The sequence below is a fragment of the Spinacia oleracea genome, chromosome 3 (assembly GCF_020520425.1).
Source record: "Spinacia oleracea cultivar Varoflay chromosome 3, BTI_SOV_V1, whole genome shotgun sequence".
Classification (NCBI taxonomy): Eukaryota; Viridiplantae; Streptophyta; class Magnoliopsida; order Caryophyllales; family Amaranthaceae; genus Spinacia; species Spinacia oleracea.
This window is the reverse complement of record NC_079489.1, coordinates 23,460,957-23,567,796: the sequence shown is the minus strand read 5'-3', so window position 1 is coordinate 23,567,796 and position 106,840 is coordinate 23,460,957. Positions and strand designations below refer to the sequence as shown.

General features: G+C 35.0%; 9 protein-coding genes, 2 long non-coding RNA genes and 1 pseudogene across 15 annotated transcripts; 7 read left to right on the top strand and 5 right to left on the bottom strand.

The window, feature by feature from the left end:
- Positions 1-1,962: 1,962 nt before the first annotated feature.
- Positions 1,963-5,791, top strand: LOC110774910 (uncharacterized). Its single transcript, XR_002529613.2, has 2 exons — positions 1,963-2,684; positions 5,561-5,791. It is a non-coding gene; the product is annotated as an uncharacterized lncRNA (long non-coding RNA).
- A 4,433-nt stretch (positions 5,792-10,224) lies between these two features.
- LOC110774908 (uncharacterized) lies at positions 10,225-15,238 on the bottom strand. 2 transcript variants are annotated; one of them, XR_002529611.2, is made up of 5 exons: positions 14,962-15,238; positions 13,258-13,351; positions 12,981-13,097; positions 12,254-12,399; positions 10,225-10,466 (listed from the first exon to the last, which is right to left on the bottom strand). It is a non-coding gene; the product is annotated as an uncharacterized lncRNA (long non-coding RNA). The 2 variants fall into 2 exon arrangements; XR_008930194.1 differs by lacking the exon at positions 12,981-13,097.
- Positions 15,239-16,933: 1,695 nt separating this feature from the next.
- On the top strand, positions 16,934-22,929 carry LOC110774904 (endo-1,3;1,4-beta-D-glucanase). Its single transcript, XM_021979502.2, has 7 exons — positions 16,934-17,259; positions 17,397-17,418; positions 19,858-19,984; positions 20,553-20,643; positions 20,792-20,884; positions 21,616-21,716; positions 22,608-22,929. Exons 1-7 carry the CDS (start codon positions 17,112-17,114, stop codon positions 22,746-22,748), a joined length of 723 nt encoding a protein of 240 aa, XP_021835194.1. The 5' UTR covers positions 16,934-17,111; the 3' UTR covers positions 22,749-22,929.
- Positions 22,930-23,789: 860 nt separating this feature from the next.
- LOC130469573 (pathogenesis-related protein 1-like) lies at positions 23,790-24,272 on the top strand. The gene has a single exon (XM_056838939.1). It carries the CDS (start codon positions 23,790-23,792, stop codon positions 24,270-24,272), a length of 483 nt encoding a protein of 160 aa, XP_056694917.1.
- Positions 24,273-26,130: 1,858 nt separating this feature from the next.
- On the bottom strand, positions 26,131-28,011 carry LOC110774901 (transcription factor MYC2-like). Its single transcript, XM_056838938.1, has 2 exons — positions 27,331-28,011; positions 26,131-26,238 (listed from the first exon to the last, which is right to left on the bottom strand). Exons 1-2 carry the CDS (start codon positions 28,009-28,011, stop codon positions 26,131-26,133), a joined length of 789 nt encoding a protein of 262 aa, XP_056694916.1.
- Positions 28,012-31,912: 3,901 nt separating this feature from the next.
- On the bottom strand, positions 31,913-36,322 carry LOC130469572 (uncharacterized). Its single transcript, XM_056838937.1, has one exon. It carries the CDS (start codon positions 36,320-36,322, stop codon positions 31,913-31,915), a length of 4,410 nt encoding a protein of 1,469 aa, XP_056694915.1.
- Positions 36,323-48,016: 11,694 nt separating this feature from the next.
- On the top strand, positions 48,017-53,456 carry LOC110793826 (uncharacterized). 2 transcript variants are annotated; one of them, XM_056839940.1, is made up of 9 exons: positions 48,017-48,275; positions 49,886-50,026; positions 50,691-50,712; positions 51,674-51,800; positions 51,903-51,993; positions 52,100-52,192; positions 52,289-52,389; positions 52,535-52,721; positions 53,318-53,456. In XM_056839940.1, exons 1-8 carry the CDS (start codon positions 48,134-48,136, stop codon positions 52,673-52,675), a joined length of 858 nt encoding a protein of 285 aa, XP_056695918.1. In that variant the 5' UTR covers positions 48,017-48,133; the 3' UTR covers positions 52,676-52,721; positions 53,318-53,456. The 2 variants fall into 2 exon arrangements, with proteins under 2 accessions (XP_056695918.1, XP_056695917.1); XM_056839939.1 differs by lacking the exon at positions 53,318-53,456 and having other exon boundaries at positions 52,535-52,781.
- On the top strand, positions 53,006-55,404 carry LOC110793827 (endo-1,3;1,4-beta-D-glucanase). 2 transcript variants are annotated; one of them, XM_056839941.1, is made up of 7 exons: positions 53,006-53,464; positions 53,598-53,619; positions 53,872-53,998; positions 54,363-54,453; positions 54,555-54,578; positions 54,725-54,828; positions 54,987-55,404. In XM_056839941.1, exons 1-7 carry the CDS (start codon positions 53,311-53,313, stop codon positions 55,131-55,133), a joined length of 669 nt encoding a protein of 222 aa, XP_056695919.1. In that variant the 5' UTR covers positions 53,006-53,310; the 3' UTR covers positions 55,134-55,404. The 2 variants fall into 2 exon arrangements, with proteins under 2 accessions (XP_056695919.1, XP_056695920.1); XM_056839942.1 differs by lacking the exon at positions 54,555-54,578.
- A 15,328-nt stretch (positions 55,405-70,732) lies between these two features.
- LOC110793828 (mitogen-activated protein kinase 15) lies at positions 70,733-78,022 on the top strand. The gene is made up of 10 exons (XM_021998756.2): positions 70,733-71,662; positions 72,187-72,595; positions 72,694-72,821; positions 72,968-73,027; positions 75,215-75,364; positions 75,473-75,628; positions 75,738-75,949; positions 76,187-76,288; positions 76,417-76,577; positions 77,112-78,022. The coding sequence occupies exons 1-10, from the start codon at positions 71,639-71,641 to the stop codon at positions 77,405-77,407; spliced, it is 1,698 nt and encodes a 565-aa protein (XP_021854448.1). The 5' UTR covers positions 70,733-71,638; the 3' UTR covers positions 77,408-78,022.
- Positions 78,023-80,935: 2,913 nt separating this feature from the next.
- Positions 80,936-85,343, top strand: LOC110793830 (pentatricopeptide repeat-containing protein At1g01970). Of its 2 annotated transcripts, XR_008930193.1 has the most exons (3): positions 80,936-81,443; positions 83,980-84,893; positions 84,989-85,343. XR_008930193.1 is itself a non-coding variant. In XM_056839938.1 (2 exons), the coding sequence occupies exons 1-2, from the start codon at positions 80,997-80,999 to the stop codon at positions 84,754-84,756; spliced, it is 1,224 nt and encodes a 407-aa protein (XP_056695916.1). In that variant the 5' UTR covers positions 80,936-80,996; the 3' UTR covers positions 84,757-85,343. The 2 variants fall into 2 exon arrangements, 1 of the variants encoding a protein (XP_056695916.1); XM_056839938.1 differs by having other exon boundaries at positions 83,980-85,343.
- A 1,378-nt stretch (positions 85,344-86,721) lies between these two features.
- LOC110793829 (BTB/POZ and MATH domain-containing protein 1) lies at positions 86,722-92,201 on the bottom strand. Its single transcript, XM_021998757.2, has 4 exons — positions 91,540-92,201; positions 89,614-89,962; positions 87,915-88,191; positions 86,722-87,171 (listed from the first exon to the last, which is right to left on the bottom strand). The coding sequence occupies exons 1-4, from the start codon at positions 91,953-91,955 to the stop codon at positions 86,990-86,992; spliced, it is 1,224 nt and encodes a 407-aa protein (XP_021854449.1). The 5' UTR covers positions 91,956-92,201; the 3' UTR covers positions 86,722-86,989.
- A 1,889-nt stretch (positions 92,202-94,090) lies between these two features.
- On the bottom strand, positions 94,091-100,244 carry LOC110793823 (BTB/POZ and MATH domain-containing protein 2-like; annotated as a pseudogene).
- Positions 100,245-106,840: the final 6,596 nt, after the last annotated feature.

Below are 106,840 nucleotides of genomic sequence, written 5' to 3'. Positions count from 1 at the left end.
TTTAATTAAATTTGTCGCTCAACGTAAATTAAAACGATCATTGGGTCAAGGCAAGGAAATGAGCACGAAGCTCATCCCCGCCTAAGCCACATGTGTGCATAAACAGCTACACTGGAGCGCAGCATAGCAACGACGGATCGCACGCTGGCTCGCCCAGCGCTCGCTGGCCCGCGTATCATTGGCCGCACACAACAACGCAGCAAGCAGCAACGAATCATTTCTTACTTGCTCGCTTTCTCGCGCGCTGGTCAGAGGGCTAGGCGCAGCACGCACACGAGCTCCCTTTCTCAGCGTGTCGCTCGCCTATGCCATCCCTTTGCGCGTTGCTTGTCGCCCTTTGCTCCACATGCACAGTCACAGACAGCACACACCGCACGCGCCCATTCCTCTCTCACACCACACAGCTCGGCGCACAGAGCATCCATCGCTCCTACGCTATGCGCCCAAGCCAGCAGCAGCGCCCATCAAGGGTTTGGTACGTTCGTGGCCCTTGCAGCTTTGTTCGTACGTGCAAGATTGTGAACGAGTTATACAGTTACAAATTTTATATTTTCAAAAATTTATGACAAATTAATAAATCATATTAATTTCATAAATATTTAGGCGATAAATTGAAAATTTATTAATTAAAATAATTTTCCGATTACATAAACTTCAGATATTTAAAACATGGTTCATAAAAATTTAAAGATCCAAACATTAACAAATTTTAGGTAGTCTTTTAGTCCTTAGATCCCAATTAAATTATTAATTAATTAGGAAAATCAAAACAAATACCGAATTATTTGAAATTCAAGAAATTAATTATAATTACAAAATATGTAGCATAATTAACGAATTTAAATCTTGAAATTGTTAATCATATGCAGTAGGTCACTTATTAATGCAAGATTATTAAATAAGAGTCGTAAATATTAATTTTTAATATCATTAGAATTATAATTATGCATTCGAAAAACTAAAACCTCCGAAAAGTCATAGTTAGGCTTCGAATTTTGGAATTCTGGGTTCGGCCGAAAATGTTTCATTTTTGTCAAAATATTAAAACGCCGTTTACATGCGAAATTCACTATAAAACATAAGATTCCAATCATTATTGACTCAACTGCCTAAAAATCCTGCGAACATATAATTAAATTATCGCATGAATTTGCAATTAATTACACCAAATTAATTCACCCCTTTAATTCTTTGAAAATTTATAAAATTAATCCATATTAATTTAAATGATTATGCAATTAATTAGAGGCTCGTGATACCACTCTTAGGTTATGAACAATTTAATGTCATGCAGAATAAACCATAAATTCCAGAATCCAAATTAAATGCACATAATTATTTAGCATAATTTAGTGAACACACTTTGTGATGCGTGCCTTCCTTTGCTGCTCCCGAACCGAACAAGACAAGTTAGAACGTCAAACGTCGTCCCTCCGTAGAAAGTCCACAATACGTTCGAATCCGCCTTAGATCATACCAACTAGGATATAAAATAAGGTTTATGATTTCGGGATCTCACTTTTAGGTGATAGACGAAATGTATTGAATTATGTGTTTTAATTCATGTCCATAGGCCATGTATTTATAGGAAATAGGAAAGACCCTAGGAGCCAAAACCCTAGAACGAATTAGGCAGTTTTGGAAAAATTCCCAACACTGCCAATATAATAGCCCAAAATTTTTAAGCAGCTTTTAATTAATTGTTAATTTTGTTTATTAGCTTAATTTATTTATCTTAAAATTGTATTTTTAAATGTTAGAAAAAATTAAGTTTTGAGATAATGATTTCTTAGTAATATTAAAGGTAATTTGGTACATGTATTTACTAAATCTAATTTTTGCTTAAATTACTACTTTACCCTTGGAGATTAGTCAATTTTTTTTGTTTCTCTCTTGCATCCGTGTCAAGTGATGGAGCTTCCATCAAATTGATTGTTGTCAACTTGTCAACCTCTCAAATAATCAACCCCATCTTTGTGATTTTTGTGTCTAATTAGCTAATTCTTATGAATGGATTAAAAGCTATCAAAGGATAATGCCTATGGTATTTTTTTTTTCCTCTTTAGTCTCTATATCAGCACTAGCTTCTATTCGTGATATTTTGAAGACCTTGTGCTCATTTTTCGCTCCTAGTTTCTAAACAAAAGTTGTAGATCTCTTTGATTAGATGAATTTAGGCGCAAAAATCACTCAGTTTGGAGCTGTATCCTAGGAGATACGCCCTTCGCTTGTCGCTGCTGCTGCAGTTGTTTCTTTCAGCACCAGCCTCTATTTCGTACATTTATCTTCATTATAAAGACATTTTTAGCCAATTATGTCTTCAGGAATTTTGTAGCTCTCTTCCAGATATCCAATTTAGGCTCAAGAATCACTCAATTCGGAGTTGTGTGCAAGGAATTAGAACCCTGAGAGTTCCGCGGTACTGCTGCATCGTTGTTGTTGTTGTTGTTGCTGCGTGTTCTTTGTACTGCAGCAGATGAGGTTGTTGTTGTTGGTCTCTATGCCCCTACTGCTAAGTTGCCATTGCTGTTTTTCTTCCTCTGTTTCTTCAATTTACTCTTGTTCCCTTCTTCTCAAATGGAAGTGTGAAGAATGTTGGAGAATCATTTTGGAATTCAAGCATCCGTTATGGAAATCAAGGATTGTGAGTTCTTGGAGTAGTGGTATTAATGGAGTTATTTAAGGTACACATTGTCCATCCACTTTGATGAAAATTTATAGCTTGTGTTATCTTTATTTTAAGAATGTGATTTACGTTTAACAATATGAATTTCGATTTAAGTTTTACTTATAATATTGTGATTTGGAAATCCTATATAAGATGTGAATATGAACATTTATAGAATTTCAATAATTTAATATTTGTGTTTTTAATCTATATATATCTCAATTGGTTTAAACATGAGGATTGTGAAAGCTCAATTTTTGAGACTTGAAATTTTGTTCGTGAGACATTTTGATACATTTGAAAATGAAACTTGTGCCAATTCGATTGTGAGACTTGTGAAGATTTGGTAGCGAGATTTATTAAGGTTTGGTTACATAGTTGGAGGATGTGACCCATGTGAGATTTATAAAGATACATATATTTGTTAAGAATGATATGGGTTGTAATGTAATCGGAATACCATACTCTATGTCGGCTTATGTTAGCTTCATTATATTTAGTGCATTTCGGAAATTACAGTTGAATATCATTATGGGTAATCAAGCTATAGATATGACAAATTATGAAATAAGGTACGGAGTACATGATTAGGGAACTATGAGTGTGACTCATAAATATTAACCTATGTTGGTATTAATAAGGTTTAGCAGGGACTATCGGTTGAATCATAAGCGATAGATATATTCCTCTATATTCTTTTGTTTTTCTTGTACTATTATTTGAGCGATATAATTTTATAATAAGATCTATAAGATAAATATTTTCTTTATGTTATAGTTAACATTGTCACTAAACGGTAGTTTTACTAACATATTAGTTATTGTATAATTCTAACTCGAATATGATGATAAGGATTGGTTACAACGTGGATGGCTTTTTGAAATAAGTTTTAAGAATTGGGTAACCATAAAAATAAACTCATTGATCTTCTATAAAACTCCAGTTTTGTGCTACTCAATATATAATGTATTTTAATTTTCCGAATTATGATTTATGGCCTATATTTACCAAGTTATCCTTTATCGAGTTTTGAAACTCAATGTTTATTAAATTATTTCATTTGAGATCTTTATACGGTTTCTGTAAAGAGTATGTTTGAATTTAAAAGTTTAAGATTATTCTTTGACTAAGATAAAATAATATAAATGATATATATTTTTTGATACGATTAGATTGTGTATTTACACATCATTTTATACTTTATTCTTAATGAGAATTATTTTTAAGATCTAAAATACAGTGTTGGGTATGTAACCACGTACGATCAAGAGAAAATTAAGTTGACTAGTCTTAATTGAGCTATTAAGCTAACTTGGGTATAACCTATATGCAACTGGAGTTAGATAAGGAATATTTTGGGTTATTATACTTGGAGTTATGAATGTTTCATACGTAGTAGTATAATAAGGGTTTGAGTTTATTATACTATTGTGACTAAAGGTTGGAGTAATTTGAAATGATGATCTTTGTGCTACAAACTTAATATTTGCGTTTTGGGACCAAGAATATATGAATATATTAATATTGAGTTTACTACTTTGTATTCGTGAGTATAATTCCTGACAAGCTTAAGGATTTCGGCTATATCTTGGATTTTAACTATATGTGAGTGCTTTCAAGCAAACCGAATAACATATAGGTGCTTAGGTTATCTTGTTTTCAAGATTTATGTATACAGAGTTTGTGAAAATCTTTGGATAAGCTATTATGATCTTTAAGCAAATCTTTTGAATGGATCTGTCAAATAGAATAAGTATCATTGTGACAATATTTTCAATTGTGTTTAATTGTGTTAATTCAGATGTGATTTGGTTTGTGATACAAGCCTTTGAAGAATTATATTTCTTAAATTTGTTAAATGAGTTTTCAAATGTGTTTTAGTGGGGAAGAAGCCGTTAACAACGGCCATGAACAACACTTGTGTATTTGTGTGTGCTCTGTGTAAATGCACATTTGTGCATTTGTGTAAATGTACATATGTACATCTGTGTGGGGACATGTCCTAAAAGTCTTGCAAGCATGTGTGAAAAGGTGGGTGATGACCCCTAAAAGTTTGGAGGCAGTGGTTCTTCAACCCGTCTCTATTCGTGTTCTCTTCCCCTAGTTAGTTTATAAGTTTTAAAGACAAACATGTTTGAATTTGCTGGAATAGGCAAATGTTGTGAAAGAATAAGTATATTTATGTGTTTTGAAATATCAAACATATATTGTTTGCAAAATTCGAAGTGTGATTTTGATACGTTATTTATCATTTGTAAGAAGTATTTTTGGGAAAATTATAGTTTTGGAGTATCAATAACTTATAGTAACTCTTTTGAAAAGTTTATACTAGTCTTATGATACAATTTCAAAAATAAATTATCAAGATCGATACGAATCGAAGTTCCAATGTCTTTGAGAGATTATATATGTGTATTGGTATGAGATATTCAGCATGGAGAATCATTAGTGGCTATTACGTTCGAGATGTGTTTGTACTTAGCTTATGTTCGTCATTAAAATCATGAGAGACGAATTGTGAATCTATGATGGATACTTTTCCAGTATGTGTTAAGGTTTGATTATGTTGAATTGTGGATTTGAAGACTTCTTATACTATGAACATCTTTTGAACACCTAGTTAATGAGTCTGAAGCCTTTGCTTAATTTATTTAATCAATCACGAATACTACAGTTATGATTAAAGATTTTATGTGAAATGATTTAAGTTCTTGCAAATTGTTTACTGAGCTTGATTTGAAATATGATTTTTGATCGTATCAAATCAATTTTACCTTACAAATAAATAAATCACGATATCATGTTTTTAAGCTACCAAAATGAGTTTCAGGTTGGACAGTGTGTACTCAGTTTTCCTGACTTTGTTCTTTGAACCTGTCCTGGTGGGGGCAGTTTCTTATGTAGTGATTTTGCAGGTTTAGTAAATGCCAAAGTTAAACCAAGGATCGTGAGCAGGCCAAGGGAAAGAGGTGTGCTAGCTGGACTGTATGAATTGAATAAGGTTGTAGTAGTTGTATTTGTGAGTATTCTTAGGTTAATTATGAGAATTGTTGATGAGATTGGTTTTGTTCTTGGTGGATTAAGAGTTAAGTTTGATTAATGTTTAATAAGCTATTCTAATTAGCAGCTCATAGAGAGCAGGTTGTTACAACCAAAACCCTAGAGCAGTCTTCCACCTTGGTGCACAAGCAAAGCCTTGAGGCTTGCTTTATGTGTTGGCCCAAATAGCGTTTACCAGCTCCAGGCACGCGCGCGTGCTGGGCGTTGGGCCTGGCGTGTTGCCATGTACGTTGGGCCTTGTGGCTTGGCGTGCACTGCTGTGCGCTGGACCTTGCTGCCTGGCGTGTTGCGATGCATTTGTGGGCTGGCTCGTCGAGCGATGGGTTGGCCTATGCATTAGGCTGTCGCTGTCGAGCTTCCGATTTGTTTTTTCGATTCCGGAATTCATTTCCGATTTGAACAATATTTACGTTGTCCATAATATTTCCGATTTCGACAATATTTCCGATTTCGACAATATTTCCGATTCCGGTAATATTTCCGTTTCCGATAATATTTCTGATAATATTTCCGATATGAACCATATTTCCGTTTTCAGATATATCTTCAACTTCGCTAATATTAGTATTTCCGTTATGAACCATATTTCCGTTTCCGGTAATATCTTCATTTCCGGCAAATATTATTTCTTTGCCTTTTGACAGTTTGTTTAGCTCCAACTGAAACCAACAACCGTGATTTCCGAATATCCATAATTAGAGTATTTACTTAATATAATATTCACCTAAATACTTGATCTTTTCACGTACTATTTGTGTGACCCTACGGTTCAGTCAAGAGTAAGTTGTGATATTAATAACATTAATTCCATTTGAACTGAAGCGGCCTCTAGCTAGGCATTCAGATCACTTGATCTCACTGAATAATTAACTTGCTTAATTAATATTGAACCGCATTTATTAGATTTAGCATTAAATGCAAACTTGGACCAAGGGCATTATTTTCTTCAGTATGGGTGGACACATAACATACACGGGATGTGGTCCATGGGCCATGGGCCTTGGTACTTGGGCTCTTGGGAATGCGGTTCGCGGGCGTGGTGCGGGTTTTGTGGGCCTTACCTATTCTTTTTGGTACTAGGTTGTTTGTTTAAGTCATTGTTACTGGAGTCTGTATTGATTACGTAACCGTTGGATTAATTAACCTTAATGACGTCCGTTACAAGATTAATTATTTTTGTCCGTTTTTTTGCCGTTACAATCTTCATTGTTCCAGCCGTTTATGTTTGTTGCTCTCCTTAATTCTGATTACTTAATCAGAATTTCGGTTCATTTCCAATATACAAAAACTGTTCAAACACTTTCCAGAAAAACGAACACACATTCATTTTCTCTCACACAAATTGCTCTCGGTTTTGGGCATATGTTATGGCTCCATCCAGTTTTGTGAGTGCACATAATGTCGGCGTTGCTCTAATACTGGAGAGCGATCACATTCTTTTCTACTGCACCGGGAGGTAGCGCGGTATCGTCAATTAGGACAGTGGGTGTCCACGACACAACATTGTTCATCAACCATATAAGTTTATTCTAATTTCAGTTTAATCGCAACAGGTGTTGTCCTTCTCAAGAATAGATAAAGTATTAGAAGATTAGCAAAGCATCCGAAAACCCAACAATCCACATATAAATTCATCAAGCGTGGAAAAATAAAAAAGCTACTCCAGTAGAGTAATCCGCTCAAGCCAACGTTAACACCCATCAATAACATACACCGGATGAAGTGGTTTTTACAACATGTAATTCCAAACACTATTAACAAAATTCCAAGGTTTTAAGGACATGTACAACATGACCTATGTGGATGAGAAGTGGTTTTTCATGTCTAAAACAAGTCAAACATTTTACTTAGTATCCAAAGAGACTCACCCTTAGACCACGTGCATCCTTGACCTTCGGTCAAATGAAAAAATATTTCTCTCTCATCCTTCTCCTTCTTCCACCTCATTTTCCACTAACTTGACATACCTTTTACTTAAATATCTTTTTTTCTTCTACAATCTTGACTCAAGGTTACGACTCTCTTTCCCCTACTTTTTACATATACACAATACACCATCTCAAATCCTCTCCTCCTAATTACTACTAATTACAATAAATAAATGAGATTAATTAACAAATTAAATTAGATTAATAAATAAATGAAATAATTTTTTTTAATTTAGTCCATATTATTGCTACTAATTACAATAAACAAATATTACTTTGTATTATTTCTGTACTAAACATAAATAGCGATTAATTAAAAAAAATAAAAGGAAGAATAATAAAAGGTGCAGCTCAAGCTAATCAAAAACATATTTGCATGCTTCCATTTTTGCCTTTCGGGTATTGACAGAAGGGGCACATATGTGACCCTTGTCAAATTTTAGTTGAACTTGCCAGCATGGTAGGTAAACATTGTAAATACTTTGAGATGTAAAATATCACTTGACAACAAACATAAGTCAAGGTTGTACATGCTCTTAGAACAAGTGCAACCTTGACATAATATGTCTGTTAAGTTGCACTTGACATGCTCATTTTCTTTTAATGTTGACTGAGTATGCATGTCAAATGCTAAGCTTTCTTGACTCATGTCATATACGTACTTGACTTGTTGGACAACTAAATATTAGGCTTTATTTTTATTTTTATTAGTTTTCTTTTTAGTTTGCTTTTTTAGAATAATCTTTATTAGTTTGTTTACTTGTTTAATTTTTATTTTGTATGTATGCAAATTATTAACCTTTTTATTATCCATAACTTTTATTAATAATTATTAAATAATGACAATATTTATTTATTCAATTAAATAAAAAAATAATAATATCAAATACGTAATAAATAAATTTTTTTGATTTTATTAATTATAATTTAATTCCAAATTTATTAGTTTGTTAAAATAAGAAATTGTGTTGGAAAGATAATTTGAAACGGAGTATATGTAAAATAGGTAAAATAAATAAGTGACCTTGAGTCAAGATTGCGGAAGAAAAATAAAGGATTTAAGTAAGGGGTATGTCAAGTGAGTGGAAGATGAGGTGGGAGAAAAGAAAAGATGAGAGATAAATTATTTTTCAGTTGACCGGAGGTCAAGGAGATGCACATGGTCTTATAGGCACATAAAATCTAAAATGTTCACATTGAAGGTAATATTTGAAACAACCGTTGCAAGACCTTAACTTTAATGAGGAAGGCACTTTGTGAAGATTGATTTTTCTAAAGGAAGGCACTTGGGAAAATTTTTCTAAAAATGGAGGAAATTGAAATTCATGGGAAGTTTGGGTTCCTATAAAACATGGGAAGTAAATTACCCTAGTCCCCTCGGATTAATCAAAGTTCATAGGAATTTCTAATTCCCAGTTGTCAACCAAACAACTTTAAGAAAGTCTCATGAATTTAACAAGGGAACTAATTTTCCTTGAATTACAACTTCCTATGGGAATTCAATTCCCATATCAACCAAACAAGCCCTAAAAATTGGTTGTGTGAAATTTAAAAGAGATAAAAATTTCGGGCTAATTGTATTTTATGTGAAAGTATAGATGTGATCTCATAAGTTTTTATGATAATGATACAATGACCTAAAACAACTAGGGCTGTCAAATCTCAACCCGAATCGTTGAACCCTTTGGGTTAATCCGAATCGTTAAGAACCCGGACTGTTAATAACCCGTTAGTTGGAACTCGAAAACTAACCGATCTGATAACATTCAACTCGAACCTGAACCGTATCGAAAATATTAAACCGATTAAGACCTGATACCCGATAGCAAACCGCCATGCGTCAACCCGAACCGTTTCTACCCGAATGGACCCAGGAACCGTTAAAGACCCGATTATTTTAACTCGAACCGTTTCAACCTGGGAAAAACCCATTCACAACCCAAACTGTTTCAACACGAACTGTATACAACCCGAATTGTTTCAACCCAGACCGTTTACAACCCGGATCGTTTACAACCCATAACCCGGATAATTATGTGGACTTTTAGTTCAAACTAACTATGATGATCAATTCATCAGTTATTAGCTTATTAGAGTAATAAAATGTAGAATGTTATATTCCTTAATTCTTAACAATGTTATAAAAGTATAAAACTCACGAATTTGTATTATTTTATTAGCCTTGCACTTTTTGATTGACTCGTATTCAACTGACTAATCGTCTAATCACTAGAGGAAAAAACTTGATAAGTTGCTCTTAAAAGTGGCTTATAAGTTGCCCTTCGTAAGTGCCACCAATGGGAGGGTCACTTTTGTAAAATTATCAAAAGTTGCCCTTAAAAAGGGCAACTTATAATCTTATAAGGTGCCCTTGTTGCAAACAAGAGCACCTTATGTGAAACTTATAAGTTGCCCTTGTTGCAAACAAGGGCACCTTATAAGCTGCATATAACTTGCTCTTGTTGCAAACAAGGGCAACTTTAAAGTTTTTTTTTTTAAAAAAAAAAAAAAAAACTGCAATATAATTTCTGATTTTGCAATATAATTTCTGTTTCATCAAACATCAGCTTGACATTCTCAAAAATGATATAAATTTCAAATTTCCAATAATATTACCGAATTTATTCAAATGTAATTAATTAAATCGATAAATAACAAAATAATGTAAGAGTCACGAATAACTACAAGCCTTCTCTATTTATTACACTGAGGGTAGTTCACAATCGTTGAAGTAATTAAGTAACCCACTTGTCTCGAACTTCATCCAACTCCTTTTTGGTAAAGGGCCCCTCCCTTGGAATTTTGAAAACCTTTAAAAGAACACCGTACATGCGAACCAATAAATTAAATTAAGTTTCATATGCGAAAACAAAAATTATATTGGTCGCGAAAACAATTATATTGGCCAAAAATGACATTTTTGAACCCAACTACCAACAAACGAATCTCTTTCCACATTCTAACCCTTTTTCATGATTTATAAGATTAGTCAGATGATTATAAGACTAATTTCAAGTTCTTTATGCACGCTATTGGTCATTTGGATCGATATAGGTCATTTATGGCCAAAAATAGCATTTTCGATCCCAACTACCAACAAACGAACATATATCCACATTCTAAACATTTTTCATGATTTAGATGATTAGTTATATGATTATAAGACTCATTTCAAGTTCGTTATGCACGCCTATGGTTCATTTGGGTCGATATAGGTCATTTATGGCCAAAAATGGCATTTTCGATCCCAACTACCAACAAACGAACCTATTTCCATATTCTATACGTTTTTCATGATTCATATGATTAGTTATATGATTATAAGACTCATTTCAAGTTCGTTATGCACGCCTAAGGGTCATTTGGGTCGATATAGGTAATTTATGGCCAAAAATGGCATTTTCGATCCCAACTACCAACAAACGAACTTATATTCAAATTTTAAACCTTTTTAATGATTAATATGATTAGTTAAATGTTTATGAAACTCATTTCAAGTTCGTTAGGCACGCCTAAGGGTCATTTGGGTCGATATAGGTCATTTATGGCCAAAAATGGCATTTTCGATCCCAACTACCAACAAACGAACCTATTTCCATATTCTAAACGTTTTTCATGATTCATATGATTAGTTATATGATTATAAGACTCATTTCAAGTTCGTTATGCACGCCTATGGTTCATTTGGGTCGATATAGGTCATTTATGGTCAAAAATGGCATTTTCGATCCCAAATATCAACAAATGAACCTAAGGACACTTTCTAAATCTTTTTTATGTTTGATATGATAAGTTAGAGCCTTAAAGGTTACTAAGATTTATTTCAAGTTCTTTATGCACATCTAAGGCTCATTTGGCCCGATATAGGTCATATTTAGCCAAAAATGGCATTTTCGATCCCAAATATCAACAAATGAACCTAAGGACACTTTCTAAACCTTTTTTATGCTTAATATTCTTAGTTAGAGGTTACTAAGATTCATTCCAAGTTATTTATGCACATCTAAAACTCATTTGGCTCGATATAGGTACATATGTCCTATAACGCCCAAAACGAGCCTTGGATGTGCATAAATTGACCAAAGTAGATTAGAATGAGGATTGGCAACCTAATACTAAGTGTATTAAACATGAAAAGGGTTTAGAATTCTTATTTTGGTTCATTAGTTGAGAGTTGGGAGCGAAAACGGCTATTTTAGTCAAAATATGACATATACGATCAAACTAGCCTTAAATGTGAATAAATTGACCAACGTGGATGAGAATAAGGGTTGACAACCTAATACTAAGCGTATTAAACATGGAAAGGGTTTAGAATTCCTATTTTGGTTCATTAGTTGAGAGTAGGGAGCGAAAAAGGCTATTTTAGTCAGAATACTAAGTTTTTACTGGTTTGGGTGAAAATCTATTTCTAATACAGTGAGCTACGAAGTATCATTGTAATAAAATGTATGTCACTTGAGTGAGTAGGGAGCGAAAAAGGCTATTTTAGTCAGAGTTCGTACTTTTTTCTCTTATAAATCACAAGATAATAAAATGTATGTCACTACGAAGTATCATTGAGCTGATAACAAATCTGACATGGGGCATCACTTACCTATTGACAGCCAGGTCTTTTTCCAAGTAGCCTGACAACAGTCCTTTACCATTAGTGTACTTCAACCATTTATAAGATGATCCCCTCTCCCCTTCCTAACCCAAAGGCCGGTTTGACATGACTGTGCAAATAATGTGGTCATCAGGCTACATGGAAAGAAAATATATAAGAAACAGCTCTCAGAAGCATCATAACAAAACTAAAATGAATGTCTAGATCAATACAAAGATGCACAAGAAAGAAAAATTCTCATGCCCTTGCACTCTTAAAATAAAGAGAAACACTGAGAATTGGGAGACTAATAAAAATATCATGCAACTATGAAGGATGAAAGAGATAACCACTTCAGTGCTAAAAGAATAAGATCGAAATCAAGAAACTAGATAAAGAAAGGAGATTAAATAATCCATGTGTATTATGTTGCCCTCAATCGACTAGTAGTCCAACAGGAAAAGAAGAATATTGATGTCAAACAGGCACACATCTTAGTTCTACTTAAACAACATGGAGACTACTACAGAACAAGAAAGCTTCATGACGAACGGGGGGGGGGGGGGGGGGGGGGGGGGAGATGAAGAAGCAGCTTGTGTAGTCTATTCTCATGAGATTTATGAGTATGGGAAAACTGAGGTTACACAGAAATTACAGTATCAAAAGACATATGCGGTGTTATCAGCTCACTACAACTAAACTAGGACACAAATGTCTACACACTCTATACTCATACCTTGAACCATTCAAGTTTCTTTCATAACCATCACCACTAAAAGCTATGTTGGTTTCGTCTGATAGATTGTGTTCCCAGATCTGATGTTGGCCAGCTATTTCTATATAAACCTTTTCTCTGACAGGATCAAAAAAGACATCCCACGGAGAATTGAGGAGCTTAAATCACATCACAACTTGTAAACAACAAGAATCTTAAGAGTGATTTTAGTAGCATAAAGTAAGAGTATATTATCTATTGAGCATAGAGGAAACTATATGTCCTTCTCTAATCATACCTGAGACGTTCCCCTTCTTCCTCCTTTGTAATCAGAGCCCTTTGTACCATTGCCAGCAAGTGTGCCGACCATGTCATTGACAAAATTGATCTCTCTGAAAATTAAATCAACATAAGAGACAAAATCTTGTCTTGAGAATCCACCACTGACTATATTCAAAAGAGAGAATCAACACTCTTCAATTTTTACCATTAAGGTAAAATAATTCCAATAAGATCTGCATATCACTTTCATATATAGACACAAAAGAGGGAAGAAAGGAATAGAAGTGGACAAAGAAACTAAGGATTATGCTAAAATCATTCCAGTATCATGTTAATGCATGTACGGAATATTTTTACCATTAAGGTAAAATAATCATGAATTTCACTTCTAAATGGCATCTGATCTGATGCAATTAAGTTACTAAAAGAACATATTTAACAAATAGTGCATGAACAAGACCACATAATTTATGAAATAAAAAAAAATGACTAAAACAATCTAATAACATGCATCATACAAAATTGTCAAACCAGAGAGAGAAGCAATTTGAATAAAACAATCAAATTACATGCCAGAAGATGTCACTATTACCAAAGCAGAGTAGCAGACAACTGGTAACTTCTGAGTTCTGACTACACTAAAGCCAAATCAATATTGTGACAAAGTGTCTTCCTGGTTATGTTACATTGAAAAGCAAAATTGACATCATCGCGTTGAAATGCTGAAAATCCAACATTTCCAGCATGATTAACTATCCCAAAGAGATTTATGTTGTACTCCAATTGACATAACACAATAAGGTTAGTAGACAAGCAAGTTATTCAGCCTCCGTATCAAAGAAAATAAAACCTACTAACTAACATAAATGACATCATTTATACCAAATTAGGATTGCCAACTATGATGATGAGGAAGGAGGAAAAAGAAGGTTGCAGCAAGAAAAAGTACGGGTATATGATTATGAACGATGTTATAGGATCCAATAACAAACTCTGATGTACACAACTATGGTTCAAAAACAGCAGAAACCTACTAGATAAAAAGTACGTACAATTAGATAGTTGTGCAAATAAAAGTATGCCTGGAGTTTTAAACTGAAAGAATTCACATTAAGGGAGTTTCAGTTAGCTGCCACGACAAAATGCGATCATTCTAAGTCACAACAACCTGAGTAAAGGATAAACCATGAGAGATTCTTCCACTCCAAGTCTACAGATTCTGCCTCCATTCTTATAAAACTAATCAACACAAAAGAAAAACCCATAGTGAAACTTAAAATGTAATTACTTAAAATGTTGTTGGACTACTCTCAAATTTTCATAATTTTTTTTTCTACGGACAGATGATTAAACATATTAATGGTAGAAAAGTTGTGCGTTAATTAGCTAGAAATCAAGGTGTCACAACTAAGCTAACTTTAAAGGTCAATAACAAATACAAACATGAACTCAATTCCAGTTAGCAAATGCTGCAAAGCTCGGATAATCTCAAATAAACCCAAATGAAGCATATAATTGAAAAAAGAGAAACAGCACAAATATGATTACTATTTCAGAAATTCTCCTTGAATCAATACAATCTTGACAAATTAAGCTTTCAAATTATTTTATACAGGACAAAAGATTAAAAAGCTGGAACATAAACCCTAGAGAGAGATAATTGAAACTGAAAGAGGGAAAATAAGAGGAAGAAGAGGAGACAGAGAGAGAGAGTTAGTACCGAGAGCGAGGCGGAGGGAAGGGAGGTCGCCGGACTGAGAGACGGCGGCGAGTTGGCGGAGGTGGGGAGGAGTGTCGTCGAATTGAGCGTCAACGACAAGACCATCTTCAACGTCGGTGACTAGCTTTCTCTTCCTCGAACTCGACTGCTCGGATCGTTGGTGGTTGCGGCCTGCGGTGGATGCGGGGAAGAGAGAGAGGGAACAGGGAGATGGTTTGCAGGGTTAGAGCAGGGAGGAGAGGCAGTGTTGGTTTCTTTTTTTAGTTCCTAAAGGTTAAAGGTTGCCTTTGTTTGGAATTAAAAGTTCAGATTTTTTTTTTTTTTTTTTTTTTTTTTGTTCTTATAAGTTGCCCTGTTTAATAAGGGAGATTTTTAATGAGCAACTTATAAGGATTTTTCCTCTAGTGAATCGATCATTAAGCTAAATTGAATCGAAAAGCTATGTTGTTTTAATTGAATCGACTTAATTCATTAACAATTGAACTTGTTTGTCTCGTTTCATTGTTGAACATGCTAGTCTCGTTGTTGTTTAAACTAATATGAATATATGACAAACTCGTATTTACAAACTTACAAATTCATTACGTATTAATTCATCATTACCGATTATTAGTTACTACATTATTATTTAGTTCATAAATACATGTTTCGTAATACTCTGGCATGGTGACTTGGTGAGGGAGGGCATAAATGATTTTGATTCCATTTGAATAATATGATTGGTAAATATTACAGGACATAATAAAAGACATTGACTGACTTTTCTTAATTAAGTTTATGAAATTAATTTGATAGTGAACATTACTACAATAGTTGTTTGTCAAAAAAGAAAATAACATTAGTTATAAATCACGTAATCAAATTATATGGCCTCTTTTACCTTTCACTTTGCTTTAATAATGTAGATATTATAATAATAAACGTATTGAAAATTGTGATTTTAGTAATAACCCGACATTGTTTGTAATTTGTATCCGAATTGATCTGACTAAACATGAACCCGACGCGATATGAACCCGGCCCGATTACAATCCGGCTAAACCCGCTAACAAACCGAACCGAATTGACCCAACCAGACTACAATCCGAACCGATCTGACCTGGACCGGTGTGAACCCGAACCGATTATAACCCGAACCAATATGAACCCGACTTAAACCGTTTATGACCCGACTAAATATGACCCGACCCGATATGAACCTGAACCCGAATCCACGAACCCGAACCAAAACTGAATCATTGACCCGATTTGACACCCCTAAAATTTAACAACAAATGGACAAACAGAAAGGGGACAAACGGAGGGACTGAGGGAGTCGTACTTAGGGGTGTGCAAAAATTGGTCCGGACCGAAAAAATGGACCGGACCGGACCGACCCAGACCGGACCAGACCGGACCGAAGACAATCGGTCCGGTCATCGGGTCGAGAAATATCAATTTCCGGTCTTCGGTCCGGTCCGGTCTGGTCCGGTCCAAAACCCGATTTTGGACCGGACCGATTTTTCTTAATAAAATATAATATAAAATACTTAAAAAGTTAATTCTCTCCTTTAATATGTTGTAAATATTATTATATTGTGATATGTTTTATTTTAGCTTCCAAAAAAGGCCTTAAAAAATTGATTTTTTTATATATATTTTTTCTTTTTTACCTTAATTTTTAGAAAAATAAAAAATATATAGAAAAAGGTCTACAACCGGTCCAAATCGGTCCGGTCCGGGTTTTAGACCAATTTTATCGGTCCGGTCCGGATTCGGTCCAAGCATAATCGGTCCGGTCTTTGGGTCTCAAATTATCAAATTTCGGTCTTCGGTCCGGTCCGGGTCGATCCGGTCCGGTCCGGGTTTGGACCGATGAACACCCCTAGTCGTCCTACTCAACTACACGTACGTGGAAACTAATTTGAGATGGATAGAATCCCCGTGGGACCATGAGGAAGAAAATATGAGCTAAACTTAATTTGTAGTGATGTCAGTATGTCACTACAAACGCAAACTTGATTTCTCTATCTTTCTTGATTAAGATAAAGAACGCCGATTCGAATTTTATGAGTTAAATACTGTCCATACATTCCCCTGAACTCATAAAAATCCACAAATGTTCTGATTTTCTCTCCAATTTCTGCGTAAAAGAAGAAAATAAATCGAAAATGTCAGGCCCACAATGTTGCGAAAATCCCCCAACTTTGAACCCAGGCAGTGGAGCTGGGCTTGTTGAAGAAATCGGTGGTTCCAAATCATATTTTTCTGGTTCTTCTGATTCAAAACTTGCTGTTCTATTCATCTCTGATGTTTATGGTAATTTTTTAAACAACCCACTTCATTTTTATTAATTTCATCTATTATTATTATTAGTTCATCAAATGGATTTTAATAGTCTGATTAATTGATTTAGTTATCTAATTGTTACTGTCTGTCTCTTTTTGTTTTTGCAGGATATGAAGCTCCAAATTTGAGGTAATTCAAAACCAATTGTTAGTTCGTCCTATGTTGATTGAATGTTCAATGTATTATCTAGAATTTATTTGTTACTAAAAATTTAGGAAGATAGATTTGTGAAGTGATCTTATTCTTTTCTTTAATAGGCATCATTTTGACTTCTTACACTACTTGTTACTACCTTTGCACTAATTCTTAAAAGAATGGGATCCACACTAAATTTATTGTGGAACATTCCTACAAAAAGTCAACGAATTAATTCTAATTTATTTTGACCTTTTATTAAAATTATTATGAAAAACATATCAAATCGGTGTCGTTAGTATTGTTGTGCTTGAATAACGTGATTGTAAGTCACAATTCTCTTTTAAAACTATAGTGTTACTTTGATTCAAAAAATGGTTACTATATCGAAGAAAAATTGGTGTTTAATTTATTATTATCACTATGTGAACTACTGTTTGTCACTGTGTGTGTAAAAGGGGTGTTAGAGTAAATTGTTGGCTTTATTGTGGACCAGGTCTACGCAAGAATAACCCTAACTTTGACCCTGTTTAATTCAGGTAAAATTAAATGTCATTAATTTAATTACTGTTGGATTAATCTCAATATTTTTTCAAAATATAGAAAATTTCATAATTTTTATCAATTGAGATAGAGGAAGTAAAATGTTAATCAGTTGGTGATTTGTTTTTTGGATCTTAGTGAATGATTGATTGGTGCAAAGTCAACATTACCTTTTTGTTTGAGTATGAATTTTCTCTTTCAAGTGTTAGATTGTGGTTCATGGATTATATTGGGAAGTACAATTGGATTTTGACATTTTGTTTTTCTTCTTTTGACAATCATGTTGGATTTTGGATTATTATGTTTGTCGTATTACTTAGTAGATGTTATGATTATCGTCTATTGTCCAAAAAAAATTAGTGTTACTAATGGCCACAAAGTATTTGTTTTTACATTCTTTGTGATTTGGGTGTTGCAAAACTTGTATAAAATGGAAAAATCGTCCCTTCATAATGTCACTCCAAATCACATAAAAGTCATAGTTTTACCTAAGGGTGAGTTTATCCCTAGTCTTGAGGAGGGTGTTGTAGAGATTCTGGACCCAGACTCTTGAGACAATGTGTGAAAGATTACAACAAGTTTGGAAGTGAGTTTGAAAATTCAAGACTCACTTAAAACTCCACTTTTTCTTTAACCAAATTAAATAATGCCACATCATCATACTTTATCCTATTTAAGTATCTTCTTTTTAGGAGTTTAGTTGAGTTTTAGGCGAGTCGGTTGATAATGTATAAAAATATGGAGAGACTTGTGTGAATATAAATTATGAAAACTAGGTAAAAGTTAGTGGAAAGATGATGTAGCAGAGTCTGAAGGTTGGGTTTGAGTCTGAGGGATAAACTCACCCTAAGGTATTCCTACCTACACTAGTCTTATACTCTTATGCAAGACCTCCTGTTGAGTGTTAAGTCACCGCTTTACCTAAAGGTATTCCTACCTACACTTATCTTATACCCTTATGCAAGACTTCTTGTTAAGTGTTAAGTCACCACTTTACCTAAAGGTATTCCTACCTACACTAGTCTTATACTGTTATGCAAGACCTCCTGTTAAGTGTTAAGTCACCGCTTTACCTAAAGGTATTCCTACCTACACTAATCTTATACCCTTATGCAAGACCTCCTGTTAAGTGTTAAGTCACCGCTTTACCTAAAGGTATTCCCACCTACACTAGTCTTATACTCTTATGCAAGACCTCCTGTTAAGCGTTAAGTTGTGGTGATTTATCTCTTGCATATATTTAGTCCCTGAATAGTTGGAGGGTTGTATATTATATGGTGTTGTATCTATTGTCAAAGTTTGTGTTTGTCACACATAGTGTTTAGCTACTTCGGAAATAAAGTAATACCAATCCATTTCTCCAAAACAAGTTCAACTTTATTTTGATGTTTTCATGAATCATGATGCCCTCGACTGTTTCTTTTCTTCTTTATGAAATTAATTTTTTCTCTTCTGATATTTATTTGCACCATGAAGACATTTGTACAAGTTCAACTTGTTCTGATGTTCTGATTAATTTTTAATTTCCTGAAATTAACTTTGTTCTGAAGAAGTGAAAGGTAGTCCTGAACCTCCGATTGTTTCTTTTCTTCTTTCTGAGTTCACATTGTTTTGGAGATTTTGGTTGTGTATATTGTTTTGAAGAGAAGTAATGAGTTGCATAGTTAATATGTAATCAGTCTGAAATTATGTGAGTTTTATGTTAATTTGTGATGGGAAAAAAACATTTTTTTAATCTTGGCTGTGTTCCTTCCTAGAGAAATAGCTCAGTTTCTTTGGGAAAATTTTTGGAGGAAGAGAGAGTGTAGGTGTAACTGATGGTGATTCTTATTTTGTGCTATTTTTCATCAATCATCATTGAACACTAACATAAACAGCATGCACCTACAGGAAGCTCGCAGACAAAGTTGCTGCAGCTGGTTTTTACTCTGTTGTCCCTGATTTTCTTCATGGAGAGCCCTACAATCCTCAGAACACTGAGAGACCAATACAAGCTTGGATAAAGGACCATGGACCTGTAAGTTTGTGTTTAACTATTGCTGGTTAAAGTGAATGACAGTATAGAATAAGAAATGTATTTTCTATGATTTATTGAGCCGATATGTTCATTTGCTATGGATTAGCTAGTTATGATCCTGTAATAAAAAAAATGTAGCCAGTGATCTTTATAGCCAAATTTTCAGATAAAGTTAGCTATTTTATTGATAAACCTGTCTGATCACTTCTTGAATTTGTTGAATTCTTAGTAGCACGTTTATAGAGAAAATCCAATTCAGCCTTCTTTTTACCCTTAGTCTATCAGTAAATAATTGCCACATTGTCCAACCGCTGTAATTAAGGATACGATGTAATTAAATTAGAAATTCCTTTGTAATAGTTAGATCATTTTGACACTCAATATAAGGAGGGGCATTTTAATAAATCCAAACATAAACCATTAATTTTTCCAGGATTAGTGACAAATTTTCCGAACATTTTCAAAATCAGTAAACATGACTATAGTATAGGGTAGAGGGATTACTATATCTATCTAGTGTTTGTGAGTATGTCTTCAACATTCATGCATATCAATTAATTTCTTTAAGGACAAAGGATGTGAAGAGGCTAAGCTGGTAATTGAAACTCTGAAGCAGAAAGGTATATCAAAGATAGGAGCAGTTGGCTTTTGTTGGGGTGGTAAGATTTCGCTCTCTTTGCTTTTGCAAAACCTTTAATGCATAAGTGCCTAGTATTTGTAATTTGACGTGCTTAGTTTTATACATATATTTTTTAATCATTTGTTTTTTCTGTTTCCCATGTGATTTTAATCATTCACTCAATTCAGCCAAAGTGGTTGTGCAACTAGCACAGAGTGATGAGTATATACAGGCAGGAGCGCTCCTACATCCTTCATTTGTTACTGTGGATGATATCAAGGGTAAGTTCAATTGAGCATGCAGTAATAATTATCCTATGAAGCTCTCTCTTCTTTTACGTGCCACCTTTGTTCACATTGTAATTAGTGTGCTATTCTGTTTACGGTCTACCCTTATTGTGAGGATGGGATTAGATGACAGTGTTGTTTACATCATTTGGCATTTCAGATATAGGGGCAATCTTGTACTCTTGAGTATTGGACAATAACTCATTTACTAACTAGATTGTAATTACATTGACGAAAGTATATTACATCGCGTAGTTTTTAATGACGAATAGTTAAATGGCTTGAATCTTTTCTCGAACTTTTTACGACAAGCCCCCTTCTCTATTGTATACAAACACGTACACATGAATGAACTTATACCTGTATGTTTCATGTTTGTTACATTTCTCGTCCAAGTAGAAATTGTGTGGTTGGTTTCGTGACTTTTATTGCATCAACGTTTCTCTTGTGGATTTTATTTCACAATGCAGAAGAATAAAAAGGTGAACACCAAATAGTACCCCACATAGGCCACATTACTATCTATTCCAACCCCTACCCTAGCAACTGCCACTACTTGTATGGTTGGTTTCATGACTTTCATCCCATCAATATTTCTCTTGCGTATTTTTTTGGAATTGGAGCTTTAAGTTTACATATTGATCATGGTTTTTATCCGTACCTAAATCTTTGGACAATTAGATCATGACAATTTACCGTTAACTTATTTGGTCAAATTATTACAGGTGTGAATGTACCTATCGCTGTTCTGGGGGCTGAGATTGATCATTTGTCTCCACCTGAGCTCGTGAAGCAGTTTGAGGAGGCGTTGAATGCCAAGCCGGAGGTATGGAAATTGCCACACTTTATGTTAAACTTGCGCTTTGGCTATTGATTGGTGTGTTTTTGCCATTTTTTGGTGACAAAAATCAGAACAAAATGTTTACGAAGAACGTAGTGCTTGCATTACTATAACCACCATTAACCAGTAACAATTGAGTTTAGTTGAATTTAGTAGAAAAGGTTAGTGGAGAAAGTTTGAAGGTATAATGTCTTATTTGGGATTCATTTTGACTACCCTTCTGTCTAAAGAGTAGTGCCCTATGGAGTACCTCTACTGGAATTGATCATCTTCACATCCCATATGTACATTAGGCAAAGGTACTCTCTTGGGGTTCTGAAGCTGTCAAGTGTCTACTCCCTCCGTCCCGGAATACTCGACCCGGTTTGACCGGCACAGAGTTTAAGGGACTTGAATTGACTTATTTAATTTAATAGGTAGTAGTTGATAGTGGGGTATTATTTTAATGTTGTTAGTGGGAAATGTGTAAAGGGTGGGGTTGGGGAGAGTAGGGGTTGAATTTTTAATTATTTTTTGTATGGAGTAGGGGGTAGATGGGTTAATAGGGGTGGAGTGAGAAATAATATAATATTGTTAGAATATTTCCATTTTTAGAAACAGGTCAAATATTAAGGGACGGCCCGATAAGGAAAACAGGTCAAGTATTCCGGGACGGAGGGAGTATATATCTATGGACGCTAACACTATGTAGTCTACTGGTCTAAGCCACCGGCCCTTCTTTCCATAAAAAAGAGTTCCACTCAGCTGGCTTATGGCACAGTTAAGATAATCTGCGACTTGTTTTATTTTGGAATTTGGAGATAAGAAGATAATGCTTGCTAGAAAGGAAAATATGTTTTGAATAGAAATCTGATGTTACTAGGTTGTTGTATATAGGTGGATGGATTCGTGAAGATATTCCCTGGAGTTTCCCATGGATGGACAGTCAGATACGACCCTGAAGATGCTGCAGCTGTCAAGGCTGCAGAGGAAGCTCACCAGGATATGTTGGGGTGGTTTCAGAAATACATAAACTGAGATCTTAGAGAGTGTTACTTAGCTTTTCTGAGTAGTACGTAAGAAAATTATAGAGCTGTGTGAACTATTATTATAAGCAATAACTTGGGTCATTTGTCAAATACATAAATGCTTATGTAACATTGTAGAATATCTGAAAAATAAATTTCCAAAATGCAGAAATGGTTACCATGTTTCCAAATGCAGTAATGGTTTTGTACATGCTAATGCTTGATTTGAGTAAGAGAGTAGAAATGACTCACATTTTGTAAAGGCGTTTTTTGTGTATAATTTTGTCATAATTTTGATCAAGAAAGATTTGGATAACATGACAATTGATTCTGAACTGAAGAAATACTTGCTAAAGATGCTAAAGAAATAAGATTACTGAAGCCAACTGATTCTGAGCCAATTGTATTCTTATGGTTGTATGTTAATCACAAGAGTAATGTATTGATGTCGGCCAAACAATCATTAGATTCCTAGGTAAATATATAAAGCAGATACTCGTATGTTGTAACTAAGGGTTCGTTCGGTATCGTTTTTTCTTTTAGTTTTTTTTTTTTAATAAAACTAAAAACTAAAATATGAAAACTACGAAAATTAAATTCCTGTTTTTTGTTGTATGAATACATTTTGATTCATGATTCATAAGTCATGACTTTAAAATAAAAAACCAAATATTGGAAACTGGTAGTGATATCCAATAAGCCTTAAACAATCATTGTATTTTAAGGTCGGCCAGACAATCATTAAATTCTTAGGTAAATATAAATAACATACACCAATTTGGTATTATTAGCAATAAGAAATAGTGCTCCTAGTTTTCAATGAATTGCTAAAATTACACGATTCAACAAAGAAAGATGTAAAATTAGTACATATGTCAACCAAAATTAGGAGTATAGGCCAAAAGTCTTATGAGTATTCCTATGTTTAAGCACTCTCATTATTAGTTACAAAATTCTCGCACAACATCTATCTATGTAAACACAACTTCTTCCGCTATTGATTATCTTTGTTGCTCTCTTTTCAAACTCCTGATAAAAACACACCAAAAAAATGACTATCTCAAAATTTTCCCTAGCCATTATTTTGATAAGTGGGCTTATTATGGACCACATTTGTTGGGCATCATCTCTATCTGATTCGGAAGTACAATTTCTCACACTAACCAACGCAGTCCGTGTTAAAGCGTTACAACCTCCTTTAGTTTGGAACACGACTCTTGCAGATTTTGCTAGCTCATATGCTAAAAAGAGAGTCGTAGATTGCAAATTACAACACTCTAAAAGTCCAATTTATGGAGAAAGTATAGCGACGAGCCCAAAAGATTTAAGTCCAGCTGAAGCTGTGGATTTGTGGGCCAATAAAATAATGAATTACTATTACGGCTCTGATACTTGCCAACAAATGTGTGCGCATTACACACGAATTGTTTGGAAAATTGCCCAAAGTATTGGTTGTGCTAGAGAAAAGTGCCAAAATGGAGGCACTTTTATTACTTGCAATTATTATCCTCCTGGAAATGTTGTCGGAGAGTAGCCTTAAAAAGTAATGTTAGTCAACTCATTTTTATACTTTCTAGTGTTTATTCGGTCATGCATTTATATGTAGGTGGTGCTTGTGAAATATAGAAAAAAAACAAAAATTACATCAACTCTTTGGATTTTGCTTTGCAAAATGTGTCACAAATCACGATATTTTATTATGAAAGATTTGTGTAAAATAATCGGAGAAAAAAAATTGCATCATCAGTTTCAAAGAAGTGAGATACAAGTAACTCGTAATGACACGTATTATCAGTTTCAATTTTTTTTTTGTACCTCATGTTTCCTATAGAATTATTCTGCTGGATTTATTATGCATAAACTAAAAAGTTTCCCTATTCTCCATAAAAGTTACTTTTATTCTTCATAAAAGTTATCCTAATAAAATTATAAAGTTACCCTTTTTTTTTTATCTGCGACTACAATGAACTTTGAGCATGATTTTCCTCACTCACCGTTGAAGTTGTTTAGAAGTCCAGAATTCTATTCATATATTAGGATCGGTGTGGAAGTGGTGTGAGCTCAAATAAAGGAGTAGGAAAAAGAGCCCAATTAAATAAATTAGTGTGCAACCGATTACTTGACATGTTTGTATAGTAGTTTAGTACTTCGAATAAAGCTTAGTGTGCAAAATTTTAAATTTTTTTATAAATTACGTTTAGGCGGTCAGTTTCAAAAAACTTCAAACGATTGTTTTTTTTAAAGAACAGGGGTGCCTCACACAGATGGCGGCCCCTGCCTTGTCGCAGCCGCCGGCATAAAAAGTTGTCTTTTATGTCGGGCGGGCGGGCCGGGCCAAACTCCGGGCCAATTTTGTATGCCCAAAATCCGCTATTTTGGGCCAAAAATAGCGGGCTTTCGGACCAATTTCGGGCCAAGTCAAATTTATAACTAAAATTGTTATTTTGCGTTGCCCAAAGCCCGCAAAGTTTATTTTTAAAATCGGGATGAAGATACTTCTGCCCAAAACCCGGTAATTTTCAGACTGGGTCGGGTCGGGCCCATGTTGATCAGCTCTAAAACAAAGTAATTTATAATTCGAGAAAAAACATCAAAAAAGCAGAAAATGTTAATTTCGAAATTGACATATATTCCGTACAAATTAAAATCAATAATACAACATATTAAATTAAAAAGTTCTAGAACATAAATTTAAAGACAATGAAACAAAATAATACATAAACCATCAATAATTTAAGGGAAATTCTCTTTGGTAGCATTATACTTTTGCAAATTCTCATTGGTAACAAAATATTTGCCAATTTCTCTAAAATAGCATTAGTAACACCGGCCCAAATCAACCAGTTTTAAGTTGAGACATTGGGGTAGATGTTCCGCTCCAATATTAAAAAATGCAGCGCAACAACTTCATCCATCATCCCAACCTTGCAATACGCATCAATCAAACTATCAAAGTATTGAAAGTTACAACAAATGTTCAACCAATTCTATCAGCATCTCCTTAGGCTTCTTTAATTTTATACTAATTTTATACTACGTAATACCCAATTAGTTCGTTAGAAGAAGATTTGAACTGTTTTTCATCAGTGCTTTGTTGTACTAGTTCAAGAACAATTGTAACAAAATAAAAATCTTTACAAGCATAAAATTCGTTGTATACATAATTTGAACCAAGCCTTGAGTTTCTAACTTTCTATAGTTAATAAACCCACAAATTAAAAAGGAAAATTCTCTTTGGTTGCATTATACTTTTGCAAATTCTAATTGGTAACAAAATATTTGCCAATTTCTCTAAAATAGCATTAGTAATCTAATTTCTCTCTAATATAACACTATTTTACTAATTTCGACCTAATTAATCAATTTACTTCACCAAACAAAAGAATCTATGGCTAAGTATCACCGGCCCCAATCAACCAGTTATAAGTTGAGACATTGGGGTAGATGTTCCACTCCAATATTAAAAAATGCAGCGCAACAACTTTATCCATCATCCCAACCTTGCAATACGCATCAATCAAACTATCAAAGTATTGAAAGTTACAACAAATGTTCAACCAATTCTATCAGCATCTCCTTAGGCTTCTTTAATCATTCCAATTTAAAAATAGCCATTGGTGAGGACATTAGTGTTATGATATTCAGCTTCAAACCTTGAAGAGACATATCAATTTACGTGTATGACCAGGTCTCAATCCATGGCGCTGCATTTCTTTATAAACCTTCAATGCAGCCGACGAGTTTGATCCTTACAGAATCCATCAATAAGAATATTGTAGGTGATCTCATTTGGGCCAATGTTCATTGACACCATTTCTTTCAAAAAATGAAAAAAACCATTCGCTTAATTTATACATCTTTCCAACTCTTGATGTCTTGCAATACTCATAAATAAGAGAATAAAAAACCTTTGAATTCGAGTATACTCTATTATTCACAAACCCATTCAACAAATTCCTAATCCCCCTGTATATTTAACCATAATTAGTACTTCCTCCGTCTTTTAATTCTCGCAACGTTTGAACTTTTGCCACTATTTATATAATCTACTTTGACTATTCTTAGTGCTTTTTGTATAAGATAAAACATAGTCATGTGGGATCTTGTTAGATTCGTCTCAATATGTATTTTCAAAATATCAACTTTTTATAATTTTTACATAAAAAGAATTAAGATATAAATGATCAAAGTTGAAAGTTGTGCATTGACATGTGTGAAACTAACAAACGTTGCGAGTATTAAAAGACGGAAGAAGTATTAGATTGATTACTTAATTAGGTTGTAATTAGTCAAATGGTGTTATGTTAGAGAGAAATTAGATTATTAATGCTATTTAAGAGAAAGTGGAAAATATTTTGTTACCAATGAGAATTTGCAAAAGTATAATGCTACTCAAGAGAATTTCCCATAATTTAATTGGGTGAAATAAAATAAATTAAGTTTGACGACGTGGCATGATTTGATTCGAGGACAAAAAAGTAGAGTCATCAATCAGTATTCAGTGAGTTATTGGCTTTTCAAACTCACTTCAAGACTTGGTGTGTTTTTACCGCATTATCCCTAGATTTAGTTAAGGATAAACTCACCCTTACCTTGTTCATCAAATCATGACTCTGAAAAATCAACTCAGTGGACCCCAGCTCAACAACGCCGTTCAACACCGGGATCGATACCATCGTCTGAAGGCCGAAACACGACCCTTGTTTAGCCCGATGACACGGCGAGGTAGAAAGACGGTCGACCCCCGCAGCCCAAATCGGGTTAGAGCTCAAATGGGCCTGACCCGGTAAATCCTCACCGCTGGCAAAAGTACGAGTCATGGAAATGAGGAAGAACCACTCAGTATCGGTTACTTCCTCCTCGACGGGGGAATCCTCCGACGGCGAAGCACCGGAAATGAGGGATTTCAGCTCACGGAGCACCTTTTTCCGGTGTTCTTGCTCAGCTGAATCCTGCAAAATTTTGTTACTATTTTCAACCTTATCCTTTCGAGTGTTCTTATCTTCTCCCCTGTAATACCCATCGCCCCACCCTAGGAGAGGTTGACCGGAAAAATCAACGCTGTACTGCCAGAATATAGCGTAGGTCCAGCTCTCGCCGCGGACGGTGGCGGGGTGATCAATCAACGCTTGGAGTCGGCTTTGAAGGGTGTCTTGCGCTGTGATGGTAGCGGTGGTGGTGGCGGAAGGGGTGTGGGAAGGTTGGTAAGAGTCCATCGTTAGTAAAGGAGAAGAAGAGGAACCATTAATGTCATCTGATGACCAAAGATTCATCATTATAAGTTTTTATTTTTATTTTTATTTTTATTTTTATTTTTATTATTAAGTTGAATTTTCAAAAAATAGGGGGAGAAAATCATAAAAAATGAGGAAAGGGGAAAGAATGAAACACGTGAAAGAGAGGGAGTGGCGGCTTGGGGAAGAAAGAGGGGGAAGTGTGAAATGCGTGGGGGAAGAAGAGAGGAGAGAGAAATGGATTAGAACAATCCGAACTGAGGCAATCTTTCCGGATTCGCCGGCCGAGAGCGGACCTTTTTGGATCTATAATCCAAGTCGAGAGTGGAGTTACGTAAAAGGGAGAGAGTGGGTTAGACTTTGGGAGGAGTTTGACAGTAGGTGAAATGAGTGAATATAGTGTGGGGTTGTTTAAATACGGATTTACTTGTGTTCTTTTTTAGGTTTTTTTTTTTATATATAAAAACATTTTATTATTGTGGTCTTTCAATTATTTTGGACATATTAGGACTTGGGAGGAAATTAATACTCCACAGTCCAAATAGTCACTAGTAGTAACTAGTAAGGGGTGTTACTGTGTTAGCGGCTGATTACTGATTAGTAGGTTTGTTGAGAATGCTAGTTAGAATTTATTGAATTTGTATTTCTTTTCAATCATCTATTGTTATCGGGAAGTAAATTACGCGACGGATTTTTTGCCGGTGAAAGTAAGTTGTTGTCCAATTATGTCGCTATGATTTTTGTCTTTTGATCATTCTCTCTCACTCGTCATCCGAGATGGGGAGTTATGTTTGTCGTCTTAAAGAGATTGTCCTAGTTTTTTTCCCTTATAAAAAAAATTCAAAACTAGTAAAGGGTGTTAATAGATCGTTTCAAAACGGAAAAAAAAACCCATTTAGGATCGATAAAAAATTTCTACGACTATGGGTCATAAAATAATTTTTTTCGATCAACTAGTCCAAATTCCAGTTTGATCGGAGTTTTGGATTAAATTTTCCAATCTAAGTAATCATTTGTTCGCTCCCCAAGTCTTGATTGATCATTTACATTTTACCACAATGCGTTTGTGTTCGCCACCACAATGCGTTTGTGTTCGAGTGAGAGGATTGTCTTATGTTTTTTTTACTCTCAAATGCTAACCTTTGTTGTTAAGATGACTAACCTAGTAACCTGTAGTAAGTGTCGATTTTATGATGTTTAATCTTACCTTTAAAACAAATAATAGAAGATTGTCTTATTTCCTTTTACTCTCAAACGCTAATACTCCCTCCGTTCCTAAATAAGTGTCACTTTTTTATTTTTGGCGTTCCCTTATAACTGTCACATTTCTATTTTTGAACATGTAATTTTTCCACTTTTTCATAAACTTTTCACACTTTTCCATACACTTTTCCTATTTTTCTATAAATCATAATTACTTTTACTTAGAGCATGAATAAGGGGAGTCTCTTAGATGACTCTTAAGGAGAGAGTAAAAATAAGAGCTAGCTCTTAGGTGTGTAATGGGAGTCTCTTATTTAGAGATTGTAAGAGAAATTTCTGAAATAAGAGCTAGCTCTTATAAATAAGAGCTAGTGTCATGTCAACATTTTTGCTTGAAAATAAAATAAAATAAGTGGGTGAGAGAGAATAAGAGTTAGTGGTAAGAGTTAGTGCATTTCCATAATTTTTGAGAGGGACTCTTATTTAGAGTTGGAGCTTATGTGGACATAGGAGAGAGACTAAGAGTCACCAAAATAAGAGTCTCCCCTTATTGATGCTCTTACACATTCTACACTTTTTCACTTTTCAATCCTCACATACACTTTTATTTGTACTTTATTCAATTAAACAATTATCTACTTTATCATTTCCCTAAAAAAGACATTCCCAATCATTAACTCATACATACTTTATAATTTTCTTAAGTACCGTGTCGAATCCTAAAAGTGACACTTATTTAGAAACGGATGGAGTAATATATAACCAACAGAGAAGTCATAATATATTTTCAGTCTCAGAGACTTATAGAGTGTGTAGCTTTTTGACCAATTTGAGTTACTTCCTATATGCTTCCTTAAGTCCCCTCGTGTAAATCTCCATCGTGTTATGAAGCTTTGAATATATATAGATGATTTATGTTTTCCTCGTTTCTTTAGTCGAGTTTTATGTTAAACATCTAAAACATATTTCTTATGGATACATATTGCATTTAATATTATCATTTAGGTTATGTTAGTTTTTACTAATTAACTAAATATTTTGTAATATTCATATTAAGGGTGTGTTTTATAACATATCCTATCACGTAATATGCAGTACAGTACATATTAGGTTATAACTAGGCCAAATATTGCTCGGGGTGATCATATATTATATTGTACAACCGTGTGCGTCGTCCTTTTTTACGTGACTTATTTTTCATTTTTAATTTCATATTCTTTTAAGATAAGATAATACTTTTCTTTTCCGAGAAGGGGGAATATAGAGTTTCCTTTTACAAAGTAGGGATGAGAATCAAACCCCTATTAGAAATATGGTAATTTAACCACAAGTTCAATCCATGAGTTTTCAAAGTAATTTGTTAGTTGATGTAGCAATATTAGTGTACTAGATTTATATGCACACGATGTGTGTTTATAACTTAAAAATGCACATATAATAATACTTAAATTGTTATTATTACTTATTGCTCTCCTTTTTTGTTTATTTTCTATGTTTGGGAATTTGGTAAATATCTTTTATTCTCAATGTCAAAACATAAAAACTTTTATGTAGATTTCCTTAAAATGTTTTTACATTTTATTATTGTTTTTATTTTTCTGATTTAAATAAAGGTTAAAAGAAAGCAAATACTTTTTTAACGTTATATAGTAGAGATGTTTTGAAGAACACCACTGTGCAATTCAACAAACGACGTTGAAAACTTGAGTTGCGAGATTTCATGATGGGTAAATCGAAAATCCAGCCAATACAGTCTTACTGAAATACCTCAACTCTGAATCTACTACCTCCGTTTCATAATGATCTGCACCGTTACTTTAAGCACATATATTAAGAAAAACAAAGTGAGAGTGTGTAAAAAGTTGAGTGAATATAATTAATTATGGATAAAGTAAGATAAATGTGTAAAAAGAGTAGGCACTCAGTAAGAAAAAAATGAATAAAGTAAGAGAAAATGAGTGAAAAATTATAAATTTGGTTGGGAGGTAATTTTTTATGTTTAAATATAGCATAAAGCACAACGTAAAGATCACTATGAAAGAGACTAAAACGAAAAGTGTAGAAATCATTTAGAATCCGAGGTAGTAATTATTAAACTAATTTTATTTCTTTTAATATAAAATAATAGTATTTATTCATAATAGTCCGTAGAAAAATAGACACAAACAAAAAAAATAACAAGTGGCCAATTATTTGTATTTTAGTTCACGATAATACACGAAGGAAACTAGAAAAGCATTTTGGACGCGGTAATCCTATAAAAATAATAAAGTATAAAGAAGAGGGGAATAAATAAATAAACGCGCAACTTGCAAATAAAAATAAAAAATTGAATCATTCGAAATATTAAAAAACAATAAATGAAGCATCAAAGAAATGGAGTAGGAGAGAATGCGTTGGCTTCACGAGAGAAAATCACTAAACTTTTTTTTTAACGCAAACCGACGAAATATATATATATTAATTAATTAGGGATAAAAACCCTAATACTAACAAAAGCAAGCATGATCCTGAAAAAAATCAGATCAGCTGAGCAAATCATCCTTGTCCTCCTAACTATCTTCCTTAAGCCCGCAAAAGATAGGACTATCAAAATGAGGATGAAAATCGTTATCTATCCTAATACCATAATCGATATTACGAAAATACTTATGCTTTAAAACTAGGATTATATACATCCAAAAAGACGCCATATATAACCTTGTGAAGCCTGCGTCGCACCAAAAGAAAGATCCAATTAGTTGTTGGTGACAGAATTGATCTCCTCATCGTCTTCAACTTCAACAATTTCTATATCCTTTGGAATTGTTGAACTACCAACAACAAATGGAACAAAAGCCTTTCCTTTACCCTTATCAGTATTGCTTCCAACCTTTCCTGAATCCTTATCCTGCATCACCTGTTTGATAGTAGAGACTATGGAACCGAATACAATTTCTGTAGCTGAAGAAGTCTGAGCTATATTGTTGTTTTTTGCTGCATTTTCTTTTCTTGCATTGCACATTGCCCGAACTTGATCCCGGGCATTTCTTCTCATCTCCTCTGCATATGCTGGATTTGCTTTTTCAAAATCCCCTTCATATTCCTCTTTTGCACAAGATGGAATGATGTAGTGAAGCTTATGTTGCACCACCATAATCAAAGAGTGAGCTGCCAAAGCATGAGCAACTCTATTATAGGTCTTTGGAATGTGAGAGAAACTAATGATCCAGTTTTCTCCCAAAAGCTGAGTAACCTCTCGAAGAACCGGACCCAATTCATGATGAGTATGATCTTTCACCTTATCAAGAAGGAGCTTAAGATTCAAAGCATCTGTTTCAACTTCTAACTTATCAATTAAGAAGTTCTTTGCAATTTTTAGGCCCTCTCTCAAAGCATAGAGTTCAGAAGCCAAAGGAGAATGAACCCTAAATTTAGTAGAGAACCCAACAAACCAGGAGCCAGTGTGCCTTCTGAATACACCTCCTCCTCCTGCCACATTTTCTGATTTCCAAGCACCATCAATATTTAGTTTCATATATCCTTCCAAAGGTGGCATCCACTGCTTCCTAATAGGGGGAAGATTCGTTTTGATATCTGTACTTTTACCCTGCAAAGCCAAGTTAGTAGAGTTCCAGTCTATAAAGAAAGAGTTATAAAGAGAGAAAGCACTTTTCATTTTGAGATCAAAAACAGATTTGTTTCTAGAGATCCAAATATGCCAAATAGCAACAATAAAAATAACTTTCCAAGAAGCAGAATTATGGAGATTGAAATGAATCCAATCCTTCCAACTTGAATTATAAAAAGCACAGAACTGGAAATGTTCAGTGTTCCAAACCCTCTGAAAAATGAAGGACCACAGAACACTAGATTGGGGGCAATCCCTAAAAAGATGTAAGTGATCCTCTTTTTGCTGTTGGCACCTAGAGCAGATAGGGCTAATATTTGGAATTCTTTGATTTAAAATAGCAGCTACTGGTAATATTTCATGACAGCAATTCCAAAGAAGCATTTTGTATTTGTAAGGACATTTTATTTTCCAGATAGTTTTCCAAGGAAAGCTAGGAAAAGAAGTAGGAGAAGGATCATGCAATTGAATATGATAAGCAGATTTAATATCAAAATCACCATTTTTTGAGTATTTCCATCTTATAAAATCCTCTTCATCCATATTATTTGAAAGGGGGTAAGCTAGAATAAGATCCTTAATATGAGTAGGAAGAAGATGTTGAATCTCATCAAGATACCACTTTCCATTTCTAATGATTCTATTGACAAACCAATGGGCTTTCAACTCTGGAATTTTAATATCCTCAAGGGTATAAAGAGGTGCTTCCCCTACCCAATGATGATACCAAATAGAAGTGTTCCTACCATTACCAATTCCTATGATTAAACCCTTTTGAAGAATATGATTGCCCCTAAGGATATCTCTCCATAAGGGAGATTGATTGTAGTTAGGCATAGAGTTTAAAAGGTTTGAATTCTTTAGATACTTCTCCTTTAAAATTCTTACCCACAATTTATCTGGTTTATCAAGAATAGTCCATCCTAGTTTTGCCATAAACGCCAGATTCCAATCCTTCAATCTTCTAATTCCCAACCCTCCAACATTAGTAGGAAGAGTAACTTTATCCCAAGCTAATCTTGCCATATAATTACTTCTATCCACCTTGTTCCAAAGAAATTTTCTACAACATTTTTCAATAGCATAGGTAATGTTGGAAGGAATTAGAGAAGTTTGCATGGCATAAAGAGGAAAAGAGCTAAGAACTGATCTAATTAAAGTACAACGTCCAGCCATATTCAAAAGCTTAGCTTGCCAACCTCTTATTCTATCCATCGTTTTATCCAACAGACCTTTGTAATTATTAATTCTTAGCTTATGAGGTCTAATATCCACCCCCAAATATTTACCAAAAGAGGAAGAAATCTTAATGCCATAATTACCAGCTATGTCTCTTCTTATATTATGATTAAGGGATTTAGGAAAAATAAGAGTTGATTTGGTGAGACTTAATTTTAACCCTGACATATTCCCAAATTGTTCCAATAAAGACATTACTACATTCATATTATCCACCGAAGCATTACTAAAAAGAAAAACGTCATCCGCATAAAAAACATGAGAAATTTTAATATTTTTGGTCAAAGCTATAGGTTTCCAATGACCCTGATTAACCAAATCCTCAATCATAGTAGAAAGTCTATCCAAACAAAGGACAAAAATATAAGAAGAAAGAGGATCCCCTTGCCTAATTCCCCTGGAAGGAGTGAAAGGATCACAAATTTCTCCATTCCAAAGAACAGAAATAGAAGACGAGGTAATACAAGACATGATCAGATTAATGAGAAGGTTTGGGAAGTCAAAAAACAATAAAGTTTCTCTTATGAAATCCCATTCTAAGCTATCATAAGCTTTCGTAATATCCAATTTTAACGCCATAATTTTATTCCTCTTTTTTGCTTTATGAAAATGATGAGCCATTTCTTTGACCAAAATAACATTATCCTCTATTCCTCGTCCCTTGATAAAACTAGATTGCAAAGGACTAATAATCCGATTTAAAATAGACTTGATTCTAGAAGAAATTATTTTTGTGATTAATTTATAAATAGTGTTACAAAGCCCTATGGGCCTAAATTCCGTAATAAGGGATGGATTAGCAATTTTCGGAATTAGGGCTATATAGGACTTATTGATCTCCTTAGGAACTGAACCACTCCTAAAACAGGAAACACAAAAATCATAAATGGTTGTTCCCAGATTGTTCCAGTGTTTTTGGAAGAAAATTGGTTGGATACCATCCGGGCCAGGGGTTTTAATAGGGTCCATAGAAAAGAGATTATGTCTAACTTCCTCTATTGAAATCATGATGGATAGATCTCTGATTTCCTCCTCAGTAAGTTTTAGATTGCTTTTGTTATTGAAAATAAAATTGCCCTGAATATGCTGAGAAGTAAAAAGACACTGAAAATAAGAAGAAGCCATATTTTTTAAAAGTAATTGATCAGAGACCCATTCATTTTGATCATTTTTTAGGGTTAAAATCTTTCCTTTTGATTTTTTAATTTTTGCTATAGTATGAAAATATTTCGTATTATAGTCAGCATATTTACGCCAATTAATACCCGCCTTTTGTGCCCAAATAATTCTCTCCTTTTTATAGATATCATTAAGATTAGTCAAAAGATCAGCTTCTAAATTAACAAGAAACCGAGAGTACTTTTTACTAAGAGCAATTTGTATTCCTTCAATTCTAGCCATAATGGATCTTTTTTGTTTATTAAGGTTCCCAAAGATATTATGATTCCAGTTACGAATAGTATTTAAAAAGCTATTCCTACCATTTAAAAAGTCATTGTTAGGAGGTTTCCAATTTTGAACAAAATAATCAGAAAAATTTGGATGAGATAACCACACCTCTTTGCATCTAAAAGGGAACGGGCCATTCACAGCACAATTATCCAAAGAAACTAAAATTGGAGAATGATCAGAATGAATTCGAGGGAGATGATGAACCTTAGTATGAGGAAAACTGTCCAGCCATGGAGAATTGGCCAAAGCTCGGTCCAGTCGCTCCTGAATTAGCTCCATTCCATCTCTAGCATTAGTCCAAGTGTACTTACAACCATTATAGCCAATATCCACCAGCCCCGCATCATCCATAAAGTTGATCAGATTACGGCCTTGCGTTCCTCGAACTGGTCTCCCTCCCATCTTTTCAGATTGAGAAATAACTTCATTCATATCCCCTACAACCAACCATGGGGAATTAGGGGGGGGCAAATCAGAGCGTAATTGATCCCAAAATTGGCCCCTTTTAGCTGGATTACTAGGTGCATGCATTGCAGTTACTAGGCCCTCCTTACCCAAATTCTTGAAATGGAATAATGCATGAAAATGATGGTATTCCGCGTCAAAGAGAACCAAATCAACTGTATTTCTCCAGAAAACCCAAATACCCCCCCTTGTATTCACTGGACGCACAACCCTGTAGTCATGAAAATTTAACTCCATCATCACCTCTCTAGCCCTACTCCCATCTGCTTTAGTTTCCAGAAAGATAAAAATCTGCGGATGTTGATTTGCAATAATATCCTTTGCATTATCCATAAACACATTCTTATTTGCTCCACGAACATTCCAAATACACAATTTCATTTGGGGATTGGGTTTGGGAAGAGCTGTATTGATCAGAATCGGATGATTAGGATTCCAAGACTGGCGAATCAAGTAAATCTCCCAATCCTTCCAAAACTGCTGGACTCCCGTCCGATGAATTTCCTTCAATCTCACCGGAGTCATATAAGTGAATATCTGTCTTTGTTCTAGCGGTGGATTCCAATATTTTGCTTTCACTTGCAGCCCCACCACCTCCTCCGTCGTCTCGTACATGGCTATAAGGCGATCTTGATGCCCCATGTCTTGACCTCGTGTTTCTGAATGCAAGGGTGTGATGAGAACCCCTCTTGGTAGCTGCTGTAGTGTTTGTCTGCGAGTAATCTGAGTTCGATTTGGAGGGTTGAATTCCCAACTCTTTCGATTTGCATGGAGTCTTGGTCCCACCGAAATTGGAGAGTGAGGGTCCACTGAGATGCTGAGGTTGAGGGTCGTTGATGATTCTCCCTGATACTTCAGCGAATTGAGAGTTGTGATGCTGTTCCTCAGCTCCTCCCAGGTTGATTTCTGACCCTTGGTTATCTTGCATGCAGTGTCTGGATAAGCTGGAAAGAGATTGAGAGTTCGTGGTGGATTCATTTCCCACGGATCGTCCGGCAATTTCGGTGGGGTAGTGACCGGTGTTTGACCATAATCTTTCCTCTTCCGTTGATCGGTCGGCCGTCTCTGATAGGTGGTTATTGGTAGTTGGTTTAATTCCATGCATGTCGATTTGGGGGTTTGGTTTGGATCCATTGGGAGAACAGTAACTAGAAGGTGAAGGTGAAGAAGCAGAAGGGAAGGGAGGAATGGAAGAAGAAGACGAATTAAAAGATGGAAAAGGAGGAGAGAGATTGAAATTTCCTTGCCCACTTAGAAGTGTATTTAATAGAGCAGTAGCTGAGGGAGTTGAAGGGTTTAAAATGTCGTCCTCCAATGGAGATGCTTCCATTTGCTTTGAGAATTGATCCACGTGTTGATTAATATCTTTACTCTGTTCAGCTACTTTCCTTGGGGAGGTGGGTAAAATATTTTGTTCATTATTATTAAGATGCTGTTGTTCTTCTGAATAATGAGTGGATTTTTTTGATTGGGCAGAAGGAACCAAGAGATTATCTTTCCCATGTTGGTGAACATTACCCGAAAAGTTTTTCGAGCCATTAAAAGTCACAGATTTATTTTTTCCATAGTCATTTATTCTAGTGTTATTAAAGGCTGCTCCTGGGTTTCTTCCTCTGGAATTATCCAGTTTATGCTTACTATGATAATTACTCCGTTTATTCGTAACTATTGTCCATGGGCCATAATCTTGATTATCCCCAAAATCCTCCCCCTTATTATTTATGGTTTCTATATTTGGATTTGCATTAGAATTAGGCTTAACCGTATTTTCCTTAATATGACTATTATTGTCGGTCTCATTATTCTTATCTGGAAAGCAAGTGCTTCCGAGATTACAAAATTGCTTAACGTGACCTATTTTCCCGCATAAAAAACACAGCGTATCAATATTCTCGTAAGAAATTTTTTGCCAATCTCCTCCCACCCAAACTTTTGTAATTAATGGTTTTTCCAAGTGTATTTCAACGCACACCCTAGCATATTTGGCCCTAGTTAATTTATCCGTAGCATAGTCGACCCTTATAGGATTACCCACTAATTTAGCAATACTAAATAAAGCATCCTTATCATAATATTCTATGGGTAGTTCTGGAAATCTAGCCCAGATCATAATTTTATCAAAATTGTTAACAGATGAACGAAAATTAGGTTTCCACTTAGTTAACATTAAGTAATGGTCCAAAATAAACCATGGTCCTCCAAATAATGCTCTTTCATAGTCTTCTTCCAAGGTGAATCTGAAAAAGAAAACTCCCTTTCCTACATCAATGGTTTCCATAGATCCTTTGATTCTCCACATGGATCTGACCCTAGAATCCATGTAGGCCAATTTAACATTAATTCCTAAACATTTGCCCATCAAGGTTAATTTCCATGGTGATCTCAATTTGTCTAAAGTATTTCTATCAAAACTCACCACAAGATTACTATCTGGTGGTATGTTTTCCTCCTCATCGTTCCAATCCTTAGAAGATTGAATGATATTTTTAGCCTGATCAAACCATTGAGATGATTTTGATACTGCATCACGAAAGGAAATACGACTTACCTTGGTTGATAACGATTGCATAGAAAGCATGTGGATCTCCTGCTGTTTATTCGTATTGTCCATATGATTGGAATTCAAATCCTGCATGCATTCATCTTGAGGTGAGGAAGGAGACGGCGTCTCCTCCTCCATGGATTCTAGGTTTTTGTTGATAAAGGGTAATGGTTCTTATTATATTCTTTTCTTTGTTGATGAAAATCACTAAACTTTGAATTGTTCTTATTATATTCTTTTCTTTTTGTTTTTGAGGGAATACTTAATTACGGAGTACGGAGTATATTATAAGATAAGGTTCTTATTTAATAAATGAATATCAAATGGCAATTAAATCAATTAAATAATATATGGAGTTAATAATTAAAAAAACGGAAAAGCACGTTTTGCTTGATTGGTGTCGTGAGAATGACAATATTTAAAATTATCATGAATCCATAAATCATTAATGATCCCATTTTCCACTTTGATAGTTTTGGGCACGTTTCATGCATCATATGCCAACCCCTAATCAATTAATCATCATGGGTTTAGACTTTAGAGACATAACCCTGGTTTTATTATTTAATTGTAGATTAGTTAAGGAGTATTTTTAAAAATAATGCACCGTTGTCATGTACTCATGTTGTATGACTTTGTTTAAAGTTCTTTTTTTCTTTTTGGCATTTAATTTCCACTTTTTCAATATATTTTAATTAATAAAGCGTAATAATAGAAATTGAATAATGAGTTGCTTCTATAACTACAATATTTTTCTTATTTGGGCTCGGTGTTAAGTCTTGGTTTCAGTAGTACCACCCCAATTCAGGTCATCAACTATATTATCTGAGTAGTTGAAGAAAATTTGACCATATGTCTTTCCAATCTAGATAATAGTTGAAGAATCATTTGAAATACTATTTTGAGATGTGCATTTACGCAATACATCCTTTAGTTCAATTTTTTTACGAGTATGAGTAAATGATAATGACTCGTGTATCTTTAATTTGAAAATATTTCAGTTGAACTTACACTTCTAACATTTTATGTAGTTTTTGTAACGAGAAGGTAATATCAAATGTTGTGGTCCCTATGAATATTTATAGTAATGAGATAATGTTTTGGAGACATACTAAAATGATAAATGAGGCAAATAAAAAGAACAAAAAGAGTATTTGAATATTTGAACCTATGAATATTTATAGTAATGGGATAATGTTTCAGAGACCTACGTAAAGGAAGGCGGCCCCCTTCTCCATCACTTCATGTTACCTTCTTTGTCGCATTTGCTTCCCCCATAATTTGTCCAATACTCTGTCGGTCCTTGCAATTGCTATTTGTTTCTCACCAAATTTTTATTTTTATATTTTTTTAACGCACAATGAAGAACTTATATTTTTTTTAACTTATTTTTATTTTTATATTTTGCAAATTTTGTGTGAACATGTAGTATTATTTTATCATCGGTTCCATGCTTAGGGTGAGTTTATCCCCAGACTCACTTCTAATCTTTAAACTCTGTCACATCAGTTTTTCACTAATTTTTTCATTATCCAGACTCACATAAAACTCACCCTGTTTTTACACATCATCCCCAAACTCACTTAACTCTTAAAATAATATTTTATGTATATATCTTTTTTTTGGGTACATTTTCTAGATAATATTGAAACAATGTTTTCTTTATATACAAACAAAGTAGACCTCTTCAACATGCGGGCCGGGCCGAGTTCGGGTCGGCCGAGGGCATAAAAATCTATCCATTATGTCGGCCGGACGGGACGGGTCAAGCTTCGGGCCAATTTTGTATGCCCAAAACCCGCTATTTTCGGGCCAAAAATAGCTGGCTTTTATGACCAAATTTGGGCCAGGCCAAATTTATAACTAAAATTGTTGTTTTGCGTTGTCCAAGCCCGCAAAGTTTTTTTAAAAATCGGGACGAAATCTTCTGCCCAAAACCCGATAATTTTCAGACCGGGTTGGGCCGGGCCCATGTTGATCAACTCTAAAACAAAGTAATTTATAATTCGAGAAAAAAATGAAAAAAAAGCAGAAAATGTTAATTTCGAAATTGACATATATTCCGTACAAATTAGAAACAATAATACAACATATTAAATTCAAAAGATCTAGAACATAAATTTAAAGGCAAATGAAACAAAATAACACATAAACCATCAATAATTTAATTGGGTGAAATAAGATAAATTAAGTTAGATGATGTGGCATGATTTGATTGGAGGAAGAAAAAAGTGGAGTCTTAAGTGAGTCTTGAGTGAGTCTTGAGTGAGTCTTGGATTTTCAAACTCACTTCAAGACTTGGTGTAGTCTTTTACCACATTATCCCAAGATTTAGGCTTGAGACTCACCTCAAGACTCCCTTCAAGACTAGGGATAAACTCACCATAAGGGGGAAATTTGGAGGGCATTCTGAAAAAAAAAATCAATTTTTATTAGGCACGTGACCCGCATACGTGGTCAACGCCGGAAAAATTGAGTCAACCACCGGAAAATGAGTGTAGGTCCCTTCCGTCCCTATTCACAACAAAAAATCGATTTGAGGTCCTATTTCACAACTTTTCTTAAAAGTCACTTTATCACAATTTTTGGGATGATGATAGAAGTACACAAGGTGTGCAAGAGCATCTTGCACACCACCACTTATAATATGCCACCTCAATTTTAAAAGATTCATCTCTTTTGAAAATTTTAAACTGAAATTTGAAATCTGTTTTGAAAATTTAATTTTGAATTTCAAATTTGTTTTAAGTTTCCAACAATCAACAATTAATAATCTTTAATTCCCCATAAAAGCAATAAGTGCATTCTCCATAAAAGCAATAAGTGCATTCCCCATAAAGGAAACGAGTAACCATAAAATCATCTAAAATTTTGATCTTTTCATGACTAAAATGATCCCGTAAAATGGTTTTGATCCGCAATTAAAAATTTGGCTATTTATCCTCTTGAGAAGAGTCGAACACGGGTTTACGCAGTTAGAGTAGATGTTGTGACAGCTTAGTAGTGACCATTGTAGCAAGGGGTATCAGCACGTAAGTCTTTGCAAACATAAATCTTTTAATCTAATTTTACCGAGTTTGAGAATTCTAAATATGATTTATGTAAAGGTGAAATGATCCTTTATAGTCGTAGATAATATTATAACACATTCATGTGTTCTAGCTATCTTTTCTAATCTTGGTGGTGAGTCATAATTTTATATTATAACTAGAAGTAAATTAAACAACTTACTAAGTAGATGTTTATGAAAAAGTTAGGGGTTACACATCTATTTTACTTGAGTTTATTTTTATTTAAATTTAATTTCTTCAAAAGTTATATAATCTTGTGTAATCTTAGCCAAACTTAGTAATTAAAGGCTAACTATTCGAAGTTTGATTTAAATAAATTCATTTACAACGTACGGAGTTATTATTTTTGGATAACGTTACTATTTTATAGGTTTAGACATACGGTAATAAAAATTTCATTTGGAGATTAGTAAACATTTTCTGGTATCATTAAGTTTTATTGTAAGCCTTTGTGTAATCATAAAAATATGTAGTATATAATTTTTTTAAAATAAATTATACTCCGTATTTTTAACAACCAACTCTTTTTTGATAATGAGGTAAATTAATTATCAAATAGTCCCCATAAAGATAACGATTTACCAAAAAGTCATAGTTAAAGGTGAAAAAAACATTCAATATTAAGTTTGATGTTTTATTGACTAAAATGATCCCATAATTTGGTTTGTCACAATTAAAAATTTGGTTATTTTTTCTCTAGTCAAGAATCAAGCACGGGTTCTCGCAGTTAGATCGAGTAGATGTTATAGCAGTGTAATAGTGACCCCTTTAGCAAGAGGGATCATCACATATGTCATTTCAAACGAAACTTTTAAATATAATTTTACGGAGTTTGAGAATTCCGAATAAGATTTCTTTAAAGGTGATATCATCCTTTTTAATCGTAGATAATAATACAATATTCGGTCCTTATTCAATAAAGGGTTATTGGCAAAAAAAAAAAATATTATATTTTTACTAGAAAGTACTCCGTATGTTTTTTTAATGAAAATTAAATTTTATAAGTATGTATTTAATACGTGAGATCATTTTATGTATTATGAAATCTAAACATTCGCTGCTTATAAAACCTTATCTATATTCTCAAAATCTCAAATATATTATATATTTTCTAGCACAAATGGATGTGCTGTTACCCCTTGCCAAACTGGTTACAACGAAGTTTATATGATCATATTTACACTGCCCCTAGACCTGCGTTCGATCCTTTATATGTGGATCTTTTTTTTTCTTTGGGCAATTGTTGTTTTATGTTACTATTGTTTTTATGGTTTCTTTTTAGTATTTACCGAATCATAATAAACAATACTTCATTTCTTTATGTATTGAATCTTTTTATGGGATCATTTGTGAGTTTATTCATAAATTTTATCCAATTTTGTTTATCTTTTCATCCAGTTATATGGCAGTAACGATATGCTATTTCGACAATATATGATGTGGGCTGTAATGACAGATGCGTGCAACGAATAATCTTTTGCATATCAGAAACTCTTTGATGTAGTTTAAGCTTCAGATATTATGAATAATATAATGGTTTTTCAAAAAATATATTTGTTGTAAACAATGAAGTTTAGACTTTGAGTTTAATTATCATGTGTAGCTTCATCAGTTTTTTTTTTGTTATGTCTTGAAAAAAAATGCATGTACTCATATGATTCGTCTATGGATAATGAAAGAAAATGCATGTACTGATACTCATATCTTTAAACTTAAAAAATCATAGTTAAAGGTGAAGAAAAACATCAACATTTTGATCCTTTCATGACCAAAATGATCCCATAAAAATGGTTTGTCACAATTAAAAATTTGTTTTATTTGCTCTTGACAAGAATCGAACACTGGCACACACGGTTAGAGTATATGTTATATCAGTATAGTAGTGACCATTGTAGCAAGGGGTATCAGCACGTAAGTCATTGCAAACAATTTTTTTTTTGTCTAATTTTACCGAGGTTGAGAATTCTGAATGTGATTTTTTAAAAAGGTGAAATGATCCTTTTAATCATAGATAAAGTTATAATACATTGTGTTTTTCAATTTTGGTGGTGGGTCGTCATTTTGCCTTATAACAAGAAGCAAACAACTTAGATGTTTATGAAAATGTTAGAAATTACGTATCTGCTTTACTTGAGTTTGGTTTTATTTAAATTTAATTTCTTCAAAAGTTAAATGATCTCGTGTAAACGTAGTCAAACTTAGTTAGTTATTTAAATCTAGCTCTTTGAAGTTATTGAAATATAAAACAATTGTTAATACTTAAATAAAATTATTTGTGGGCTCTTGTTAGGAAATGAACAGGGGTGCATAATTAAATTACTATATGTTAAAACAACATAGCAGTGACCATTGTGATAAGGGGTATCAACACATCAATCTTTGGAAATTAAATTGTTTTAATCTAATTTTGTTGAGTTTGAGATTTTTTTTTTAATTATGATTCTTTTAAAGGTGAAATAATCTTTTATAAGGGTAGTCAAAGTTAATACAATGTGTTGCGCTAGCGTACTTTTCCAATCTTGGTGGTGGCAAAATTATTTTGTATTATCAAAGATATGAACAATTTAGGTTATTATAAAAATGTTAGGAGTTACATATCTATTTTAGTTGAGTTTGATTTTATTTAAAATTTAATTTCTTTAAATGTAAAATGATCTCGGATAATGGTAATCAAGGTTAATTAAAAAAAAACAAAAAAAAAACAACATGTAACCTAACTTTTCAAAGTTACACCTAAACAATCTATCTACAACATACAAAGTCATTTTTCAAAATATTATACAAGTCCAAACATACGGTAAAAACAAATCTTTTTTTGGAGATCGTGAGCTATTTTCTGGTATCGTTATGTTTTATTATAAGCTCTTGCGTGACCATAAAAATATGTAATATTTAATATAAGAAAAAACCAATCTTATATCACCAATAAACCCCTTTTTATATTGAGGACGATAAATTATCTGATAGTTCCCATAAGAGCATCGAGTTGCCAAAATATCCATGTTAAGGTTGAAAAAAAATGTATATCCAATATTTTGATTTTTGTATGACTAAAATATGATCCCATAAAATGGTTTTTTACACTTTAAATAAATTATTTTTGGGCTCTTGTTAGGAATCGAACACAGGTGCGTGCACTTAGAGTATACTCCCTCCGTCCCTTAATACTTGCACCGCTTTCCTTTTCGGGCCGTCTCTTAATACTTGCACCGTTTCTATAAATAGAAATTTTAACCAATATTATATTATTTCTCACACTTGCTTACTAACCCACCTACACCCATACTCCCTACAAAAATCATTTAAAAATTCAAACCCCCACTCACCACTCCCCACCCATTACACATTTCACACTAACTATATTAAAATAAAATACCCCACTATCAACTAACACGTATTAAATTAATAAGTCAATTCAAGTGTAAACTCCACACCGGTCAAACCGGTGCGAGTATTAAGGGACGGAGGAAGTATATTAAAGCAGTGTAGCAGTGACATTGCGACAAGGGGGTATCAGCACATCAATCCTTAGAAAGAAAATTATTTTATTCTACTTTAGTTGAGTTTGAAATTTTTATGTCATGATTTCTTTAAAAGTGAAATGATCCTCTATAGTAGCAGTGAAATTAAATAGAGTTTTGTTGCAGCTAACTTTTTCAATTTGGTGGTGGCAAAGTTATTTGTATTATAAACGATGTGAACGATTTAGGTTATTAAAAAAATGTTAGGAGTTATACATCTATTTCAGTTGAGTTTGATTTTATTTAAAGGTAAAATGACACCCCCGCTAAACTAGTTACTTGATCATCCTACCACTAAGGTTATTGTTCGATCCTCCAACAGTGGACTAATCTCCCGCGGGAGTTTGCATGGGTACCTCGATGGGAAGCATCCCACCTAGTTGAGATTTTTACCATTCCCAAGGCTCGAACCCGAGACCTTGGTATCCTATATGATCATAGTCAAAGTTAATTAAAATATTTTTTTATCTTGATGGCGGATCTTAATTTTGTTTTATAAAAGATTTAAATAACTTAGATTATTAACTCGCCAATAAAAATATTAAAATGATCCCATAAAACCATAATTAAAGTTAAAAACTGAAATGATCTCATAAAACCAAAATTAAACTTAAAAACCCAAGCACTTGAATTTTCATCATATGCTAGGTGATTAGTCTAATGATGTGGTTTTGAGGGGGGGAAAATCAAAGCCCTCAGAGGCCGAAAAAAGTAAAAAAATATATTGATATATTTTTATTTCTTAAATTTTTATTGATACATAAATAATTACACATAGATAAACGATTCATTTCTTATTAAAAGTACATTTATGATACAAATGAGATTAAAAAAAAAATATTCTCAAATTAAATTTCACTTGTACTATACAAGGCTTAAAAGTAAAGCCCACAAAACCAAATAAAAAACGTAAACTAAAGAAGAAGTCAACTCTGATCAACAGTTGACCCGGATGCCCAAAAACACTCCATTACAAAGTACGAGCGTGAAGTTTCAGCAGCCAAAAGAACCCTTCCCCACCGGACCAACATCAATGGCAGCTAACAGATATCAGTAGGCAACACCTGAGAAGACTCTTGCCGAGTTGTCGGTGCCTAAGCTCTACTGTTTGAACCTCCCAAGGAGTAAAAATATCAAACGACGCATCACGGCCCTCGGAACCAACAACAACCTAACCAACACCTACACTCAATTTAACTGCTACCACCACCATCCACCACATCAGAAACAATATACGAAGTACTTGACTATACAACAATTCATGATGCCTCTACTTACATAAATAAATAAAGGTTGCAATACACTTGACGATATCAATGAAGGGAGGTCAAAGCATTTTTAAATAGTTGCGCTAGTGTATCAGGTTGAGTGACCTAGACATTCCAAAAATACAAACAAGCTTGAATGTCATCAGGAAAATTGAGGAAAAAGGTTATGAAACATAAACATCTGCTGGCGATATTCTATACTTCAACACAAAACTTGACATCATTGTTTGCCAATACAACTCAAGTATTATGTCTCAGAAACACATTCTAAAGTCTTAGGTAACTATTAATCAATATCAAACCTTCACTAAATGTGCCCTGTAGAGAACGATCGCCACAAAACCCTCTCCAAGAAACCTCAAACTGATGAGCTGAATTTGGGGTGCTGATATTTTTAGCAGCTTTTGCCCTGGCTCGAGATACAGCTCGAGAAGCGAGCTCTTGTACTGATAACCCAAGTTCTGTATTCTCACTTTATCGTTCTTCTGTCCAAATGACGAACACTAAGCTAAAATTGATCATGAAGGACCTAAAAAAGCAATAGTTGTAGAGTTTGTGGAAAATACTCCATGTACAATCATGAAGTTGAATTTCACATTTCTTACATAGTTAGACTAGAAGGAATATTTCAACCAAATAAAACGTGAATGGCAAAGATGTATTAACTCAATAACGAGAACATACCATTTACTTTTTGCCTGTTTCTATCTCCATTTGTCTTGCTTTTGATCATTGTATCTCCAGAATCGAACGTTTTGTTCAACCGTTGATCATCCAGAAAAATTAACTAAGTGTCCTTCTGACAATACCAATGAGTAAGGGAGCGTTCAAAGCAACTCCAAATGCAAATTCCATAACCCAAAATCGGATCCAAAACCAAAAACGATAGTAATAGTTGAACAACCGAAATAAAATTAAAGACATTTTCATTGAACCATTTTGTCGAACACCTTGTGTGCAGTTACAATCCTCATCACCTTCGATGCAAACAAAATATTACGGAGAATACAAACTCACCCATCAATGAAAATCTTAAGTGTACACCGAAAATAGTAATTTGTCGCCTGAAAATTTTGTTTTAATCAATTATAACAAAAACAAAACATGGAAAATATGGAGGAGAATTTTGGGGTTTTAATATGTGTTAATTTTCACTGTTTATCAATGGAGGAAAGGGGAAATTGAGGGAGAGTCAAAATAATTGCTGTAGCCCGTAGATGATGATGAAATAGAATGGTAACAATATTTTTTTTTTGGATTAATAGTTTACCTTCAAATGTTTCTTTGATTGACAATGGTAGAGATGAATGGAGATGAAAGAAAATGAAATCCATTACAATTTCACTTGGCGCTCAAACAACAACGGCGCAATTTTCTGAAAATAGTCCCGCCCACTTTCAAAGAAGGCGCAATTCTGTGAAAAAAATCCCGCTCAAATCTCAGTTTTCAGAATCAGTTTTCCCTCTCAATTTTTTGTAGGTTTTGGGAGGTGTCAAAAAATGAGTGGTGGTGTGCAAGATGCTCTTGCACACCATGTGTATCCCTAGCCTTTTCCCAATTTTTGGATTTTAAAAGGTCTTTTATGACAAAAACCCCTAAATTTTATACGTATTTAATTTTCCGGAAAGCACAAAATGAACAAAAAGTATAATAATTGAGTTAGTTGATTGTTTGATTATTTAAAGTTTAATCCAACTCATGCTTTAGCTTTACAGTAAGGCCATATACATCTTTGTTCTCTCTCTCCTTTGACCAACTGTTTATATGGTTTTAGAAAGCTTTGACTATTGATGAGGGATCTGAACTTGAAGCATAAATATCGAATGAGGAAGAGTGGTTCTGGATTGATAATCTTCGTTGGGGCTTTCATCATCTTTAGCCCTTCATTTGTTGCTGCTATTCAGTCTGAGGTTGCCGCTAAATCACTATACGGTTCGTAACTTTATACTATCATTTTTTGCAACTTTTATTGCTCATCTAATCTTCATTCTATTACTACGCATTTGATGTGAGTGCTGTTGACATTCTTTGACCAATTAGTCCCCCGATTTCCATTTGATTTTTCGATTAGATCCTTGTCCAACCATAATCCCCCTCGTTGGTGCCATACCCATCTTCATTATTTTTTTTAAAAAAATTTATTCCACATGTCTATTCACTTGATTTTCACCTTATATTTCTGTATTTTGTAGGAGTAAATTTCCCTTTCTTTTTTGTAACTTCTATTTTATATATTACACCGAAGGTCCACACTCTCTCGTTATATATTATTTCTCATTTTTCACGATTTCTACTACTAGAATATATTACATGCACCCGGATGTACGGTGTACCCTCTCACATTTTCTCCTTATATGTGAGGAGAAAATATAGTGAGGACCATCAATAGGCATAAATATACACCTTGAATGCACGATGCACCTAGCCCTCGTGTATCTAATAATTTTCATCTACTGCGTGTTTCAAAATGATATTTAATGGTAATATTTAAACAAGTACTGTATTAAGATAAAAGAGGAATAGTTTGTAAAAAGGTGGATGGTTACAATAAACTATGGATAAAGCAAGAGAATTGGATGAGAAAGTGGTTGAGTGTAAGAAAAAGATGAATAAAGTAAAAGAAATTAAGTGAAAAAATTGTAAACATTGTGGGGGTAGAAATAGTACTCCCTCCGTCCCGGAATACTTGAAACCGTTTGACCGACACGGAGTTTAATTCATTATAATTGACTTCTTATTTAATTGAAAGGTAGTTAGTAGTGGGATATTTTTTTTAATATAGATAGTGGGATGTGGTGGGGGGTCATGAATTTTTTAATGTTTATTTGGGGTAGTAGGGTTGTTGGTGGGCCTTTAGGTAAGGTGAGAAAATAATAAAATATTATGTAGAGTTTCCATTTTTAGAAGCGTTTCAAGTAATCCGGGACGGCCCGATAAGGAAAGCGTTTCAAGTATTCCGGGACGGAGGGAGTATATAAGATAGAAAATTTTCATGCCCAAAAATATTATTTCGTATAAAGCACAATGTAATAGAATATTATGAAACGAACTACCTAAAACGTAAAATATAAAGATTATTTTGAAACGGATGTAGTACATACTAATATTATAAATAAGGTTTTGGATCCTCTGGAGTTCTAAAATAACTTTACAAAGTAGAGTTTGAGCATATCAACCATTAAATGAAAAATCAATAGTTGATATATTATCTTTCCAAACTTCCCGTTATTTTTTCTCATCAATATGAGCCATTGATTTAAAAATGTATGGTTTGGATATAACTCTATCTTGTAGAGTTTTATTAAAACTCTAGAAGATTCTGACTCATAAAATAATTATTATCATCGAGTATATTTCCCTTTTTCTTACACCGTATTAATTATTGTTGGGTATATGAGAATTGATCGAGAATATATGAGAAATGAGAGGGCGGCATACATGATGCTTGGTATATACGAAGTATAAGGATAAGATCATACAGAGTAAGAGATTGTGATAGGAATTCAATTATGCAAAGTTGATAATGTGTACATGTACTGCAGGGCCACAATGCTGCAAGAATCCTCCCATTTTGAACCCGAATAGTGGAGCTGGGCATGTTGAAGTTATTGGTGGCCTTAAATCGTATGTCTCTGGATCTTCTCATTCCACCCATGCTGTTATCCTCATTTCTGACATTTTTGGTAATTTCTTCACCCTATTATTATGCCTTTTCTTTCTTCTAACTATTTTCTATACATTTTTACTTGTACCAAGTAGACTTTTTTTGTAAGAAAAGTGTCATAACTAATATTAATGACATCCGTCTCTTTCAATTTAAAATCAACTACTTCCTCCATTTTTCAAAGTCCATCCCAATGTAAATGGATTCTAATACACTATCAATAAATATACAAGTCTGAGATCTTGATTAATTAATTCTTCTCAAAAAATATCATCTTCTTATATACATCATATCTATCTATACTATATATATTAAAAGGCGTTCTTAAACAAGTTTAGATGACACGTGGCGCTCTGCATATTAGTCATTCACTTTATGCGATGTTCACATGCATGGAAAACAAATGTGAAATATGGTATGATTTGCATAAGGTTTGAGCCCCTAACCTTAGGTTTAAATAATAGAGCCTTTACCACTAAGACATGATATGTTTCATGTTATCATTGCGATAAATAAAAATAATTAAATGCAAATGTCATTAATGTAGTAACCCGGGCCCAAAAACTAGTTTTAGTTTATAATACGTATATGGATATTGATGGTTCAAATATGCATTGAAAACTGTGGGAAAAAATGTAGATATATATTAATATGGTTGCTTATTAATTATTTTGTCTTTGCAGGCTATGAAGCTCCAAACTTGAGGTACTTTAATAAGAAATGTCATGCTTGAGACTTGAGAGTATGAGTATATGCATGTTTATAATTGCCCATATATTTAAGTTTTTAAATTTTTTTAAAATGATCATATCTTCATTATAATGTAAATAGTTTCTTATGAATAATTGAAATGGGTAACAATAAAAGTCGCAAGTTATGACAAATAAAACGTGCCACAATCCTACTTATCAGTTTTTAATGGTCCAACTCCACAAGGGTGTCACGTAGTCCACGACTCATCAAGTTATTTTTACTATGAAAACTTTAAATAAGGTAGGTCCAAATTAAACAAAAAACAACTTTTATTAGTTATAGCAAATAATATTTCCTTTTATCTTAAAAATTAAAAATAGAAATTACAATCTAATAATATATTTTTATGCAATTAAAACAAAAACAAAAACAAAAAAGTAATTGCAGACACAAATAATTTGTAGCAAGTATACTGCTTACTTGCTTAGTGCAATGTGAAGCCTAAATAACATATTGTCATTCAAGTTTTGAGTTAAGGTTAATGGATTCCTTTGTTTTGGGATTATTAATTATGTTTATGATGTTGATATTAAAAAAAATGTTGGTAATAGCCAGCAAAAGAGTACTTGAATTGGCATGCAATGCATGATTTAGCTATGGGAAAACAAGTATAGAATGGGTGCAATTGTATACGGTCAATGGACAGATTGTCCAAACATTGAAAATATTGTGACGCTGCAAATCATATAAAAGTGAGCCTCAGCCCTCAGCCCGTACGTGTAACGTGTTACCTTGCAACTTGCAACAATAGGTTCATATGTTTAGTACCTATCTTCCATATATATATGCATCCTAGAGCAACATCCAGTGATTCGTTGGGTAAATTTTGTATTTATTTTGAAGAAGAGTGACCCCATAGCAATATAGTAATAGCATGCAGCATATATATAAAATTATTGATGTACTCGTACAGGAAGATTGCAGACAAAGTTGCAGGTGCTGGTTATTTGGCTGTTGTACCCGATTTCTTCCATGGGGAACCGTACAATCCTCAAAATCCAGAGAGACCAAAACCAGTTTGGTTGAAAGACCATGGAACGGTGAGTACGTGATCGACTTTGTGTTCTATTGTAGGAATTGAATGATAGTAAGTTTTTGGGTGGCAGATTTTGTAACTTAATTGGTTCTGTCATTGAAATTAGGACAAAGGATATGAAGAGGCCAAACCGGTGATTGAATCTCTCAAGAGAAGAGGTATATGTAAGATAGGAGCAGCTGGATTTTGTTGGGGAGGTAACATCTTTTTCAATTCCCAAAACCACCTTCTATGTATTATCATGTATCAATGTATCATGTACGTATGATTGATTTCAATCACTGACTTAATTCCTTTATTCAGGAAAAGTGGCTGTGCAACTAGCACAAGGTGATCAATATGTACAGGCAACCGTACTCCTACATCCTTCCAATATTACTGTGGACGATATCAAAGGTACGGTTCAACTCACTAGCTAATTCAGGCAACATTAATTAATTCACAGTTAGCTAGTGATTTAGCTTTAATTATTTGGTCTACTTAATGTCATAGGTGTCAAGGTACCAATTGCTATTCTGGAAGCTGAGCTTGACCATGCAGCTTCGCCTGCGCTCATGAAGCAGTTTAAGGAAGCCTTGAATGCTAAGCCCCAGGTACCAACATCGACTTGTCAAACTTTAATACTTAATTAACTGGCTCGTTCACTTTATACATAATTAGTTAATTACATACTGGTGTGTACGTGTTTCAGTCACTTAATTAATTTCTATTAATGAGTTGATTGTTTTATATATATAGGTGGATGGTTATGTGAAGATATTCCCTGGAGTTGCCCATGGATGGACACTGAGATACAATCCTGAAGACAAGGCTGCTGTAAAATCTGCAGAGGAAGCTCACCAGGATATGTTAACTTGGTTTCAGAAATACATTAACTAGGATCTTAACACATATACTTCGTATCATCTATCAGAGTTCTTGGATGGTACGTAGGTCCAGTGGTGTATCAAATGTCCGATAGGGTGTATATTATATCAAATTCAAATATGCTTCCTTGAATCTTGATACTTGTGCGGTCAACAATGTGACTCTTAAAAACATATAGAATGTTGATAATTCAAGATCGGAGACCAAACCGGTTATGCTTGGACCGAAACGGAAAACCAGTCTAAAATCCGAAGCGCACCTGTTTGAACCGGTTGTAGGCTAAACAAGCTCTTTAATCTAAAAAGGAGTATATATTTTTTTTTTTGTTTCTACTACGAGGAGTTCCCACTGCTTTTGGCGAGGTCATCTCCCGTGGGAGTTTGTATGGGTACCTCGGTTGTAGACCTTGGTTAAGGACCAAGAGAGCTTAACCACTCATGCCAACCTCAATTGGTTAATGAGTATATGGTAGTGGTGACAAAGCATTTAGATTAAAAAGAAATGGCAATTGGGTTTAATTTTAATTTGAAATTCTAGTTTATATGGGTTTAGTTGGGGTTGTGCATGAGTTGTTGTTAGGGGCTGGTTTGGGTCGAAAACAAATGTGTAATTGAATTGAATAACAAAAATAAAGAAGTGAATGGAAAATGACAGGGTCAGAATCAGAATGCTGCAAGAATCCTCCAAAGTTGAACCCAAAGAGTGGAGGTGGGCATGTTGAAATAATTGGTGGCCTCAACTCATATGTCGTCGGCTCTTCTCATTCCGACCTTGCTATTCTCCTCATATCTGACTTCTTTGGTAAGCCTAATTAAGCCTTTTCTTTAACTAATCCTTTCAATTCTTTCTTTGTAGTAGCTTCAATTAATCCCACTTTATTTATCTATTTTGTATGTTTGATCATTCTCATTCCGTTTGGTATTTGTCTTTACAGGATATGAAGCTCCAAACTTGAGGTATTCCAAAATCAAATCTTCATTATCAAGAATCAATTGCTATAATGTACTTGTTCTTTATGATTTCATTTGTAAAATGATCTTTCCGGCCGCCGCTTTTTAATCTTAGTAAATGACTGGTTGGTGCAACACTGCAATATCAATGTCAATGTCAATGTCAATGTCACCCTTTTTTGAATTGTGAATATATATTCTGATTCAAGTATTTGAATGTTAATTCACTAATCCTTAACGTACGGGGTACTCGTACAGGAAGCTCGCAGACAAAGTTGCTGATGCTGGTTATTATGTCGTTGTACCTGATTTCTTCCATGGGGATCCCTACAATCCTCAGAACCCTGATAGACCAGCACCAGTTTGGCTAAAAGACCATGGAACTGTAAGTTTGCCTTTGTGTTGTATACATAATAATACCCTGGTTAAACAGCAACTTTATAAACTGTCAAATATTGTGCAATCTCGTATCCTTCTCATTAATAACACACGTATATATATAGTACAACTCATTACCTAAACCCTAGATTACATATTAGGTAACATACCATATGTAGGACTCATATTAGGTAACATACCATATTTAGGACTCTACAGAATATTCACAATATAATATCTCCTATATTCTATCTTAACATAAACATATGTCCTTGATCGACTTAACAGCTAATTCAGGCAACATTAATTAATTCACAATTAATTCAACTTTATAAACATATTTCTTTTTTCTTTTTTCTTTTTTGTTTTAGGACAAAGGATACGAAGAGGCAAAGCCAGTAATTGAATATTTGAAACAGAAAGGTATATGTAAGATCGGAGCAGCTGGCTTTTGTTGGGGAGGTAAGGCTATTTTTGTCCTTTTACCTTTGACAAAACCTTTATGTATGTACAGGTAGATGCACTAAGTCATGCTTAAATTTTCAATCATTTGCATCCTTCAGGCGTCACTGTGGATGATATCAAAAGTAAGTAAGTAAGGCTCAATCATGATTTTTAACCTATGATAGATGCTCTATACTTGCACCTTGGTGTTTTAGAACTAGATTATATTTCAACTTTTTTATCTTTTGTAAACATGTCATCTAGTTATCTGGTACTTGTTTGGTCAAAGGTGTGAAGGTACCAATTGCTGTTCTCGGGGCTGAATTCGACCAAGTATCTCCACCTGAGCTTCTAAAGCAGTTTGAAGAGGCCATGAATGCTAAGCGCCCTAAGGTACATTATGTACATTGTCACTATTTTAATGTTAAGCATGCTCGCTCTTCAATTCCTGGTTCGTGTTGTTGTGTCGGAAAAGATGGAATTCCATTAACTTAATGTTAATTGTAAAGAAACTTGATTGAATTACTTAGTTGGTTGTATTGTATTTTTAGGTGGATGGATATGTGAAAATATTTCCTGGAGTAGCCCATGGGTGGACAATGAGATACGACCCTGAAGATGCTGCTGCTGTCAAGCCTGCAGAGGAAGCTCACAAGGATATGTTGAAATGGTTTAACAAATACATTACTAAGCAATAAGTACTAACATCTTATCATGCTCAAATTATGAACAATGCTCTATCACATTATATACAACAATGATCATCCATACGTCGGTACTCGGTACGTTGCTTGCTGATCACCATGTATTGTTACACTAATGGTTGGTTACTTCATTTACTATTTTGGTTTTTACCCACCACAAACTATTCATTACATCCATTGTACAATAAATATTGTAAGGCATATGTAAACTGCCCCTAAAATATTAAAAAGTTACTCTAATATAATGTAAAAGTTATTTACTCTATTCGTGTATAATTAATTGATGCACTTTGATCAGCACGGGGTTTATGAAAGTGAGTACTCCGTAAGATGTAAGTGGAGTAAATGGAGAATAAACCATTGTAATACAATATTGACAGGCTAAAGTCGTATCACCTAGTCAAAAATAAACCTAATTCCACTAACAAGGTAGCAAGGGAAGTCAGGATCGTATCCACAGGGAAACAAGCTTTCTTTCTACTATTAAAACTAAGGTCTAAACTATTGGGAAACAAGAAAGTTGGTTGATTTGTATATTAAAACTAAGACAATAATAAAAGAGGAATAAATAAGATATTAAGAGGTCTAGGGCATAGGTTCACCAATGACAACAATCCGGGATGATAAACAATATTAATAATCAATAGAACAGTTAATTAGATTAGCATGCTCTCTCGAATCGATACTAATCATAGACTTAGAATTAACGGGCTCTCGCTACGTATTAATCTCAGTTCTACCTATTGACACAAGCCTAAACATCAAATTGCATCTCTCGAATCTTAACTTGATATTGCTAGACTAATACAATTAGACCTGCGCAAATCTAATCGCATAGTAAATGAAATCAATCAATAGAAATTTACCACAATACCAACAATCAACAACATTCAATCATCCCTTCATAACATAACTAAAATTGAATAAAGAAGGAAAGAAATAATAAATACCAAATTGAAGAACAAATGATGAAATTTAAAGTTTGAAACTTGAAAGCAATAATAAAAGTAATTAACAAAAGTTTAGAGAAAGAATAAAAACTAAGCAATAAACTAAGGTACTAGAAAAATAAGATCCCAAATAATATGTCTAAGGGCTATATTTATAGTTTTGCCCAAAAGTAGAAGAAAAAACCCGGAAACAAAGCAAAAATCCGCGCCCAGGGGTTGTCGTCGCCCGATCGGGCAATGGGCCGCCCGATCGGGCGATCTGCTCGTCAAACTGCACGATCCCGTATCTCAAAAACACCATATCTCCTTCGTTATAAGTCGGAATTAGGCGAGTGACCACTCGTTGGAAATATCTTGAAGTCTAGAATCCAACCCAATTTGAATCGCTGCATTTGGAGTTGTATAACTCGAGTTATGATCAAAAGAGTGGACGACATTCAGTTTTCTACTTCTTTCACTATTCGCTTTGCATGAAAATTCTTCCAACTCAATGTTTGCGCTCTCGAAAGTATATAATCTCTTGTATTGATTCAAATAAGTAGGAAATGTACAAAAATATGTTAATTCCTACAATGATGAACCTGAAACTACAAACACACTACAAGGAGCACATTAGTACTAAAAATCGCTCCGAAGAGCTCATTTGAGATCAAAAAGTACTAAGGGACGGGGGTAAAAACTCTATATAAAACGCATATATCAAACTCGCCCAAGCTAGATCCTTGCTTGTCCCTAAGCAAGGAAATCATCGATGAATACAAGATCAACTTCACCCCTAACATATTTCAAAACGAAAGACATAATTCAAGGCAAAATCTAACGAGCATGCATCAATGTCAACCAATCAAATCCACCAACCACAAATCCTCCCTAACAATCGTCACGCAAAGCGAACCACAAATGCACAATGGAATTCAAGACTAGTGCTCACACACTCGTCACTCATTTATGTGGCGGATAAAAGATGTACCCGTTCGCTCTCCTCCCAACATATAAGTGTACAATGCCTTCCCAAAACTCACAACACTCGTGTGTCTAGAAAAACATACACTCAACCTAATAGTCGACTCGAAATATGTCATGTCATAACTTGCATTGATAAACAACTACTTTCACATTAATATGACTCTATGCACAAAGGTCCGAAGGTCTTCAAAGCTTGTAATGATAGGCTTAGGTAGGGGTGCGGTAAATTTGGGTAAAATGTGAGCTTAAATCCTTGGCTTTGGGGAGCATAAATCCTAGCAAAACCATGATCAACCATAAATGATGACCACAACTCTCCCACTCAACACATGATGAAACAACAAACAAACCACACTATACTTTCTTGCCTTTCTTTCACAATTAAAATCAATCACTCATAAAGATAAGAAATTACAATACTTGAGTGAAACAATGCTTTGAATTTTTCTGAGAGTAATGAATTTTTTTTCTTTTTATTTTTCTCAATTTCCTTTTTTTTTTCCTTTGGAAACCTTCATATTTTCTATTCTTCTCATCTCTTTCACTCTTCATTATTTTTTTTTTCTCTTTTTCAAACAACAAACAAGATAAGAAGAACTCCCTTATTTCCTTTTCAACACTCACTTTGTGCTCAAAATGTAGCACACTACAACTCCCTCACCTCACTTACTATTAGCTCCCCCAAGCTAGGCTTGGGACTAGTAACCAATGGGGCTTTCATGGGCTTGTAATATGGCTAGTCACCGAATAAAGGGGCACAAGCAACAACATGGGTAGAAAAGGAGGGAACAAATGTATCTAGATTCATCTGAAGGCTACCTAAACAGAAAAATATCTTCGTCCTCCACAATGTGCATGTATATGAGTCATAAAACACTACTAACAGTTGCAAACCAATACTCAAAATCAATGACACACCAGGAAGCTATCACACATCATAACCAAGTCAACTAGCCAAGCACCAAGTCCACAAATAGTTAGTCAGAGTTGACTCATGTTAAGGCATCAAAGCAATCGAATATCAAATCATGGCTAACACATCCACATTGCTCGTCATCAAATACCAAGAATCAAAACAATTTTCTATCAAAGGGGCACAGGGAAGCATGATATTGTATTCATCGGAACGTATTTTTGTATTTTTTTTTTCAAAAGCGATAAACTAATCTAGAAAGCAATAACACATACCTCCCCAAAGCCAAACTCAGCAATGTCCCCAGTGCTTAAAGGAGTGGAGATCGAGGGTCTCAATAATCGTTGAACCCCTCCGGGTCCAAGTCTTCTATGCCTTCCGCTCGACCTTGGTTAGTAAATAACCAACCAACGAGCGCAGAAGCTTGTCATGCGCACTCGCACATCTTTCGTGCAACCGGACATGCACGATAACCAACAACAAAAATTGCATAAAGTCCGAACGAACTCTATGCCAGTAAGGAGTAGGATGCCTAAAGGAAGAAGAACAAAAGGAAAAAACAATAATAAAAGAAGAATAGGAAAAAGAAGGAAAAGAGAAAGTAGGCATACTCTCCTTATGGAAGCTATTTTTGTGGACTATTGATTCTTCAACCTCAACGATCAATCAAATATCACTCTCTGTGTTTGGGCATTCATGGTGGACAAGCTCTTAACCATATAGTGCTCTTTGCAAAGCATCCACCTCTTCTTTGTAATTACTGCAAGTACCTGCAAAAGATTCACAAAGAGGAACCGGAAAAGAATAATAATCCATTTTTTTTTCAAAGAGAAACTAAAGAAAAGAAAATATGTACATGCTCTCAAAAAACACGAAGTTCTTCGAGACTCAGGAAAATAATCTAGACCACAAAATTAATAGCAGAAAATAAAACCGTTTCCCCGACGGCGCCAAAATTTGACAGGCTAAAGTCGTATCACCTAGTCAAAAATAAACCTAATTCCACTAACAAGGTAGCGAGGGAAGTCAGGATCGTATCCACAGGGAAACAAGCGTTCTTTCTACTATTAAAACTAAGGTCTAAACTATTGGGAAACAAGAAAGTTGGTTGATTTGTATATTAAAACTAAGACAATAATAAAAGAGGAATAAATAAGATATTAAGAGGTCTAGGGCATAGGTTCGCCAATGAACAACAATCCGGGATGATAAACAATATTAATAATCAATAGAACAGTTAATTAGATTAGCATGCTCTCTCGAATCGATACTAATCATAGACTTAGAATTAACGGGCTCTCGCTACGTATTAATCCCAGTTCTACCTATTGACACAAGCCTAAACATCAAATTGCATCTCTCGAATCTTAACTTGATATTGCTAGACTAATACAATTAGACCTGCGCAAATCTAATCGCATAGTAAATGAAATCAATCAATAGGAATTAACCACAATACCAACAATCAACAACATTCAATCATCCCTTCATATTAATTCATGGATTCCCAAAACCCTAGAATATAAACTACTCACAAATATTTAATTTAAACAAAGCAAACATGATTAATGAAAACATAATTAAAATTGAATAAAGAAGGAAAGAAATAATAAATACCAAATTGAAGAACAAATGATGAAATTTAAAGTTTGAAACTTGAAAGCAATAATAAAAGTAATTAACAAAAGTTTAGAGAAAGAATAAAAACTAAGCAATAAACTAAGGTACTAGAAAAATAAGATCCCAAATAATATGTCTAAGGGCTATATTTATAGTCTTGCCCAAAAGTAGAAGAAAAAAACCGGAAACAAAGCAAAAATCCGCGCCCAGGGGTTGTCGTCGCCCGATCGGGCAATGGGCCGCCCGATCGGGCGATCTGCTCGTCAAACTGCACGATCCCGTATCTTAAAAACACCATATCTCCTTCGTTATAAGTCGGAATTAGGCGAGTGACTACTCGTTGGAAATCTCTTGAAGTCTAGAATCCAACCCAATTTGAATCGCTGCATTTGGAGTTGTATAACTCGAGTTATGATCAAAAGAGTGGACGACATTCAGTTTTCTACTTCTTTCACTGTTCGCTTTGCATGAAAATTCTTCCAACTCAATGTTTGCGCTCTCGAAAGTATATAATCTCTTGTATTGATTCAAATAAGTAGGAAATGTACAAAAATATGTTAATTCCTACAATGATGAACCTGAAACTACAAACACACTACAAGGAGCACATTAGTACTAAAAATCGCTCCGAATAGCTCATTTGAGATCAAAAAGTACTAAGGGACGGGGGTAAAAACTCTATATAAACGCATATATCAAATATAGTGGCAGTTTTAAAGTATTCAAAGTAAAGAAAAAATAGGGAACAAATGATAAAACATTAATCGGATTTTTCATGAGATACCCCCGAGGTTTGAGTTTATTCACTAAATACCCTCGCAGTTTCAGTAATTCACCAAATACCCTTAAGGTTTCATTTTCTTGCATGACTTACCCCTGTCGTTAAGTGGCCGTTAGAAACTTTATTTCACCAGATACCCTCAAAAACTTTATTTCACCATATACCTGTGTGGTTTCTTATGTTTTCACCATGTACCCCTATGTTTTCTTATCATTTCCCCAAATACCCCTACTCACCAACGGCTATTATTTCATAAAAAACTAGTCGTTGTACTATCTCCTCTATATAAAGGAGGAGCAGCAGCAACAACACCTTACCACACATCTTTGTGTTACTCCCACAAATGAGCTCATATTCTCGCTATTTCAAAGTGGCAGCTTGCAAGTTAACTTATTCAGACCATATACACCTCATGTCTGACCCAACCCAATGGCTGTCTTTTGATCTCCCTATCATCCTCCCACAGCCCATGAAGAGAGCTGATGGTAGACCACCTAAACTGAGAAAGAGAAATAAAATTATCCAAAGAAGGGGAAGAGAAACAACAGTGTGAAGTGTAGTAAGTGCAAGGAGGTGGGACACAATGCAAGGACATGCAGAGTTGGAGTCACTGCAAAACAAAAGAAAGTTGTTGCTGATGCTGCTGCTAGTTCTTCAGCTGCTGATGGTTCTTCTGCTGCTAGTGATTCTGGTCACAATTAACAAGGGGACCCTGGTGCTTCTAGTTCACAACAACAAGGTAATGCACCAACTAAGGGAAACAAAAGGAAGCATACTTGATTTTTCGATTTATGCTTAACTTTTTGTAAATGCTCATTTCATTGCATATTGGAGCATATTTTGTAAAGCTTCACTTATTGGGCATATCTCTTGCCTATGGGAGCAAGTTTTTGTAAAGCTACACTTAAAGATCGTTGTCTATATTTTGCGTGTCGGGGGTACTTTTTTGTAAAGCTACTTAATAAGGAAATGAAATGTCATATTATTGATGAAATTTTGTTGTTTATTACACATCATTCACTTTCTCAATACAAATACAAGAATCAGAAGCATTAGAATGCCAATTTTGATAGCTCCATGCATTAATTTCTTTTGTTGCTTGAGTTTCTTTTTCATTTGGTGAATTTCCTCATTCAAGCTTCTATTTGTTGCATTTCTCCTTCATCTGTGCTATTTCTGTTGTTTCTTCTTGCATGTGGTTTCTCAATGCTTCCCTTGCACCACTTGAAGTTGTCACATAAGTCACACTTGTAATATAGTCTTTGAGTATTTTTCGTTGTTTCGGAACTTCTTATTGCACATTTTTTCCCACATTTGTTGCATGTGTTGTTTGGAACTACAACGTATGAGGATTCATACGTTGTAGAGGAAGATTGAGAATATCAGCTCATTTGTAAGAAGTGAGTTGGGAGAATATGAGCTCATTTGTGGGAAGAACAAAAAGATGTGTGGTAAGGTGCTGCTGCTGCTGCTCCTCCTTTATATAGAGGAGATAGTACAACGACTTGTTCTTTTTATAAAAAAATAGCCGTTGTTAAGCAGGGTATCTGGTGAAATGATCATAAAACATAGGGGTACATGGTGAAAACATAAGAAACCATAGGGATATCTGTTGAAATAAAGTTTTTGAAATATAGGGGTATCTGGTGAAATAAAGTTTCTAACGGCCACATAACGACAGGGGTAAGTCATGCGAAAAAATGAAACCTCAGGGGTTGGTGAATTACTGAAACTGCAAGGGTATTTGGTGAATAAACTTAAACCTCAGGGGTATTTCGTGAAAAATCTGAATATTAATAGTGGGGGTTCTTGGGGGTAATTAGAAGGATTTTTTCATAAATGAAAAATACACCAATTGATAAAATACGGGTGATTAGCGAAAGTAAGCCAATTAATTATATACGGATAAAGTATCATTTTAGTGATAATTTGTTCTTTTTAATAAAACATATCCTTTTAAAATCACTCATCTTTTTTCGATGAGAAAACTCTTGATGTCATTATAGTCAATGGCCTTTTAGTGTCCTCTTATCGAATAGTCTACAATGCCCCGACTAATTTTGTAATACCTCGAATTTTTAAACTTTGATTTATTAGTATTAAAAATAATTATTAGCTTAATTTCGTTTTTAAATATTTATAAATGATTAAATTCCGTTATTTTAAACATTTTGACGATATATTTTAAATGATATTTATCACAATTTTATGTTTTAAAGAATTGTTTTAAAACCCTGTTTTAATTAAACATTTCTATTTCTATCAATTCCTAAAATAAGCAACAAATTTTCAGAAATTTGGCTAACTTTTTAAAATAACCAAAATTCCCCTAAGAGAAAAATTGTCACCTTCCTCATTCCTTGTTCCCCACGATAATAAGGTAAGACTAGCTAGTCATCCTTCTTATGTCCATAGGTATTTCTCAGTGACAGATTTCAAGTGATCAAATAAATAGATGATCGATCATAGCCTATGATCCATATGAGCACAATTACCATGCATTTTACAGTTTCTAGCTCTCCGAGTGGCCTTTGTACAACTTTTGGCATCTCGTCCCAATTTGTGGGAGGACAACCCCGATTTTGCGATCTTGAAGTTAGACTTCGTTCGATAGGTGATTACCCGAGCGTTGTCGTTATAGCCTCCTTTTACGGTGCAACGATTGAAAACGTCAAATAAGCAGTTCTCAAACAAGTAAACTCAAATCGATCACTTGGGGTTTGTTCGGTATCACTGCTAGTTTCCAGTTTCCAGTTTTTTGTTTTTACAAGTCATATGTTTTATATTAAATTATTAAAATCATTTATAGTAATCATGTTAATTTTTAAAAATGACAACAAAAAATTAGAAACTACTTTATGTGGTTTTCATATTTTGGTTTTTAGTTTTGTGAAAACAGAAAACTGAAAACAAAAAGCAATACCGAAAGGATCCTCAGGTATTGAGGATTAGTGTCTGATAATTAACTTTATGAAATTTATTTATGACAAAATTTTTATGATTATGACATTGCCTTGTCCACATAGTTCAAGAAACAGAACTACGTACTAGTCATCTTGCATTCTAGTCGTCTAGTGCTTTCTATGCATCTACCTTTATAGAAAATTTCGACCAGGGATCATATTCAATTGACCTCTCTTGGACAACATATCTTGAATATATTATCAAATTGAAAGGACTCATCATTTAATGAACAACAAAATTAAATGGAAAATTGAAATTTATTTTATTTCTATGAATGGTTAACCATAAATGTTTTACAAAGTATTTAAGCTCTAAAAACTCAAAATATTTAAGGGACATCAAAGCCATTCTCCAATATGCTCATGGCTGCAGTATGCGAGTTGTGCTATGCTTACAGTTGAGGTTTTGTTAATGTATCTGCGATGTTTTCGTCAGTTCCAAACATGCTTATCTCGACTTCTTTTCTTTCAACAAATTCTCGTAGAAGGTAAATCTATGAAGTATACGCTTGAATTTCTTGTGGCGTCGAATCTTTGGCCTGGGCAATGAAGGAAATATGTCCTTCACCCAAGGTGCATTAAGTCTAATACCAAGGTTCAGATTAATTGCGAACAATTAATTCAGTAAGATCAAGTGATCGGAACAGCTAGCTGGAGCAATGCTTCCGATCAGTGAGTTCTAATGATATTGAACTCACAACTTACTCTTGACTGAACCTACAAGGTCACACCAATGACACGTAACAGATCACCGGATTAAATGAATCGGAAATTCATTTAATAGCTTTTCGGGATTTAAGTTGGAAACGTATTATACGATACGACCTTGCATCGGAATCGTATATCGTATCGCGAATATTCGTAAGCTAGGCGAGACGAATAAATCGTATCGTACGACGGTGATTCGTCGTATACGAAACGATAAATAAATATATCGGAAATATATTTAATCGTGAATACGAGGAGCGGCCCACGAGCCGAGTGCACAAAGCACTCGAGGCCCATGGGCGTGCACTAGGAAAGCAAGCAAGGGCCAAGGCAACACGGCAGCGCTGGCCCATGGCCGAGCAAAGCTGCGCGTGTGCGCGCGAGCCGAAGCAGCGACACAGCCACAGCAGCGAGGCCCATGGCCCAGCTCGCTGTGCTTGTCTCACGCGGGGCTTGCTAGCCGGCCTTGCCTCTTGGCTTGGTCGGTTAGTAAGGTTATGTAAATAACCTTACAACCTAATTTCCAACTTAACACAATCACAATTCAGATTACACACAACCCTAGGACAAAACAGAGAACCCTAATTCTCTCTGTGCCTCCATAGTGTGTTCATCCCAAAAGGCAAAGTATCTTGATCAATTGTCTAAGCGACGATAATCAAGACGGATCTGATCGTGTCGGTGAACCAAGTAGAGGAACGACAAGTGGAGTTCTTTGTTCGTGTTCGTTGACAGATTATTGTGGAAAACACGCTTCGAATGTAAGTTTGCTTAATCTGTGCTTTATACATGTTTCCTGGCTTTGGGGATTGTTCCGCACATGTTATTATGTTTAACTGTATTCCCCTACAGGCAATAACTCCGATATTTTCACAATAGAGAGCTACCGGTCCTTTAATGGAGGGGACCACACCAAGATCACCAATGAACTTCCTAAGCCAAATTGCTTCCATTATTGCTTCATGCATGTGCAACAATGTACTCTGTTTCAGTTTTAGAATCCACAGTAGTTATTTGCTTAGCACTTTTCCAGCTCAGTTCTCCTCCGTTGAGGCAGAAGACAAACCCAGACTGTGATCTGAAATCATCTTTATCGGGTTGGAAGCTTGCATTAGTATAGCCACTTACAATAAATTCATCATATCCATCATAGAATAGGAAATCATCCTTATGCATGTTTAAGCTAGTACTTAAGAATGTTCTTGGCAGCAGTCCAATGTGCCTCTCCTGCCTGGGGGTTTGAATGGTATCTACTCGTAGAACTGAGTGCGTATGAAACATCTGGCGCGTGTACATATCATAATATACAATATTGAACCAATCAATGATGCATATGGTATCTCATTCATCTTTCTTTGCTCATCAGGTGTCTTGGGACACCGAGTCTTACTAAGAGTCATTCTATGAGACATGGGAAAGTGACCTCTCTTGGAGTTAGCCATATTGAACCTATCAATTACCTTATGATAAAAGTGTTATAACTTAGTCCAATCATCTTCTTAGATCTATCTCTGTAGATCTTGACACAGTATGATTGTGCTTCTCCTAGTTCCTTCATCAAAAAACACTTCCCAAGCCAAATCTTGACAGAGTTCAACATACGAATGCCATTTCCGATAAGTAATATGTCATCAACATATAATACTAGGAAAACAATATGGCTCCCACCGACTTTCTTGTATACACAAGATTCACATGCATTCTTGACAAAGCCAAAATCACTGACGACTTCATCAAAACATATGTTTTAGCTCCTTGGTGCTTGCTTCAATCCATAAATGGATTTTTTTAAGCTTGAATACCTTTTTAGCATTCTTTGGATCCTCAAAACCCTCAGGCTGCGTCATAAACACAATTTATGTTAAAACGATGTTTAAGAAGGCAGTTTTGACATCCATCTACCATATACATTTCAGAATCTTAATATGCATCGATTGCTAACATGATCCGAATAGACATATCATTGCAACTGATAAAAAGGTTTTTCATAATCCACACCTGGACTTGCAAATCATATTATAGGTGGCACAAATTGAGGAAGTAAATTTCAATAACTGTTATGTATAAGTAAAAACATAACATGACAATTATGTAAATACATTGAACTTTCAATGGTATAAAAATTGAAAACAATGGTATAAAAAAAGAACAATGGTATCAAAAAGAATAATAATATTTAAAAAAGAACAATGATATAAAGAATCATTATAACGGCATAAATTAAAAAATAGTATACCATAACCCTGTTATATACGAAGTATTTAATTAGCCGCCTCTCCATCCTCGACACAAAGTACCTCAAGGCTCAAATTAGAAGGCTGACTACATCGCTGGTGGCCGGACAACGAAATAACGACCCATACTCACTCTAAAAAAAAATGTAAAGATGGCCCACCCTTTAATAAATGTGTAAAAGTGTTGCTAATTTGTTATATACTCATTGTTGTATATATACTGTCATTACAAACTTTTGTATAAGGCGGTCTCACAGGAAAGACCGCATTGTTGGCAACCAAGATGCCAACTAAGCGCTGATGTCAGCTGAGAACTTTTAATAAATAAATATAAATACATATTTTTCATTATTTTTCATTTCATTTCATTTTCAACCCTAATTTCTCCTCTCCCTCTCTCTCCTCCCTCAACCTCTCCGCCCCTCCCTCTCCTCAAAATCTCCGCCGCCGTCGGTCATCCTCGCCTCTTCTCACTCTCCACAAATCTCCGCCGCCGTCGTTCATCCTCGCCGCTTCTCACTCTCCTCAAATCGCCGCCTTTCTCTCCACTTCAATGGTTGTAGGTTTTAGGCCACCGCAAGATCCACCGCGCCATTTTGATTTTTGATCTCGTCGGCGCTGCTCGTAAAGATTCGACAAGGAGGAGAACGGCGAAGGAAAGAGAGGAAGGCGGAGAGCAGAGGCGCCGATTCACCTCCTCACAAAGCTGCGGCGATCCGTTGTGGTCTTGGATTCGGCCTCGACGTTATCGCGGTGGCTGCAACGGCGAACGAAGGAGATGCAGCGGCGAAGGAAGGAGATCGTGTGACTTGGATTTATGGTCGATGTTCGATTGATTTTTCAATCGATTTAGGTTTTTGACTTTTTAGGCTTTGTCGCCGCTCTAATTGAGAAACAAATCGAAGGCGTTTATTCCGTCGATGAAGGCCAGATCTAGTTGATACAGGTTTGAATAAAATTGTTTTGCTTTGATTTGATTTCAATTTTGTTTGATCATTCAAATGTTAATCGAATTGTTTTGTGGTTTGATTTTGGTTTCGATTTTGTGTTTTGATTTAATTTGATTGTGTGGTTACATATGCGTAGGCGAGGCTTCTTCGTTGGAGATGAGCTAGTGGAGGTCAAGGACGAGGAGGCGGAGGCGGAGTATTCGATGGCGGTGATAGTGGAGGCCTTCGCTGCTGCCGGTGAAGATTTGAGGAGAAATTAGGTCAACTCTTGCGACAGAATCGCTGCAAACTGCAGATTTTAGTTGTTTTAGTTTCGTTTTAGTTTTAGTTCAGAATCGTAATGTTTTAGTTACACTTTTTTTGTATTTAGTTAAGAATAATTATGTTTTAGTTTTAGTTATAATTCTGAAATAATGGTCTCTTAGTGGAATTGCTGGATTGATTTTCTATGTTTTAGTTATGATTTTTTAAGTTTTAGTCACGATTTATTGGGTTTTAGTTAAGGTTTTTTGAGCTTTAGTTACGTATTTTTGACTTTCTATTCAGGGCTTTAGTTATGATTTTTTGAGTTTTAGTTATTATTTTACCAGTTTAAGTTACGATTTTCTTGGTTTTAGTTAAGATTTTTTGAGTTTTAGTTATGTATTTTTGAGGTTCAGATAACGAATTTCAGAGTTTTAGTTAAGATACAAAATTTTAAGCATTGAAACCAATTAGTTAAGCAATTGAATCAATTAGTTAAAAAATTAAACTAATAAGTTAAGTTTCGGAACCAATTAGTTAAACAATGTAATAAATTAGTTAAGTAACGTAACATATTAGTTAAACCATGCAACTGATTAGTGAAGTACTGAAACCAATTAGTGAACAGGGCCGTCTTAAACACTTCGGTGGCCCTGTTCTAATCTTGTCCAAATATTGAAAATAGGCCCCTAATATTAAAAAAAAAAGTGCGATAATCAAAATATTACTTTACCAACATTAGATTTTTATTCCTACAAATTTAAACAAAAGAACATAAAAAAAAATAATTATTTAAAATTTAAGTAACATACCAATACAACTAAAGTTATTATCCATGTTTTGGACTTAAAAAGAGCTCCAATAGTAATGAATTAATACAGGAACAATCCAAATTACAACAACAAATGTAATACGAAGTAGGAAATTACAATAATAAAAATAAATCATTACTTCAATACTTCATAAACAGATAATTAAATTTGATAAGCACAAAATTAAGAAAAAAAATTGTAACTTACCACCATAAAAATTGTAAAGTTGTAATTAACAGAAAATTAGAACCAGAAAAATTATCTAAATCGGCGTTAAGCAGATTATTTAAACTTTTATATTAATCTTACCCACAACCCTTCAATTTGACTAGTGCTACAGCTACTGACCTAAAGTAATCATGTCCAAAAAGTAGGTTTTTTGTTTCCCTTGCTTGTCTGTAATTGATATCCTTATGCGGACTTTCAGTCACAATTAATAAAACTATCCCCAAATTATCAAAAAAAAAAACCCTGCAATTTGATTGTTCTTGTTAGTCAAACTGCAAGACCAAATCAATTCCACCTTCAATGTTGCGCACCACCTCTTCACAAAAACAGATCCATAAATCATACAGAGTACATGATTAATCTCCTCGTCAAAACTCAGCTTAATTACAGAGTTTCTCACTTTCCTCTCTCTTGGAATTCAAGTAATTTTTATTCAGAAATTTACAACCATAACTGATAATTGATAAATTCGAAAATACCTTAACCTCTACCGTTCTTGTTCTTCATCTTCAATAAATCCCTAGATCTCACTCCTTTCCAATTCTAAGCAAATAGAGGATCTAAATTATCAATCAAAAATTGGAATAGGCAAATTGCAATAATAAATTGGAGAAAGAAAACCCCCAATCTGAATATTTTTTCTTGATTAGAAAATGGAAGGAATGAAAATAAGATTATTGAAATTGGGAATTTGGAATAATATTGGAAAGGAGGAGTAATTTAGGGGAGATGAATGGTTGAATGGAGCGTGAATCTTGATAAAGGAAATTGGGAGTTGGAGTTGAATGACTGATTCACAGAGTCGCAGACTCGCAGGAGCAGATTTTTTTTTTATTTTTTTTAAACATGTGATTTGGGCTGCGAAAATGGGCCCTATGTTTTTCGGTGGCCCTGTGCTGTTGACCAGGATGCACAGGGCCACCACCGGGCCTGTTAGTGAAGCACTGGAAGCAATTAGTTATGCAATAGATTTAATTAAGTTAATTAACCACTGGAACTAATTATAGTTAAGTTTGAGATTCAATTAGTTAAGTAACGAAACTAATTAGTGAAGCAATGAAACCAATTAGTTAAGCACTGAAACCAATTAGTTAAGCAATGGAATCAATTAGTTAAGATTTTATGAGTTTTAGTTAATAATAAGTTTGTTTAAAATTAATAACTATTCGACTCATAAGTTTAACTATTTGTTTTTATACCTTAACTATTTTGTTATTCAATTAGTTATGATTTTATTACTTATAGTTATGTTTTACACTAGTTTAGTTAGTACCCCAAAAAAAATTGAAAATTTTAATTTCGAAAAAAAAAATTGGAATCGAAAAAAAAAATTTAAGCCTGAAATACAATTAGTTAAGCCTGAAATACAATTAGTTAAGCTTAAAGTCCAATTAGTTAAGCCTGAAGTCCAATTAGTTAAGCCTGGAAATCCAATTAGTTAAGCCTGGAAAATAAAAATCAAAAAAAAAAAAAATTCAAATTTTTTTTTTTTAAAAAATTTGAATAAAAAATAATAATCTAAGCCTGAAATCAAATTAGTTAAGTCTGAAATCCAATTAGTTAAGCTTGAAGTCCAATTAGTTAAGTCTGAAGTCCAATTAGTTAAGCCTGAAAAAAAAAATCAAAAAAAAAAATTCGAAAAAAAAAAATCAAAAATTTTTTGAATTTTTTTTGAAAAATTTACATGCTGACGTCAGCATGACGTCAGCACATGCGCCAACGGGACTGCCAGCAAGACTGCCAACAAGGCGGTCTTTCCTGTGAGGCGGTCTCACACAAAAGTTTCTCTACTGTCATTGTTGTATTAAAATACTGTCACAATCACCCAAAAAAGGAAATTATGTATACAACTGTAATGAAATAGAAAAGGTAAAGGGACCACTTAAATGAATGAGTAAAAGTGTTGCACATTAAATGAAAGGGTAAAAGTATGTATACATGTGTTATATAAGTATTGTCATCGTTTGCATAAATACTGTCATTGTTGTATTAGTTACTGTCATTGTTGCCGATACTTAGTACTTTGTTTAACTTTTCAACTCATAAAGTGAAAATACCATTTTACCCCGGATATGGGATAATTGTACCGTTGTCCACCAGCGATGTAGTCAACCTCCTCAAATTAGTACTCAAACAACTTATGTTTGCCAGTACGACTACTTGTTTAGGCTTGAGTTGTGATTTGGTGATGTTAAAAGAACTTCCCTTTATATCCTTTGCAAATTAAAAGAGAGTTTCCACTTTTTGTTTCAAAGTCTCAGCTGTCATTATCCTCTGTCAAATTATGTGGACTACAGTCGAAGCATATTAAGTACTCCTCACTAATTATTTTCTCAACCTTCTTTTTTGTTTTAATTTTCTATGCAAATTAACAAAAATCCCTCACTTTTTTTTTAGTTTCTGTGGCTAACTCTTTCCTCCACCCTTCTGCTTGAAGCAGCATCATCACTGTTCACGGAACTTCAAATCTACCCTTTCTTTCTCTCTCCTCTTTCAAAGATCTGCGAAAACCCCATTTCAACTTCCAACTTTTATCCAAAAGATCTTCAGATTATCTGTTTCACAGATATTAAAAAGATAAAATCTTTAGTACCCATTGCTTTCTCTTTGTTTTTAATCAACTTATTTCAGATCCTTATCCAACCCTTCAATTTTCTGCTTAATTATTCAAGATAAGGATCTTTTTATCGAGTAATTTGATCTGACGGTAGAAATTGCTTCATTTCTTGCTAATACTAGCTACTTCGATTTATGTGTCGTGGGAAATTTTAGTTATAGATCAACACTTTGATCCGTCTTGTTTTCCAGAAGTTAATTGCATCTATGAACTTAGGGGTTCTCTTGATTTTGGACTCAAAAACTTCAAATTGGTTTATTTTAGCTCAACAATTGATTTTTTTGAGTTGGGTTTAGTGAGAAAAACTAAGAGTTTTTTTTTTTTTTGTTTAGTCTGTTTGATTAAAAGTTCATAGTAAAGTTCACATATTTTGGTAAATTTTGCCACTTTTAGGGCATTTGTGATCTGGGTTTTCGCTTTTTTCTGTAATTTGCTTCAAGAACTCAACAGTTTTGTTTGGATCTACTGTATTGATTCATTTGGATCAAGCGGCCATTAATGCTTTGTGGCAAAAATGCAACAAGATCAAAGGAGAAAGGTAAAATTTTCAGAGAGTTTTAATCTTATGTTTCATTCACACATCTCTATTTAGTTCAAATTCTAGGGTTTGTGAAATGTTAAGTTGCATATAATGGGACATTGGGCGCCCAATGAATGTGACTTATTATGGCCAATATTGTGTTCTTTTTTGCTTGTATTGCTGCCTTCTGGCGAATAGTGAATAGTCTAGGTTATTATCTGTATAAAGGTTGTTGTTGAATAGTGTTCTTTTGCTATGTATGGATTGAGTAACATATTTTTAGTGGATCATGCCTCCATGATCACATATTGGTTCCATATTTTTGTCGTCACGTTTTGTAATTGTTTTTGATAAACATATCATGTATTCTTATGTCTGTCTGCTCACAATAGAGCAATTGGTTGCAGTTTGTCCCTTTTAGTTCTTGTCCTTTATATGGAGCAACTGTGCTCGGATCTTGAAATTGCATACTTGTAGGTAATGTGTTTGTTTTCAATGAATTATCTGAAGATATAAAATGGGGTCTGAATTTCTTGGTGCAGACGTCTGCAGAATTGGACTTTTTTACAGAATATGGTGAGGGTAACCGGTATAAGATAGAGGAGGTTATTGGTAAAGGTAGTTATGGGGTTGTTTGTTCTGCATACGACACTCATACTGGAGAGAAAGTTGCTATCAAGAAGATAAATGATATATTTGAGCATGTTTCGGATGCAACTCGTATCTTACGTGAAATTAAACTTCTTCGGCTACTGCGTCATCCAGATATTGTGGAAATAAAGCACATTTTGTTGCCTCCTTCAAGAAGAGAATTTAAAGACATATATGTTGTTTTTGAGCTGATGGAGTCTGATCTGCATCAAGTCATTAAAGCAAATGATGATTTGACCCCAGAGCATTATCAATTCTTTCTGTATCAGCTCCTTAGAGGCTTAAAGTATATACATACTGGTAATTTTCTTTCATTGTCTAAGGTGTTTCTGCTGAACATATCAAGTTTTAGAAAGTTAAAAACTCCTTAATCTCATAGAATCCACTCTTCCATGCAGCCAATGTCTTTCATCGAGACTTGAAACCAAAGAATATCTTAGCAAATGCTGATTGCAAGCTCAAAATATGCGATTTTGGTCTTGCAAGGGTGGCCTTTAATGATACTCCAACAGCAATATTTTGGACTGTATGTTAACTTCCTTGAATCTGGTGTCTATTTTATTGAATTAACCCACCTTTTTCTAATTCTTGCGTCACTGGTGTGTTGATTATGTTGACTGTATGATATTCTGAAGTCTGAGTTTGTAATAGTACCTTCTTCTTGCATGTTAGGATTATGTGGCAACAAGATGGTACAGGGCACCTGAATTGTGTGGATCCTTCTTCTCCAAGGTACAAATGTAAACATGTTTCCCTTTTCTGTCATTTCTTGGAAATATGTTGTCGATTCTTTTGAGATTGTTACTATCGAAGATTCTAAATCTTGTTGAATAAGGCTAGAATTCTGGTAGCATGATTTTGCTTTCTTCTGGTGTTCTTTACTAAGTTTCTGTGAACTTTGGCTCTTTGACTCTCAACTGTGCATTTACAATTCTGTTTAAATCTACTGAGCGTGGGCATCAGTATGTGACTAAGGGATACATTTTTTTCTCATGAAAAAACCAATATCACAAACCATCTATCAGGAACTGTGATAGCTAATAATTCAAAGGTGGTCTATCAAGCGTACTAATGGTGGCTACGGGCATTTTTTGAAAACCTTCTTATGTCACTTTCTTATGCCTTTGGAGTGCCTAACGACAGATGAACAAAGGGTCTAAAACTAATTTGTAAAAGTAAACTGAGAGACTAGACTGGGGTTTCACCTGCCTAAAATAAGCGTTCTTGAAATCACCAATCACTATTAGTTACTGAGAACAAGGAATCTTAGCCGATGCAGTTGTGCAAGGAAATGAATATTTCATTAAACATGAACGTAGATGGCTATTTGTAGCTGTATACTCACGCCTAATAAGACAAGTACAAATACACTGACATTCTGAAAATTAAGATTCCTTAACTTTACTATGCTCTATGCCCAAGAGTTACTTGCCTCTAGTTCGGATCAAGGATTGGAACACTGAAATTCTGAAAATTAAGATTCCTATACTCTTTCTACGCGGAAGAGTTCTTTGGCTATGATCCTAGTCAATTCAGGATTGGAAATCAAACACAAGTTACTCATAAATCTCTTTATTACACACTTAAAAAAAGGTGGAAACAGACCTGCCCTAAAATGCACAAATGGAATCAGAAAAGTAAAAACTTTATGCTATAACCACATGAAGAACCACGAATGGCACAAAACATACCCTTGCATCTACTCACAATTAAAACTAACTCAGTAACTCAATCTATTATCATGGAGTAGGGTCATAGGGACAGGTTACTGCACAAGCACCAGATATAAGTCCAAACTTTGCTGCATTTGCATGTTATTTGTGAGGATTAGCTGCATTGAAATCATATAGCTGCTGCCAGTAAGGTTTTACGTTAAATTTGTAGGCAGGTGTCTAAAAATAAATACTCTCGAGTCAGTGAAAAATGGTAGTATGATACTCCCTCCTTCCCCTTCTGTTGTCCCAGTTTCCTTGCAAGAATGTACCCGGAATATTGCACCATACCAGTGTTACCTAATTTGCGGTGCGCCATAATAAGCAAAACAAAATTCCCTACCGTACCAATATAGCTTTCCAATGCGCAATTCGCGCGGGGAACCAGAGTGTTAGGTAATACTGCACCATACTAAAATTGACTATGAAAGATTACTAATTTACTCTCACATACACTACATTTGGTCCCACCAGCTTTGTCTCATCAACTACACCCAACTATTCTTTTAAAGTAACCAAAACCCAATGGGGCAACATAGGCGGTGAGAGGGAGTAAGAAACAAAGAAATAGGATCAAGCCTCGCGTTTGAATAAAATATCTGATGTGCTAGTAATTGAAATTGACACCACATGCTTCATGATCATCCTTGAAATTTTGGCTAATACTTCATCAATTTTTTTTAGTTGACATTATAATAACTCAGAAAATACACTAATTTATCTTAATTTGCTACTAAATCATTCCTCGAAATTGTGGAGTCCGATTTAATTTCTTCATCACAAAATAATCTTGAGTCGGTCTAAGTTTCTGCGTCAATAATTGACATCTGGAAAGTCATTGCAGACTTAGCTAACTGGCATCACCTAATTAAAAGTTTTCTTAGAATCATTACTTGAGATCTGTTTGGAAATTTAGAAAAGGTGGTTGTTATGTTGGCCTGCCTACTTAATGTGCCAAGTGTTGGATTCGATGACATTATTCTACTCTGACAGTACATGCAAAATCCGCACCCACCTATGTCTCTGTTCCATGAGCCAGGTTACTAAAGTTTCTTATCACCCTTGCTTCTGAATGTCACAAGGTCGCAAAACCTTCAGTTGCGTCTATTATCAAGAATTTCTAACTTTTTCTTGTAGAAAAGTTCAAATTTTTCTTTGCCGTTATCTCATACTGTTTTCTCTTTTTGCATATTTTTTCTTCCCACAGTACACACCTGCCATAGATATCTGGAGCATTGGGTGCATTTTTGCCGAACTTCTTACTGGGAAACCTCTTTTCCCTGGAAAGAATGTGGTCCACCAACTGGACCTCATGACAGAGTTGTTGGGAACTCCTTCTCCTGATGCTATTGCCCGGGTTTGTATCTTAGCTCACTTATCAGTTTAGTGTGTCCATCGTTAAATTGTTGATCTGCATGGTCGCAGTTCTTGTTCCTATCATAAACCTTTAATGATCCTCTTACAGATACGTAATGAGAAGGCTAGGCGATACTTGAGCAGCATGCGCAAGAAAAAGCCTATTCCGTTCTCCCATAAATTTCCAAATGCTGATCCTCTTGCCCTTCGTTTGTTAGAAAGAATGCTTGCATTTGAGCCTAAGGACCGCCCTAATGCTGAAGAGGTCGGTTGTCTTCTCTAAATTGCCTGAAAGTCTAATATTGCATATTTATAAAATATGCACTTTGAAACCTTACTATTCTAATGGTGCTGGTATTTCCACATGTCCCCAGGCTCTTGCAGATGTGTATTTTAAGGGCTTGGCTAAGGTTGAGAGGGAACCTTCTGCTCAGCCTGTCACAAAAATGGAGTTTGAATTTGAGAGACGGAGAATGACAAAAGAAGATGTAAGGGAGCTCATATACAGAGAGATTCTTGAATATCATCCGAAAATGTTGAAGGAGTTTTTAGATGGTTCAGAGCCAACTAACTTCATGTATCCGAGGTATTGCTGGATTTATGTATTATGGACTTGTGCTCGATCATCATTATAATTAATTGCCTTTATCTTGTACTCTGATGATGTTCTGGTTATTAATTCATTTAACTCTATACCAGTATTCCATTTGTATATCAGAAGCCAAATTTAGCATTTTATTCATTACATGTGTTGATGCCTGTCCTGTTCTTTACCATATGCTAAACGATTATAGCTGAATTAGATTTTTACTTTGGTATATAGTGCTGTTGATCACTTCAAAAAGCAGTTTGCTTACCTCGAGGAACACTACAAAAATGGTTCAACTGGTGCTCCAATTGAGAGACAACATGCTTCATTGCCGAGGTAAATACTCTCGATACACGAGGCTTCTACCCATTGCTTTTGTATGTATGGCTTTACAAATTACAAATGCTATTATTGTGGTGTTACGTATTGTGAGTCATTTACATTTGAAGCAATTTCACCTGCAGGGCCTGCGTATTATATTCAGACAACTCCGTTCATGGTTCTACTGAAGTCACTGATGATCTCTCCAGATGCCGCATTAAGGAAGTTGAAAAGCCGCATGTAGACAGGAATGGTGCAATCCCGATGACCAGGCTTCCTTTACAAGTTCCTCAAAATGTCCAGGGTAAGAATTGTCTTGTTTTGTTATTTGAGAATTGTTGCATCATTAGTCCTTGGTAAATGATAATACAAACTTGAGCAACTTGACAACTTGGAATTTATGGGTCGAGGTGGAGTATTCTTGAACTTGATCCTTAACCCAAAAGAACCTGGTAATTTATTGATTAGAGTCAAAGTTGGTTGAGCTGAATGACTCGAAATTCTAAGTAAATGATGGGCCACAAAATAATGCATTACATGATGAACTACAGTGTATAGCCGCATAAAGCATGCATCTTTCTAAAACCCTTTCATTTTACCCTAACAAGTAAAACCTCACAGTGTGTGTGTGTGTTTGTGTGTATATCTTTGTAAATACCCATTTATATCCTCTTATCAACCTTTGACTTGATGCGCTTACTCAGAGTGATATCACTGATATCCTTGTCACTTTTCTCTTGAAGTGCCTTAAGGAGGTTAGAAGGTTCTTGACAAATATGTACTGTTTTTTTGTTGTTGTAAATAAGTATTTAATTTGGACCTTTCATGTCTACCACAGGAACTGCTGCAAGGCCAGGGAAGGTTGTAGGAAACGTAATGCGTTACAACAACTGTGGGGCAGCAGCAACAGCAACAGCAGAGGTGGCGGATAGACGGGTAGTGCGAAATCCATCAGTACCCTCTCAATTTCCTACACCTAGCTGCTCGTACCCAAAAAGAAATCCCGGGTGCAAAAATGAAAGAGGAGAAGATGAAGTTATGGAAGGGTCTAATGGGCTACAACCTAAGCCCCAATACTTAGCTAGGAAGGTAGCTGCAGCAGCTCAAGGTGGACCTGGTAGTCACTGGTACTAAATCTATGCGCCTACATTTTTTGGCAAACTTGACTGCCTAACAACCACTCTCTGCTGTGCTTGGACATTGGTGGTGTGGGGTAAGGTTAAGAGGTAACCCCGGGACTTGTTTGTTGAAGATGAGTATGCCAACTTTTGGAGATTAAGATGAATGAAAGCTGAAATTTGATCAGATTACACTTGAATGGACCTTTTAAGGTTCAATAATCAAGATTTAGGGTGGTGATGCCCTACAAACAAACAAACAAACAAACAACTCATTCTTCATGCCGGTGACCTGGTTATCAAACGGTATGGCCAGATGAACTGGTGAGTTGTTTACATTTGGGAACTGTATCATTGATGATGCCACGCCTTCAAACGGGTGGAATTTGGTAACTAAACATTCTGTTTATCATCTTTTCTAACACTCAAGTACCAACTATTTTAAAACTTTTCTGCTAGGATTCCTGCAAACTCTATATTGTTGTTTGCCCCCCCTGTCTAATGTATTTTTATCTCCCGAAATGTAATAAATGACTTCTCATATTCATCCCGACTGAGGAACTAATCTCGTGTATAATTTGATTAACATACATCATCTTTTGTTATGCCTAGTTACTTTTTCAACTTTAAATTTCGAGACATACTAAGGTTATCTGGTGGGAAGTATTGGGACAAGATTTAGAATACTCATGATATTGGTTTTTTTTTCTTCTTCAGGATTTGAGCTTATTAGTTACGGGTTACTCCCTCCTTTCCTAAATAATGGTTACATTTTAACTTTTAACACTATTCACAAATTTCAATTTGACTATCATTTGTGACTTATACGTAACGAAAAATATAGTGCAAACGTGAAAAGGTAAAATGTTACGGAGTGTATATAACATGTTTTAGAAACAAAGATAGTACAATACAACTACCTCAGTGTAAAGATGGCTGTGGGCCGGGCCGGACTGACCCAGCACGAAAAAAGCACGGCCCGGCACGGGCACGAAGTCGTGGGTGGTGGGCCGGGCATGGGCCTTACTTTTTTGGGAAAAGCACGACAAGGCACGGCACGACTCGACCCGGCACGACAAAGCACGTTAAATTTAGTCAAATTAGCCTTAGGCACGACGGGCCGGCCCGGCACGGCACGAAAGCACGTGGGCTTGGGCCGGGCCTGGGCCTTATTTTTAACTTTTCGGCCCGGCACGGCACGACACGAAACAACGTGGGCCTAGTGTAGGCCCGACACGGTTAGGCCCACGACCCGTGGGCTCGGCACGAAGCACGGCCCGACCCGGCCCACATCCATCTTTACCTCAGTGTACTAAACCTAAGAAATGTTAATAACCAACATATATTGGTGGAGTTGGTGGGGAACTCACATTGTGACTTGAAGGTCATAAGGTCGAGCCCCATCAGCTGCAAAATGCTTGGGCTTGATTCAAGCGGAAACCAATCATTTCTATAAGATCATTACGCTAGACCTACTACAACGTGAATGTAACTAACTTTTTGAACTTTAGTTAATCGAATAGTCCAGTTTAAATTCAAACCAGACAAGACCAGATCAGATCAGACTATAAATAATCAGACCAGATCAACAATTAGAAAAGATCATTACGCTAGGTCTACTACAACGTGAATGCAACTAACTTTCTGAATTTTAGTTAATCGAATAGTCCAGTTTAAATTCAAACCAGACAAGACCAGATCAGATCAGACTATAAAGAATCAAACCAGATCAATAATTAGAAAAATCAGACCATACTAGATGAAGAGAACAGAACCTAAACAACTAAATTCAATAAGAAAAACCAAACAACTGGAATTTGAAAAATACGTGCGAATAATTATGAAGTCCACTCCACTAGTGGTTATGTTTTCACCCTAGGGGGTGGAGCTGTATCGTGGAAATCTTGCAAGCAAGCTTGTACTTATACATCTAATATAGAATATGAATCCATTGCTATTGAAATTGGCAAGTTATATGGAAAAATAGTTGAGAAAGGTGCTTGCAGATATCCAATGTGGAGGAAACCAACTCCTTCAGTTGCAATCTTTGTTTGCGAACAACCATGCCTGCAAATCTGCAATGGTAATTATAAGAAAAACACATTCGTTTGAGGCATAAGGCTGTAAAATATTTGTTGTCTTATGGAGTGCACGTGATATCTTTAGACCGTGTGAAGTCTGAAATGAATATCGGGGATCCATTAACGAAATGCCTATTTAAAACTATTTTGAAAATATTGGAAGGGATGGCCTTGAGGCCTGTTGGAAGGGTTGTAAGTAATAAACTCCTACTCTCAAAGAGTTCAAAAGGGAACATTATGTAATAATCCGGAAGCACACAAATTTTATTTTTTGTCCATCCCTAGATCGATGTTTATTATGTACTTGCTACTATTGGAAAGAGGATGAGCGAACGACTCTTAATGAACCCATATCCATATTTTTGGTGGTGTGATGTAGCTCACACTTTGTGAATACTCAAACTTGATGGGATTCACCTACTTAAGTGTGGAAGTGTGGCATCTTCTTATAAGAATTGCAATATGGACTATTCTCTAGAGTACCTATGAGCATCCAGGCCGCACTAATGGCCAGTATAATGCGTCACTTTTATTCACGGAGCATCAAAATATCATACATATTCAGTTGTGTGCTTTGAGTAACTTGAACTCCCTATCAAATTCAATACGAAAGTAACTTAGTAGGAAAGAGATCATAGCTCAAATGTCACTGAGCGTTAATTCAAGTCGAAATACATTAGCTTTTACAAAATTGGTTTGTTTTGCCCAAAATCAATTTCTTTATTTCTTTTTCATATCTTCGGACATGTGCAGAATTGTTGGAAATTCTTGTTGAGAAAATAAAAGAAAAGAGTGAAAAATGTAAAGTGAGAAATGTGCCACATCAGTATTAAAAAAAAATAGTAAGAGGGTTTGGTAGACACACTCACACGCGCAGTAGGCTGGCCGGGTTTGGGCTCAGACCTTGGGATGTGCAGGTGGTTTGCCATCGTATTTTAGGACAACTAGCTTTTGAGCCCGTTCAAAGAACGGGCGGTTGTATAGTGATTATTTAGTCTATCTTTTTAAGTTCTAATTTTATTGAGCTTGTGATTCTAGAGAGGAAATATGATTTAAATAGAGGTAATTTTTGAAAGTTGAAAGAATATATAAATTAAATAGTGTATTAATATTGAGTGTTAATCGGGAAGATGGAGTAGAAGATGTTGAATGAATAGATTGGTGAATTGATGTTGTATGGGGAATATGAAGTGAAAGAGGCGATTGAAGTTGTATAATATATCAAAGAACAAAGAAAAAATAAAATACAATAAAAAACCAAATTGATGGAGTAAGAATGGATGACACGTGTCATCTAATCAAATGTGATGACACGTGTTATCTAATCAAATGTGATTTTGCTTTTTAAATACTAGGTATAGACTATAGACTAGATATATATGGTACGGAGTATTTGATTTGTTCATCGGATAACTACTCCATACGTCGCATATTTTATTGTAACATTATTCATTTATTGATTTGATAACATATACTTCTTGCATTTTCAATTTTATTTGGGTAATTCAATTCCATACCAAAACGATGGCTTGTTCTCATTCTCACTTGCTCTTCTACCCATTCACCTCTCTCAAAGATAAACTTACACTACATTACACCAAATTTCCAGAAAACCCCACAAATTTCGCAGCGCAGAAACTCACACCCAGATTCAATTCATCATTTTCCACTACACAAATTACAGGAAATGCAGAAGTAATTCAGGAACCCAAAGAGCGACAGAAATTCAGATGGGTGGTAATAAACCCAGAAAAGGTTACAGAATCACAAAAACTTGCAATTTCTAGATTACCCAAGAAAATGGAGAAAAGATGTACTGCAGTAATGAAGCAGATTATCTGCTTTTCACCTGAAAAGGGTAATCTGTCTGATTTGCTGGGTGCTTGGGTGAAGATTATGAAGCCCAGAAGAGCTGATTGGCTTGCAATTCTTAAGGAATTATGCTTTATGGATCATCCGTTGTTTTTTGAGGTATAAATTATTGCCATTTGAATGAATTTTGGGGCTTTTTTTTTCTTCTTGTATATGGTATTTGCAAGCTTTTGAATTGAAATTATGGCTCGTTTTGTAAGCGGTAATAGTTACAGTAATGGGAATGTATTTATATGTGATTTTGTAAATTAATGCTAAATTGGTAACGCAACTCTGTCCCAGGACTTGTTTTTTCATACCATAAGGATGATTATGAAACTTACCGAAAATAAAGAGATACTTTGGGGTGGACCAGCATTACCACTGACGTTTTTGTATGAGAATTTCCGTTACCGCCTACCAAACAGACTGTTAAGGAGGTTTGCCCAAATCAACTATTATCACATAGTTTCTGAAATTTTGGGATGGGTGAACTATAGGAAATTTTGTTATGGTATTGTAGAAGGAACAACATTAGCATGTTGGCTTAGAAGTGGTGTCTTCCAGATATAGACACGAATACGGTGGCAACTGCTATAGCTTGTCATTGTAACACTGTTATGATCAATCATCAATATGCAACCTATTGGTTCTGAGTATTTATGTAAACGATCTTGGCATTTAACCATGAGAGTGGGATAAAGAGGAGAGGAGTGGTTGGAATCGCTACAACAATTGGACAGTGTATAATATGCGGCAAAGAGCTATGAAAGTAAGAAGGATCAAGAGTCTCTGTGTGTTGTCTTAGGCTCCGTTTGGTAGGGCGTAAAACGTTTTCATTGTAAAATGATTTTCCATGTAAAACAATTTTCAAGGGAAAACACAATTTCAAACTAGTTTTCCTTTGTTTGGTACCTTAAAGGAAAATGGGAGGAGATGGTGAAGATTGAGGGGAAAAAAGGAGAGGGAGGTAAGGAGGAAAGAAGGAAAAATGGTTTCCCTCCCTTTCAAATGGAAAATGGTTTTCCGCCTTGGAGGGAGTGATGGAAAATTGTTTTCCATCCCTTACCCAACCAAATAACGTAAAATGGTTGAAAAAGGGAAAATCGTTTTCCATGAAAATGTTTTACGCCCTACCAAACGGAGCCTTATAACGAAACTAATGAAAAGAAACTCCTTGACTCCTTGTTACATCTCGGTTGCTATTTCACAGGCACATTTCTCTCTATATTTCTTCAATTCTTAGCAATTTTCTGTCACATGACTTTGCTGGGAAAACAATGATATTTTGAGCCCCTGCTGCCACCACAAGGCAATGAAAACGAGAGGAATTTTGCTAGGTAATGCACTTACAAAACCTTCCTGTATGCGAGAAACTTGCTCCTTTGTGTTTAGGGGAGATTTGTGTGTGTGTGTGTGTGTGTGTGTGTTGGGGAGGGGGGAGATAAGAGATTTTAGTATGACGTCTTGCAATTGCAAAAGAACTGAGAACTAAAAGGTTCCAAGTTGCAATCAATTTTGAAGTTTGAAAAGATTATAATACCTCAGCACAGCCATCAGTTTGAAAAGATTTGACTGTCCCTTATAAAGTAAATACTACAAATTTTTTTTCTTTTTTTTTAAAAATATGTAATACGAAGTATTACACTTGCAACTTGAATGCACAGCCATTTGGGTCTGAGTGTGCATTTTTCTAATATCCTTTTTGTGTAGGCATGTAGCAAACAATATGAGATGACTCGTAATGTTAATTAATTATCTTTATCTCATTTGATGTTTGGTTATGGGATGTTCTGTTGTTTATTGTAGGCCAATCAGTCAAACTGGTATATAAGATGCAATCCCTACAACTTTAGTATAAAAATTAACACCTGGCTGCGGTAGTAGCATAAAGAAGTACAAAAGAGTACATCGAAACCTTTTTTTTTGTTGCAGATGATACATGGATTTTTCCTCTGTTGAAAAAAACCGAATTTAAGAATCACTACTTGAACTCTAAATTTCCTTTGGATGCTATGAGGAGTGGTTATCTTTTTAGTGTCGAGATGTAGTTAGAAGTAGAGTGGTGATGGGAAATGGCAATGAAGGTGGTTTACGCTATGGCTACTCTGCTGAAGGAGGGAGATGAATAAAATAGAGGAAAGCATGAATACTGAAATAACATAGCCCTCCGTGTATTACGGGCCTCATTTTTGAATCTCTGATCCAAAAACAGTCTTCAAAAAGTTGCGGGTTAAATTTTTATCTACCAATAAAAGGGGTTGCATATTTTAAACGTACTGATTTTGATATGTGCCTTACATTTGTGCTTTGATTTATTTGCCTATTGGCAATCATAGAATTCAGTGTCCAGATGTTATCTTTTCATGATTAAGGGCTAAACCTTCCTAAGATTTGGAGGGAAAGAAAAAATATCAGCATAGTCCTAGATTGATGCCTTAAACAGCTCAGAATCCCCTAATGCACCCTACTTAGGTTAGTAAAAAACAATGTGTTGCCTCTTACCAATAAACAGGAAGTTGGCTAAACCTTCCTTTCCAAAACTAACTCATTATTTTTTTGACGTTTTTGCTTCATATATTCTTTTCTTTTTGAGGGATATATAGAAACAGAGCGAACATTTTTCTAGAACTAAAATCTGTATGCTTGGTCCTAGATTTCAGAACTTGCACTTTTGGAAGAATCATTTGAAGCCAACATTCGTGATTATACCAAGTTAATTCATCTGTATGCCAAGCTTGACCGGCTTCAAGATGCAGAAAATGTACTCTTGATGATAAGTAAAAGAGGGCTTACTTGTGATCAGGTGATATTGACGACCATGATCCATATGTATAGCAAAGCTGGCCACTTTAAGTTGGCTGAAGAAACATTTGAGGAAATGAAGCTTCTTGGTCAGCCATTAGATAAAAGATCATACGGGTCAATGATCATGGCTTACATCAGGGCTGGAATGCCAGATAAAGGAGAAGATTTAATTAAGGAAATGGAACAGCAAGAAGTGTATGCAGGTGCGGAAGTTTTCAAGGCATTGCTGAGGACTTACTCCATGAAAGGTGATGCTAAAGGTGCACAGAGAGTTTTTGACGCGATCCAAGTTGGTGGCATTTATCCTGACATCAAGCTGTGTTGCCTGCTCATAAATGCCTATGTTGAGGCTAGACAAAGTCAAAAAGCTCGTGTTGTATTTGAAAATATGAGAAAGGCTGGTATACAACCTAATGATAAATGTGTAGCTCTTTTGTTGTCTGGTTATGAAAAGGAGAACATGGTTAACACAGCTATGGAGTTCTTAATACATTTAGAGAGAGAAGGTGTTGTGGTTGGTAAAGAAGCTTCTCAAGTATTGGTAGATTGGTTCCGTAAGCTAGGGGTAGTGGAGGAAGTGGCGAATGTCTTGAAAGAGTTTGCTGCCAATGAAGCTGCTTTCTGAAAACCTCACTCTGTGGCGGAGGTGTGTTGTTCTGAAGGTGGCCAACCTTTCATTGAGTTCTGTATAACTGAGAGGCAGGAATGATAAACTATCGAAAAAGTCTATAATCACATTCTGAAGACCCGGGTTGCAGAATGGTAATTCAATGTTGTTTGATCTAATCTGACTTATACCAGTTCATCTTTGGTTGCCGGGTTAGCTTTTCTAATAAATGTGAACGTGTTTCATGCAGTTGGTTGTTATGGGTAACAACGGATGCAAAACTCTGAACCTCTGAAGACAGACGGCATAGCAGCCCGAGATCAGTAACAACTAACTAACATGAGTGTTGGTACTGTTGCAAGAGCCAAACACAGATGCTTTTGGCTTGGAAGAATGAACACACATTTTCAGAACTTTAAACTTCCACGGTTCCACCTGTTCTATACGGAAAGGAAGGATTTTGCAGGTTTCAGGGGTTTATTTATTGTCATAGAATGGTACATGCATCTTCTGCAAAAAGTCTATTATTAAAAGGTGGACATAAAACTGTATGTATGATAAATTTGAAGTATTTATTTTACCAGAATGTTCAGTTTGACAGCAAATTGGTAATTTTTTTTCTTTATTCTTCAAAGTATTGGCCCTTGCTCCTCGCCTTGTACACTGGCACAATCACCATTACCAGACCTATTTGCCTAAAACACTTCACTTGAATAGCACCTCAGTACCACAAGTTTGGATGGAAGCCTTCAGACATGCAAAGTCACACTTGCCTCCGTCACCTTAAAACAGATACAGCTTATTCAGAGTGTCACTGGTCCGAGTGTTTTGACACCGGATCTTGCGGCGCGCTCTTGCCTATGGGGCGGCAAGGGCGCAAGCCTTGTGCCGAAAGTGAATCTCAAGGCTCGGGGCATGAGCGGATGTTTGCTTTAGAATGGGCACTCTTGCCTATTGGCGACAAGAGCGAGGGTCGAGGGTCAAACGGGGCGCTTGTGTGCGCACAGCAGGCACAAGCGAGACCGTTGACGAGAATGTATCTGTTTTGAGGGAGACTTTGTTGGGTAGGCAACTTCTGATGAGAGGTATTGGTTCATACCCTCATGAGGTTTATTTTGAATTAACTAAAACTTGCAAGTACACTGGAATTACAGTAACATAATAATTCTCTCTAAAGCCTAGAAAACTATTAGAAAGATCCTAGAAAGCAATAGAAAAGAGAAATACAAGTAAAGGAAGGTTGGATTCTAACACATAGGCTCTGTCACGTACAAGGGCTTCCTTGTTCTAAGACACCCAAACGTTTTACTATCAGAATCTTCCCACGTATAAACACGTAGGACAAAGCGCTCTGCCTGAACGTCATATCCCATCTCCTTAACGGTTTATAAGAACATCTCCAACGGTAAGCTATTTCTAAATTAGCTTGTCATGCCACATAATATTTCAAGCTAATTCCCTTTCTAGCTAGTTAGTACCCTAGTGGTTAGCTACTAGCTTGATATTTAATGTAGTCATATTTGTCAATCAATATTTAAATTTAATTTAAGTTAATATTATTTCATTGGCAAAGTTTTTTCAAGCAAATTAGCTTATGCCAAACTAATTTATGATTTGAACTTCAATGGTCAAGCTAGTAGCTTGGAATTTCTAAAAATTGCAAGCAAGTCCCTAGCTACAACCATTGGAGATGCTCTAATATGCCTTAATAATTGGTAAAATTTGATAGTAGCTCCACTGTTCTAGACTTCTACTTACTGAATTATAGCAATTCAATTATATATAAAGCTGATTTGGATATATTGGCCAAGCATCTGATGGGATTACCGAAGAATACATACAGAAAATGGGACTATATGGCAAACGACAACGGAATCTAAAACAATGTACTGCCTTTGCAGCAACACACAGGGTTGGAGATGGATAAAGTTTGGTCAAGATTCTCTGATACTGAAATTTGACATACATTGTAAGAGCTTCGTATTTACTTAACGTATCGTAATCTTTCATGCTCTCTTGAAAGTAAATAGCATACCAGTCTGATATGTTATCGAATATCATCACGAAAGCCACACAATTAAGTATTCCCCTTACACCCCAAAACCCTTTCCCCCCTATATGGTAATGGTATACATTCTACATACAACAATTATCAGAACAATATAATCTGAGTGATCAGAAAATGTTACACCAGTAAACAATGGAAACCCCCCTCTCAAAAAAGATTAAAAAAAAAAAAAAAAATCATATATCAGAATATCCTCGGCTTCACACGTCTTCCATTCATGTCGCCACAATCTAGCATTGGATCGTTTCCATAACCCACTACGGATACAGAATGCTCACTGATCCTTGCAACGAACTCCAGTAGTTCACTAATTACAGACGGACAACTCAACTTCAGGTAATCGAACCCTTCAGTTTGCATGACAGCTGAAACTCAATAAACAGCCTTTAGTCAGCTTCAGAAAGTCAATCTTAAGAAACTGCCTAAAATTGAACTTATGCTCAGCCTTAACTCCTTAAGTAGAGTCTTCATTTTTCGGATTTGTTAGTTTCACCTTAATATATTAACTTGTAGGAAACATACGATAAGATAAAGTCAAATAAGTTCAGATAAGTTCCCCAACACGTCAATGGAAATTAGAAATCCTTTACACAAGTTCAATTCACTGTTCACAAACTAAAAAAAAGCTCAGAAATGTTCCGAAAATAACCCTCTACAGTCTACACAATTTCAATTCACTGTTCTGATTTAGACGATAGTTTTTCAGGTGAAAAGAAGAAACCTTTGTTCATGATATTCCTTAATAATATATAAAAAAAAGCTTTCATTATGTTTTGGACAGGAAGAATATGAGGGTAAGGGAGGGAAAGAAAAGTGAGGTTACATTTTCTCTTATTTGGAAGAATAAGAGGGATGGGGAAGGGAAGGGAAGGGAATTTGGAGGAATTCATTTTCCTTCCCTTTTTAATAAATCAAATCCCCTCATTGCTTGGAAGGATTAGGAAGGAAAATGGAAGCGCACTATTTCCCTCCCCTCACCTCACCTCACCTCACCTCCCTTTCTCTTCCCACTTTTTCCCTCTGCTCCCTTACCCTCCACAAATTCTAACCAGACAAAGTGTTTGTGTACATTAGATGGATGCTAAGAAATTAGTAGTGATTGATTTACCTCTAAGATTCTCACGTGATGCAACAAACTTCAGGCAAACAGATTTCAAGTGAGAACAATGATGTTGCTCTGCCAATGCCAAAGTTGTTGCAACATTGTTTATGGCAATATCTTCGCTGAGTGTAGCCTCACAAAGCAGTTTGAGCCGTTCAAGTCCATATCTATCTGCTGCAGCTAGCAAATGCTGAGCCATTAACGTTGAAGCCCCTTTGGAATTAAGACCTGCAAGCTCTTGCATATCTGGCAGGTCATCCCAATATATGAAGTGAAGCAACGCCTGTGGGTCAGAGGTAGTAAACAGTAAGTTATATCCGGCAAATCACCAACTTAATGATTATCAGAGCCCTTGACAATCTTAACCTGGTAGGGTAATCAAGCCAAGGAACCGCTGCTGAACAAGATGATGAAGCCACTTAGAATAAGGAAAAGACCTTTTCAACTGCGAGTCATCAGATTCCACCTTTTGATGGAACATTTCTATTCCATATAAAAGTAGCCAATGAGCCTCAAACAAAGCATTGAGAGATACTATATATCTATTCAGGCTACTCCAAACACATATCCAAGCCAAGAAGGCAAATATTACAAGTACCCAAATAGGAAGTACTCGTAAAAGAAAATAGAAGTACAATACTATTTTTAACACTAATAAGGTGCGAGTCAGTGTAAACCATGGTTCACCACATTATAAATGGAGTACAGCTTCTGCTAGCGGAATATTTAACACTCTTAACGGATAAAGGTTCTAATATGTCAGATAGAGGAAGTCAAGAACTTGGACCTGTATACAAGTAATTAATTTTAGCAAACCTGGACCAAATAAACACTATTACTAAAAGCATTCCCATTCAGTGACAACTGACGAGATAACTCATCATGCCATACAGCAAAACATAATTGTCATCAGCTATTTGCAGAGTTATGGAGAATGGGGGCATAATGATAACAAGTTCATGCTTTTCATCCAGCCTCTCTTCTCCATTTCCCTGCCTACCTCCCTCTCTACTCTAACTAAAATCCTTTCCCTCAGCATATGTAATTTTGGTACTGGAAAAAAATTCTCATAAAAGTCCTTTTTCTAATCTAATTTGAATCTTATACACCAAAACCACCACCAACTGTTCAAAGGATCCGAGGATGTGCAGATATAAGCTGCCTTAACCCTAAGCAGCAAGAAAAAGAGAGTATATTCTAAAATTTAAGCGGCTTAGTACTGAACATAAACTATTAATTGTTGCCGAATCTAACAGGAATATTATACCAAAATTTTGAATGTTAAAAGTTAAAAATCTCATTTACAATCAAATCTACGATCTTTTTAGCGAAAAATATTAAAAAATCAAATTTCTGATTGCTAAGCTGAACCACAAACTGACTGATCAGCATTATAAGCACAAAATCTCAGGGAAAAACTCAAGCCATAGAAAATGATTTCCAAGCATGGCTGATCATAGGCTTAGGCTCTTCTTAAGCTCAACCAAAGCCCTAATCATGCAAATGAAGGGAGAGGAGGGAGCAAAATTCAGTGCCAACTTACCAATCATCTATCTCCAAAGTGCCAAAATTTTAAGGACTACGATTTCCATAAACAACTAAAAGGAACAAGAAACAAGCAGCAAACCATGTTCCAAATTTCACAACAGTACATGCCAGTACAAAAAGAGCAGAGATAATAAGATAATGAGGAAGACGTAGAAACCTTGAAAACTGGAGCTTCAATGTCTTCAACCATTATACATTGTGTGCTCTTATCCTTCATCGGACCAAAAAGCTGGGCCCTAAAGACAGGCGAGCGTGCTGCTAATACCAACTTGTGAGCAGCAAAGACTTCGCCATCAACTTCAAAATTCACATCAGTCCCCCTTTTAGTTTCTAGAAGCTGTCCAAACTGATGTCCCATATCAGAAGGTGGCAATGGTATTCTGTAAAGTTTGGGTCCCTCTGTATGTGTCTTCACAACTCCAACGACACAGCGAATCAGAAGGCAATCATCTTTAAGGTAGTCAGATTGCTCCAAAGATGTCCTCTTATAAAAGCGTTTGTAGCCCCTGAAATATGTCAATGAAAATGACAACAGGTAGTCAGATTGCGCTTCACTTTGATGAAGGCCTTGCACTTTGCGCTTAAGCTCTAGGACTCATATCACTTTAGTGCGCTTTGCGCTTTTTTATACACTGGGCCACCCCCTTAAAGCTTCCGGGATATTCGGTGAGGGAAAAACAGTCTCCTGTTCTTAAACTCATTTTGCACTTGCATTTCAAATAATTGTTAATGTCTGTTTTGCGATCAAATCTTATCTTCGATTCTTACTCTTGTACATAACTAATTCGATTTTTTTTTCAACTTCAGCTCATATGATTCCAATTATTTATTCTTCTAACATGCATTCAAAATGGATTTCATTTCTATAATAACAACTAAAAACTACATTCAAAAATAAAAGAACGAAATATTCTGATATCTCTACAAGTTAAGGCAACAACCATTGATGTTTAAAAGTCAGAGCAAGTTTTTAAGGGTTTTAGGGCCCATGGTGGATAGGCAATTGCTTTCAGGAATCAGGATATTACTTGGATGCCCAAATTCATACTAAAAAATAAGAAGTGATAGAGAATAGAGCTACTTTATTCTTTGGATTGCTAACGGTCAGGCAGTAAGGCCCTGTCCTCTTCACCTAAATTTAACTGAACTGAAATCATTTTTAGCAACAAAATTTTATTTTTCTGGTTAAAACTGATTTATACCGATTCACTATTCTTTAAATTGAACCCGGAGACGGATTTCTTTGAATCAAAGGTGTTATGGCATACAGATGAAGATCCCTATGTTTTCATGACTACACTTACTGTTTGTGGTGATTTATCTGTTCAATATCTAGTTTCTTCAGGATGAATTACGAAATGGCAAAAATAAGATAGGGATGTGGTCATCCAGCTACCAACCCTCAGAAACCTTAGAATCAAAATTTTAAAATTATTTCTTATTTGACAATACGCTACTACGGTATATTTGAAGTCAATGGATCCCTCCTGGAACTCAATCTAACTTTACCCAATCACTCAATCTATGTCATCGTCTGATGGTGTGAAAGAAGTGAAGAGAGGAAAGTATTAGAAAGAATATGAAAGAAACAGCTTCCACTAACCCATCCTTTCGGCTTTGGATTTGCTAGAATCAGAATGAGAAGAAATTGAACTTTTTACTAAGAACCAAAATTAGACAAAAAATAATCTGGAAATAGTGAAAGGGTAGATACTCCTATTTTACTTGCCTTTCCCACCTAACAACCAAATTCCAAAAAAATGCTCAAAAGGGAAACAATAAAATTATCTTAGTTTCCTATTTCTATTTCTGGATTGCCCATTATCCACCCAGATATACCTAGCTCTAGGAACGCCAGAAGCTATTTTCTTCTCATTTGGAAGTCTACCATTCTGCTTATTTGATCATTTAAGAGCTCTCCTAATGAGCAAAAACATAGGGTGTATAATAGAAATTGCAAAACTACCGAATTCCAAACATAGAAATAAAATATCAAACAACCAACATCTAAATCTCACAAGAACAGAAGCATCAGAAAACAATCAGTGTATTCAAATGCCAAAGAAAAAGAAAAGGAGCTCACCACATGCTACCGCGATACTTAAGAGTATAAGGCCCGCTCTCGAGAGTCCTACCGAAATGGGAATGAACCTTATGCCTCCCTCTCCCACTCTGATCCTCAAGCTTCAATTCAAACAACGCTCGAACATCGGTACCCTCGCTCGCCAAAGCAATAAACAAAGACACATAAGTAGCATTATCCTCAGGACTCTTGCCATCAGGGTAGAAGTAAATTGCCCACAAATACCCTCCCACCATAAACGTATCAGAAGCTATATACTTCCCGCTCCCCATCCCCTTCGATAAAGCATACCCATTAATCTTAAACTCGTGGGTACCATTAACGGTTTCCATTTTAGCAATAGATGTTGTAACTGCCGACGAACATGACGAACACGATGGGTTCGTTGAATCGGAACAAACCCTAGAAATCCCCATTTTGTTTTCCTTGAACGTTTGATTTTGCTAAAAATTGACTCAATTTAGGGGTTGAGGTTGGTGAATCGAAGCAAAAAAGGGTGAATTGAAGGGAATTGGGAATAGTTGAAGAGGGGAAATTAGGGTTTGATGAATTTGATTGGGATGGGGGAAAGGGTGCGAGAATTAGTTGTTTGTTTGGTGGGAGGAGAGAGAAAGTATTGGTGATTGCAGGCGGGCGTGGGGTAAACGAGCTGAGAGTAAAGGAAGGTTCTGAATCACAGAAAGAAGAGGTAAATGAGCTGACACTTCCCTGTGCATCACTATCCGACACAATTGGCCCCACTTATTTATATATGTACTTGTTCGACGTTTTAAGTAGCGGATAGATGAGGGTTTTTAAACCTCAAGTGACTTGTGTTCACATAATATGTAAGTACCAAAATGCAAAATTGCTTAGAAATATCACCAATATAAGTCATATGTATTATTATTGGTATTCACATAATTTGTATTGGTACTAACATATTCTGTATTGGTACTCCAAATTCTGTATTGGTATTCACTTGTGTTCAATATGGACACAAATCACTTGTGACAAAGACTTCCTCTGGATATTGACAGTACGGAGTATATGATGATCGATGAACTATAATTTAGATTGTTGAGTGTACCTGAACACCAAAATTTATCATACAATTATTGTACTTAAAAGATTATAATATCTATTACTAATATGTAGAGTGTTTAAAATTTTGGAATAACATGAGGCTGAGACGTGCGAGAGACATTTTTCTTCTGTATAGGAATTTACTATCGTCTTTCTAACAAGTGAATATCTATCTTCTATCAAACAATAAGGTTACCTATTATAGTTGTTGAGATACAAAAAAGAGATTTGTTGATCTATGTTGTTTATCTAAATAAATGTGGAGCATGAGAAGTTTATGCATGTGTTTGTCATAATTATCGCTCATGCCCAATACCATCATTTTATGTAAAGACTAAAAATATAAGGCGGCTCCCATAGTGTCTTTATGATAATAACTTGTGTTAATGAATTTACAAGTCAATTTTAGTAAAAACAACCATATGTTATTGTTCATGGTAAGTTAGTAATGATAAATATTAACAACGAGGTGGAAATGCGAACTTGTGGAAAAAAAAAACACGAGTTCCGGAGTGAGATTCATTACTTTTTTTTTTTACAAGAGCTAAAAGGACAAACAAAAGAAAATTAAATGACAAAACTAAAACTCGTTCCATTCTTCCTGCAGATGCTCGCAATCTCATGAGCTTCCTGAACTTCTCTTCGATCCACTTTAAGGATTGAACAAATGTTGAAGGTCGCAGCTAGTTGTTTAATCTCACAAATCAAATCATCCAAACCATAGAAATGTCAACAATTGAGGTGTTCTCCAAAGTTGAAACTAAAACTGAAGAATCTGTCATAACCAGAGCTTCCATTTTTCCTTGTTGTTTCACCCATTGCATCGCCTTGAGGCAAGCTTCTGTTTCAACTTGTAGATAGAAGCCTCCGCCCCTCCCCCCTCCCCCCCCCCCCCCCCCCCCCCCCCCCTCCCTTCTATATATGGTATTGTTATGATCCTTGAAAACCCAACCTTCTCCAGAATGCCTCGTTTTCTTCTCCCATGAACCGTCTATCTGCAAAATAAAGCTAGCTAAATGGTTTCGAGAAGCTCCAAGATGCACCAACCATTATAGGAGAAGCTCCAGAATCTCGAGAGTGAGATTCATTACTAAAGGCGCCAGAATGTTAGTCGCAAAATTATAGGAGTACTTAAATCCATTTCTGTAAATACTATTTATTTCCGTATCACATACCAACCATTACTAGCAATAAAACAAATCACTAGAATTTTTCAAATACAAGTATTACTGCCATTTAAATCCGTCGGAATGTTACTTGCAAAATTACATTTCATCAAGTACCATCCCCACAGCCCACAGGCCACAGGCCACAGCTACACGGGAAAGAAGAGTACCACAACAGTCAAACCCATGCTAAAAGAATTGCCACTATGTATCGATATTAAGAAATTAACATGTCAAAATGTGTTACAAACAAACATCTGTTTCAATCGTCTAACAACCTAATTTTTTAACTTGGAAGATTTCTACAAGTAATTATGTACTCAAAATAATCGTTGCTTCACTCTTCTTCCATTCATGTCACCACCATCCAGCATAACGGTATCACTTCCATAGGCAAAAGAGCCCTTAAAATGTTCACTAATTCTCGCTACGTAAGCCAGTAGCTCGCTAATGACTGATGGGCAGCTCACTTTCAGGTACTCAAACCCATCTGTCTGCATCACGGCTGAAACCAAACCATGTCAAACTTTAGAAATCTTTTCACCATATCATACAAGTGATGAAACCTTGGTAACAACTAACAACCCCATGCTAAAAGACAGATTATTAATTACTTTTAAACAAATTCCAACCAAATAGTGACGATAATACGAAGAGAGAGCAGTAAGTACAAACACACGTCTGAATTCCAGAAATTTATAATCCAACCAGAAAGAAATAGTTGATTTCTTGATTGGTGGGAAATGAAAGATATGATGACGAGCACATAATTCCATGACTAGTGTACTACACCATTTTGTAAAGCATTAAACTTATAATGCAACCAGCAAGAAATAGAGTGTGTAATTCATGTCAACATTAGCTTGATTCCTAATTATCTGCTTGCAAACTTCGATTGCATATCTAAAAAATGAATGAAATTATGACTTTTCAATTAAGAAAATGTCTGCCACTGTATCGCCTTAAATAAATGTTTGTTTGATTACCTGAGATGAGATGAGAAGAGATGAGATGAGATGCAGATTTATTTATTTATTTATTAAAAAAAGCCAAAAATATGAATACCGAGTCGAATCTTATTGCACCACCCTTGACCTAAAACAAGACAAGCTGCTTCCTACCAATAATATCTCATATGAACGTAATTTATATTGCCCTTGTGGCTCATTCGAACCAAAAAAATAAAATTCTCATGTGAACAGAGAGTTAAATGTCAAGCACAGTAACTTGAGTGCTTTAACAAGACCTATAAATTAAAATCACTGCAAAATATCTTTGCATATACACCTTCAAGGAATCAACCATTTAGAATAACTAATCATCCCACATATGGTCATCAAGCTAAACTTCAACATCAGGTAAACCAATATAATATTTCAATCAGGCTTACCTCTTAGATTTTCATGCAATGCAATGAACTTTAGGCACTGGAACTTTTGTTGTACACACTGATGCTGCTGGGCCAAAGCTAAAGTTGTTGCTACATTATTTATGGCAACATCTCCTGAGAGTATAGCCTCACATAGAAGTTTTAGCCTCTCAAGTCCATAACGGTCTGCAGCAGCAAGCATATGCTGAGCCATTAAGGTTGAAGCTCCTTTGTAACTTGAACCAGTTATCTCATTCATATCTGGCAATTCATCCCAATAAATGAAATGCAGCAAAGCCTGAAATGGTACAACACAAGATTAGAACTCTACTAGAGAAAATAAAACCACTACTTTTAAAGATGGAATATTAACCAAGTAGAAACATCCTGCGTGGCAGGAAAGGAGCAATAGCTAAATAATGAAGTGTGCCATCGCTCAAATCCATACCACCAGTTATCAGATCTAATCCTCCAAGAGAAAGGGGGAAAACCTACATAATGACCAATTCAAGTGAAAATGGCTCCTCTGGAAAAACTTGGATGAAATTATAACTTCTACTAATGTAGAATATCATGAAAGATGTTAGTGAAGCCAAAAGAAGATCCACATGAGGGCAGTCTGCAATGCTTATTTCTACAGCACCACAAATGACACCAATGTGCAAAACCAACTAAAAGTATTGTTAAACAGAGAGAGAGAGAAAAAAAAAGGAAAAAAAAATCAGCTAATAAGAAGCTTCACTCTATTATGGTCCAGAAGCTAAAAACAAACATGTAAAAGCTTCACATTAAGCCATCTACATCAAAAGTTAAACACAAAAGATAAGAATTTTTTATGCAACATTTAGGCATTATCCACATATATATAATAATATAAGACCGTGTAACGTCCTGAACATTCAGAGGAAAGAGAACTTTAGCCAGTAGAAAGTATGTAACCTGATGAAAAATAATAAACTCAGCTGTAACACAGGCATTGTTTATTTGTTTATGCTCCTATCAGATGACCAATCCAGAAGCTCACTTCTTGGCGGTTTTAAGAGACATTGAGCCATTGAGGACTCACTAGTTCTGCAGCTAAGGTGAAAAGCAAAAAATATGACTCGTAAAATACACTTAAGCTCCAAGGGGAGACACCATTGCTGTGATTAGTGAATCTTTGACAATTGTTGATATAGTTGATTTACATATAGGCATATTTTAGCAGTTACTTCAACAAAATTCTTCATAAGTCTGCTGGGTATGAGGATAACAGAACTCTTCATATAGTTACATATACGATTTTAGGGTGTCAGGAAAAAATTGTCTAAGTTTCCTAAAGTAGGAACGAATAATGTTTAGATTTCCAAACATACCCCACTTAAATAGTGTTGGTGAAGTGGGGATAAAAAAGAAACAGTTATTTAACAAGGTACATAAAAAACATTGTATTTCCTTAATTATGATGGGTTAAGACACGCAGGGTATTTAATTTTTAATCACAAATTATGGCTATAAAGTTCCTTCCTACCAGTGACACCACGAAAACAATGATGTCTAAAAGAAACCGTTTTTGCAATGCCATAGTTATAATCATGTGCAAACGATGTACTATGGTCTCGTCATATTTGAGGAAGGAGCTTAAACAGTGATATGACCTAAAAGTCAGAACAAGGAATTATCTCTACACCTGTTTCATCACCAGCGGACTGAAATTGTGCACATGTATTCCAAAGTCTGAAACAAGATTGTGCACGTAACAATATGCAAAAGACGGAAAGAGGCAAAACGAAACAATGATGCCACCCAGAAAAGGATATGCATACAAGATTATCAAAAGGGTAGAGTAATAAAATGAAAAAGGACCTTGAACACTGGAGCTTCTATGTCTTCAACCTGTATGCACTGCATATTTTTTTTCCTTCACCGGACCAAAAAGTTGAGCCCTGAAGACAAGTGATCGTGCTGCCAGGATCACCTGGTGTGCAGCAAAGATCTCACCATCGACTTCAAATCTTACATCAGCATTGGCCTTGCTTTCTAAAAGTTGTCCAAATTGTTTCCCTATATCAGAGGGTGGGACTGGTATTGTATATTGTTTAGGTCCCTCTGTATGTGACTTCACAACACCAACAGTGCCTGTGATCACAAGGCAATCATCTTTAAGGTAGTCAGATGACTCCAAGGTCGTCCTTTTGTAGAAGCGCTTGTAGCCCCTGCAACAAACAACAAATCAGATGCCAGACAAATATCTGTGCCTCAAAACCAATAGAAAATATGCACTGAGAAAAGAATAGAATCCGATCAACCCCACAAAATTAGGAAAGAGGAAAGAAGGAAAATGACCAACACCTCAACTATCATGGATTTCCAAGAGGGCACAGTCTGTAAACATAAAGTGCATGTTTGGTGTAAATTTAAGAAAGGGAATGGAAACAAATAAGGGAAAGGGTAATGTCAAATATTACCACTGCTAGTTGTTTGGTACAACTTGGTAAAGGAATCACTTGTATCATATTGGGGATTGAGGACGGTAACAATTTTGTTACCATATTGTGGTAATGTTACCCTTAGGAAATGGGTTGTATTACCAGACTTACTAGACCTCTTATATAAACATTAGCCCATTGGGTATTGGAAATAGTCAAGTGATTCATCTTTCCATCCCTTCAAGGCATTAGGTATTGGAAATAGTCAAGGTATCAACCACAGTAACAAACATAAAAGTTAAATTAACCAGAACCCCAGTAGCAAGTAGCAAAAAGCTCTGCTTACCCAATTAACAGCTTTTTCCAATTCTTTCACCTTTGTTTTATTGTACATTTACAGCAATGATTTGGATCAGGACCAAACATACTCAAAAGTCGACCATTCATATTAGAACTTATGAAAAGATAATTCAAAATAAAAGAAAAGGCCTTGGTCCTTTACATCTCCTCTTTAGTTTAGTCAATCTCCTTCCTTCAATTGATATCTAAAGCGTTTTTGGAGAGAACTTACCACTTGGTATTGTTCTCTATGTCTTTGCACTCCCTCTTATGTATCCAAAGGATTGCAATAGTCTTAGGCCTTGTTTGGCTAGGAACGGTTAGCTAACAGTTTGACTAGCGGATAGTTGTTAGCTGTTTGTATTAGCTAGTTTGACTAGAGAATTAGCCAGCTTGTGTAAATTGTTTGGGGAATTAGTTGTTAGCTGTCTAAAATGTAAAATGACCCATTAAGGACATTGCATAATATGTTATTTGATCTTTTTTGTTTCTAATTAATATTAGACAAATAATTTATTATGTTGGTTGTTTTCGTTTTAATTCCATGATAAACATTGACTAAATAAAACAAAATTATTTTAAAAAAAAATCTTAATTCTTAATTTTAAAATTCAAACAAAATATTGATTGACAAATATAGAAATATTACTAATGATATTACAAGTATGATTGCCCTAAGTGCTTCAAAGTAGTAATAAAAAATTTAAATACAAAGACACGAGTCTTGTATAACAAGAGAGCCAAAGTCACAATGTTTCCAATTTAGAAATTACCAATGAACAAGCATAACTTTCAAACATATTAGCCTATGCATGCATAATTACCAATAATTAAAACCCCAATATCTCGTACTCCGTCATTATTTGTAATAAACTACCCGGAGGAAGAAGGAAATGAGAGTGAAATGAAGGAGGCATGAGTAATGTTTTTAATTAGGAGGGAAATGATGTAGGTTGCCAAGGTTGGTAAGAGGTATAATTTTAGGCAATATTAGGACAAATTAGTCATCCTACATTCACTTTCTCAAACCTGTAATTGCAAAAGGCTCCTATGTTGAGCTTTTTCAAAATTAGTTTTTTCACTCAACTATCTTTCAAACCTCTCCTAACCAAACACTACCAATTAGCTTTTTCAAAAGGTCAAACCTCCAATTCCCCTCAAAATGCTCTTTTTCCCTCAAACCTGTCATAAACAAACACCCCCTTAGTGGCTTAGTGGTGAAATATCCATTAAATTCTTTGCAACTTACACAGTGATTCATCTGATGTGAAGTAACTTCAACTATCCATTATCCTTCCATTAATACTTATTCTTACTAATTAAAATTAATAATACCAAATTTGAGATTAGTGATCAGAAAAAGTGTCATCCATCATATACAATCTTCATTCTTGAGTCAATTCAGCATTTATCTACAGGGATGGTTTGGAATTGCATTCTTCATACCCCAATATCCAAGCATTCAACAATCTTAATCAACCCATATTAATCAATTACTCTGACTCTGTATAAACAACAAAGCATGACCAGAACATTGCTCCAAACCACTTCACCTGACCACTGACCATAAGCATGAAGTCTACTCACAAAAAGAGCAAGACGAAATTCCATAGTTAAGCCTAGCAAAGGATAACAGAAAATGTAAAATTAACTGCATTCTCGAAAAGGAGCTCAATCAACAAAATCACCCATACAATTCACCAGCACCAATAGCATAACCTCATCAATAAGTCAACAAATGTACCAATGACAATACATCATAACACAACTCTTGGCAACCTATTTTATATGATCATCCGACTAGTCTGAAAGTCAATTCCCCCATATCAAAGCATAATCACAAAAACATACACCATCAATTCATAAAAACATATCAAAACTAATAATACAAGTAATTATTCCATAACTCCAATATAATAACTAAAAAGCCCAAGCTTACCACATACTACCGCGGTATTTGAGGGTATATGGCCCGGTCTCAAGTGGCCGACCGAAATGAGAATTAACTTTATGATTCGCTTTCCCACTCTGATCTTGAAGCTTCAATTCAAACAAAGCCCTGACATCGGTCCCTTCGCTCGCCAAGGCAATAAACAGCGAGACATAGCTAGCATTATCCTCGGGACTTTTGCCATCAGGATAAAAGTATATAGCCCACAAATATCCCCCCACCATGAAAGTATCAGAAGCAATGTACTTGCCTATTCCCAACCCTTTTGACAAAGAATAACCGTTAATTCTGAATTCATGACTTCCATTACTAGTCTCAATTACAGCGATTGATGACGTTATCGGAGACGACGAGGAAGAAGATGTGGAAGGGTTTGAGGGGTCTATGGAAACCCTAGAAATTCCCATCAATTAACGAATGAATTCGATTCTATAAAAAAAATTAAAAAATCTAATTTGACGTTGTTGAATTTGGGGGAATTCTGAAATTGATGATGATGACGAGGGACAAAAGAACTAGAAAACGTTTGAGAGAAATTGGGGATGGATTTGAATAGAAATTGAGGGAATTTAGGGTTGAAGTTGAAGATTTTTTGGGTAGAATATTTGAATGATGAAGAAGATGTTTCGTCGTCGTCGTACTTTATGAATGATGAAAAGGTCTTTAATTCTCGGCCTTGTAGTTATTATGCTTCTGCTGATTGGCTTACACGTATGAATGTATGACAGTCGTTGGTAACTTGATATATATTTTTTTTTTGAAGGAGTTACTAGATGCTTCTTTTTTGAACCAATTTCCCAAAGTATTGTTGAAATAAAAGAAATTCTCAATGTTGTGCTTGTTAAAAGGAATTCTCTTTTCTAGTGTCCATGTAGATTCGGTAGATAAGAAACTAATATTTATATTTTAACAATACTCCTAACCTCCTCCCACTGTAAAGTAAAGCAAAAAAAAAAAAAACTTTCTCACTTCATTTAGCAGACTTAGCATTGAGATCACTTCATCTCACACAAGGTAGTGTGTCTACTTGTTTTTTCTCAAACAAACAATACTCATTTCATGGTTTTTTTTCGTAAGAACGTCAAAACAATATTTGCAAGATCAAGGAAGATTCCTTCCTCAAGAAACTCATTTTCCATTTTCTACAAAGGAATTGGGTGTATATATGAACAATCAATACCTAGCATTTAAAAAAGAAAATGATAGTTCAGTAGGAACACTTGACAAGAGGGGGGGTGAATTGTTTCTTGGGAACTTGAGTAATTTTCTTGCGTAATTTAAACAATAAAGAGACTGAGAACAATGAGCGAAGAAAGATATAAAACGGAGGAACCTTCTTGACCCTAATCAAGAAGAACCTCACTACTCTTTTGTATTAATGCAATAACTCTATTACAAATAAACTCTTTAACTCGAGTTCCTCTCGAACACGAGTTCCCCACAGCAATCCCCTTCGATTACTGTGCTACTATTTCTCTCTCTGACTTAACTCTAAGTCGCTCCTTTTCTCTTTGACTTAACTCTAAGTCACTGTTTCTCTCTTTGACTAAACTCTTAGTCGCTCTTTCTCTCTTTGACTTAACTCTAAGTCACTCAAGGATCACTCAATCCTTAAACCCAAAATACAATATGATAGATAGATTCTAGTACGTAATAAAACTTATAATAATAAGGAACTCAAGGAACACTCTATTTTGCCAACTGATTCTTTTAAAACGTTTAAGCTCTTTAATATAGATTTTGTAGAAATCAGTTGTGTTTTCAAAAGCCAAAACTCTTCTCCTTTTATAGAGGAGTTTTACCTAAGGTTGGATACCCATGTTCTCCTCAACTACCCACTAACTGTTACTGCTCAGTAACATGGGCATAGTTGGAGAAAAACAAGGAGACCAAATCAAAACATTATTTGCACGTTTAAACAGAAATACGTGGGAGAGTTTTAAGGATCATGGAAAATCTTTTGATTGAGAAACAAGGATAATGAAAACAGAATCCTATGTTTACATTTATTAATTAAATTCATTTTATTTATTAACAAAGATTTTCCAACTTAAAACTCCTTTATAATTACAGTTAATATATTTCAATTTAAAACGTACCAAAATACTTAGGTTCCTTTTGTTCCAAATTACGTATAAACAATATTAAATACTTACATAAATCCTAAACATAACTCATATGTTGTAGTCTTCATGTTGCACCGTTAGAAGCTTCACTCGAAGACTTCCCAATTTGTTCCTTCTTTGGAACATCGAGGATCCACATAATATATGAGGATCTCGGCTTAGGAACTCGCCTAAGGATCTCGCCTTTGTAAACATGCTTAATGATTATATCTTCAATGTAGTGTCTGACATGGATCAAGTACTTGCTTATATTCCACATTGCTTAGTTTATCCAACTCAGGATCTCCTTAACTTAGCATTACCCTCTAAGGATCTCGGAACCTATTATGCAACATAACTTAACCAATTGTCAGGAGTTTGCTTTGTCATCATCAAAACTTTAGGGTCAACAGAAAACCAACTCCAATTTAAGGACACGTAAGCAACGTTATTTTGAAGACACATGGCGGACACATAATCATCATGCATTTTACTTTTCCATGTGTCATTACCTTATTCAAATCCTTGTTACTAAGCCAATATGAAAAGAAATAAACTTCAATGTTACAACTTTAATGATTCCACCTTTTCATCTTTCTTCAATATGAATTGAAACAGCTACATGTTTTTTAAAAAACCAATGAGCCATTTAATACTTAATTGAAACAACATCAGGTTTTAATGGATTTTGCAGTTAAGTGCTCAGTATTTATCAGACCACATCCAATCTTCCATTTTCTTTTCAATTACGTTCTCTATTCTATGATTTTCATCATCTTTTAATTTTGTACTTTAATTAAGACGATTTACATAGCTATATATTCATTTTGGTTTGCTTATAATTATCCCATCTACATCACATGTAAGCATAACTCCGATCTGTAAATTTTTGGTTGTTTTGGCCTCAGGTATTATTCAATAATTCGTGTATACTCAAGATGGTTAAGAATTACTCTGTAATTTCTTTCGGTTCTTGAACTCATTAGGACCAAGGTATTTCCCTAATTCGTTCACTGTAACTTTTTTTCATTTGGTCATTTAAATGGTTCAATCTTCAATCATTTGATTACTGCATCCATTTTGCTAAAAATCGGGCAAAATTGCCAAACATTCTTCAAAAAAATTCTTCTTACTGCGTTACATCCTTTAAAATTTGGTAATCTATACTAATATATTACAAGGCGTTCTTAAGAACGTATACATGTCACGTATATCCCTCCTTATTACGCCATTTCACCACTAATCAAAATCATGACATGTCATTGACAACCAAAAAACATGTAGTAAGGATCGAACACCAGACCTCTTTGTTAAAAGTTACACTTCCTACCATCTTAACCAACTACAACTTATGTTATATTTTCTATATAAACATATATGTTCTTTTTACAATAAATAACAAATTGAACAAAAGTGAATGCAAAAAAAGGAATAATTACTTCATTTATAATTATACAAGATTAAGCCACAAAAACAAAAAAAGCCAGGAGTAAGAGGACAAACTTTGACGGTGGTTGAGTAATTATAGAACAATAAACATGCACTCGGGTGCACCGTAAATTCTCTCACATTTTCTCCTTGCATGTGAGAAGAAAATATGATAAGGACCACCAATGAGTATAAAAATTACATTCGGTGGACGATGCACTAATGATGTCCACAGTAATTAATTAACTAATGATGAATAAAAGGATCCGACTTTGTTTCGATTTTCGGATGTAGGGTTTCCACTTGAAAGGTTGTTAATCGGCCGCTATCTTGTGTCACCCCTGTAATTCTATGACGACACCATTTTTTTGTGGTCACATATTTACAACAAATAAATCCGAATAAAATTCAAAATCCGGGACAACGCCCGGGCCACATACTAGTTATTATAACACAATATTCAACATTATTCTTGAATGAAACAAATCTAAATTTCAACACTTATTTCAACATACACACGCTAAATAACAAAAAGTGACTTGTGATGTCTCAATTTTTTTCCCAGCTTGCAAACTAATGTTTTCAATAGTTAATTTCAAAAATTAGGGCATGGTTTCAATTGTTAGCTAGGAAAGACATACAAAGCATGTACCTGAAAATTATCATCGGTGCATGCTTCTTGTGTTTGAAGGTGGTTGTGTGTTGTTGTGTGATGGTGCAACTGGGTCGTGTCGTTTTACCTTATTGCATGAGATGTCTCTCCTCTTCTTACCATGCATTCTTTTAACAAATCTTACAAACTCTGCGAAATTGGATTCTTCCATTAAATCAAGATTAAGCCTGAGATAAGTGATTCCCGTCAGGATCGGCATGAGGCTCATTTGCCAGTATTTTGTTATAGCCTTCTCTGTCATGTTGGTCCATTGTGCGTAATTCCACACAGGTAATTAAAGTTCAAAGCAGCTTCATGTTTCTTAAGCATTGCTGCAATCAGAGCATAACCATCACGATTGCAAGAATTGTAGAACCCAACAGTCAGCTCAGCATCATGACTGGTTGTCTTGTACCACCAATGAATAACTGGCAGTTGCACACCAATCCACAAAGGCTCTACTCTAGCTTAATCCCATGATTGAGTTTCGTATCGGAGCCTCGGGTGGCAAATATTCTCCCACAATAACAGAATTTGTTTAAGATTATTACGTATGTACACTCTTACATATGTGGATGATGATTTTAAAAGAAAACCCATGACAAAAAAAATGACATGAAATTAACAAAATAATAGAAAAACTATAATAAATCGTCAGAAAATGGGTATTTATAAGCAAACAATAAGCAACAACTAATTTTCAAACATCAAAATGGGTAATTTTAAGTTATGGTATTTGGTGAGTTAAGTTTCATAATATGGGTATTTGGTGAAATAAGTATTATGAAAGTATTAAAGAACTCAATTCGACGGCATTTCACTTAATAACATTTGCTTCTACTCCCTCCGTTCCTAAATGTTGTATCCGTTTTCATTTTAAGCGTTCCTTTTTGTTGTATCCGTTTCTATTTTTGGACATACATTTTATCCTAATATACCCTTACATTTCTATCTAATTACCAAAATACCTAAAGATTCTACCCATATTCCCACCTAAATTTTCCACCCCTATTATTTAATTCTTTTCCCTTCCCCATATACCCACTCTCTCACCTCCTTTATCACCCATCATTATCACTCCTCTCTCTTACCTTATTTCTTTATTATTATTATTAATTTTTTTTTATTATAATCTCTTACATACAATCATTTTTCTTACACTCAATCATTACACTTATACCAATACAAACCAAGATTACAATTTTCTTAAAAACACCCCACTTTCCCAAATGGATACAACATTTAGGAACGGAGGGAGTATTGACTAATAAAAATATATGATCAAAGTTGAAGTATAAATAGTGACAAACTAAAAGTGTTCTAATTTTTTTAAAACAGAGGAAATGATTTGGATTTTACTTACTTAGACCATGTGCATCCTTGACCTTCGGTCAAGTGAAAAATAATTTCGCTCTCATCATTCTCCTTCTTCCACCTCATCTTCCACTAACTTGACATACCACTTACTTAAATATTTTTTTTCTTCTACAATCTTGACTCAAGGTCATTAATTTCTCTTACCTACTTTTTTTTTTTTACTTTTACATATACTCCACTTTAAATTCACCTTTAAACACAATTATTAAGTTTAACAAACAAATAAATATGAAATTAAATTAACATATGTGGCATTGTAAAAAACTTATCCTGAAAATTGTACACACGTAGCATTGTAAAAACTTTTCATGAACATTTTCTAAAAAAAGTAAGATGCTTTGCATGTGTGGCAGCACATGAGCCCAAAAAAAAAATATGCGTGCATGCATGCATACAGTATAAACTGATTTTAGCCAATATTAGCCTAAAATAATACTCCGTATGCAAACAGGTAACAACTATAGCCTAGGATCCATGCAAGTTGCGCTTTATTTGGCCCCACATCCCTTTTTAATTAACTTGACATTGGGTCACATAATACGACCCGGGTCAAGTTAATAAAATTTTGACCCTTCCACATTGTCAACATTGTAGTCGTTTTGTCCTGTCAATTATCACTTGACCCAAGCAACATGTCAAGGTTGTGTGTGTTCTTACATCGGTTTTGCCCACTCCCTCGGATAAATGCAACTTTCTCTTATGGCCATAAGACCATGTGCATCCTTGACTCTTGGTCAAGTGTAAAATAATTTCTCTCTCATCTCTCCTTCGTACACCTCATTTTCCACTAACTTGACGTACCTCCTACTTTGACCTCTTCTTTTTTTCTACAATATTGACCCAAGGTCACAAGTCTCTCTCACCGACTTTTCACATAATCTCACCTCATATTATTTCTCCTACAAAGTTACTAATTTTAGTAACTATAATTTCTTTCTTGAATTAAGTTAAGAAAATATTAAAAAAAATATCCTTTTTACTAATTAATATTACAAAAACATTAATGATAATTAACCTATTTATGTACTACGTATAAGTGCACAATTAATCAAATAAAAAAGTTTGGGCAAAATAATTAAACTCATTGTTGTTGGTTTATCTACAGCCAACCACAAAAATTTTAGAAAAACAAGCAAATCATCTTGCAATTTGGTTGCCCAAGGGGTCATATATCTGACCCCTGTCAAGTATGAGACTAAATTGACATGGAGCAAAGTTAACATTGTACAATTTTTGGGAGGGCAAATAGCAATTGACAGCAAGCCACAGTCATGGTTGCTGATGCTCTAATCAAGGTCGTGACCAGGTTTGGTTGTGGCCATAAAATAAAGTTCTAGTTGACCCCAATATTATGATAAACCACTATTTAAAACAATTGTAATGTGGGTAAGATACCATTGGGCATGGTAATATACATTCTGATATCGGTGGACTTTCAAAT

What these genes read in the sequence shown, in the direction of transcription:
- LOC110793826 (XM_056839940.1), top strand. Translation starts at nt 48,134, where the DNA reads ATGAGGGATCTGAACTTGAAGCATAAATATCGAATGAGGAAGAGTGGT. An exon ending in TGCCGCTAAATCACTATACG is followed by an intron (nt 48,276 to 49,885) that starts GTTCGTAACTTT and finishes CATGTACTGCAG; the next exon opens with GGCCACAATGCTGCAAGAAT. An exon ending in TACTGTGGACGATATCAAAG is followed by an intron (nt 52,193 to 52,288) that starts GTACGGTTCAAC and finishes TTAATGTCATAG; the next exon opens with GTGTCAAGGTACCAATTGCT.
- LOC130469573 (XM_056838939.1), top strand. Translation starts at nt 23,790, where the DNA reads ATGACTATCTCAAAATTTTCCCTAGCCATTATTTTGATAAGTGGGCTT.
- LOC110774904 (XM_021979502.2), top strand. Translation starts at nt 17,112, where the DNA reads ATGTCAGGCCCACAATGTTGCGAAAATCCCCCAACTTTGAACCCAGGC. An exon ending in GGATAAAGGACCATGGACCT is followed by an intron (nt 19,985 to 20,552) that starts GTAAGTTTGTGT and finishes AATTTCTTTAAG; the next exon opens with GACAAAGGATGTGAAGAGGC. An exon ending in TACTGTGGATGATATCAAGG is followed by an intron (nt 20,885 to 21,615) that starts GTAAGTTCAATT and finishes AAATTATTACAG; the next exon opens with GTGTGAATGTACCTATCGCT.
- LOC110774901 (XM_056838938.1), bottom strand. Translation starts at nt 28,011, where the DNA reads ATGAATCTTTGGTCATCAGATGACATTAATGGTTCCTCTTCTTCTCCT. An exon ending in GTCATGATTTGATGAACAAG is followed by an intron (nt 26,239 to 27,330) that starts GTAAGGGTGAGT and finishes GCGTATTGCAAG; the next exon opens with GTTGGGATGATGGATAAAGT.
- LOC110793827 (XM_056839941.1), top strand. Translation starts at nt 53,311, where the DNA reads ATGACAGGGTCAGAATCAGAATGCTGCAAGAATCCTCCAAAGTTGAAC. An exon ending in CCTCATATCTGACTTCTTTG is followed by an intron (nt 53,465 to 53,597) that starts GTAAGCCTAATT and finishes TTGTCTTTACAG; the next exon opens with GATATGAAGCTCCAAACTTG. An exon ending in AGCTGGCTTTTGTTGGGGAG is followed by an intron (nt 54,454 to 54,554) that starts GTAAGGCTATTT and finishes TGCATCCTTCAG; the next exon opens with GCGTCACTGTGGATGATATC.
- LOC110793830 (XM_056839938.1), top strand. Translation starts at nt 80,997, where the DNA reads ATGGCTTGTTCTCATTCTCACTTGCTCTTCTACCCATTCACCTCTCTC. An exon ending in ATCATCCGTTGTTTTTTGAG is followed by an intron (nt 81,444 to 83,979) that starts GTATAAATTATT and finishes GCTTGGTCCTAG; the next exon opens with ATTTCAGAACTTGCACTTTT.
- LOC110793828 (XM_021998756.2), top strand. Translation starts at nt 71,639, where the DNA reads ATGCAACAAGATCAAAGGAGAAAG. An exon ending in CTTAAAGTATATACATACTG is followed by an intron (nt 72,596 to 72,693) that starts GTAATTTTCTTT and finishes TCTTCCATGCAG; the next exon opens with CCAATGTCTTTCATCGAGAC. An exon ending in ACCGCCCTAATGCTGAAGAG is followed by an intron (nt 75,629 to 75,737) that starts GTCGGTTGTCTT and finishes ACATGTCCCCAG; the next exon opens with GCTCTTGCAGATGTGTATTT.
- LOC110793829 (XM_021998757.2), bottom strand. Translation starts at nt 91,955, where the DNA reads ATGGGGATTTCTAGGGTTTGTTCCGATTCAACGAACCCATCGTGTTCG. An exon ending in AAGTATCGCGGTAGCATGTG is followed by an intron (nt 89,963 to 91,539) that starts GTGAGCTCCTTT and finishes GACATATTTCAG; the next exon opens with GGGCTACAAACGCTTTTATA. An exon ending in ATCACGTGAGAATCTTAGAG is followed by an intron (nt 87,172 to 87,914) that starts GTAAATCAATCA and finishes ATTGAGTTTCAG; the next exon opens with CTGTCATGCAAACTGAAGGG.
- LOC130469572 (XM_056838937.1), bottom strand. Translation starts at nt 36,322, where the DNA reads ATGAAATTGTGTATTTGGAATGTTCGTGGAGCAAATAAGAATGTGTTT.